This window comes from Schistocerca cancellata, chromosome 2 (assembly GCF_023864275.1).
Source record: "Schistocerca cancellata isolate TAMUIC-IGC-003103 chromosome 2, iqSchCanc2.1, whole genome shotgun sequence".
Taxonomy (NCBI): domain Eukaryota; kingdom Metazoa; phylum Arthropoda; class Insecta; order Orthoptera; family Acrididae; genus Schistocerca; species Schistocerca cancellata.
In genome coordinates, this window is record NC_064627.1 from 861659638 (window position 1) to 861803816 (window position 144179).

Here is a 144179-nt window from a genome sequence, read left to right on the forward strand (position 1 = left end):
CATGTAATTGGGCCATACCGCCTTCCACTCAAGCTAATTGGTCCTGCATACTTGATCTTACTGCAAAACATATCAGATATGTTCTTGGAAAATCTGCCACTGAATGTCCATCAGGAAATGTGATTCCAGCATGATGGTGCATCACCTTACTTCTCACATGCAGTTTGGAGACATCTGAAAAGTCGACATGATGAAAGATGGATAGGTCAAGGTCATCCAACCATGTGGCCACCGTGACCGCTGGATTTAACTCCTATGGACTACTTTTTGTGGGGTCGTATGCAAAGTATAATTTAAGCAACTCCTGCAGACAGAGGATGATCTGATGGCACAAGTTCTGACTGCTGTACTAGAAACTGAAGAGACACTAGATTGAATGGACATATCAAAACATGCTTTGTAGGTATAATGTCTGCAACAATAATAATGGTCACCACATTGAGCCACTGTTGTAATGCATTAGTACTGTTCCATATGTACAGTACACTGGGTTCATTTTGTTTTGGAATAATGTAAACGTATAATGTTTAAATGTTACTACAAACACATGTGTTTAAGTGATAAATGGATGTTTCCTTTCGAATTGTTACCTAATAATTGAACTGCATCATGCCTAATTCAATTCCTTAAGCAGAAATGGATGAGCAAAACATCTGAATTGGAACCATCGTAGAGCAGGAACATTATGTTTCTGGATGGGGGTTCCTATTCAAAATATTGTGTACTCACTTCCTTCTACAAGTCCTAGAAGTCTCTAACAGGAATTTCCGAACACTTTGTGTAACCCAAGATGTTCAGAAGACAAACCGAGTTTCAAAGAATTCTTGCGCTATCCTTTACCGATCATCACCATCTCAACATTTTTCCACAATACAGCCACCCTTCCCTGGAAATGGCACTCCTGCAGTTCACTTACATAGATAATTGATCAATTAAGGCCTGTATTACTTCTGCAGGAATACCATCTGATCCAGCAGATTATTTCTTTTGTAACTGGATTTTTTTTTTTTTTTTTTTTTTTTTTTTTTTTTTTTTTTTTTGCCTAATCTCCTCTTGTCTGAAAGCACATAACTTGCCATTTTGATTGCCTTCCCAAAACAATGCTGATCTTCTGTTTTGCCAGTACATAGTGCACACCACTGAACAGCAACAAATACGGAAATGGGCAGTGTACTAACATTATTCTAATGTATAAATGCATTTTACCTTTTTGAAGACAGTGATGGATAACAGCTTCTCATAATTCTAGTGCTATGGTTCAAAATGACAACTAAACTGGCTGAGCGCTCTTCAGTCTTCTTCTTTTTCCCTCTCCTCTTTAGCCATTCACGCATCTTTTCATCCTGCATAGTTATGTTTATCTTTATACTATATACCTCTTTACTTCTGTATGCATCCTCTTTGGTTTGAAGCTTGCACAGTACTTAACAGTAGAATATCTTTGGCTTCCCTCTGACAACCATGCCTCCATCCTTGCTAGCCTCCCTGTTTATCTTTCCCTGTTGCTTCATAATCTGGGTTGTGAGTAACTGAATACCCTTTCCCTTCTTCCCTCTTTTCCCCTCTCTCCTCCCTGATGAAGGAAAAAAGTTCCGAAAGCTAGGAAAGTAACTTTTCTGTTCTGTTTTGTGTTATCTATCAGCTGTACTGAGCTGAGGTAAGTACTGGCCAGCCCCTCTATCTCTTTGTTAAAAAATATACTCTGTAATTCCAGGGCTTGATCCCAAATGTACATCAGTAGAGCATAGATTTTTTTTCTTTGATAGTTGTCTTCAGATCTGAAGACGGGCATCATAAACTGAAATGAGTAATCAAATTGTGTATGCTCCTGATCAAGCACTGGATTTAAAGAGAATTAAAATTGAAGGTTTGTTTATTAACAGCTGATGGAGTTAAAAAAAACTGGCTTTCTTTGGATTACTTTATTCCATTAAAATCATTAGAAGAAAAGAAAAACGGAAAGGAATATAAAGAAAAAATAATATAAAGAAAAAAAAATCCCAAAGAGATATAGAGATGGCACCAAGAGCAAAGCGTATGAGATGCAGGCTCTGCAACAAAAGTGGAATAGTTCCAGGAAGAAGCAGTTTTATAGTAGACAAAATGTATCATCATACAGAACCCAATTTTCTATTTAAAAAAAAAAAAAGAAACTGCACACAGCCTTAAGAGAGCATTGAGAAAACTCTAATTTTTGTTCTAACTGAATAAACTAAAACTGAACATCCCAACACAGGGATAATACAGTTTAATATTCGAAATGAATTACATCACGATAAACTGTAAAAATTAAATAACGATTGGCTAGCATTGGGTAGAGTTCTTATGTTAAAATTTGAATATGGTAAGGATGTTCTTTCTTATTTTTATGTCTGTTGATGACTCAAGATTTCTACTATTTCTCCTAAATTATTTAAATTAGAATCTGATCAAACCTGAAACTAGAAAAAAAGTAGAGACTACTTAATGATTTTGTTTTGATATATGCTTCATGACAAAATGATAAGCTGTAGTTTTCAGGGAAATCTCTTGGTTAGATGTTATCATATTTAGACAAGAGAAATCAAAGAGTATTTCCTCTGTGGTTGGAAAAACAGACAATTATGTGTTGCATAAGACTCAATGCTATGCCCATTATTTTTTTTTTTATTTCATTAATGATATATCATTCCAGATTCAGTCTCATACTGATTTCTATACAGATGACTCAACAGCGATAGTCTGCTGTAAAACTGACAGAGAGTTTATCCGCCATACTGAGTACACATTTGAGGAACTAGAGTCATGGGTCAAAAATAATACACAGCAAACACACACAACGAAACACAGCACAAGTGAGGTGTTCAAGTGAAATGTGTTAAAAAATGCTGAAAATCAGGCATCCTGGTGTGTGTTGACCAACTAAGTACAACTCCAGCATGACACATGTGAAAAAATAAGACCACAAAACCAACACAGAAGATACTTCATAAATAAAAAGAAACAAAATGCTTATGGCACAAAACAAACCTTTCAATTGGTTGCAAAGACAGACCATGTCTCCAAGAACAAAAATAATAATCTGAAACTACAATTTGCAAAAACAGAATAGAAAAACCATCAAAACAATATATATATGTGAATTATACTATATGGACAAAAAACAGGACACTGCAAACAGTGTCAAGTTGCTTGGTGTACTCTAGTTGAGGCGGTGTAAGAAGATCCCTGACAGCTTGTAGCACTGTTTCCAGCTTTCAAATCTGCAGTACTAACAACTGTAGGTGAAATCAGTAGTCGTCCATGGAGCTGTGACAATACCAAGACATTGGCATAGAGATGTTGTCAAAATCAAGTTAGATTACTAGTTGAGGTAGGCCCTTGAAGCTGCTACGTCCAGCCCATTACTACTGCCAGGGATCAACTTAAACTGACGAAACTTCAGTAAATAAAAATACATTGTGGAGTAACCATATGGGCAGTCTTGCTTGTCATGAACATCTTATATAATATCATTGAAGTAGCTGTAAAAAAGCTATTATGTGCAGTTTTTTTTTTTCGGTCATTGGGTATAGTACAATTTTCTGGGGAGAGAAGCCCACAACTTTTTGAAGGAAACTACTTATTGCATCAGTATGAGACAGGACACAAAGTAAGTTACATGTTACCTACCAGTGACTAAAACTGTATGCCCTTAGAGGTCATGAAATTGGTAAATAAGATATAGGAGTGAGATTGTGAGGCAATTCTAAAAAACACTGCAGCTGATCTGGAAAAATAACTAAAAAGTAAGTGTTATTATAGTGTACAAAATTTCTTGCATGCTAATCACGTAAAATAGTACCTGTAAGTACCTGCACGTACCCACTAATTTAGTCAAAAAGGTCCATTGATCCTCATTATAAGCTACCTGAAGAAGTAACACCTTACATATTGTAACTTCACATTAATTTTATTAGTCTATATGTAATATTACAATTGACAGATCACCTTCATCACACACTTTGATCGTGTAAGACATGTAATGTGCTAATAAACATTCAATTTAATATAACTTGTGCTGGACACTTCTGCCAACTCTTTTGGCATTTTTCTTATTAGATGTTCCTTTCAAATTACTGATGTATTAACACAATTGCACAAAGACCAGGGTATTATCCCTCAAGCAAACTAAAAATTAATCCCACAACTACATCAACAGGTCTTAAGAAGCATGCAGAGTGCAAAAGGCTAAGATATACTGTATAACTGATGTAAATCACAAGAGTGAGCTACATATTGTGGTACCCTTTAGAAAAGGGAAATTTAAATCAACATTACTTTTGCTCTTGACATTAGTACACTATTAACCACCCAGTGTCGTCCACCCAAGCTACTTCTGATACAAAAATGATAAAAAAAAAAACTTGCCTCTGTGCAGTAGACAGTTTTATTGTTGCAGAGCACCAGTACTTACTTGGAACAGCACAGGTCTCAATGTCAACATCAGAGCCAGGGCACGAGGCCCCGCCCTGGGCTGGACGAGGGCTGTCACACAGCCTCCGCCTCACACGTCGCCCTGCTGCCCCGCACTGGCCCTGGCAGGGTCCCCATGGACCCCATGATGACCAGCCACCGTCCAGTGGACATTCAGCTCCTCTGTACTCCCCCAGAAGGCAGCGCAGTCTCATATCTTTGACTTCTGGTGCGGGCAACAGAATTGTTGAAATAATACATAGGCCGACACTGTGTATTCGGTAAGACACATTACAACATATTTCATTTACATACAAACACAAATTTATTCATGAAACATAGACTGTGTATTACAAGGGTAGAGGCCTACCACCATTTTTTCAAATAATCATAATTATATTTCAGGTGTTCAGTGAGTCAGTGTATCATCTTCTGTGTGAGAGTGGCACTGAGTTGGCTACCAACTCCCTTGACCATTCAGACACAGCATTCTGCACCTCCTAGTCTATTAAAAATAATTTTAGAAATGGTGAAAAGCAAGTAGTCACCTGGTGATACTATACTGAGTGGAGTATGCCCAGAAGAATTCATAACAGCCAAAGAAACAGTAGAGAAGCTCGACTGTTTTTATGCACTATAGTGTTGAGCATTATAGCACAATTTTTTTAAATAAAAATAAAAAAGTCCCTTTATCATACACCCTCTCTATGCACATATTACATTTAAAGGCTGAACATCTACTACCAATGAAGAAACATTATTGATAAAGTAGCGGTAAATGTGTTACATTCTAATCAGAACACAATTTGAAATCACTGAAATAATTTTCATTAAGGCGGATAAATGGTAATACTATACATTAAATCACACAACGAACAGGGAAAGGGCGGGGTGGATATTTAAATTTTCAGAAGTGTTAATATCTTAACCTTATTCTTGAACACTTTTTTTGAATTATTTCTGTTACTGTGGGGCTATAGTACTTACAAATTGAAACTATGAGCCTTATAGTTAATAGTGCATCAATCTTACAGTAATTCATCCTTAGACTATTCAGCACTCCAGTATCAAACATGTCAGACAAATTACAGGATAATATTTACCTATATGAATATATACAAAGTAGTAGTAATACGAGAGTAGAAAAGTTTCTACTCACCATATAGTGGAGATGCTGAGCCACAATAGGCACAATAAAAGGATGCACACAATCATAGCTTTTGGCCATTAAGGCCTTTGTCAGCAGTAGACACACATACACACAAGCACACACACACTCATGTAAGCGCAACTTGCAACTCTCTGAGACTGCAGATGTGTGTGCAAGTTGTGCTTGCGTGAGTGTGTGTGTGTGTGTGTGTGTGTGTGTGCATATGTGTATGTGTGTCTACTGCTGACAAAGGCCTTAATGGCCGAAAGCTATGATTGTGTGCATCTTTTTATTCTGCCTATCGCAGCTCAGCATCTCCGCTATATGGTGAGTAGCAACTTTCCTTCTCTCATATTGTTACATTCCATCCTGTATTTTCCATTGTTTGATATACAAAGTAGTAGAACACTTCTGGTAAAATGTAAATACTTTAGGAGTGAGGGAGACCACTCACCATAAAGCAGAAGTGTTGAGTCATTGACAATCACATACAAAAAAGACAGAAAACTTGCTAGATTTTAGAGTAAATCCTTTCTCAAACAACGGCGTCCACGTACACACAAACACACAGTGCCTCAATACAGTGACAGCCGGATGGAGAACAGTGCTGAGAGGAGTGACATGGTCAATAATTTTCAGTGTTACGCCTGTTACCAGCCTTGAGGTCTGGGAGTAAACACTCCTCTGTGAATAACAAATTAGCAATGTGCACTAAGAACTTTGTAATCTGTGATGCAGCACAGATTATAAGTGACACTGGTTCTTCATCTACAGCTGTGGACATTTTGTATTTGAGGCTTTTAAACGCCTTTATTACTTCACTTTCACTAACTGATGCTGTAAGCCAGCATATAATATTTAAATTTATCCCGATTTGTGAAATTTAAGTTTAGTGTTTCTGAAGCATTTATAAAGTAATCATTTACGTAATTTGGCAGGTCTTTTTCACTGATATTAATGTTTCAGCATTTTGTACATGAAATTTCTGCCCTTCATCTCTTCCCTGTTTTTTTAACAGACTTTGATTTATTGCCTGACTTTCTTATTATGATATCAATTACTTTTGTTTCATTTATTTATTCCTCCTTGCACCATTAAGGAGCCCGTAGGCATCACTGGATGCTGATATGGAGAGGCATGTCGTCTGCACACCGCTGTCCTGGCCGATCAAATACATTACAGAAATAATATATATATGTATAAAGCATAAAGGAGGAGAGGATTAAGTGGGGACAGGATGAAAGCTGGCCATGGCCTAATCAAAGAAACCATCCCAGTATTCACCTTAGCAACTTAAGAAAACCATGAGAAATCCAAGTCAGGATGGGCCGACAGAGAATAAATCCCACTCCTCCTGCATGCAAGTCCAGTGCATTAAGACTGGGAAAACTGCCTCACTCGGTATATGACCAGGAGCAGAATCACTAATACGTGGTCTAAATTGAGATTAGAACATGCTCAAGTAGTAAATCAATGATATAACTAACACATGAAATTTTGATATAAAACTCTTTTGAAAAATGAAAATGCATGACACATTATGCAATACTGCTGAAAAGTATTGAAAAAATGAAAATGCATGACACATTACACAATACTGCTGAAAAGTATAAAACATGACCACACTAAAATCTGCTGACACTATATCCATCACAACTAACATAGCACCGGTCACTTGCACTGCGGAGATGTATTGCATTGCATCCAAAACAGAGGAATCAGAAAACCAACAGCAGAGGAAAACTAGCAGCTACTAACTACTTCTAAGTAGTTTTGCTTTTGCAGTTACCCATCAATATGCTTTCTTATAAGTTTTGACATATGCTACAAACTGAGGATCTGTAGAACTTTCCATTTGAGACTGAGCCCTTTTGGAATCCTACAGGAAATCTTAATACTAGACATAATCCAGCAACTAGATTCAATGATCAGATGTGAATGGATTCTGATCAGTTTCTTTGGAAAACACATTCGAAAATTAATCATGAATCCTAAGGAGACAGCATTGTCAACATTCTTAGTACCTGATTGTGAAAGCACCTCTAACCAGAACTCTGTACTTAGATTAATTACAGAACTAGCACTGCTTTCTACCTAGAGAAATTTTCTTGTATAAACAAGAAGTAGGGGCCTACAAATCTTTCTTTCACAGGTATGGCTTGAACTCTAAGGACGAGAGTATTATGATCAGATAGTCCTACAATAATATTAATGATTTCTGTCCCTCTGGTATCCACATTTGGAAACATGGTGTCTGTGAGACTTTCTGTACTGTTTGGAGCAATTTATAAGATGTAACATCTTGAAATTGTGTCACATCTAATACAGTGGCTTTTTTTTTTTTAACATAATGTCCAGCAGACTCTTTACTTACTAACAAAAGCGTTTACGTCCCCTAGGTGATTTCCATACTGCTACAATTATTACTTTACCCTGATCTCCAATCAACTGGACAGCAGCTGCTTCAAAATGCTTTTCAATACTCAAAGCTTCTGCCTCACACCTCATTTAATATTTGGGTAAAATTCAAACGCTCCCTCTTTTGACATTCTTCTTACAGAATTGACTAGCCAGATTGTAATGATTAAAGTTAACAATATCTACTTCAAAATTCCTGCATCACTGCTCCTTAATACAAGTACAGTCATTACTGGCATCATTAACTGTAACTTCAAGTTCAAAATATTTACTCCTATAACTCTCCAGATATTATAGGTTTAAAGTATGAAAATAACTGGAACAGAGACTGATAACAGTTGTACTCATACTTTGCTGTGTCATAAATGATAATAATAATTATTATAATAACAGTTGTTATTATTATTATTTCGTGTGGCTCACTAGAGTGATGCAAGGCTTTCAACAGGATGCCACTCCGGTGAATTGCATGTCCCTAAGCTACCCCAGTTATCCAACTGGGGAAATGGGACCCACAGTTTAATATAGAATGCAAACCACATATCATTTCCAGCAACTCCCCACAATTTTGAGAGGTGAACGCTACGTTAAAATGCAGGCTGAAAAATCCAAGGTCTGACTGGGCTGTTTTGAGACAGGGTACTAAAAATGCTTAAGCACTACAATACACTGCAGGTCTTCCCTTTAACTGCATTATAAACCCTGATGCAGCAGCCACTGGTATGGCTGGATCTTCTGCTGCCAGTCTACTTTCATTGCTGCTGCCTTCGGATCTCTGTATGCTGGTATAGGGTCTTATGCTGCCAGTGCAGGGTCATCCACTACTCATGTAGGATCCTCTGCTGTCGAAGGAGGTTCCTTCTGCTACTGGTGCAAAGTCTTCTACCTGGCCTCTACTGTGGGATATCTGGCTTCAGCTGAAGGTGATCAGACCTCTGCTGCAGGTGATCTGACCTCTGCTGTTGATGCCATGACTTTTACAGTAGATGATCTGACATAGTTCACTACCAATCAGGACTTCTAAAGATGTGTTGCTGCGGCCTTCCCAACAGTACATGATTGCAAGGCTTTCAGAATTGTGCCTGCCATAGTTATGTCACTCTTATTACATCATAATGAAAAATTCGCATTATGGTTTCATGGAACCCGAAAGAAGAAAACTATGTACCAGTAGCATTATTTCCTTTAAAGAGGTTTTATTCACTGCAGAATTCTCACACACTTCTAGACGTGACAGACTGACCATCAGTTCTCTGCGCTATAAGTTTTTCGTGTCACCATATAGTTTAGTTTTTTGTGGTATGAGAAGTATCGAACTCGACCCTCCCATGCGCATGCCCATTCCCCTATCTCCTATAAAACTCCTTTAACATGTTACCTTTGTCTGTGGGGAAAAACGATGACTATTAATGGCTATTAAATATGAACTTATTTCTTAACAGATATGCCACAGATTATGCAGGCATACTCCAACTCATTTAGTCGCTTCACTTGTGAAGTTTAATGTATTTTGTTGTACAACTGATCACGTCTACTTCACAGTATTGATTAATATTATTCTGATCTGTACTATTTAAAAAATAAGACAACTGAAACTGTGGGGCACTCGCGAAGTATATGCAAACTGTATGGAAAGATTATGCACGTTTTATTAATATGCCGGCAGAGTTAAACATTCCGTTCATTTACGTCGTCAATACTATTGTTACAACACGATATCACGCATTTATAAAATTCGCCACAAGAAACAAAATACGCGAAAAACCCTGCTACAAACAGAATTTAAATTCATTGATAACAGACATTGCTTACCAGCATTTGAAATGGTTGTTAGTAATAAAAGACGAATAATTAGGTCCATAGGTTACACAAACGCGAAAGTTAAATAATACTACACTGAACTACTTATTTCGGTTACCGCATACTGTACCAGTATTCACAACTATGTTTCGATGTCTTTTTGCAGTGTGCTCAGTTTATCATTACCTTTCTGTACGGTATTGTTCCGAGATTTATAATCGTAGGAAATTATGGTAACAATACCTTGCAGGTTCATTCTTTACTTTGAACATTTTCAATGTACCACCTCGGATTTTATAGTGCAAATCGACGACCTTTTCCTTTCGAATTTTTTGATGTTAAGGAATTTAATGTTCTAGTAAATTTAAAAGACGATCTGATAATAAATTGTAGGTGCATTATGTATCAGTACTGTTGCGAAAGTGAAAGCATATTGTTGTTACTTTTACGAAACAGGCAATGAATCGTGTCTTAAAAGCCGAAATCATTAAATCGTACCAGCACGAAACGTCACACGACAGTCCGGTTTACACCGGAGCGAATGGAATCGGACACATGGCAACTGGCTTTTGCAGAAAATTCCCCCCGTTTTCACCACCATTCACTTGTATCTGAGGACAAGCGTTTACATCACAGTGAAGGGAAAGCGGCCCCTAGGTGCTCAATAATAATAATAATAATAACATTGTGCAATATTTTTGACGTGCTCTCCACACTGCTGAATAAGATTGTGCAATAATATTGTGGATCGGATTGTTGACGATAAAGACTGCTGCTATGATAATTGCTCTACTCTGTTGCAAGCAGAAAGAAAGGTGTATGAAAGGTTGAGTTAAGGAGGGTAAGATCTCTCACGAAAACTTGTTGATGGAATTGAGATTGGAAAAATAAAGAATTATCATAACTTTTTGTGTGTTGATGGTCCAACATCTGATACATTACTCTAGGTGTCCCCATGTATAGGCATTTACCCCTTCCTCCTTATTGGAATCTCGTGTACAGTGTTTTTGCTTTTTACAAACTTCTAGTCTACTAGAAGTGATTTCCTATGATTCCGCTAAACCCCTCGTTTAACCAAATGTGGCACTTCGTGGCTGATGTCAGTGAGATAATGGTATGGCTTTAGCAACTGCCATATAATAGTTCGTTTGTTGTAAGTACGGTATCGAAGTAATGTTCGAATAACAAATACTGAATGGATAATCATCAGTTTGCTGGAATATGCCTATAACGTTCTTGTGTCAAAACTGACCAACTCTTTTACATGAAAATTATAAATTTTTGAGTCCTTACCCGCCCCCTCACCGCTTCGTTAAATTTGCGCACACGCTCAAATCCACGGGGTCAAAAAACAAAATGTTATGATTGAAGACGTATTTCCACTATGTCAGCTTTTGCCTGATATGCTACAATACCTTGCCACTGGCAATTCTTTCGAAGACTATAAATTTACGAGAGCAGTATCACCTTAAAGTATTTTGTATGTAGTTACGGAAACGCATCATGAAAAAATACGATTATCTGCACGTCGGTAACACAACACACATACACACAAATATCTATATATATACTTTATGTATAATTTTGCATTAGTTATTTAAAAAAAAAAGAGATTGTCCTTTGTTGCTTTTCCTCGTATTTTCTGAGCAACAAATCATGCGATTAGAATAGAATGGAATTTTTAAATTTCTGTTTTTGTACTCATCTGCCCTGGCATCGCATAACGTTAGCAATTATTTATATATTTCGATACACGCTTACCATGAAACCTCATTCGTCTAGTTTTGAAATCATTTTCATTGCCATAACAACAAAGACATCACGCGAGACTGTCAAGGGTATTGCGCAATATTGTCCACAGCCAGAATGAATAGCAGCGGCCTTTTCTTGTTGGCTCGGCTGTGTAGCTTCACCGCTACACGACCGAACTGGCGATCACGCTGTGCCCACAGACAGCACAATATTTCCGGACAGCGCGAAATATTCAGAAGTTTTCGAAGTTTCCATACTATTGCGCAATCTCTCAGTTAGCGCTTCAGGAAATATAGCGTAATATTATTGACCGTGTAGGGGCCACTGAAGAGAACACGAAGTAACGAGCTTAACCACGAATGCTGCGTTTTTATATTTTTTTTACCCTAATAATCGATATACAGAATACAGAGCTACATACACACATCAAAAAAACTTTTGCATCACCTCGGTTCCGAGAGTTCTGGAACTTGTACAGAAAATTGGAACAGAGATCAACATAAACACGATTTCCTTACTTTTTTACTGCTCATGAAAACCACACATTGCATATTGTACCATCATACATTCAGAGGTGGTGGTCCAGATCGCTGTGCACACTGGTACCTCTGATACCCAGTAGCACGCCCTCTTGCATTGATGCATGACTGTGTTCGTCGTAGCATACTATTCACAAGTTCATCAAGGCACTGTTGGTCCAGATTGTCACACTCCTCAACGGCGACTCGGCGTAGGTCGCTCAGAGTGGTTGATGGGTCACATCGTCCATAAACAGCCCTTTTCAATCTAGCCCAGGCATGTTCGATAGGGTTCATGTTTGGCTACTCTATTCGAGCGATGTCGTTATCCTGAAGGAAGTCATTCACAAGATAAGCACGATGGAGGCACGAATTGTCGTCCATGAAGACGAATTTCTGCCAATATGGTTGCACTATCGGTCAAAGGATGGCATTCACGTATCGTACAGTCGTTACGGTGCCTTCCATGACCATCAGCGGCGTACGTCGGCCCCACATAATGCCACCCCAAAACAGCAGAGAACCTCCACCTTGCTGCATTCGCTGGCAAGTGTGTCTAAGGCGTTCAGCCTGACCGGTTGCCTCCAAATATGTCTCCGACGATTGTCTGGTTGAAGGCATATGCGACACTCATCTGTGAAGAGAATGTGATGACAATCCTGAGCAGTCCATTTGGCATGTTGTTGGGCCCAACTGTATCGTGCTGCATGGTGTCGTGGTTGCAGAGATGGACGTCGGGAGTAAAGTTGCACATCTTGCAGCCTATTGCGCACTGTTTGAGTCATAACACGATATCCTGTGGCTGCACGAAAAGCATTATTCAACATGGTGGCGTTGCTGTCAGGATTCCTCCAAGCCGTAATCCGTAGGTAGCGGTCATCCACTGCAGTAGTAGTCCCTAGGCGGCCTGAGCGAGGCATGTCACCGACAGTTCCTGTCTCTCTGTACCTCCTCCATGCCCGAACAACAATGCTTTGGTTCACTCCGAGATGCCCGGACACTTCCCTTGTCGAGAGCCCTTCCCGGCACAAAGTAACAATGTAGAAGCGTCGAACCGCAGTATTGACCGTCCAGGTATGGTTGAACTACAGACAACACGAGCCATGTACCTCTTTCCTGGTGGAATGACTGGAACTGATCGGCTGTGGACCCCCTCCGTATAATAGGCGCCGCTCATGCATGGTTGTTTACATCTTTGGGATGGTTTAGTGACATCTCTGAACAGTCAAAGCGACCCTGTCTGTGGTACAGTATCCACAGACAACGTCTATCTTCAGGAGTTCTGGGAATCGGGGTGATACAAAACTGTTTTTGACGTGTATAGTTACTGCCACGGTACAAAAGTTTCATATTCCGAGACGATAATTTTACATGGCGAGCACAGTTTGTAAATAAGTAAGCGAAACTGCGTAGAAAAGAATTTAGGTGTCGGAATTTGTACGCATGCATGAAATGAGTAGTGATGGTGCACTTAACATTGAATTGCAGCTCCATTTGTCCGTAGCATTATTACAAAACTTTGCTTATAACCGGTATGTCAGTTGACGGTTTTCGCTGGCCTGTCATTAAAACTGAGGAGGAAATTTACAAGCAGAACATGATTTACCAATGGCCAAAATAACCTTACGAATGACGAACTTTTGTGTTCTTGTTATTAGCAACTGTAGACACTCACGTTACATTAATTATTGTGTCGCATGTCAGCTACTGCTACTGTATAGTGAGCTAACTTGGACGAACCTGACATCTTCTATTCAGTTGTCATCCATGGTAGTCCACTTTTTTTATCGTGATTATGCCAAAGTTTGAAAAGCACAGTAGAATATTTGCTCCACAGACGATCTGAAGTAGTTGCGACATTTGCGACAGTATCAAACATAGATTCACTCATAAGGCAAGATGTAGCATAATTGAGTTTTCACATGTACCGACCAATTATCACCTGGGAAACACAAATTCCTAAATTGAAGTTATAGCCCTGTCCAAAGTTATCATTTCAACTCATGAACTTTTATATATTTTATTTACTGAATTGCAGAAAGGACACTTTCAAGTAAATGTAATTCTTTATTTGACTGCAGATAAAATGGATAAATTACTACGACCTAGAGCTATTGTTGCTAGGAATTATCGTAATTTTCTGGGTGAATATTTGGAAAAAGCAGCTGAGAAATCTGGTGCCTTTAAGTCAATAATTGAAAAACACATAAAATCAATACATACCCATAAATTTGCTCAGCCATATATTTTAAGCAAATGAAACGAAAAATAGAGACAGAATGCATGAAAGTACTCTCAGATTGTGGTTTTCCTTCCACAGCATTTGACATTCGTTTGATAGTAAAATCTTTTCTTGGCCAAAAGGGCGTAAGAGAAAAACGGTTCAAGAGTAATATGCCTAGAAAAGCATAGGCCTGCAGGTTCCTTGAATGATGAAAGAGGAGCTTATCTGAACGCTTTTGTCAAAATATCAAACATTCCAGAGCAGTGGTGTCAGATGAAACTATAGAAGAATATTTTACAAATTAGAAACTTCGTTGGCTGTTGTCGTTTCAGAGCATGTAATGAACTATGACGTAATGTACATCACTGATGAGCCTGGCAGAAAAAAATTATAACCAGACAAGGATGCCATCTCACACTAGTTGACATCTGCTTCCACCATACGTGGTGTGTCGAGCAGGAAACATGTACTGTTCCTGGAGTGAAGGTGGATCCGACGGCACATGAAACAAACATTAAAAAAACTTTTGATTCAATGTGACCATATTTGAAGATTACTTTTATTCTCTCGTGAGCCCTTATTTGAAACGATTTGATAGTGTGTGGCCAAAAGTAATGATCGGAGACAGCTTTCCACATTTTCATCATCTGCAATTCGAGAATGTGGGAAGAATAATGTCGGATTTCTGATTCTTCCTCCTGATTCTGTGTAGGTCTACCAGCCACTTGACATAGCTTTTTCAGGCATTAAAAAAATTGAGTTGAAGTTTTGAATCAATGGAAATTCAAACACAGGAAATGGTGCCTAAAGACAATTTTCCTAGATTGCTCAAGGCATGACTTGACAGCTTAGGTCAAAATGGATCTGTGAAAAAAAAAACCTTACGAATGACGAACTTTTGTGTTCTTGTTATTAGCAACTGTAGACACTCACGTTACATTAATTATTGTGTCGCATGTCAGCTACTGCTACTGTATAGTGAGCTAACTTGGACGAACCTGACATCTTCTATTCAGTTGTCATCCATGGTAGTCCACTTTTTTTATCGTGATTATGCCAAAGTTTGAAAAGCACAGTAGAATATTTGCTCCACAGACGATCTGAAGTAGTTGCGACATTTGCGACAGTATCAAACATAGATTCACTCATAAGGCAAGATGTAGCATAATTGAGTTTTCACATGTACCGACCAATTATCACCTGGGAAACACAAATTCCTAAATTGAAGTTATAGCCCTGTCCAAAGTTATCATTTCAACTCATGAACTTTTATATATTTTATTTACTGAATTGCAGAAAGGACACTTTCAAGTAAATGTAATTCTTTATTTGACTGCAGATAAAATGGATAAATTACTACGACCTAGAGCTATTGTTGCCAGGAATTATCGTAATTTTCTGGGTGAATATTTGGAAAAAGCAGCTGAGAAATCTGGTGCCTTTAAGTCAATAATTGAAAAACACATAAAATCAATACATACCCATAAATTTGCTCAGCCATATATTTTAAGCAAATGAAACGAAAAATAGAGACAGAATGCATGAAAGTACTCTCAGATTGTGGTTTTCCTTCCACAGCATTTGACATTCGTTTGATAGTAAAATCTTTTCTTGGCCAAAAGGGCGTAAGAGAAAAACGGTTCAAGAGTAATATGCCTAGAAAAGCATAGGCCTGCAGGTTCCTTGAATGATGAAAGAGGAGCTTATCTGAACGCTTTTGTCAAAATATCAAACATTCCAGAGCAGTGGTGTCAGATGAAACTATAGAAGAATATTTTACAAATTAGAAACTTCGTTGGCTGTTGTCGTTTCAGAGCATGTAATGAACTATGACGTAATGTACATCACTGATGAGCCTGGCAGAAAAAAATTATAACCAGACAAGGATGCCATCTCACACTAGTTGACATCTGCTTCCACCATACGTGGTGTGTCGAGCAGGAAACATGTACTGTTCCTGGAGTGAAGGTGGATCCGACGGCACATGAAACAAACATTAAAAAAACTTTTGATTCAATGTGGCCATATTTGAAGATTACTTTTATTCTCTCGTGAGCCCTTATTTGAAACGATTTGATAGTGTGTGGCCAAAAGTAATGATCGGAGACAGCTTTCCACATTTTCATCATCTGCAATTCGAGAATGTGGGAAGAATAATGTCGGATTTCTGATTCTTCCTCCTGATTCTGTGTAGGTCTACCAGCCACTTGACATAGCTTTTTCAGGCATTAAAAAAATTGAGTTGAAGTTTTGAATCAATGGAAATTCAAACACAGGAAATGGTGCCTAAAGACAATTTTCCTAGATTGCTCAAGGCATGACTTGACAGCTTAGGTCAAAATGGATCTGTGAAAAAAAAAACCTTACGAATGACGAACTTTTGTGTTCTTGTTATTAGCAACTGTAGACACTCACGTTACATTAATTATTGTGTCGCATGTCAGCTACTGCTACTGTATAGTGAGCTAACTTGGACGAACCTGACATCTTCTATTCAGTTGTCATCCATGGTAGTCCACTTTTTTTTATCGTGATTATGCCAAAGTTTGAAAAGCACAGTAGAATATTTGCTCCACAGACGATCTGAAGTAGTTGCGACATTTGCGACAGTATCAAACATAGATTCACTCATAAGGCAAGATGTAGCATAATTGAGTTTTCACATGTACCGACCAATTATCACCTGGGAAACACAAATTCCTAAATTGAAGTTATAGCCCTGTCCAAAGTTATCATTTCAACTCATGAACTTTTATATATTTTATTTACTGAATTGCAGAAAGGACACTTTCAAGTAAATGTAATTCTTTATTTGACTGCAGATAAAATGGATAAATTACTACGACCTAGAGCTATTGTTGCTAGGAATTATCGTAATTTTCTGGGTGAATATTTGGAAAAAGCAGCTGAGAAATCTGGTGCCTTTAAGTCAATAATTGAAAAACACATAAAATCAATACATACCCATAAATTTGCTCAGCCATATATTTTAAGCAAATGAAACGAAAAATAGAGACAGAATGCATGAAAGTACTCTCAGATTGTGGTTTTCCTTCCACAGCATTTGACATTCGTTTGATAGTAAAATCTTTTCTTGGCCAAAAGGGCGTAAGAGAAAAACGGTTCAAGAGTAATATGCCTAGAAAAGCATAGGCCTGCAGGTTCCTTGAATGATGAAAGAGGAGCTTATCTGAACGCTTTTGTCAAAATATCAAACATTCCAGAGCAGTGGTGTCAGATGAAACTATAGAAGAATATTTTACAAATTAGAAACTTCGTTGGCTGTTGTCGTTTCAGAGCATGTAATGAACTATGACGTAATGTACATCACTGATGAGCCTGGCAGAAAAAAATTATAACCAGACAAGGATGCCATCTCACACTAGTTGACATCTGCTTCCACCATACGTGGTGTGTCGAGCAGGAAACATGTACTGTTCCTGGAGTGAAGGTGGATCCGACGGCACATGAAACAAACATTAAAAAAACTTTTGATTCAATGTGGCCATATTTGAAGATTACTTTTATTCTCTCGTGAGCCCTTATTTGAAACGATTTGATAGTGTGTGGCCAAAAGTAATGATCGGAGACAGCTTTCCACATTTTCATCATCTGCAATTCGAGAATGTGGGAAGAATAATGTCGGATTTCTGATTCTTCCTCCTGATTCTGTGTAGGTCTACCAGCCACTTGACATAGCCTTTTCAGGCATTAAAAAAATTGAGTTGAAGTTTTGAATCAATGGAAATTCAAACACAGGAAATGGTGCCTAAAGACAATTTTCCTAGATTGCTCAAGGCATGACTTGACAGCTTAGGTCAAAATGGATCTGTGAAAAAAAAAACCTTACGAATGACGAACTTTTGTGTTCTTGTTATTAGCAACTGTAGACACTCACGTTACATTAATTATTGTGTCGCATGTCAGCTACTGCTACTGTATAGTGAGCTAACTTGGACGAACCTGACATCTTCTATTCAGTTGTCATCCATGGTAGTCCACTTTTTTTATCGTGATTATGCCAAAGTTTGAAAAGCACAGTAGAATATTTGCTCCACAGACGATCTGAAGTAGTTGCGACATTTGCGACAGTATCAAACATAGATTCACTCATAAGGCAAGATGTAGCATAATTGAGTTTTCACATGTACCGACCAATTATCCCCTGGGAAACACAAATTCCTAAATTGAAGTTATAGCCCTGTCCAAAGTTATCATTTCAACTCATGAACTTTTATATATTTTATTTACTGAATTGCAGAAAGGACACTTTCAAGTAAATGTAATTCTTTATTTGACTGCAGATAAAATGGATAAATTACTACGACCTAGAGCTATTGTTGCTAGGAATTATCGTAATTTTCTGGGTGAATATTTGGAAAAAGCAGCTGAGAAATCTGGTGCCTTTAAGTCAATAATTGAAAAACACATAAAATCAATACATACCCATAAATTTGCTCAGCCATATATTTTAAGCAAATAAAACGAAAAATAGAGACAGAATGCATGAAAGTACTCTCAGATTGTGGTTTTCCTTCCACAGCATTTGACATTCGTTTGATAGTAAAATCTTTTCTTGGCCAAAAGGGCGTAAGAGAAAAACGGTTCAAGAGTAATATGCCTAGAAAAGCATAGGCCTGCAGGTTCCTTGAATGATGAAAGAGGAGCTTATCTGAACGCTTTTGTCAAAATATCAAACATTCCAGAGCAGTGGTGTCAGATGAAACTATAGAAGAATATTTTACAAATTAGAAACTTCGTTGGCTGTTGTCGTTTCAGAGCATGTAATGAACTATGACGTAATGTACATCACTGATGAGCCTGGCAGAAAAAAATTATAACCAGACAAGGATGCCATCTCACACTAGTTGACATCTGCTTCCACCATACGTGGTGTGTCGAGCAGGAAACATGTACTGTTCCTGGAGTGAAGGTGGATCCGACGGCACATGAAACAAACATTAAAAAAACTTTTGATTCAATGTGGCCATATTTGAAGATTACTTTTATTCTCTCGTGAGCCCTTATTTGAAACGATTTGATAGTGTGTGGCCAAAAGTAATGATCGGAGACAGCTTTCCACATTTTCATCATCTGCAATTCGAGAATGTGGGAAGAATAATGTCGGATTTCTGATTCTTCCTCCTGATTCTGTGTAGGTCTACCAGCCACTTGACATAGCCTTTTCAGGCATTAAAAAAATTGAGTTGAAGTTTTGAATCAATGGAAATTCAAACACAGGAAATGGTGCCTAAAGACAATTTTCCTAGATTGCTCAAGGCATGACTTGACAGCTTAGGTCAAAATGGATCTGTGAAAAAAAAAAAAGAAAAAAACTGAAAGCTGGTTTAAGGGCTACTAGAATATATTTTCTCAGTAAAAATGAGGTACTGAAGAGAATACCGACAACAGAAAACAAAATGAAGCTGGAAGCCCACAAACTTGGAAAATTCAGCATCAACACTCCACAGGAATCGTATGCTAAAGACACTCAGCCTCTGAAGAAAACAAAGAAGCAGCTTAATATTTCACCTGGCAAAAGCATGGATTCTTCCATTCTCTTTGCTATTCAGCAAGAGGAATTTTGAAAAGTTTCCAATATATGTGAAGAAACAAAAACAAAAGTGCAGCATCTATTTCAACCTTGGCGAATAAGAAAATGAGCCTGAAAAATGTGTGGGGACACAAAGTGAAATATCATTGCTGACCAACAAAGCCGAGCACAAGAGTGGAATGTCTGGGCTTCAGCCTGTCTGTTCACGCTGGTTCGTGCTGAGTTATGGAATGTGATGGGTGCTTTTGTATCCTGCAGACTCGAATTAATGTTTAATACTAAGCGTCTGTGTTTGTGGGCTACTGACAAATTCACTTCCACTGATGACCCCGACAGCCATAGATCCGATACCGACATAACAGGCACCCCTACAACAGTCTCCATCAACAAGATGTATCCTGTGTGAATCCTTGTCACTGGGAAGGATCCAAATGACCTTCAGGATGACAAAAATTCTGACATCTCATATGCAACAGGATCGAGACCTGCTGAAACAGTAATGATCATAGTCGATGTCCGCAGCTTCCAATCAGATGAAGTCGTGGTCTCACTTGCTATCGTTGACCTCTGGATGGAAGCCACTCAAGCGATCCTGGACTCAACGACCATGCCAATTGCTACCAACCTCACATAGATCTTCCACCTGTCACAAGCTGTGGGTTTCATGGTGGCGTCCTCACGAATTTCCTTGGTAGGTGAGCTCAAGATTACCCTGCCAGCTATCTCTCAGAGCAGCCCACCGACCACAGCTGCATCACCACTTCAGTCTCCAACCACATACAATCCTGCACCATCAATGGAAGATGCAGAATTTAACTCCAGCCCCCACAACCTCACACTATGGCTGACCACATCGTCTTCCACCACAACTCACACTGCACCACCTGTACATGATATCCAGGCACCAGGTTTGAGAAAGACTGCAGGGTGTGCGTCTCAACGCCGTCATTGCCAACCAGCTGAAAGGTGGCAGACACTGTTGGCCTCCCCTTCCGAACAAACGAATGAACTTGCCAAATGCTTGGGCTAAAATTGCTCAATGCACATTGGCCACCTTATCCTGTGTAGACTCTAACTGGGCTGGCCACTGGTGCGAACCGATAGGCGGACTCGTGGGATGTGCTGGACGTCTGTTGGATCCCCACAGTCAGTCCAAAACAGTGATCCCAACCACTGCAGCCTCAAGCTGTGTAACAAAAGCCAACACAGCCTGGAGCTGAGAGTGAAGTGTCACCAACTTGGTTCACATTCCATTCACAGCAATCACAGTCCACACATGTGTCCTGTATCAAAAGAGTAAAGTCTCATATCAAGCGTAACCTCTCATAGGCCGTTCCCAAACCTCAAAAGTACGCTTTCAACACATACGAGGTTTGTCCGGAAAATACGTATAAAAGTTGAATAATAACTTTATTTTACAATTATTCAGGTATTACAATATGGTCTCCTTCAAAGTACTCGCCCTGAGACGCGATACACTTCTGCCAACGCCGTTTCCACTGTTGCTAACACTGCTGAAAGTCTTCAGTTGTGATGTTGTTCAGTTACCATGTCGTTTCCTCCTTGATGGCTTCCACATCTCCCAAGTGCCGCCCCCGAAGCACCATTTTGCATTTCGGGAACATGAAGAAGTCACATGGGGCTAAATCGGGTGAATATGGCGGGTGGTCTGTCACGGTGATTGAGCTTCGGACCAAAAACTCGCGCACAATGAGCGACGTGCGAGCGGGCGCATTGTCGTGATGAAGGATCCACCTGCCCCCTTTTGCCAACTCCGGTCGAACTCGGGCCACACGAGCTCTGAGACGTGTCAGAACTTCAATGTAAAAATTTCCGTTTACTCTCTGGCCGGGAGGGACAAATTCCTTGTGAACAAGACCCCTAGAATCAAAGAAAACAATCAACATTGTCTCCACATTGGACCTTGATTTTCGCGACTTTTTTGTTCTCGGTTCTCTTGCTAGTTTCCATTCCTTGCTTTGAGATTTGAGCTCCACATCGAATTCGTAAAACCAGGACTCGTCTCCAGTGATGACTCGGTTGAGAAAGCCCTCTCGTTTCTCTGCTTCCAACCAATCCTCACAGCACTCAACCCTCTTTGCTTTCTGTTCTGGCGTCAAGAGCTTTGGTACGATTTTCGCACACAATTTCTTCAATTCAAGTTTTTGTGTCAGGATTTCGTAAACGATTGTTTTGGGGATTGACAGCTCGTCAGCAATCATTCTGACTGTCAATCTACGGTCTTTAAGAACACAAGCCCGAATTCGTTCAACATTTGCATCGGAACTCGATGTCGACGGGCGTCCTGGGCGAGGGTCATCGTTCACTTCTTCTCGGCCATCCCGGAACCTTTTTAATCATTTGTTCACGGTTGGTTCCTTCAGAGAATTGTCTCCGTAAACCTGTTTCAAACACTCAAAAATCTCACGGCCATTCTTGCCTAGCTTTGCAAGAAACTTGATGTTGACGCGCTGTTCCTCAATCAGAGAGCCATGCCGACGGCAGGTGAAAAAGGGTAACTGTCAACAAGCTGCCGCACACTCCCACCTTCACGCAGAGTGCTCTGACTCGAAGTGAGCGTTGATGGGATTGATTACAGCAGTAGTCCCACCTGGCGGCGACTGCAACCTGTAACATAGAGACATTATTCAACTTTTATACGTATTTTCCGGACAAACCTCGTACATACGTATCTTGTCAGCCCACTACCCATCTCCAACAGCTAAATCTGTATCCTCTCGACACTAGATCGAGTAACCCGATGGGTTGAAACAACACCACTAAAACAGATAATAGCTAAATCTACCGCGAAAGCGTTTATTGAAACATGGATCTCACGTTTCAGCTGCCCCCTGTCCTTCACAACAGATCAGGGCCAGCAGTTTGAATCTCCTCTCTTCCTCGAACTGTGCAATATAACAGACACTAAGTGCCTCAGCAGTAAAGCATACCATCTTCAGGGCAACAGTTTGGTCGAGTGATGTCACCGTACTTTAAAAGCGGCCTCCATGTGCCATGGACTGAGAAGCATCCCTGAGTTCTCCTTGGAATTTGCACAGCACAAAAACACAACCTCAGAGCCTCACTGGACGAAATTCTATACATAGACATGCAATACCTCCCAGTAGGCTTTGTGCTTCAAGAATCACCTACACTCCAAGGACTACTGGACTTAGTCACAAGTGTTAAGATTCACATAACATGTTTCTGTGCACAATCGACTCTTCCAAACTCGTCACCTAAAGTCTTTGTTCAAGAAATACTCATAGACTGTGACTTCATAATGTTAAGAGATGACACGGTACAGCCTGCCCTACAGCCCCCACCTCCCCCCCTTGCCCCCCCCCCCCCGCCCCCTACAGAGGACTGCACAAAGTGCACTGAAGAGCTGATCGTATCTTCCCTATATTAATCAATGGAAAACCTCCAACCAGGGACATCAACTGACTGATACTCATGTGGACGGTTCAAGATGCCTCACCTGACGACAACAGCCCCCCTCCAACACTTCCCGACTCTCTTGGTAGTGACAATGTACTGTCGACCTTATTACATCTGGACATCCGAGACTTCCTTCCCGAATACCTCCACTTCAAACTCATAGACACTGATCTCCTTATCAAAGTTCAGCTTGCTGGTCGCAAGACTGCAGACGGTCCCATCATAAGCCACTTCTGCCGGACTATCAAATTTCCACACGACATTCATATTGCCACTCTCACGTCTCGTGTTTCCAGCAAAGGAATCCTCACAACCATGGCACCACATTTACTTCCAACAAACCACAAACCATCGCTGGCACCTTCAGCTCTGGCGACACATTCTCCGCCCTCCCTCCCGCTGACACCACCACTCAGTCACGCTACAGCCAGCCCCATTGCATGCCGGCCTGCCCCCTGATTACCACTTGCATGCAATCAGTCTGGTGCACGTCATTGCCCGATGCTGCAGAGGACAACGCACCCACCCACATGCACCCTCTCAGCCTCGACAGCAACACTTCGTGCAGCGTCTGTCACCACACTCCACGCTGTGGGCGGGGATAGGGGGCTCTATGGGAATACTGCTCCACAAAGTAACATCGCTGTTGGTCGGCATGGGCCCTGTGTGGGCAGCTCTTTGACCGGCAGTGAGTCTGATGACTTTGTCACAATCATTTGCACATGGAGTGAATATATAAAAAGTAAAAATATTATACAGTATATTTGGATCAAAGGATTATTCATCACTATCGTTTACTACACCTTGTGAATCTACACAACCAATCGTATTTCTTTTCTGTAAATTGAATGGAATCACTGCTGTCAGCTGACGAGGGTCGTTAAGCAAAATCAGCGGCTCTGAGTCAAAATGTGACTCGAACCCAGATCCTCCTGCTAACAAGGCAGGCACGGTAACCACTGCACCATCCGAGACACAGCATTATCGCAACTGCGTGGACTATCTCAGCACCTGTCACCGCCAGTCCACACTCCCACCAACGAGCGTCACCTATCCGCAGTCACTATCGATTATACTCCCATTCACTGCTCATAGATTCCCACAGCACATAGGGCGTATTTGTGCATCCGCACTGGAGAAGATGGATCCATTGTCCAGCCAGGCTTATCAATTATATGAATGCATGGTGTCTGTTCTTTAGCACATGTCCGAAAGAACAGACACCATTAAGAATCTGCAGCTGTGAAACATTATATGTAAATTGAAGTGGATCACTGCTGTCAGCTGCAGTGAAACATTAAGCATAATCAGCGGCACAGAGCGAAAATGTGCAGTTGACTGGAATTTGAACCCGGGGTCTCCTGTTTACTAGGCAGGTGCAGTAACCACTGCACTGTCTGGGACACAGCGTTATCGCAACTGCACTGACTACCTCGGCACACCTCGCGGCCGACCCACACTCCCACCGAGTGCCAACTATCTGCAGTCCCTGTCCATTATACTCCCATTCGCTACTCAGAGATTCTCACAGGAGCTCGGACATATTTGTGAATCTGTGAAAGAACAGACACCTTGCATTCGTATAATGTTTCGTTTCCTTTGGCATATGTGCCGTGTATCTGTTGGAGGACACCAGAACTAACTATGGAAAATGGAAATGAGCCTTTGGCATCATTGGCCGGGAGGCCCCTTACAGGGCAAGTCCGGCCGCCTTGGTGCGGGTCTTATTACATGCGACCTGCGCGCCGGATGGGGATGAGATGATGATGAAGACAACACAACATATAATGACCCTTTCCATATATTTGACATGAACAATATAAATAACGACAAAAGAACTATTCATGCGTAGTGTTGTGTGAACTTTAATGCCTAATTGCGATACGGGAAAAGTGACGAAATAACTTTAAAGACAATTTATCGATTCTGATAATAGAAAGAGGACATTATTTTCCGTGATACAAGATCATATGCGTAAACTAAAGAACTGAACACTATAATCTTTGTTATATTATAAAAGGACTGGAAGACAACGAACTTAGTCGTCTTCCGATGTTTTCTTGTGTCTTAGCTATTGTTTGAGTGCAGAAGGTACGATTGTATTGCGATAGCTTTTTGTCTTGCTCTCGCTTAATTACTAGAACATAATTGATGCGTAAAAGAGTTACGAAAATATAATAAGCTAATCTGGAGTGCAGAGTACTCATTTAAGGAACCCACGGCACATTTGTTATAACGCAAGAGTTGTGTAGCATTTTTTGCAGCTGCTGCGGAGCTAGCTGCGATCAACTTTGAATTGTGAATTGTGAATTGTGAATTTTGTGAATTCACCGCCATTACGCGGTGCATTTAAACTTTTTATTTCCATAGGAAATAGACGAAGCCGGAGCAGAAGAACTTATTTAAAAATACTATCAAAATTAATTAGCATCAAATCACAAGATTTATTTTATCATAAAGTGACTATTTTCAGTGATACAATTTACTATAGGTCATGTGCCTCTTTGCATAAATTTTATTACGCTAGAGCATCTGATATTATTTGTAGGGAGCTTGGTGCTCGTTTTCAATCAGAATTTAAAGTTTAATTTGGCAACCTGCAAATATAATATTGCTTATTTGTAATTGTTTCTTACCAGGTTTTATGAAAGATAGATTTACGAAATTTAACTTCACGAACTTAATAGAATCCTCATATAACTTATAGTAGAAAGAGACATTCCAAACACCCAGTTCCTGAGCGGAAAAAATCCCCGACCCAGCCGGGAATCGAACCCGGGCCCCTATTCGGCTATTGGGGCGAACAGAACTACCTATGATGTCTCTAGTCTTGTACCAGCCACATTACATTCTCTTCAGACCACTCCATCAGTTACGCTACTCATTTCAATAACAAAAGCACATAAGACATTAGACGAAAGCTTTCTGTACTGCTAGCGCCAAAGTGGAGAGGATGCAAACATCCTTTGATGGTTTGCTAAAAGAACAACCGTCACAAAACAAGCGAGTACTAGAGAAAGTGATTTGCGGACCAAAGGTGACCGAATGCTGGTCACGCGCCTTCGCCTCCAGTCTACACAACCGGTATAGAGAATTCTTGCTCACTGTTGCTCTTTCGCTTGTGTTCACTGCTTTGTAAACCAGGCTGAGTCGCACTGCATGCATAAGCTGCAAATAGATAACACGATGTTACAATGCAACCATCAACATTATCATCATTATATACAGATGCTGTACTTACGTGTCAATTTAGTCTACGATTCTATTAAGCTTACCCTCACGAATTAATTTGAAGATCAGATAACTGTAGAAATAGCACTAGGTATAGAGAAGAGACAGCAACCACTGAACTGTGTCAAAAACTATAAAGGTGTGTCTTGTCATGCACTTGACTCTCTGTAGCAGTGATGCGGTGCGGAGGGGTGATGGTGGTCAGCATACGCGCCCATTGTCAGCTCCCCAGACAGTATTTTTTTGGGTGGGGAAGGGGGGATGGGCCCCATCCTCCCCTACAGCCCTTCCTTCCTCTTATCAAATGTGCCTTCATCAGCCAGGCTTCAGCGGCATCTGTATCTATATACTAACAATAAATCAGTAAAGCCCGCATCTCGTGGTCGTGCGGTAGCGTTCTCGCTTCCCACGCCCGGGTTCCCGGGTTCGATTCCCGGCGGGGTCAGGGATTTTCTCTGCCTCGTGATGGCTGGGTGTTGTGTGCTGTCCTTAGGTTAGTTAGGTTTAAGTAGTTCTAAGTTCTAGGGGACTTATGACCACAGCAGTTGAGTCCCATAGTGCTCAGAGCCATTTGAACCATTTTTTTAAATCAGTAAAACAGTCGTGTATGTCTGTTTAAACACACTTCTCCAAAACTACAAGACGAATTTTCGTGGGGTTTTGGCAGGTAACTTGAGCTTAATTTGGGACACTGTATAGGCTTTAGTTCATCAAAATCTGATGACAGAAAGAAAAATACAGTGATATAAATTTTTTCTAAAATCATCTTGTCTGTCTCAATGAAAATGCAAATCTCCAAACCTACTAAACAAATTGTCATGCAGTTTTCACAGGTGACTTGAGCATACCTTGGAGCAACATACAGGTTTTATTTCATCAAAACCGGATCATAAAAAAAAAAGATATTGGAGTTGAAAGTCTTATCCATACTAATATTATAAATGCGAAAGTAACTCTGCCCGGTACATTTTCACAGTTAACCCACTGGGCCAGTTTAAATGAAATTGGCATGGACATAACTTGAACCGGAGAAGAACATAGACTCCTTTAGAAAGCGTGGCCGGCCGGGGTGGCCGAGCGGTTCTAGGAGCTACAGTCTGGAACCGCGCGACCGCTACGGTCGCAGGTTCGAAACCTGCCTCGGGCATGGATGTGTGTGATGTCCTTAGGTTAGTTAGGTTTAAGTAGTTTTAAGTTCTAGGGGACTGATGACCTCAGAAGTTAAGTCACATAGTTCTCAGAGCCATTTGAACCATTTAGAAAGCGTGTATACAAGATACTTATCGACCTGAAGAATATTACGCGAATTATGGAAAGATAATTACTCTTTTAGAACGCTATGTACTATTTGAATTTTGATCTTGATCATATTTGTGAAAATACTTTTATTGGCTGATACGTGCTACATGATATGATTCAAAGTAATTAATACAACGCTTATGCAATCATTGGATTGTTTCATCCATACTTCTACACTATTTGTTGCATAATGTACACGTTGTGTAATGCATAGCTACGTCAGTAGCACGAAGCGAGGATGCACACCCCTGCCCATGCCCCACTTTACCCACTGCTCTTCAGCGACACTGGACACGCCGACGCATCGTGTGCTGGGACGGGGCAGCTGATATTGCATGTACAGTTGCTCACTTACTCACTGTTACCCATCATAACAAAACTACTGATATACGAGTGCAGCCACAATCACCAAGACCACAGGTTAGGCTACAGATCAGTGTGTAACCACACAAATCTCTTCCGCAGTAATAATGTAACTATAAAACAGCCAGTCTCTTTGTACGCGATAATCTACAAAACTACTTCAAAAAATGATATTAGGATGTAAAGTTTGGAAGAAGATGAATCTTCGATACAAGCCGTTGGCTTTGTCGTGTGACATAAAAAACATGCGACAAACCTTGTAAATATTATGCCCAATGTATCGTCATATCATTGTGGATTTCTTCATGGTAACAGACAGAAACAGTGCGCAAAAAATGGTCGCAAAATAAACACTTCGGATTACGAATATTGTAATGAAAGAAATAGTTCACAGAACGGAAAAGTAATCGAGTAGGCCTTATCGTAAAAACACACTGTACCGCTATGAATGGACGCCAGAACATAAAATATGAAGTGGAAAAAAATGATTCTTATATATGCCCTATATTGTAGATGAATTGTTGAACATTAAATCGAATCACAACCGAGAACTATAATTACCAGTATCTGTTGGGAACCTCAGGAACTACCAAAGTAAGAAATACACATTAATTTTCTCAAAAAAAGGGCCATGTACCTGAAAAAAAAGCTACTAAACGAAAGACTCAAAACTGTCATACAAATAAGTAAACTAGAAATACAGTTACAGGTTCATCTACTTTTCCAAAGTCTGCTACTATTGATAATGGCTCCCATGAATCTCGAAAATAACATTTGGGCCTCGCGGGTAGCCTTGCGTTCTCGGGTGCCCTGCCACGGTTCGCGCGGCTCCTCTCCCCCCCCCCCCCCCCCCCCCCCACCACCGTCGGAGGTTCGAGTCCTCCCTGAGGCATGGGTGTGCGAATAACTGTAACTCATATCACACTCGGAAAAACAGCGAAATATCTATCTGTAATAAATAATTCCTCGTAAATCGAGTCATATTCGGAACTAATTTAAAACAACCATCACAATGAACAAACTGATTACTTTAAATCGTTTGTATGCTGTCAGCCAATGACAATACTCACTCTTAGTTAATATCAGCTGCAGTTTTCTACTAATAACTCGTACTTAAATGAACCACGTAGTCTAAATATTCGGCCAAGTCGTAAATACAAGTACAACATTGCGAAGAGCATCACATATCACGACATACGATACAGATCAATCAGGCAACGTACATTCGTGTTGGTATTCGTTTCCTTCGACACCTGAACGAAATTTGCACATTACACCTATCACAGATCTCTTGCTACACTACAGGTGAGTCCCTTAACACATGCAGCTTTCTTGGCTTCAGCGAGAAAATTGTTGAATTGTAACCTAACCTAGACCTCAGGTTTCGCTACAGATCAGTGTGTGACCACACAAATCTTTTCCGCTGTCAGAGTCGTTGGCTTCGCCAACTCACAAACTGACCATCGCATTCCAACCTAACCTAGAGCTCGGGCTACGCTACAGATCGGTCTGTCACCACAGAAAGGTTTTCCGCTGTCACATTCGTTGGCTCCATCAACTCACAACCAGACCGTTGCATTCCAACCTAATTTAGACCTCGGGCTACGCTCCAGATCAGTCTATCCCCACAGAAAGTATTTGCGCTGTCACATTCATTGGCTTCGCCAGTTTGCAACCAAACTCTTGTATTCCAACCTAACCTAAACCTCGGGCTACGCTACAGAACAGTGTGTCACAACAGAAATATTTTCAGCTGTCAGACTCATTGGCTTCAATAACTCACTAACTAACTGTAGCACTCCAACCTAGCCTAGACCTTAGGTTAGGTTATAGATAAATGTGTCATCCGAGGCACCATTTCCAATGTAAGGTTTGTAGGTTTTACCAACTCACATCCAAATCGTCACATCCTATGCTAATCTAGACGTCCAGCTAAACCAATCCATTATCGCCACATTAAGCTGTTGTATTGACTCACGAGGCAACCGCTCTCTCGCAATTTCGGAACTTCTTCAATATTTCCAAAAAAATACACTTCTCTTTTCACTCCACCACCTCCTCGATATTTACGCAATAGCTACCCACAAATTCGCTAACACTAACTTCAAACAATTGCCAAATCAGCACACAATGCAAGGACAACCACACAGCAAGTCACCGTTATACAAAACTAGCAAAGAAATGAAAATTACGGTACTATGATACGCAGCAGTACTTATCAATAGCAGATTACTATCTCTAATAGGTTGACATTCAAGAAATCAAGGCTATCTCTAAACTACTTAAAAAACACCCTAATACTTCAAAATCAGACATGAAATAAAATTGATGAAGTAATAGTGATTGCAAAAATTACAACAAAAAATCTAAAAATGCACTTCCATTCCAAATGCACTTTCTTGGGCACATACATCCTCCCCACACCTTCCAAAAACGCCTCAAACAAGCACCGATTTTGAGGAACATTCTTCCTCCAGATATGCTCATCTAAATGGCTCTGTAGTACTAAATCTTCCTTTTCCTTCGCCCAATAATATCTTTATTGCCCCCCCCCCCCTTCCCAGTACCCTTCAATTGTGTTTGTGGTTGCCCCAGCTTTTTTTCCCCCAGATTCCATGGAGTTATTCACAGCCAAATGCACGTACCCAATTTCTTTTAATCCCTCTTACGTAGCCACCCCATCTCATGTTATGATTGACCCATCTGCCGAATAACTTTTTACTAACTGAAGCATCGTACAAGCTGTCCTGTCTTTAATTACTTTAAAACATAACTGGAGAAGAGTGGTTCCCTGAAACAACTGCACCTCAACCCATGGTCCAACAGCAGCATGCCTTCTCTCATCCCCTTTCTTTTTTCTTTTGGCAAATTGCGTTTCGTCAATTTTTACAATAACCCTTCAGCCAACTATTTTTGCCCCTTCTCATAACAAAATCCGGAAAAACTTCCCAGCAAAACGAACACCAGTCTGTAAAAGCTATACGGTCTGTTTCTGTCTCATGAGCAGCAAGTCAAATAGGAGATCGCAATCAAAAACATAGGAAAGTAAGAAAATACTTTTCTTAGGAAGCCCTGATTTCTCAAGCCATGTACCTCTACGAATAGACCGCCACGCACGATCTTTTGCACAGGTCCACATAAACAAATCGCTCGTACGTTTCCTCGAAACCTTGCACAGTGTTATCTCATTGCCACAAACATTACAATTACAATAGCAAGCCATTAAATTTTACTGTCTAACAAAACCGATTACATTAATTGGTTCCCTCAGATCATCAGCTTATTTTGCAATAGCGAAACGAACGTGAGGAATATGTTGTCCCATATTCTCACTATTTTCCGCATCAAAATCAGGCGCACTTGCCTCTATATATTGCGAAGCTACTAATCAAGTATAATAAATAATACTAATACTTGAAAAGCAATTTCAAATCCCGCGCAAAGATGACAAATTACTTTCTGTATGAACCAACGATATCTGTAGAATCTAAGGCTGCACAGAAATTCAATTCAAAATACGCACAAAAACGTGACGTCACAGCAGCCATTACGTCACAGGTCAAAGCTGACAGCTAGTATCGAACATTCCTGTACATCCTAATGTTGTTTTATCTGAAACTGTCCTGCCATCTGTTTCAAGACGCTAACTGATTCTGATGAAATTTGTTGTGGAGATAGCTTGAAAGCTGAGGAAGAACATTGGCTGCATTAGAAAGTGTATGGAAAAATGGGAACGAAATCCGACGCTTCTTGTCAGAGCGTAGGGGAACGACCCGGGAAACCCGCACCGCCGTAATGGAGGTGGTTTGCCGTTGGCTTCTTCCGACCGTAAGAGGGACGGATGATGATGCTGACACAACAACACCTAGTGATCTCGGGGCAGGTGAAAATCCGTGACCCCGCCGGGAATCGACCCCAGGACCCCGTGCTCGAGAAGCGAGAACGCTACCGCGAGACCACGAACTGCAGACAGAATGGGTATAGTACGAGATATTTTTGTAGAATTTTCCGTCGGCTCTTGGAGAAACATAGACATATTAATACATTTAATACAATGTATTGATGTTCCACAATTTTTCGAAAATTAATAGTTGTATTCAAGTTATTAATTCAAGATAGATATATATTTGAAGGACATTATGCGAATTAGGGAAAATACTTACTCTTTCAAACACTGAGCACAAATTATTACAAAAATTATTAAATTTGTTGCATAATGTGAAGTAGCATAACACATAGATATGCACACCCGCCCACACCCATCCGCATGCACTGCTAAGCAGCAATTCTGTATACATGCCATTTCGTCTTGCGTTGGGGTAGTTGGAGAGGGTTGTATCTATGCACCGTCTATGCTTATGCGAAGAGGCAGACAAGTGATAGGAGCTGACGTTATTGCATTTACAACAGCTTACATACTTATCGCCACTCATCATTACAAAACTACTGATACGTGAGAGTAGCCTCAGGTAACAATCAGTGGTAAATATATGGACATATCCGCATACTGAAATAACAATATAAAATTTTCCAAGTCAAGAGATTTAACATCCTTTCGTTGAAATTATGAAACAAGAAACGCAGTGGGTCTAACGATTTCATCAAGTAATAAAATTCTTTTAGTACAAAACGTTGAACTAAGAGTAGGCACATATTAGTTTGGATAAAATAAAATGTATTAACTTTGCACTTGAAAAGAAAGTGAAGAATTTTCTGGACATTATGGAAAAAAATAATTTATTTCTTCACATTAAATTAAATCAGTCATATGTAGATGATGATCATGAGACAGTATAATATTCATCTTCCACACGAATAAAAGCCGATCTTCTTTCTCGGAGAATTTCTGCGTTTACATATATTTCGTGAAATTCAAATGGAGTGTGTCCTCTGACTAGATAAGCTACATTCTAAGACAAAAAAGGCACATCATGAAGCAATTATTTGATTGGGAAGCAAAACGGTAGATGTGATGTACATGTACATAAAAATAAATGATTATAAGTTCAGAAAAAATTATAGTTCGTAGTAACTGACGGAAAGTCATCGAGTAAAACAGAAGTGATTTCAGGCGTTTCCCAAGGTAGTGTTATGTGCCCTTTGCCGTTCCTTATCTATACAAACGATTTGGGAGACAATCTGAACAGCCGTCTTCGGTTGTTTGCAGATGACGCTGTCGTTTATCGACTAATAAAGTCATCAGAAGATCAATACAAACTGCAAAACGATTTAGAAAAAATATCTGAATGGTGCGAAAAGTGGCAGTTGACCCTAAATAACGAAAAGTGTGAGGTAATCCACATGAGTGCTAAAAGGAACTCGTTAAACTTCGGTTACACAATAAATCAGTCTAATCTAAAAGCAGTAAATTCAACTAAATACCTAGGTATTACAATTACGAACAACTTAAATTGGAAAGAACACATAGAAAATGTTGTGGGGAAGGCTAACCAAAGGCTGCATTTTATTTGCAGGACACTTAGAAAATGTAACAGACCTACTATGGAGACTGCCTACACTACACTGCGTCCTCTTTTAGAACACTTCTGCGCGGTGTATCCTTACCAGATAGGACTGACGGAGTACATCGAAAAAGTTCAAAGAAAGGCAGCACGTTTTGTATTATCGCGAAACATGGGAGAAGAGAGTGCCACAGAAATGATACAGGATTTGGGCTGGAAATCATTAAAAGAAAGGCGTTTTTCGTTGCGACAGAATCTTCTCACGAAATTCCAATCACCAATGTTCTCCTCCGAATGCGAAAATATTTTGTTGACACCGACCTACATAGGGCGGAACGATCACCACGATAAAATAAGGGAAATCAGAGCTCGTACGAAAGATACAGGTGTTCATTCTTTCCGCGCGCTATACGAGATTGGAACAATAGAGAATTGTGAAGGTGGTTCAATAAACCCTCTGCCAGGCACTTAAATGTGATTTGCAGAGTATCCATGTAAATGTAGAACACTGGTTAATGTCAGTGTCAGATAACTCATTGCAAATGTGAAATGCTGGTACCTTAATAAACGGTGTAACCGCCAGAATGTAGAATGCAAGCATGTAAAGTTCATGCATTGTGTTGTACAGGTCCCGGATGTCAGTTTCTACTATGGAGTTCCATGCCTATTGCACTTGGTCAGTCAATAAAGGGACAGTTAATGCTCTGTAAGGATGACGCTGGAGTTATCATCCTACACTCCTGGAAATGGAAAAAAGAACACATTGACACCGGTGTGTCAGACCCACCATACTTGCTCCGGACACTGCGAGAGGGCTGTACAAGCAATGAACACACGCACGGCACAGCGGACACACCAGGAACCGCGGTGTTGGCCGCCGAATGGCGCTAGCTGCGCAGCATTTGTGCACCGCCGCCGTCAGTGTCAGCCAGTTTGCCGTGGCATACGGAGCTCCATCGCAGTCTTTTAACACTGGTAGCATGCCGCGACAGCGTGGACGTGAACCGTATGTGCAGTTGACGGACTTTGAGCGAGGGCGTATAGTGGGCATGCGGGAGGCCGGGTGGACGTACCGCCGAATTGCTCAACACGTGGGGCGTGAGGTCTCCACAGTACATCGATGTTGTCGCCAGTGGTCGGCGGTAGGTGCACGTGCCCGTCGACCTGGGACCGGACCGCAGCGACGTACGGATGCACGCCAAGACCGTAGGATCCTACGCAGTGCCGTAGGGGACCGCACCGCCACTTCCCAGCAAATTAGGGACACTGTTGCTCCTGGGGTATCGGCGAGGACCATTCGCAACCGTCTCCATGAAGCTGGGCTACCGTCCCGCACACCGTTAGGCCGTCTTCCGCTCACGCCCCAACATCGTGCAGCCCGCCTCCAGTGGTGTCGCGACAGGCGTGAATGGAGGGACGAATGGAGACGTGTCGTCTTCAGCGATGAGAGTCGCTTCTGCCTTGGTGCCAATGATGGTCGTATGCGTGTTTGGCGCCGTGCAGGTGAGCGCCACAATCAGGACTGCATACGTCCGAGGCACACAGGGCCAACACCCGGCATCATGGTGTGGGGAGCGATCTCCTACACTGGCCGTACACCACTGGTGATCGTCGAGGGGACACTGAATAGTGCACGGTACATCCAAACCGTCATCGAACCCATCGTTCTACCATTCCTAGACCGGCAAGGGAACTTGCTGTTCCAACAGGACAATGCACGTCCGCATGTATCCCGTGCCACCCAACGTGCTCTAGAAGGTGTAAGTCAACTACCCTGGCCAGCAAGATCTCCGGATCTGTCCCCCATTGAGCATGTTTGGGACTGGATGAAGCGTCGTCTCACGCGGTCTGCACGTCCAGCACGAACGCTGGTCCAACTGAGGCGCCAGGTGGAAATGGCATGGCAAGCCGTTCCACAGGACTACATCCAGCATCTCTACGATCGTCTCCATGGGAGAATAGCAGCCTGCATTGTTGCGAAAGGTGGATATACACTGTACTAGTGCCGACATTGTGCATGCTCTGTTGCCTGTGTCTATGTGCCTGTGGTTCTGTCAGTGTGATCATGTGATGTATCTGACCCCAGGAATGTGTCAATAAAGTTTCCCCTTCCTGGGACAATGAATTCACGGTGTTCTTATTTCAGTTTCCAGGAGTGTATAATGTCCTACATATGCTCGACTGGAGACATGTTGGTGATCGAGCAGGCCAACATATCGACTCCCCGTAGAGCATATTGGGTTACAACAACAGTACGCAAGCGTCGTTGCCCATTGGAAAACACACTCGGAGTGCTTTTCGTGAATGGCAGCACAACAGGTCGGATCAGCAGACTGAAGTACTATTTTGCAGACAGGGTGCGTGGATTAATCCATGGGAGTGCTCCTGCTGTCATACGAAATCCCATCCCACACCGTAACTCCAGGTGTTGGTCCAGTGTGTCCAGCAAGCAGACAGGTTGGCTGCAGCCCGTTATCTGACCTCCTTCTAACCAACATACGGCTATTATTGTCACCAGGACAGAACCAACTTTCATCAGAAAACCCAACAGACCTCCACCTTGCGCTCCTATGAGCTCTCGCTTGACACTACTTAAGTTGCAGATAGCGATGGTTTGGGGTCAATGCACGCTACAGGTTGTCAGGCTCGGAGCAGTCCTTGAAGTAATCGATTTGCAACTGTTAGTTGTGTCTGTGGTGGCAACTGATGCTAATATTGTTCTTGCAGACGCCCTACGATGCGCCAGAGCCATATGCAGAACATGGTCTTCCTTCTCAGTAGAGTCACGTGGCCGTCCAGAGCCCGGTCTTCTTTAACCATACATTTTCGTGACCACCGCTGCCAGCAGTCATGTACAGCGGCTACATTCCTGCCACGTCTTTCTGCAGTATCGAAGAAGGAACATCCAACTTCTTGTAGCCCTATTACACAACCTCGTTCAAACTCAGGCAGATGATAATGGCGTCTTTGTCGCCTTACAAGCACTCTTGACTAATCTCAAAGGTAACTAACACTCGCAACCGTTACAGCGAGCATTTAAAGCAAACCTGATTTGCGTCCTCTCTGTGACGCTATTAGCTCGACTCTAATGTAACTGGCGCGAAATCTGAATAGACATCATCTTTCAGATGTAGAAACACGCCTACCAACTTTCGTTTATGTCGCACAACTTCTTGGTGTTCCAATTTTTTCCGTCAGTGTATATCGCTGTACCGAGCCCGCCCTCAGGGTATCAAACGTGTGAGAATTCCTCAACTCCTCATGATATATCACGTACATCCTAGCATCTCCCTCCTAATATAATTTGGCCACATGCCACACCTGTTCGTCCGACCAACGTCACAGCTTATTAGCTGTTGCTAAGTTGTTCAAGAACGGTAACACATCTTGCTTTACCAGGAAAAAAGAAACTAGGGTAGGGTTATTAGCATCTATGTTGATGCTAACATACTGGACGAGGACCTATCCTCTCTTAAGGCATCTGCAACTCAGTATTGTCTACCTTCATTTGTACCACCTGATTTAACAAGTTCTGAACCGCCTTTGAAGCAGTAACCATCTCCACTCCTGATTCGTCCGTTGCAAGGCCTTTGTCCGCAATAAAAGGAAAAATACAGGAGGAAAGGAATCAATACCAATATCACATTCGCGTTTCTTGTATTAAACACACCTAATTCTTATGTCTGAATGCTAACCTTGGTTATTCCCTACATTCCCTGGCGAGATATCCCGGCCTCATACGTTTCAAATAAATCACAGCAAATGACTGGGCACAAGGAGCACTGTGCCCCAGGTGGTTCATCTGCCCCTATCGACGTCGTTTTATGCAACCTGTAATGTAATGTCTGGTCTTCAAAAACCACGCGCGAGATTTTCGTATTCTCTCGCTCGCTGCGCGCAAGCTATTGGTCCTACAGGAAAAAATTAACTGGTCTTTTTAGTAGGAAATTTAATGTAGTTAAATTTTGTACTGGGAAACGTTTTCGTTGGAAGCCTCGGTTTTCCAGTTATTCAAGAAACCTGCAAAAGTGACCTTCAAACGCACCTCCATCCCCATGCGCATCCCTCACCAGTCAGGATTCCTTGTATGTTGTTTGTGGCATTCCCTCCTATCACTGTACAAAAGTTTCCGATTACACGAACTATTCCCGACATTCGACTTTTTTGGTCTATATTCCTTGGGCTATTACGCTACCAGCATAGTCTGCGGTATTTCGTAAACATTATTAATATAAACGTGCCCATAAGGATGAGGAAAGAAAAGGGACTTCTGTAAACGTTATATCAAAACTAACTACGTTCACAATTCGATACAAACTTAATCCTTACAAGCACAGTTCTTTCCTAGTCAGAAGGCCTGACTAAAATTTATTTCATGCTGTTAAAATTTACACAAACGTCAGCTTTACGTTTTGCAAGTGCTAGACTAAGCCAGTGGCTCTGTAAGGTCAGTCAATGAAGACCAAAAAAGGTCGAATGTGGGAAATAATTCGCGCTGTTGCAAATTTTTGTACAGTGGAAGGAGAGAGTGCCACGTATGTAGCAATACTGACTGGAGAGGGAAAATCGTGAGGGTTACTTATGTACTTTTTTCTTAAATAACTCGAAAACCGCGGTCTCCAGCGAAAACAAAATTTAAATTTAAAATTTTGTTATTAATTATTTTCTGTGGGACTAACACTTTGCTTGTAGCGACGAGAGATTATGAAAACCTCGCGCGTGGTTTTTGAAGACCAGATGTGACAATGGCGTTGCATAAAGCGCCATCGGTAGTGGCAGCTGTATCACCCTTGTAAACACCTAAGTGGGTGCGAACTACTATCTGTTTTCTTATTGTGCACCCTCAAATCACTTAAGTTACCGAGTCCCTATTCAACAGTTGAGCTTCCCACTCAGCCCTCCAGTCTTTGCGATTAGACATTATTTGTCCAACCCAGTAACACGGGAAAAAATATACATTATTGGCCATTAAAATTGCTACACCACGAAGATAACGTGCTACGGACGCGAAATTTAACCGACAGGAAGAACATGCTGTGATATGCAAATGATTAGCTTTTCAGAGCATGTGCTTAATTCATTAGACAAAAAATTGCAGGCAACTGGTATATTTTGTGATCTGTCAAAGGCATTTGACTGTGTACATCACAATATCCTTTTAAGTAAACTAGAATATTATAGTGTAACAGGAAATGCTGCAAAATTGTTCAAATCTTATATCTCTGGCAGGAAACAAAGGGTGTTATTAGGAAAGAGACATGTATCAAGCTTTCAGGCATCATCCAACTGGGAACTAATTACATGTGGGGTCCCACAAGGTTCCATTTTGGGGCCCTTACTTTTCCTTGTGTATATCAATGACCTTTCATCAGTAACATTACGAGATGCCAAGTTTGTTTTGTTTGCCGATGATACAAACATTGCAATAAATAGCAAATCAAGTGTAGTCTTAGAAAGATCAGCCAATAAAATATTTGTGGACATTAATCACTGGTTCCTAGCCAATTCTTTGTCACTAAACTTTGAAAAAACACACTACATGCAGTTCAGAACTTGTAAGGGGTGTCCCAAGAGTATATGTCTAACATACAATGACAAGAAGATAGAAGAAGTGGACAGTGTTAAATTCTTGGGATTACAGCTTGATAATAAATTCAACTGGGAGGAGCACACCACAGAACTGCTGAAGCGTCTTAACAAATCTCTGTTTGCAATGCGAATTTTGTCAGACATAGGGGATATAAAAATGAAAAAGCTGGCATACTATGCTTACTTTCATTCCATAATGTCATATGGGATTATTTTTTGGGGTAATTCATCAAGCCAAGCTAAAGTTTTCCGGGCACAAAAACGTGCAGTAAGAATTATATGTGGTGTGAACTCAAGAACATCCTGCAGAAGCCTGTTTAGGGAACTAGGGATACTAACTACAGCTTCCCAATATATTTATTCCTTAATGAAATTTGTCATTAAAAATATATCACTTTTTCAAACCAACAGCTCAATTCATGGAATCAATACTAGAAATAAGAATAATCTTCACAAGGATTTAAAGTCACTTAGTCTTGTACAAAAAGGTGTGCATTATTCAGGAACACACATTTTCAATAACTTGCCAGCAGCCATAAAAAGCTTAACAACCAATGAAATTCAGTTTAAGAGAAGCCTAAAGGATTTATTGGTAGCCAACTCCTTCTACTCCATTGATGAATTTCTTAGTAAAACCAACTGATTTGTATATAAGTACAACATAACTTCTGCACAATTTCAGTGCAGTAATGTGTTCACTGAAAATTTGTGTGTCTGTGTGTGTGTGTGTGTGTGTGTGTGTGTTTGTGTGTAAGTATAATCTAACTTCTCCACCATTTCAGTGCAGTAATGTGTTCATTGTAAATAAGTATTACAGTAGTTGTATTAAATGTTTATTACCTTATAAATAAATAAAAAACTTTTTTATTTTAATTTCAGTGCATTAGTATTTGTAAAATGACTCTTAGTGTTCATTAAAAAATGACGATCATTCCACTTGGGACCTGTGGAATGGTACATTAGCTTATTTGTTTTGGTTGTAAATATTTGTCATGTATTGTTGTTTTTCTGACATGTTCCACATCCTGGAGGACCTCCTCACTACGGATCAATTGGAATGAAAGTAAATCTAATCTAATCTAATCTAAACACAAGGTTGGCGCCAGTGGCGACACCCACAGCGTGCTGACATGAGGAAAGTTTCCAACCGATTTCTCATACTCAAACAGCAGTCGACCGGCGGCGTTGCCTAGTGAAAGTTGTTGTGATGTCTCGTGTAAGGAGGAGAAATGCGTACCATCACGTTTCCGACTTTGATCAAGGTCGGATTGCAGCTTATCGCGATTGCGGTTTATCGTTTCGCGACATTGCTGCTCGCGTTGGTCGAGATCCAATGACTGTTAGCAGAATATGGAATCGGTGGGTTCAGGAGGGTAATACGGAACGCCCAGCTGGATCCCAACGGCCTCGTATCACTAGCAGTCTAGATGACAGGCATCTTATCCGCATGGCTGTAACGGATCGTGCCGCCATGTCTCGATCCCTGAGTCAACAGATGGGGACGTCTGCAAGACAACAACCATCTGCACGAACAGTTCGACGACGTTTGCAGCAACAAGGACTATCACCTCGAAGACCATGGTTGCGGTTACCCTTGACGCTGAATCACAGACAGGAGCGCCTGCGATGGTGTACTCAACGACGAACCTGGGTGCACGAATGGCAAAACGTCATTTTTTCGGATGAATCCAGGTTCTGTTTACAGTATCATGATGGTCGCATCCGTGTTTGGCGACACCGCGGTGAACGCACATTGGAAACGTGTATTCGTCATCGCCATACTGGCGTATTACCCGGCGTGATGGTTTGGGGTGCCATTGGTTACACGTCTCGGTCACCTCTTGTTCGCATTGACGGCACTTTGATCAACGGACGTTACATTTCAAATGTGTTATGACCCGTGGCTCTACCATTCATTCGATCCCTGCGAAACCCTACATTTCAGCAGGATAATACACGACCGCTTGTTGCAGGTCCTGTACGGGCCTTTCTGGACACAGAAAATGTTCGACTGCTGCCCTGGCCAGCACATTCTCCAGATCTGTCACCAATTGAATACGTCTGGTCAATGGTGGCCGAGCAACTGGCTCATCACAATACGCCAGTCACTACTCTTGATGAACTGTGGTATCGTGTTGAAGCTGCATGGGCAGCTGTACCTGTATACGCCATCCAAGCTCTGTTTGACTCAATGCCCAGGCGTATCTAGGCCTTCATTACGGGTAGAGGTGGTTGTTCTGGGTACTGATTTCTCGGGATCTATGTACCCAAATTGCGTGAAAATGCAATCACATGTCAGTTCTAGTATAATATATTTGTCCAATGAATACCCACCCGTTTATCATCTGCATTTCTTCTTGGTGTAGCAATTTTAATGGTCAGTAGTGTAGTTCTTTTCCACTCATCGTATTGAAAAAGTCACTTCTGGTGTCAAATAGTGGCGGCGTCACACCTCAATGCAGTACGTGACACAGCAGCTTTGAGCACAGACACACGTACTAGGCAGGAAGATTGTTTCCTGTCCCAGCATGGCGAGTGCTTGAACTGTGGATTGTGTTCTACCAATGGCTCAATGAGCACGGAGACAGCAAAGTGCTTCTCCACAAGAGGTCGACATCCGTGTGCTGTCAGCAGGTTAGATCAACGGGGCAGCGTATCTGCATGGGCAGCTGGGTGCTACCACACTGGCTGGTGAAGTGGCTTTGCTCACGCTGTGCGGCATCAGTCCGGCAGTCAGGAAGTTTATCCTGGACTAATGGCGCTCCGAATATCCCAGCCCTTGGCTGGATGTGAAGTCTGGAGTACTGCTGATGCACAAGGAGTTCGACAGATTTGATTGCTTGTTGAAGTACAAGATGTGAGTCTAATGATTTTTGGAGTTACGTCAATTTATGTCAAACCAAGAAATGTTAGCCTATACACAGCCTCTAGACACAGCCATTGGGACATTGCACCATTACCCTAAAAAGTAATTCTCAAAACACAGTGTCGAAGTACATAACTTCCTTCAAATTAATGTTCTTAATTTTCAGATTTTTTATAACTGCATTTGGAACTAGGTAATTTTCAGGTGGTATGTTGCACTTTTCGTATTTAGTTTCTTTTTCTTTTTTTTCATGTCACACGCAAAACACCAGATTCTGTAGATATACCTTTCACATAAAATGTGTGCTTCACTACCCAAGAGTTGAAAGATTCTTGCTTAATTGTACACGACTATGACCACTGTTATATTACTATTCAGCATTTTACACTTCTTGCACTGTGGTTCTAGTGTATGACCTGTAACAGACACCTTTCTCATAAAAAAGTGTTCTAATCCCTCAGATGGTTATTTCCTCACTTTGTTTGACTTGCCTATGCCTTGTGACTGGCGAGAAAGCTATGTTTCAAATGGAATATTTTATCTGTTGTTTTTGCTAAGTGTAATTTTATCATTTCTGGCGCTGTCTCTATTTTGGTTAATTTATTATCCTTAGCTGTGTGACTAGTGTGTTTTGTTTCACTTATTTTGCCACTAACTCACATGTCATCAATGGGATGAGCTGTTAAATAATATCTACAACTGCTCATATCTGAAACGAATATTGATGTTACTCTCCAAATACAAATAACTTTCTGTTGTTCTTGTAGAGTAGTTCAAGAGTACTTGTAAGTTACAATGAAGTTTGGAATATTAATTTATGCATCTTGTCAACTGTTAAATATAGCTTTTCTAATTTTGTATTGATACAATCGATTTACAAACGATGTTCAGACCGGTATCAATGCAAATTCCAAAGCTTTTGCCCCAAATTGTTGTCTGTAAATTATGGCGCCTGCTTCAATTGAGGTTTTGATACAGTTGCGCTACATTGCTTCTTGAAGTGAAAATAACAGTTATGTTTTACAACATTTCGAATGCTTTTTGTGACAATATGCAAGAATTCCCATTTTTCTGTTGGCAGAAAGAATCTCTCTCTCACCCTAAAGCAGACTAACATTCCATATTGGTGTCTTCAAGGATAAGGCATGAGGAAGGTGGGTGAGGAGGAGGGGGGGGCGGGGGCGGGGGGGGAGAAGAGAGAAAGTGTGTATGTGTGCTCTGTTTTTTTTGTGTGTGTGTGTGTGTGTGTGTGTGTGTGTGTGTTAGTTTCAAACATAGCTCTGTATCCATATTCATTGATGCCAGTTCAAATCTAGCTGCAAGCGTAAATGCTCATTGCCTCTAACAACACTACAGTAACTGCATGCATCATAACACTAAGTATGAGAAGGGAAGTCACAGCACCACCACATTTCACACACTACAGAGTAATATCCTTTTGTTAACTTTCACTTCATCTATATTTGTAGTAACTACAATATGTCTGAATCGCTCGCTCAAGTACGCAATGCAAAGTAATTATCTATAACAGTTGTTCCTCGTCACTTATAACTTCGTTTCCCTATAAATGCAGTCAATCTGTTTTTCCATTTCAGAAAGCTGCTTCATTGGAATAAACAGCAACAATCTTGTAGCACAAAATACAAATTACATTTTAAGCCTGTTGTTCTGTTCAGATCTATATGACCCAAGATGATTATGAATTTCATTTCTGTAAAGTTAAAGACCAAGATAACTTCATGAAATTCAGTGACTGTCAGAAAGTGTATATGCAATATGTACATGAAATATTTTAATTAGTTTGATCACAAATCTTAATAGTGATATGTAATGTTTAAGTCCTAATGATGATACGATACAAATAATATTTTTTGTTATATTTAATCATGATAATGATTTTCATCATTCCATCTTACTCTTAACAACCAACACAATCTTTGTATTTACACCAGTATGCTTGCTTCTTGCTTTTTTCAAGAAATTGTTTAGCACTTTTCAGTTATAAATTCGTATTGTTTCTGCTGAGTTTCAATTGTGGGACCATGGCTACTGGGTCATTGACCGATGTTAAATTCGAGGAAATAATAAATTCCGCAACAGATGAAGGAGCTCTTCCCAAATTTGAAGATCATGTGTGTATGCATCAGAAAGCAACTGTTCTTATAACAGTGACTACAGTCAACAGGCAGTACAAAATAGTGTAAGTACAAAATAGTGTAAGGACTTTTCTTTCAAAATATGGGAATACTGAATGGCAGTAACACTCCTGGCACAACATGGTCACCTATCAGCTTCAAACACCATCGTATCCCCAAGGTTACCTGGTATGCAACCAGCAGAATAAGTGATGTAATAAGTTCATTTGAAATAGTATTTTGTACAGTGATGCAAAATGAAATAACAGAGACATCAAATATTGAGGGGCAGAATATTCTTGGAGAAACAGGGAAAGTCACTGTAGTAGAACAAGTTGCTTCACAGAAGCTAACAACTTATGCAGTTAAAAAAAATAATCAAATAAAAAATGGATTTTTTTGAACCTCCTAATGTGGTTTTTCCCCTCTAGGCAAATGCTGGGATACTTCATTTGAAAGGGCTCAGCCAATTTCCTTCCCCATCCTCGACAATCCAGGCGTGTGCTCCATCTCTGATAACCTCGATGTCGTCTGGATGTTAAATCCAATATTCCTTCCTTTCTTTCCTCGAGTTAAATACAAACTTATGATTTGGTCAAGCGTTGAAGCATGATGTATGAAGATCCTGAGGATGGTTGGGGCATCCAAAATAATGATGGTGCGGTATGTGTCAGAATCAATGACAATACAGAAAACCTACTAAACATACATGCCACAAGCTGTGTTCTGATAGCAATGAATGGAAAATGTAATAAGATGTCACCTACCTGAATCCTAACAGTGTGTAAGAATAAGAGTTAGAAAATAAACGTTGAATCTTTCAAAAATAATTGCTTGTACTTAAAACTGCTGTTTCATAGCTATGATTTTGTTGATATTTAAACAACTACTCATGTCCAAATTGCAACCAATAGAGTAATGAGAAACATGTGAAAAGAAAAATAATGCAATGCTTTCTAAGGATGACGCCTTATTGAAAACTGTTGTTCTAAATTTACCTAACACAAATATCAAAATATGAAATTTTCTTAAAGTTTAATAAAGCTTGGATTATTATAGTCATCATAATCATTATTACTTTCAACGACACATTGGTATAACAATGTCAACAACTCTACAAAAATATAGTGTTGGTGGAAGTTCCTCACAGTGTTTTAATGTCAGGTCATGTGGACTGAAACGGTAAATTTGTGTAGTATAAGTGAACAGAACATCGGGGTTAAAATGAAGCTAACACTCAGGTGATCAGCTCAAATGACAATTCATCTCATACACAGATTTATTCCACAGTGAAAATTTGTTCAGATGTCATCTTTGAGAATGGTTGCCTTCAATGTGAACTGTCTGCAAGAATGCCAAGAACCTCACTACATTTTCACCAATAACATCTATAGTACCTGCAGGTAGAATTCTGATCTCAGAGCATACCACTTCAACGTGCCTACAGATTCTTACAATATGCATAGTCCACCATGTTCTACTTCAGCAAAAATGTTTTTGATCAGTCTGTATATGATTAGGAATTCTCTTTACTTATTTCTGGCATTGAACTGTAAATCAACATGCAATGTAATAGGTTGATGTGGAGCAGGATAAAAAAAAAAAAAAAAAATATTTTGTAATCTCATGACATTTCATGGCAGCCGTGTTGCAATTAGGCAAGAAACCAGATATGAGCATTTTGGCTGGCACACTCAAACACCTAGAGTTTGACATCCACATACATCACAGATTTTGACTCTTTAATAAAGGGAGTGCAGCGTTGCTGCCAAACGCCCATATTACAACTTCTATGAAAGCTAAGACCACACTGCAGAATTAATGGTGATTTAAAATACAGACTGGCAATAGCAAGAAAAACTTATACTAGTATGATAAATATTATTCTCATCAGATATTAATGTGCCATTAAGTCTTTTCTTGTGGTATTTGTCCAGGGTACTGTTATATGGAACTAATATCTGGATAATAAACTCTATAGACAAGAAGAGAATAAATAGGAGCTTTTGAAAAGCAGTGCTACAGAAGAATGATAAAGAACAGATGAGAATATTGCAAACAAGTTGGTAAAGCAGTGCTGAACTGAACTGGGAAGAAAAACTTTTGGCACAACTGAAAGAAGGATAAGTTCTTTTAATGGGACATGCCCCAAAGCACCAAGGAAAAATTAATGGTCAGAGGCCAAAGCTAGTCTACAGTGAACAGGCTGGACTGTAGCAATTATTAAGATATCGAGGGACTTGCACAGCAAACTAGTCTCCAGCCGAAGATCACAACTGGAATACCTCTGTATATTATCATAGATTTTGTTAAAATCAAACAATACTCTTGACTAGTTGCTGGCAGCTTGAGCCAGACTTTTTGTTGTGCCTATCTGCAACTCAGCATTTTGTAAAATGTGTATTTTAAAACAATATTATCTGGATTTAGAAATTACCAGAGACTGTGTAGACAGGAATTTCTCGCCAGATGTACCCTGAAGAAAAGAGAAACACTTCAATTAAAAATGTCAAATAATATCACATTGCATTTCTCTCCTCAACAGCCTGCTTATGTAAGCATGCCCACTGATAGTTGTAAATCTGGACCCCCTGCTCTGCTTTACTTTTGAAACTCCTCAGAAATTTCCTAGCAGCTAAGAACCTTGTTAAGGTTTTTACTTCTAGAACTTGAGAATTTGTTGCTACTACTATTGTTATTCATTAATCTGGTTATGGGTCCCATTTCCAGATCTATGAAAGAACAAAATGTTTGGATTTTATGAACAATCTATCAGCCAACACCCTCATTTAATCAACAAATGTACACGCTAGGCACATTGTTTCATGGAATCACAGTGACAGTCTTTTAATGTAATTCTTTTTTTGTGTTTTCCAGTCTCGTGTCATAAAAATGTTAATGTAAAAGATTGTCACAAATATCTATTTGAAAGAGAAGAGAAATGGGGACTAATATACGAAAGAGAGATCAGAAAATTTGACTTTAGTAGATGATTCCACACACTTTAATGCACTGCGTAATAACTTGTCAAGTTAAAAAGAAAGTACCCAGTCATGGCACATTGCAGAGTGTCTGTAGGCAGGTGGCATTTTTGATCCACTTCTAGTTAAATCTAGCATACCTACAGCAGTACTTACAGTACACTATGAAAAAGTTCTTTTTAATCTTAAAACTCTGTTTAAAAATTAACAACTGTAGCCTTCAGTTTCATCAATCACAGAGCAGAAATATTTACATTTTGAGTGCCTCACCCAGCTTGTTCAGTTGTAGTTGACTGATTGCTGCATAACCTATTCAAGTGCATGTACAGAAGATTTGTATTTTGTTTCTTAGAATTTTGCTATCCACTTTTCTTTCTTTTGAGCACATCATCTGAGAATGACTTGCTAAGAATTCTACATAAGCTATGATACCATTTGTGAGACCTGAGGCTGAATATACAATAAAAGAATTTTCTAAATAAAAAGGAGCCAACTACTAAATGATTTCGTCCATTTAAAACTGCATAACTTGGTGCTGAAATTGACATCCTCATAAGTTTTGTTTGGTATTTCAATGCATCTTCTTTAAGGACATCTTTAAATAAAAATTTTCTGCATTCTTCAATTTCACATTTATTTTATAAAAATACCACAGCTTTAGAGTAATGTGATTCAATGCGAAGTGCACGTAACACACTTATAAATTAACACAGAAACCACTTAGTGGAAGATGTAACAGGAAGAAAGACAGGAGAGAAACATAACACAAATGTCTTCCAAGTGCAGGTAGGGCCACAACACAAACATTTTTGTTGTTCAAGTTTAAAAGTGCAAAATAACAATTGGCAGGCACAGATTTATGCTGTGTGTGCCACTGTATCAGATACACAATGGTTGCACCCCACTGTGTTCTTGGAATGCAACAATTATGAATTACTACATACATTCAATGTATGAGAATTACATAATCAAGAATTGTACATACACAGTAACAAAACAAAAATACCTTTAGTGAAATACAAAGTTCAATTAAATAAGAATTTCTCTGCCATCTACAAATGTTAATCTTATTACTTTTAAAATGGCTAAATCAAATTTCTTAAATAATCTGAACAATAATTTCTTGCAAAAGCAACTTGCATAACATCAAATTTTTGTTCACACTTTCCTTGAAAAATAAGGAGTCCACATGAATGGAAGAGTGGAATTTTTTTTGTCACTCCAAGACAGATCATTAAGAGTTTTTATATTTATTTCAAACAATTCCCATTTGTACAACACAAAACATAATAAGCTGTATGCCGAATGGGGAATTCTCAACAAGTTCAACAATACTGTCACTGGTATTTTGTCATTTTCCCTCCATCCAGAAACAGTTAAAACATTTAAAATATTTCTGCCACTTCTGACAACACAGCCATGAGAGGTTTGGGTAAGATTTTCTCCTACTCACATTCAACTAGTACTTGTGCCATACATAATGAAAAATTTATTCCAAAATCAAACAAAAACTAAGCTGCATCTAATAAGTCTACTATAAGGGCTGCTCACAGGTATCAACTCTTGAATTTTCCAAACAGTACACAAGATGAGCATTCCTGCAGTCTTTCATTTCACACACCCTGGAATATTTAGCAGCATTTTTCCTTCACACCATCAGTTGTTTCTGTTACTGTTGCAGCAGCTGCCTCATCGACCTCGTCATCCTTCTCCTCCTCCTCTGGAACAGCTTCTCCATCCAGCAAAGCTGATGTCACAGTGGTCTCTGCTGTTAAGGACGGCTCAGCAGATTCCTGAACACCAGTTATCAATTCTGTGTCCTCCGCCGGGATGTCGCGATCTCCCCAGCCCCACACACCACCCTCATGGCTGTGTCCATGACCATGATTTTGTTCCGCAGCACTGCTGTGCGTGCCGTCACCCGTTCTCTGAGCTCGCCTCTTCACCATCTCCAGTGGAACAGTCTTGAGGTCATACGCCCAGCCGATGCGGGCCATAAAGTCTATGAAGGCTGTCGTAAAATTCGTCGAGTAAGTACCCAACTCAGCTGTCTTGTAGTCCCACGGGAATACGTGATGGTAATTGTGCCAGCCCTCTCCCAGAGCAAGAACTGCTACACTTAAGTTCTCAGCAGGGTTGATGAACCTGTGAAAGACAAAGCCAAGTATGAATTATCTTACTGAGATAATGCAATGGAAAGTTACTTACACAAAAAATAACATTGTAACAGCAGAGGCAGAGGGGTAGCAAAATACTGTACCTGAGAGATAAAGAGGCAAAACTTCAATCTGTGCAGTGAGGGATATGCACCCTTTCAAAACTGCTCAAACCGGCCTTGAGATGGAACATGACTGCCATTCTCCTTCCACAAGTAAAGCAGTGTGGGGGGTATTAAAAATATGATCTTCAGTCAAATATGTGTAAATAGCATCTGCATCCTTTTATCTCTCTAGCATGGATATGGGTCATTCCACACCAAGTGGTCTAAAACTGAAAAAAGTTCCCACCATCATGGTCTCCAATTTTCGTCAAATTTTAACTGTAGCTTTAGTCAAGTGTTGAAGTAAGTTTCCCAAGATTTCAGGCCTTTAGCTGCAATAGCTGCTGATCTAGACCCCCTTGTCTGAAGTGTACTTAGTCCGTGTGCATGCAACATAAAAAAAATGTCATATTTGGAGTCTAATAAAATCGAAACTAATTCATAAGAATGGTTAGTAAGATGCGACCCTGTACAGTTTTTTTTGCTGATTCCAACGAAATTATGTATAACATTACTCATGCAAACCCCGGTCAAATAACTCGACTCAAAGTATACTTCAAAATTTGTCGTGACACAACGCGACAAATTTTGACCAATATTAAGACTGCAATGATTTCCTTGCAGTTGAAGATATGGACTTGAACTTTTGGCCAAGCTTCATGCTTGTGCTAGACATAATGCAGCCGGATTTGCAATGATCCAGGCCATATGGTCGCCCTGCAGTATCTCTTCAAATTAGGCAGTGTCAGCACAAACGGTAAAATTTACCAAAGTTTCAAGCCAATTACTAAAAAATAGTTGGCCTGAATCTGCTTGTGAATAGTATCACCTAAAAGAGAAACTCTTGCTCTACAAGACTGACATTTGTTTTTTTTGCAACGCGACCATTAAGTACTCATTAACTCACATCAAAGTTGTTATATTTTGTATGCGCGATGCACTAATTTTTCTTCATTTCTAGGAATTTGAATCTTAATAGTCGCTTAGAATTACTGATATAATTGGATATTTCATTCGTGTTTTATTCAGTGATTGGCCAGTGAGAGATGTCAGAAGTTAATGAAGAAGAAGAATCGTTGGCCCCCTGTTCAATTGGAAAAGATGCTGCTGCATCAAAGTGCCATGTTATCTTCTATGCTAAGAAGACTGGATTCAAAGCGTTTAGTGATTTCACAGAATGTGACCAGAAATTGCTTGTTTCGCGTTCAGAAGCCAAACTTGACGAAAATTCCATCATTTGCTTCCACCATGAAGCCCTCTTCCTACATGAATATCAAGCGATGCAAAAGAAATGTTGCAATCCATTCAAGAAGAGGAATCACAATGTAAAAGCTGGACTTAGACTGCTTGATAATGAAACAGCTGCCAAACTTTGCCTGTTAAAGAAAAAAGAAGTGATTGATATAAAACCTGGTCAGAAGCTTTGCCCTCGCTGCATGTCGGCACTGAACCAAAAGCTAGAAGATTCATCATCACTATCAACCCAATCTGAACAAGATTTCACAACGGATGAAACTGAACCAGCCATCAACAAAAGTTTATCATTTATTGGTGCTTCACCATTGAAAAGAAGACAACTAAGTAAAAGAGATAAGCAAAGCTATGCAAAAAGAAAGATCTTGGATGCACAAAGTTTAATTGGGAATCAAATTGCTGCTGCTGTAGGAATCAATTACGATGAACAGCCAAGTTCAAGTAAAAGTCGCCCATGCAATAATTGTGCAGATCTTGATAATCTTATAGAAGAGTTGAAAGAAAAATGTAAAGTGTCAAATCGTAGGACAAAAGTTCAAATATTGACCTTGGTTCCAAGAAGCTGGACAATTAAAGATACGACAACAGCATTTAATGTATCAGAAAGAATGGTAAAGCAAGCGAGAAAACTGAAGAATGAGCAAGGTGTTCTAGCTTTTCCAGCAAATCGGCAAGGAAGGAAGCTTTCAGATGAAGTTGTCCAGAAAGTACATGACTTTTTTCAAGATGACGAATTCAGCAGACTTTGTCCAGGGAAGAAAGACTGTGTGCCTGTGAGAATTTCAGGAACAAAGGTGTACAAGCAAAAGCGGTTGTTGCTTTGCAATTTGAAGGAAATGTACGTGTCTTATCAGAAGCAAAATGGACCAGAAATTGGCTTCTCAAAGTTTTGCGAGCTTAGACCAAAATGGTGTGTTACAGTTGGCTCTGCTGGAATGCACTCAGTTTGTGTCTGTACAATACACCAAAATGTCAAGCTTATGCTCACTGGTGCATCAATCAATGAAGACTACAAGGAAATTCTTAGCAAAGCTGTTTGCAGCTTGGAAAACAAGGATTGTATGCTTCATCGTTGTGAAAACTGCCCTGGTCCAGAAGGTGTAGAAGCAGTTATTGCAACATATTTTGAAGATAATGACCCTGAAGAACTGATTGAGTACAAACAATGGATTCATACCGACAGGGATACTTTAGAAACAAAGCAGCTTTCAACAGAAGAGTATGTTGAAGATATTGCAGCAAAAATTTGGAACCTGTCTTGTCATCACTACATTGCCAAGCATCAAAGCCAGCACCTGAAAGCTCTCAAAACTGATTTGAAAGAAGGCGAATTCATAATACTAATGGATTTTGCTGAAAACTATTCATTTATTGTTCAAGATGCAGTGCAAGGCTTTCACTGGGAAAACAGTCAAGCAACAGTTCATCCATTTGTAGTCTACTACTGTGAAAACGAAGAGGTGCAATGTGTGAATCTTTGTGTTATTAGTGACTGCCTTCGACACGATACGATTACTGTCCATGTTTACATTGGAAAAGTAATCAATTACCTGAAGATGCAATTTTCCAAAATAAGCCACATCCACTACTTCAGTGATGGTTCAGCTGCACAATATAAGAATTTCAAGAATTTTCTCAACTTATGCTATCACAAAGAAGATTTTGAAATAACAGCAGAATGGAATTTCTTTGGAACAAGCCATGGAAAGTCGCCTTGTGATGGCATTGGAGGCACAACAAAACGGTTGGCAGCAAGAGCAAGTTTGCAACGTCCATATGAAAACCAGATTCTAACACCCAAAGATCTTTTCAACTTCTGCAATGATAATATCAATGGAATCAAATTCTTTTTCATCAGCAAAGAGGAAGTTGAAGAAGAAAAAGCTTCTCAAGAAGAAAGATTCCTGCAAGGGCACACTCTAGCTGGCACAAGAGAAAACCACCATTTTTTGCCCATTGATATGACGACAATTAAGGTCAGTAGAGTTTCTAATGATGCGACATCTTTTTTGGCCAAAATTAGTGCTGCTGAAGTAGTAGTTCAAGTCATGGATCTTCAGCCTGGGCAGTATGTTGCTTGCATTTATGAAAAGAAATGGTGGATTGGAAACATCGTTGAAATCTCAGTCGAACAGAAAGATGCTTTCATAAGCTTTATGCATCCTCATGGTCCTGCAAGTTCATTTTATTGGCCCTTAAGACGTGATACTTGCTGGATTCCAGAACAACTTATCATTGGTGTTATTCCAGCTCCATCAGTGACATCATCTGGTCGGCAATACAGTTTTCCTGAAAGCATTCTCTTGCAAATCAACGATGCTTCCAGAATGATGAAGTAACTGAGGAAGACAGGCTTGGGAACCTGCATAAAGAAACCCACAATCAGGCTTGGGATCCTGTGGTAAAGACACCCTGTAATCAGGCTTGGGAACCTGCAGTAAAGATACCCACCCGTGGCTGTTACTGCATGGCTATCGGGCGTGGCCCCTATGGCGATGGGGATGCTGGTTTTATTGTGATAACCAGTAATGGCTCAGCCATCATGGACCAACGCAGGGCACTGCGCACACAAAATATAAGATACTTTGACCTGAGTAAATAAGCACTTAATGGAAGCGTTGCAAAAGAAAAATATATCCATCTTGTAGAGCAAGAGTTTCTCTTTCAGATGATACTATTCACAATTAAATCCAGGCTGACTATTTTGTAGTAATGGGCTTTGAACTTTGGTAAATAAAGCCATTTGCGCTGACACTGCCAAATTTGAAGAGATTTTGCAAGGCGACTATAAAGCCTGGGTAGTTGGAAATCCAGCTGTATTATGTCCAGCACAAAGATAAGACTTGGTAAAAAGTTCAAGTCCATATCTTTATCTGCAAGGAAATTATTGCAGTCTGAATATTGGTCAAAATTTGTCGCATTAAGTCACGACAGAATTAGGGGTACACTTTGAGTCGACTTGTTTGACCGGATTTTGCATCAGTAATCTTATAATTAATTTCGTTTGAATCAGCACAAAAAACTGTACAGGGTCTCATCTTACTAACCATTCTTATGAATTGGTTTCAATTTTATGAGACCCCAAAAATGGCATTTTGTCTGATGTCGCGCGCATGCGAACTTACTACCCTTCAGACAAGGGGGTGTAGATCAGCAAGTATTGCAGCTAGAGGCTTGAAATCTTGAGAAACTTAATTTAGCACTTGACTAGTGCTACAGATAAAATTTGAAGAAAATTGGAGACATGATGGTGGGAAGGTTTAGACCACTTGGCATGGAATGACCCATATATTAGCTGAGGTATGACTGTGGCAACCTATCACATTAAAAAACAACAGCAGAAGTTCCCAAGCAATACAGAAGATTTGGGAAAGTTACAGGCCCACATGCAACAGGAACCATAATTTTCTTTACACCCCCCCGCCTCAAAAGTGTTCCACGTGTCAAGTAAATTAGATGAGTGAGCAACACTTATTTACTATGTAAGACTGTGGCCTGATGGAAAATGAAGTAAGTGTTTGCAATATAGAGAACTATGAAAGATTAATTCATTTCTGTAAGATTGTGGGGTGGGGGTAGGAATGTAATGTATGTAAGCAGTGAGATGAGGGGATTACTCCATGCACAGTTGAAAATAGTTCAGAAATGTTTTCCATAGCTGCATGCAAACTAAGTTGCAGGGAGGGAAATCTTTGATATTTGGGCTTTATTCATCAACTAGCTGACAGTTTTTTAAGGAAGTGCTTCTAGGTGAAGCCAAAAATGTATTCTCTTATATAGTTAAGAGTGGGTAATCTCTGTATTGATATACACAAAGATAGTTGTCACACAGTAAGTTTATATGATCTGACCAATACCAACAATCTCCAACTAGGTGTAAAAGCCCAATCAGGTGTCAGATCTCAGTCACATTGGTAGCTCATGCAATTACTAATACAACTCAAAGTAGGTGAACAGAGCAAGTAATAAGTGCTGTGATCTCAGATCATTATGGATAAGTAGTTCAAACAACAGGAATCGATGTTTGTTTGACAAAATAGTGTTAGAATTTGAGTAGACTGCTGACCTTACTGAAGGGAGAAACACTAATTGCATAACAGAGGAGTGATGGGACGGAGTACTTTAGCTCTGTGTGTTAAGCTGCTGCTTGAATAACAGCTACACAACCGTATCCAGAAATCTAAATATGGGAAATACTAAGAGATGCATCATATCCAACATTATAAAATCAATATACGATGACAAGAGAGCCTCTAGTATAATAGTAATTTAAATTAAGTACAATTTTCACTGAAATAAAATTTTGGGTTCCAAAACATTTCTACGACTATGCATCACATAAATGAGTATAGGGCCGGTTCTGACATAAAACCCAGCAGGAATATAAATTTAAAGAAAGATAAGGAGAAACAGATCCAAATTATATGAGCAATATTTTCAATCAACTTATGTTGAAGGAATGGAAAAACTTCTACTACAATGCAAGAAATAGGGATGATTATTATCTACATAGGACGAGGTTCAAGTTGAGCGAAACCCCCCCAGCTGACAACTGTCAGAGACATTTTATAAAACAAATTATGACAAAATGTATTGACAAAGGCGTCTGTTTTCAGATACTTTAAGATTTAGTCTCTTAATTTCTATTTAACCTAGAAGCATACCAGCAGAGAGGATCTCCTTCAAACAAGAAATTAAGACATCTTTTTACACATAAATCAGGAAATAAACATACAATATCCACTCGCACGCACACACACACACACACACACACACACACACACACACACACACATATCCATCCGCATATACACAGACACAAGCAGACATATTTAAAGACAAAGAGTTTGGGCAGAGATGTCTCTGCCCAAACTCTTTGTCTTTAACTATGTCTGCTTGTGTCTGTATATGTGTGGATGGACATGTGTGTGTGCGCGCGCGAGTGTATACCCGTCCTTTTTCCCCCTAAGGTAAGTCTTTCCGCTCCCGGGACTGGAATGACTCCTTACCCTCTCCCTTAAAACCCACATCCTTTCGTCTTTCCCTCTCCTTCCCTCTTTCCTGATGAGGCAACAGTTTGTTGCGAAAGCTTGAATTTTGTGTGTATGTTTGTGTTCGTTTGTGTGTCTGTCGACCTGCCAGCACTTTCATTTGGTAAGTCACATCATCTTTGTTTATATATATATATATATATATATATATATATATATATATGCTGCTGCTGCTGCTGCTGCTGCTGGCAATTTCTTTGATCCAGGTGCTTGGAAAGACATGGTGTTACAAAGTGATACTGTCGACTGTAAGATAGTGTAGATTACCGAGTGCATGGGGTAAACTTCACTTTGGTATAGGAATCATGAAAATGTGATGTGGGAATTTCACATGGACATCAGTATTGTTAATCACATTTTATCTCATTCAGTTCGTGTCAAGGAAATCTTGGATGTGTGTTGGATACTTATCAGAGAGTGACTGCATTTAGTTTTGATTAAATTAGATATATCTGCACATGTTATGTTTCAAGTGTAAATACAACTGAAATTGTGTACATCCTGCTGACATCTGTGCTATGGAAACTGTTCACAGACGACTAAATAAAAAAAAGAACCAAGTTCCACCATCATGAATATTCGATTTCCAAATTATTTGAATAATACTTTACACTTACTTGTCGTATGGTTTGTTCCCCCACATGTGAGCTGCACTGTTCACAAGCCACGATATGTTGAGAGTGAGAGTGTATCTAAACATTGTTGCCACAAACCATGCATTTTTCCACGTCTCACCCCAGCAATAGACTGGGATGCAAGTTGGTATGAGAAAGCACAGAACAGGCATCAGGATCAAATAATACCTGCAAACCAAAAGGTTTTGTGTAAATAACGGTGAAGATACTGCTGTATTACTCTATTATTAGTCAATTTCTGAAGAGACAACAGAAGTGATGAATTATTAGCGTACAATAAAAACCAGAATTGGATTGCAAATTTAAAACAATCTCTGTTTTAATTTCACGTTTTCCTTGAAATCTGCTGCTTCTACAGAATTAGAACCATCACAACTCATCTATCGATTAGATCAGTAAAATTATGCCAGATGGCAACACACAGTTTCCCAGGATGATTATACAGTACATTACACACAAATAAAAAATTAAAGCAAGTATGGTGTTTCTTTAAATGATGCATATTGAAATGTGCATAAACTGGCAAATGAACCAGCTTTGTTAACTTTGAAACGGAAGTGGACAGGGCATGTAGCCAGGAAAGTACATGGGCCACAGTTTAAGTTATTTGCAGGGTTTTGAGAGGATGGGAGATGAGCAGATGACATGAGAAAATATGTAAAAGCAACGTGGATGTATGTACCATAGACAAGTGGGGAGCATATTACAAAGTCTAATGGAACACTACTGATCAGTCTGTCACCAAAAGTATGACTTCAAAGGGGAGGGGGAGTGGTGGTGCCAGTATCACACTAGCTGACAATAATTATTTTCAACATTAATACTCACTTCTTTTGAAACTGAACAACAGAATCTCTTTCCAGATCACTCAGATCTATCTGCTTTCCCTTGAGCATCACGTCTGGATGCTTCCGTACCATGAGCCAACCTACATGTGAGAAGAAGAAACCCCGGGTTGCGTTGTGGGGATCAGCATTTGTGTCTGTGAATTTGTGATGCACTCTATGATCACGAGCCCACTCAAAGATGTGGTTCTGAAACAATGCCAGATTAGAAATAAATATGCTGTAGTAATGTCGAAAATTTGTGAATGCACAGCCAGTTCAAAACATACTCTTAAAACTTTCGGAAGGAGATAAAAAATAAAACTGTACCTGGAAAGCTAGTGTGTTAAAGACCATCAGCAAGACTCTAAGGGGCCAACGTGCTTGGTAGGAACGGTGGGACCAAAGTCTATGCGCACCAGCAGTGATACCCAAGCCCGATACTTGGTACATTAAGATCGCTACAAAAGAAAAAGTATATATTTACAGTACAGTAAAGAACAGTAATGACACATATTTAACATTCACACAAATTTTTCAATTAACGATTGCTATCAAACATTTAGAAGATGCTTACCGAAAATGCTGGTCAGAATTTTCGCGGAGCTGAACATCAGGTAAGCACCATACAATGCCGCAAAATGCAAATAAGCAAAAAGGAGGACATTCCGCCAAACAATCTGTCTCTTGTACTCAGGTGCAGGCTTTTTCTCTTCCCCTTCGTTCAGATCCATCTGCTTTGATTCCAGAATCGAATTACCATACGGAACGCCCGTCGGCGTAGATGTGATGTTTGGGGCCATTTTCAATGACGTTCTGCAACAAAGAATACGATTTTTCATTTTACAATAAGCCGTCTGTATTAACAGATGCCTTTCTATAACTTACTTATTAACGATAAAAAAGTTTTCTGCAGAAAGCGTTCAACAGCGAAATCAGACATCATTCGGATACATGTCTAATTTACTAAATGGGAAGTTATGAAGTGCCCGACGCTTGCCGTCGTTGCTAATGAATTTAGATATGGGACACAGTTAAAATTTCACATAAGAGCATTTACGACATTGTTTAATTGTGCAAAATCTCTGGAGCACTGTGACACTCATTTGTTTCACTGCGTGATAAACAATGCACCGCAACAGTGAATTTTAACTCGTTTCTTATAACATTGCTATCGTGTTTACTAACTGTAGCAGCAGTCACAATGACGCCACGCATGTCAGAGCACACGCGATCAACGCGTAATCGCGTCGTCAGTTGTTTCCGTCTGACGTATTCTGAAAGACCGGCCGCTAACCTCGACCCAGCTGGCGCCAATCACGAACTTGAAAACAGCTGAGAGCGAGGCCAACTGGGCAGGCAAGCCCGTGCCGATGACGCAGCCGCTGTCTGCCGAGATCGAATACAGTGGCCTTGCGCGGCATTGACCAATTACTGTTCCGACGGTGGCGCCTCACGGCAGCCGTCTTCGCAACTGTAATCAGCAGTTTAAGAGATGCTGGAAATTCCGCTGCTGACACTTCATTCCAGTAGCCAGTCATTATTTTGAGATTGCGGTTTCGAATAAAAATATTTTATTGTTATCTGGGAAAAGCTAGATCATCAACAAAAAGCTTCGTCGTTGGTGATTAGATTTACTTTACGCTCCAACAGATCCACAATGAGGAGATCCTCCAAGATGTAGAACACTTTAGAAAAACGAGAATACACAATAATATTTACAAAGAAAAAAATGCCAGAGCCAGAGCCCAAGCGAAGTGGATCCTCATGGATGTTGGGAATAAGTAAAAAGTATTTTACACATTTTCATTTAAAAAGTGATAACTCCACACAAAACTATAAACACGTTGAGGTGCATATGATAATATTTAGGTTATTGTAGTCACAATTATGTTGTTAATGTGCACTAATGTAGTCCCAAGTCCAAAAACTAGTTAGATACAGCTCACGACGTTAGCTACCGTGTGCAAGCTTTTTCATCCCTGGATAACTACTCTTACCAACATCCATTTGGACCTGCTTACGGTATTCATCCGTTGGTCTCCCTCTACATTATTTACCCCCACACTTACGTCCATTACTACACCGACAATTCCTTCATGGCTCTGGATGTGTCCTGTCAACCTTCTTGTATCAAGTTTCGCAATAAATTTCCTATTTCCCCCAATTCGATTCAGCAACTCATTAGTTACTGTATTTACCCAACCAATCCTCATTATTCTTCTGTAGCACTGTATTTCAAAAATTTCTTTTCTATTCTAGTGTGAACTACTCACTTTTCACTTCCATACACACAAGATCAGTGGTTTCCAACATGGTGGTATTACCCCCAGAGGGATAAAATGTAATTTTCTGTCGCGTAAAAACAAAAGAGTTCAAATGTATTTCAGTTAAGAAACTAAATTATCTTTAACAGATCATTACTATTGCCGCCCGGTGTGGCCGTGCGGTTCTAGGCGCTTCAGTCTGGAACCGTGTGGCCGCTACTGTCGCAGATTCGCATCCTGCCTCGGGCATATATGTGTGTGATGTTCTTAGGTTAGTTAGGTTTAAGTAGTTCTAAGTTCTAGGGGACTGATGACCACAGATGTTGAGTCCCATAGTGCTCAGAGCCATTTGAACCATTTTTTCATAACTGTTATCATGATTTAACCGCCACGTTAGCCAAGAGCGCTAATGCGCTGCTTCCTAGATTCGAGTAAGCGCGCCGGCCCGGATCGAATCCGCCCGGCGGATTAACGACGCGGGCCGGTGTGCCAGCCATCCTAGATGTGGCTTTTAGGCGGTTTTCCACATCCCACTACCTAAATACCAGGCTGGTACATTCCGCCTCGGCTACACGACTCGCAGACATCTCAATACGTTCACACTATTCCATGGATTACTCTAGACGCACACAGCTGGGGTACACTAATTCCTTCCCGGAGGGGGGGAGCGAGCGGGAACGGGGTGGCGGCAGGAAGGGCATCCGGCCACCCCTTAACATTAACGTTGTCAAATCCGTAACTAACCACGCCGAACCTGCGAAACCGCGGGATAAAGGTGCAAACAAAAGAAAGAAAGAAAGAAGAAGATTACAATTACAATTATCATCATTTCGTTAAGAAAATAATACTGATTATAAAAGGCACCAATAATTACATTTTTCTTTCAATACTACCATTACTGTGGCAGGGTTAATGTTTGTGTAACAAATGTGGGATCATCATCCTCACACAGTACATCCCTACACACATACTTTGTACCACATATCTTTAATGTAAAACTGAGCATCACGTATACTTAAATATCTCATGGAAATGCTTTCTCTAAGTGGTACATGGTCTCCACAAGTGATCAGATATTGCCTCATTATTCATTTTGCAAAAATAGACGAACTACCAGACAGCACAACACAACAGTAACTATGTAATGGGTACTACACTGCTGCATGGCCTACACATTATTACTATTACTATTAGTATTATGATCAATCGATTTACAGGCACTAGGCGTAATTATTGCTCAAACATTATAATTTATGATAATTTTAAATGTGGTGCAGGATATGAATGAAATAAATATCGGGAGAGAAGTATTTTGTTACGACTGTCTATCCAAAGTACGGATAGCTTAATTTTTTCAGGAGTTTTAAGTAGCACTCGTGTTTCACTGATAATTGCGTCATCATTCTCTAAAAAGGATTGCTAGGAATAAAACGGTACCAATTTTGTCACTAACTCATTAGTTCGTGCTTTATTAAGAAATTTACAATAAACAATTTCTTTCGTCATTTTGAAAATGGATGTCTTCGAAGAAAATTGTTTTTCATTGTGGCGATTAAGTGTATGGGGGGGGGGGGGGTAACGAACTCAGTAAGGTTGGAAACCAATTCGCTACACAAATACTCTCAGAAAAGATTTCCTAAGAGAAATTTGTTACCAATGTTAAATTTCTTTTTCAGAAGCATGTTGCATTCTCTCTTCTAAGGCCATAATCAGTTATTTTACTGCTCGAACAGATAAAAAACCAGTCATATATATATATATATATGTTGACAAAGTACTTAAAAGTATTTGTTAAGCACTTATTATTATAAGCTTTCAGTTGCTGTAACTTCGCTCTACAAGTGTAATTAAGTTATCTACCTACTTCATAATCACTATTACTGTGGAACCGCTGGGCAGTTAGAAAATTTTACTATTAACAGATTCAAAAGTGGGCGGTAGGTGAAGAAGGTTGACCCCTGGATTAGTTACTGCGTCTAGTCTCGGCTAAAACGACGGAAAAAATTGATTGTGCCGGGAGAGCTACTCTTCTCCATAAGTTTCCTGAAGAGCTGTTTCCGATTTTATGTACAGTATACGACAGTAACTAATAATATTAGACTCGCCTGACTTTCGCACACTTTCCCTTTGATAAGTTTTGCATTGTACAAAAGACAAGATAGGACCTATTAAACTTCTTAAAAGTTAAATAAGCACAAATATTTTACGTTAGTAAATATTTTAAATCCTTTTGCTCTTCGTGAGCCTAACACCAGATTGCCGCGAAGGATATGTCAATGGAATTTTTAATTCGCACGAATCACACATGTAGACACACAAGATAATGCAAACCGGAAGAAGAGAAGGTTGTGCTACTGGCGGGTGACCTTTGAAATGTAAAGGTGCTGTACTGGAAATGAAAACCGTCGGCAGAATTGGCGTAGGGACTACGGCGGGGCACAAAGTAACCGCACCCTTGCATCACGCGAGGGTCATGTGACGCAGGGCAGTGCCTACGTGCTGTGCCGTTGGGCGCCCACGCTGCGGATCCGAAGGCTACAAATGCGCATGCGCGGAATCAGCAGCACGCCGCTCTCGCGTGACGTGGAAAGGGCCAGAGGACCGTCCGTTAACTACTAGTGCTGCTGAAGTACTGCAGACTTTGTGTATCCCCATCGTACTTGACTTTTTAACTGTAATTTTTATGGTAACTTGCAAGGGTGTTGAGTGTCAAGTATTGTCATTCATATACACTTTCACATATAGCGTATATACGCCATTTGTTAGTGACTTTATCATACTGAATGACGACGACCCAACGCCTTAAATTCTTTTAGTTTCTGTACTTCCTCTGCTTCCAATAAAATCGTCCTGTGTGTACCGATGGGCCGCGATACACAATACTAAAAACACTCAATATTTTCGGCTATGATGAAGTGGTCTTCCTCAAGGAGTAGAATTCAGATTCGTCCAAAGCTATTATCCAAATTATGGAAATATAAATGAAATTGACCAAACAAAGATGCGAGCGATCCGCGTCTCCCCCCCCCCCCTGTCCAATTTATTCTTGTTATATGAGGTTAGAAGTTGAAGAGATCACTTCCCCCCCATAGCTTTTTTCACTTACTCTTCTTTCAAAGCACAGCCTTGTCTCTGCAACCACACATTCCTCTCTTCGGCAGACTTCCATCCCCAAGTATAAAACATCTCATCTCACTTATATTTTCCTTTAAAGACTATGTTCTCGGTCGTCTTCCCGCTTTGTTCAACGATCTTGCTACGAAAATGAAAATGTTTTGTAAAAGAATACCGCGTCAGAGTGGCCACTGATTTTTGGTTTGTTTTGGCCTTAAACTTTCAATAGTTCTCCATTCTCTCCTGTTTCTTGCAGAACCATCTTATTCTTTTTCCTGTCAGTCTAATTATTTCTTTAAATTCTGCTTCAGAAGTAAGCTTCAAGGCGAGCTTTGTCCTGCTTTGCAGACGGCCAGGTTTCGCATCCGCATGTCAGGTCACTTCATGTAAAAGTCTCCACAAGTCTTTGTCAGTAGATAAGGTTACGTGCTTGTTCAGCATAAGGTTTTTATTTTGCCAGACACTCTTGGGCATTGCTACTCTTCTCTCAATTTCCCTACGACATCTATTATTAGATTTTAGTTTTCGTTATTATTTTTGAGATAGAATGTCTACCGTCTTAGAATTGTGGAAAGTATAACACCCAGATTGCTTGTTATCAATGTCGTACAGCGATCCGCGTCTCTCTCTCTCTCTCTCTCTCTCTCTTTCTCTCTCTCCTCCTCCTCCTCCTCTCTTCCCCCCCCCCCTCCCAACACCCAATTTATTCTTGTTTTACGGGGATAGAAGTCGAAGAGCGGGTTGCCTTGAATTCACATGCAGCCTTTTCTTTCATGGCAATGGGGAAAACAATACAGATTTGTCAACTAAGAAGTTTACTGTACGAGGCAATTTATATATTTATATAATTAACAAAAATTAAGTTTATAACTCTAACCAGTATCAGTTTTCTTATCATCAGACGTTTGTCATCCATTTATTTAATAGAGGCTCTTCCAGATTTCAAGCGTTCCTCCTATATGTTTTATTCATGACGGATACCCATCTTCCAATAATTAATATTCTCTGACTTTTCTAAACTCTGGCGACTATCACGAAACTTCCTTGATCAATCACTCACTCGGTACACTACACCTTTTTCATCATTATTACAATCACTATCACCCTTTTCACTCTTTACTCACAATCGCGCTTTTCACTCCAGTCTACTTTCCGATTTGTTTTCCTGGCTCTCCAACTAATTCCAAACATGGATATCTATATCACTCACTCAAGAACGTCTGGTTCTTTGGCTATTTCCGCAGAAGCATTTAATTTCATGTTTTACTGTGATTGGTCATGCAAAGTCGCATATTCCTTCCTACTGCAATCCAAAAAGTAAAAATTTGGCTGATAATTTTCTTATTCACGGAAACAAACAAGGAAGCAACGAAACGCACGCCAGCGTCGGGACTATCAGACTGGTTCAGAATAAAGGTAATCTGCCGTACCACGCTAAGGAAACCACTATAAAGGAGGTACGTGGTCGGTTGGCTCTGAGCACTATGGGACTTAACATCTTAGGTCATCAGTCCCCTAGAACTTAGAACTACTTAAACTTAACTAACCTAAAAACATCACACAACACCCAGCCATCACGAGGCAGAGAAAATCCCTAACCCCGACGGGAATCGAACCCGGGAACCCGGGCGTGGGAAGCGAGAACGCTACCGCACGACCACGAGATGCGGGCTGGTACGTGGTTCTGCGGCTAATTCGGTGAATGTTTCGCTACAGATCGATAGGTGCAGCGTTCAGTCCTCAATCCGAGGATTTTTTTTTTTTTTGTCACTCTGGGAATGATTTGTGCATGAGAATGCAAAACTGTTCCGTGGTTTAGAGTACACGTTATACTGTACGACAGTCTACAACAGATCAAGTACATTCTCATGTAAGACGAATGCAACGGCGTAACACCTTCAATGGTACAATGCCTAGTAAAGCAGTGTGGTGGTCAAACCAATCTTCGGGTTGAGGACAGCTTCACTTACTGAAAAAATGGAGATTGGGGAACTGACATTAAAGTCGGAAACCATACGGACATTTGCTGAAATTGATGTATAGCGAAAAATTTAAATTTGTATGACTGAATTGTCCAGCCTCTCAACCAGTACGCTGCTTCGAGGCTGAGGACTACAAACCTAACCTAATCTGCTTGGTCTGTAAAGAATGCGAGAGACTGTCAAGCAGATCATAAATACTGCACATATGTTGTTGTTGTTGTTGTTGTGGTCTTCAGTCCTGAGACTGGTTTGATGCAGCTCTCCATGCTACTATATCCTGTGCAAACTTCAACATCTCCCAGTACCTACTGCAGCCTACATCCTTCTGAATCTGCTTAGTGTATTCATCTCTTGGTCTCCCTCTATGATTTTTGCCCTCCACGCTGCCCTCCAATGCTAAATTGGTGATCCCTTGATGCCTCAGAACATGTCCTACCAACCGATCCCTTCTTCTAGTCAAGTTGTGCCACAAGCTCCTCTTCTCCCCAATTCTATTCAATACCTCCTCATTAGTTATGTGATCTACCCATCTAATCTTCAGCATTCTTCTGTAGCACCACATTTCGAAAGCTTCTATTCTCTTCTTGTCTAAACTATTTATCGTCCACGTTTCACTTCCGTACATGGCTACACTCCATACAAATACTTTCAGAAACGACTTCCTGACACTTAAATCAATACTCGATGTTAACAAATTTCTCTTCTTCAGAAACGCTTTCCTTCCCATTGCCAGTCTACATTTTATATCCTCTCTACTTCGACCATCATCAGTTATTTTGCTCCCCAAATAGCAAAACTCCTTTACTACTTTAAGTGTCTCATTTCCTAATCTAACTCCCTCAGCATCACCCGACTTAATTCGACTACATTCCATTATCCTAGTTTTGCTTTTGTTGATGTTCATCTTATACCCTCCTTTCAAGACACTGTCCATTCCGTTCAACTGCTCTTCCAAGTCCTTTGCTGTCTGACAGAATTACAATGACATCGGCGAACCTCAAAGTTTTTATTTCTTCTCCATGGATTTTAATTCCTACTCCAAACTTTTCTTTTGTTTCCTTTATTGCTTGCTCAATATACAGATTGAATAACATCGGGGATAGGCTACAATCCTGTCTCACTCCCTTCCGAACCACTGCTTCCCTTTCATGCCCCTCAACTCATAACTGCCATCTGGTTTCTGTACAAATTGTAAATAGCCTTTCGCTCCCTGTATTTTACCCCTGCCACCTTCAGAATTTGAAAGAGAGTATTCCAGTCAACATTGTCAAAAGCTTTCTCTAAGTCTACAAATGCTAGAATCGTAGGTTTGCCTTTCCTTAATCTTTCTTCTAAGATAAGTCGTAGGGTCAGTATTGCCTCACGTCTTCCAACATTTCTACGGAATCCAAACTGATCTTCCCCGAGGTCGGCTTCTACCAGTTTTTCCATTCGTCTGTAAAGAATTCGCGTTAGTATTTTGCAGCTGTGACTTATTAAACTGATAGTTCGGTAATTTTCACATCTGTCAACACCTGCTTTCTTTGGGATTGGAATAATTATGTTCTTCTTGAAGTCTGAGGGTATTTCGCGTGTCTCATACATCTTGCTCACCAGATGGTAGAGTTTTGTCAGGACTGGCTCTCCCAAGGCTGTCAGTAGTTCTAATGGAATGTTGTCTACTCCGGGGGCCTTGTTTCGACTCAGGTTTTTCAGTGCTCTGTCAAACTCTTCACGCAGTATCGTATCTCCCATTTCATCTTCATCTACATCCTCTTCCATTTCCATAATATTGTCCTCAAGAACTGGGTTTCCATCTGAGCTCTTGATATTCATGCAAGTCGTTCTCTTTTCTCCAAAGGTCTCTAATTTTCCTATACGCAGTATCTATCTTACCCCTAGTGAGATAAGCCTCTACATCCTTACATTTGTCCTCTAGCCATCCCTGCTTAGCCATTTTGCACTTCCTGTCGATCTCATTTTTGAGACGTTTGTATTCTTTTTTGCCTGCTTCATTTATTGCATTTTTATATTTTCTCCTTTCATCAATTAAATTCAATATATCTTCTGTTACCCAGGGATTTCTACTAGCCCTCGTCTTTTTACCTACTTGTTCCTCTGCTGCCTTCACTACTTTATCCCTCAAAGCTACCCATTCTTCTTCTACTGTATTTCTTTCCCCCATTCCTGTCAACTGTTCCCTTATGCTGTCCCTGAAACTCTGCCCATAGACGCACAATATTTCCACCTAGCGCAATATGATTTCGATGTTTTTGATGCTCTCATATTCTTGTGCAACCTCTGAATCTCACACACATACGTTCAATATTACTGCGCACCCGGGAAATACTGGCAATTAATTCAGCGTCTAGGCGCCGTTTTAAATGTGATTCGCGCAGGGCAGGATGGGTGATTTTGGTGCGTGGATAAGCAGGTTTTTTTTCCATGGTTTAAGACACCAATGGCATATTCATAAAATCGCTGCAGACAGTGAGCACCACCCTTCACTGTGCACTGCATTGTGGTTCGAGGAATGCATACGTAGGGTGACCAGACGTCCGGATTAATCCGGACATGTCCTTTTTAGCTCTTTGTCCGCGGTCCGGGCGGATTTTTACAGTGTCCGGCTTTTTCGCAAAGTTGAGCGTAATACAGTTAAATTTACAGTTCGTCTCGTTGTATTGCTCTTTTCTTAACGTATCAATAATTGTTAAGGAATGTATGTATGTTATGTCTATAAATAATAAACTCATTTATTAAAATTGAACGTATGTTTTAATGGGGAATAGTGCAGATGAAGGATACCACCCGTCAATCAGGAGTGGAGTTTAGGCAGCCGTCTTTGATAAATCTTAAAACTACGCGTAAATATAAAAACATTTGATGCCACACTGTCACCACAATCAATGTTTTTAATTTAAAATAAAAAATAATATTGCTCTGGGAATCACCACGCGACCACCAGTCACAATTAACTACTAGTTTTACCGGTAATTCCCGGCAGTTACGTGACTTGTCCAAAGCTGACGGGTGGTATCCTAATCTGCAGTTGACCCGTTTGATGTGTCCTCTTTTTTCTTCGTTTGTCCTCCTTTTTGAAGCTGTTTGTCCTCCTTTTTAAACAATTGCATCTGGTTTGATTAGATTAGATTAGTTTTTCGTTCCATAGATACGTGGTGAGGAGATCCTCGTGGATGTGGAACATGTCACCCTTTTTTTTCTTTTTTAAAAATAACAATACTAACAGTATGAATATAATGTGACTTCTGAAATTTTCCCGGCGTATTTCTTCTTCTAATAATTTCCGGGTATGCAGCCGGATCCCGTCGACATTCTGCCACGATATTTCGGCCCAGAGACTACTGTTGTGTACTCACCTGATGATGGCCGGACGTCTCTGGGCCGAAATATCGTGGCAGAATGTCGACGGGATCCGGCTGCATACCCGGAAATTATTAGAAGTATGAATATATACAATTCGTCATTTGTTTCTATTAAAAAATTCGTCAATGGAGTAGAAGGAGTTGGCCACTAGTAAGTCTTTTAGGCTCCTTTTAAACTGATCTTTATTTGTAACTAAATTTTTTATGTTTGCTGGCAAATTATTGAAGATGAGTGTTCCAGAGTAGTGGACCCCTTTTTGAACTAAAGTAAGTGCTTTTAAGTCCTTGTGCAGATCATTTTTGTTCCTGGTATTGTATGTATGAACTGAGCTGTTTCTTGGAAAAAGAGATATATTATTTAGGACAAATTTCATTAAGGAGTAAATATACTGAGAGGCAGTAGTTAGCATACCCAGTTCTTTGAAGAGGTTTCTACAGGACGTCCGTGAATTTACTCCACAAATAATACCTATTACACGCTTTTGGACTCTGAAAACTTTTGTTTGACTTGAAGAGTTACCCCAAAATATTATACGATATGACATTATGGAATGAAAGTAGGTAAAGTATGCAAGCTTTTTCATTTTTATGTCGCCTATGTCTGCTAACACTCGAATTGCAAATACAGATTTGTTAAGGCGTTTCTGCAGTTCTGTGGTGTGCATAAGTAGGTGTTGCAACCCGACTATTTTTATTCTTGACTTCTGACTGCGAGAATGTGCCTGGTGGGGTACAGCAACGCCAGCTGTGTGACACGATTGCGCCACGTTAAGTCTTATCCGTGAACCGAACCATAAAAATGTATCACGCCTCGAGCTGCTCTTCGATAACGTGGGCGAGCACGAACGCCTCCCGTGACGAGGTTGCGAAAGCGGGCCTGCACGGAGGAGAGTGCTAGACACGCAGGGAGGTTGCTGAGCAAAACGGGGAGGTCGGTCACACCAGAGATGGCGCGAGCCTCAGCTGACGGCGGCGGGCCAATGGGGAGCCGGCACGGCTAGCGGCCGCCGGAATCGATACCGCCAACGGGCCGGCCTACCGCAACCTGCCGACGCCAACTCGCTGCACCGCTAGTCCAATGGCATGGCTGCCTATCCAGGGCGACATACTTCACGGACTGCAAACTATCCTGGGACTCAATTTTCTTCGTATTCACCTGGCAAGATCTTCTGGCCCCTGTCTTACTTCATCTACATCTACATACATACTCCGCAATCCACCATACGAGGCGTGGCGGAGGGTACCTCGTACCACAACTAGCATCATCTCTCCCTGTTCCACTCCCAAACAGAACGAAGGAAAAATGACTGCTTATATGCCTCTGTACGAGCCCTAATCTCTCTTACCTTATCTTTGTGGTCTTTCCGCGAAATTAAAGTTGGCGGCAGTAAGATTGTACTGCAGTCAGCCTCAAATGCTTGTTCTCTATACAGGGTGTTACAAAAAGGTACGGCCAAACTTTCAGGAAACATTCCTCACACACAAATAAAGAAAAGATGTTATGTGGACATGTGTACGGAAACGCTTAATTTCCATATTAGAGCTCATTTTAGTTTCGTCCACCTACGCTCAATGGAGCACGTTATCATGATTTCATACGAGGTACTCTACCTGTGCTGCTAGAACATGTGCCTTTACAAGTACGACACAACATGTGGTTCGTGCACGATGGAGCTCCTGCACATTTCAGTCGAAGTGTTCGTACGCTTCTCAACAACAGATTCGGTGACCGATGGATTGGTAGAGGCGGACCAATTCCATGGCCTCCACGCTCTCCTGACCTCAACCCTCTTGACTTTCATTTATGGGGGCATTTGTAAGCTCTTGTCTACGCAACCCCGGTACCAAATGTAGAGACTCCTCGTGCTCGTATTGTGGACGGCTGTGATACAATACGCCATTCTCCAGGGCTGCATCAGCGCATCAGGGATTCCATGCGACGGAGGGTGGATGCATGTATCCTCGCTAACGGACGACATTTTGAACATTTCCTGTAACAAAGTGTTTGAAGTCACGCTGGTACGTTCTGTTGCTGTGTGTTTCCATTCCATGATTAATGTGATTTGAAGAGAAGTAATAAAATTAGCTCTAGCATGGAAAGTAAGCGTTTCCGGACACATGTCCACATAACATCTTTTCTTGATTTGTGTGTGAGGAATGTTTCCTGAAAATTTGGCCGTACCTTTTTGTAACACCCTGTATTTCCTCAGTAGCGATTCACGAAAAGAACGCCTTTTTTCCTCTAGAGACTCCCACCCGAGTTCCTGAAGCATTTCCGCAACACTCGCGTGATGATCAAACCTATCAGTAACAAATCTAGCAGCCCGCCTCTGAATTGCTTCTATGTCCTCCCTCAATCCGACCTTATAGGGATGCCAAACGCTCGAGCAGTACTCAAGAATAGGTCGTATTAGTGTTTTATAAGCGGTCTCCTTTACATATGAACCACATCTTCCCAAAATTCTACCAATGAACCGAAGACGACTACCCACCTTCCCCCACAACTGCCATTACATGCTTGTCCCATTTCATATCGCTCTGCAATGTTACGCCCAAATATTTAATCGACGTGACTGTGTCAAGCGCTACACTACTAGTGGAGTATTCAAGCATTACAGGATTCCTTTTTCCTATTCATTTGCATTAATTTACATTTATCTATATTTAGAGTTAGCTGCCATTCTTTACACCAATCACAAATCCTGTCCACGTCATCTCGTATTCTCCTACAGTCACTCAACAACGACACCTTCCCGTACGCCACAGCATCGTCAGCAAACAGCCGCACTTTGCTATCCACCCTATCCAACCAGACGTGTTTTGTTAATCACCAAAACTAATATAACAAAGCGATATTAGTATAGTGGCGATTATATGGAATTCACCGAACGCCAAACTTATTAACACTGAATCAAGTTGCTCATTGTGCTCTTGTCGAATGTGAGTAATGACGTCTTAAAAGAAATGTATGGTCGGTGCAAGAACGAATCCACCACGCAGAAAAAGTTGACTGGTTACAGGAAACGCAGGAACACTAGGATAAGATTAGAATTTGAGGTGGCAGGAAGAAACAGTAAATAGGAAAAAGTATGGATAGTGTTGACAACGTGACAACTACTGGACAGAAAGAAAACTTGGATATGTCGTGAGGGCAACTACGCCGATGATACAGCCTGGAATAAAATGATAAAGCCTGGATTAATTCTTCAATGCAAAGTGGTTTTGGACAAGATGCAGGTTACATGGCAGTTTGTTCTAGAGTCGTATGGCTGAAATGGAGAAAGACTTGAGTGTTATGCATAGGTACAGCCACGATGCTGGCCGCATCCGATCTGGTGTTATAGACCCGTAATGAGAGTGGTATCTGATATGTAAGGAGAGGTGGAGCACTAGTAGCTAAGAAACCGACGAACAAAACAGCGTGAAAATCATTCGCATCCACCCTTACAGCACAGGAGGGACAGTGCTACAACTGTATCACAGTAGTGTTTTCACCTTGTAGCTATTTCACATACAAGTACACTGTTCTCAGCGGGGGGAGTGCGATAGTAACTTTGGTCGCCTTTTTGTTATTTCTGATCAGTTACTTATACATTTGCACACCATCGTCCGGTGTGTCGCGGATGGTATAGTGTCCCAGCGTCATTTTCAACCGTTTCTTTTCCTTTCGCAGATGGTATGCAGAACGAAAAGCTCTGTACTTTTCTGCATGACCACGAATTTCTCTAATTCTACCGTCGTGATCAATACCCGAGATAACAGTTCGGGGAAGCAGTATGCTTCTTTATCTATTTTCCGTTAATCCAAGGTAGCAAGGATACCAGGCCGGCGAAAAGTCACGAATTAACTGAACGAGGGTTTCATAAGCTATCTCTTTAGTGGGTGTATTACACTTCCTTAGGATTCTTCCAATAAATTCGAAATGGCCAGATGAGTTGTACAGGCGACCTACGTCTGTCACCACAGTTCAATTGTGGCCCGTTGCGCAATGTTACTGACAACGGAACTGAAACTGCATGTATTGAATTATGACACAACCAGATAAACAACTCTGCCTTGGATGGTCCCACAGAACTGAGGAAATCAATGAAAACCCTAGGAGAAGCTTTTAGATGCGAAACTTACAGTTCATTGTAATGAAACAGATGTGCATCAATGCGCAGACATGCGCAGACGTTATAGGTCTCGCATTGATTTTCCTTTGTCATGAGAAAACATATTCCCATATATACATTTTGAAAATAGACAGAGAAGGGGAGCAAGAATGGTCACAGTTTATTTGACCCATGGGAAAGCATCATAGAAATACTGAAGCATGTGAACTGGTATAGAAGATAGAAGTAAACTCTCCCAAGAAAGCCCACTAACAAAGTTTCAAGAACCGTCTTTAAATGATGACTTTAGGAATATACTACGATCTCTTACGAATCGCACACATAGGGATCGTGAGGACAACATCAGCATGCACAGAGGCTTTCCATCGTCCAAAACTGTTATCCGAATTATGGAAATTCTTCCCGCGCTCCTTACGTGAATGGAACGGGAAGAAACCCAATGACCGGTACAATGCGGCGTACACTCTGCATGCACTTCACCGTGGTTTGCAGAGGATAGATGTAGATATAAATGTAGAGTCCCAATTAACAATAGGTGAAAAGCAGCTAATACAGAGAGGTCGGGGAAAAAGTATCTGGAAAACCAGTCATTAACGAGACGGTTATGCTTATTAGTTTAAGACGACTTGCTTGTATCTCTAGGTCTGCGCTAGATTAAAAACTCTCCAAGTTTACATAACATACAAATCTTTTCGGCAGGATGGAACTTTGTTAGCGTGACAGGAAAAGGGAAATCCGCACGCAGACACGAAATGTTGCACAAGGCTCACGGAGTTATCTTTCATCTATTACATTAAACTCAACTTCCGCCTGTTTGAACATTCCGCTCGAGAAACGGAAAGTATTTTATATTTAAAACGTGTGGAAGCAGAAAACTAATCGTAAGTGTGTTATGTTTTGTGCGGAAGAGAGGGAAAGGGAGAGGGAAGGTAACAGTCTATGTAGAAGACGACTTGATCGGCCATTTAAATATTGTCGTGGTAATGTTCTATGGGACCAAACTACTGAGGTCATCGGTCCCTAGAATTACACACTAATTAATGTAACATTAACTTATGCTAAGGGCAACACACACACACCCATGCCCGTGGGAGGACTCGAACCTAAAACGGGGGGAGAGGTGCGAACCGTGACAAGTCGCCCAGGACCACGTCGCTATCCCGCGCGGCGAAATATTGTGCATAAATGGACAACAGACCATTCATCAACAACGTCGAGAAGGTCTGAGATTACCCATTACAACAAACTTTGATACTAAGGAGTTATATAAAAGCGGCCTCACACACACACACACACACACACACACACACACACACACACACACACACACACACACACACACAGAGAGAGAGAGAGAGAGAGAGAGAGAGAGAGAGTGTCTAAGCACAGCTCCCCGCTCCCCGAGGCCGACTTCATACGATCAATAGCCACGCCCCACGCTCCAGCGACCCTTTAGCATTCTGTGTTCCGGAGCTGCTTCTCCAATGCTGTTCGGTGAAGTTTCATAGTTAAAAATTACTCAAACTCTTGACTATATCAGTTACACAAATCGTGTGGCTACCTGAAGTAAATTTTGATACGGAAGCGCGCCATCTGCTGTTGAAATACGACTGTGCTGTTCACAATTAATCATCATCATCATTTAAGACTGATTATGCCTTTCAGCGTTCAGTCTGAAGCATAGTCCCCTTATAAAATTCCTCCACGATCCCCTATTACGTGCTAACATTGGTGCCTCTTCTGATGTTAAGCCTATTACTTCAAAATCATTCTTAACCGAATCCAGGTACCTTCTCCTCGGTCTACCCTGATTCCTCCTACCCTCTACTGCTGAACCCTTGAGTTTGGGTAACCTTGCTTCTCCCATGCGTGTAACATGACCCCACCATCTAAGCCTGTTCGCCCTGACTGCTACATCTATAGAGTTCATTCCCAGTTTTTCTTTGATTTCCTCATCGTGGACACCCTCCTGCCAATGTTCCCATCTACTAGTACCTGCAATCATCCTAGCTACTTTCATATCCGTAACCTCAACCTTGTTGATAAGGTAACCTGAATCCACCCAGCTTTCTCTCCCATACAACAAAGTTGGTCGAAAGATTGAACGGTGCACAGATAACTTAGTCTTGGTACTGACTTCCTTCTTGCAGAAGAGAGTATCGTAGCTGAGTGCTCACTGCATTAGCTTTGCTACACCTCGCTTCCAGTTCTTTCATTATGTTGCCATCCTGTGAGAATATGCATCCTAAGTACTTGAAACCGTCCACCTGTTCTAACTTTGTTCCTCCTATTTGGCACTCAATCCGTTTATATCTCTTTCCCACTGACATTACTTTCGTTTTGGAGATACTAATCTTCATACCATAGTCCTTACATTTCTGATCTAGCTCTGAAATATTACTTTGCAAACTTTGAATCGAATCTGCCATCACAACTAAGTCATCCGCATATACGAGACTGCTTATTTTGTGTTCACATATCTTAATCTTACCCAGCCAGTCTATTGTTTTCAACATATGATCCATAAATAATATGAACAACAGTGGAGACAGGTTGCAGCCTTGTCTTACCCCTGAAACTACTCTGAACCATGAACTCAATTTACCGTCAACTCTAACTGCTGCCTGACTGTCCATGTAAAGACCTTTAATTGTTGCAAAAGTTTGCCTCCTATTCCATAATCCCGTAGAAGAGACAATAACTTCCTCCTACGAACCCGGTCATATGCCTTTTCTAGATCTATAAAGCATAGATACAATTCCCTATTCCACTCATAACACTTCTTCATTATTTGCTGTAAGCTAAAGATCTGGTCCCGACAACCTCTAGGAGGCCTAAACCCACACTGATTTTCATCCAATTGGTCCTCAACTAATACTCACACATTCCTTTCAACAATACCTGGGAAGATTTTACCCACAACGCTGATTAAAGAGATACCTCTGTAGTTGTTACAATCTTTTCTGTTTCCATGTTTAAAGATTGGTGTGATTACTGCTTTTTGTCCAGTCTGATGGAACCTGTCCCGAATACCAGGCCATTTCAATTATCCTGTGTAGCCATTTAAGACCTGACATTCCACTGTATTTGATGAGTTCTGACTTAATTTCATCTACCCCAGCTGCTTTATTGCACTGCAATCTATTGACCGTTTTCTCCACTTCCTCAACTCTATTAATTCATTCACAATTAATTCATGTTTTATTTTTAAGGCTCCACTTGACAATGCCATCTACTGCCCGCTGTTACCAGCAATCAACTGCTGCGAATGGGCGTCTACGAAAGAAAAAGTAAGACCGGGGAGTAACTAAAGGTCGTGAAATTGAAACTGATAGTTTCACGTTGAATTTCATATCCTTTGTAATGGACAAATCGAAATTAAAAAAGGGTCAGCTGTAAAACTTACTTGGTGACAAAGAGAACATAGCACAATAAACACTTCGCAATGGCTACAACACAAGAGTTTGTATAACAACACTGAGGCTGGCAATGGCCGGAAAGTAAACATTAGCTGGTGGAAGTCAACAGACTTCTCTCAACCCGTAAGTAAGGAATCCTCTCACTTCTTTGTGAACAGCAGGATTACAACATAGATGGTTGGAACAATGTGTTTGGCGTCTTCGTACCCAATATCATATTCTTTCATCAGTGAGAATAATTTTGGGATTTCTTCCAGAAAACTTACCAATTAAGCCGCCCATTTCTCAACTTTTGAAACTGACAAAATAGATTCCTTATAATCTTTCACCAAATTACTTTTAACCATCACTCCCGACAAACTATATAAAGCAAACTTTTATAACCATCCATTTGATCGACCCACGAAAACTGGCCGCTGTGGCCGAGCGGTTCTAGGCGCTTCAGTCCTGAACCGCGTTGCTGCTACGGTCGCAGGTTCGAATCCTGCCTCGGGCATGGATATGTGTGATGTCCTTAGGTTAGTTAGGTTTACGTAGTTCTAAGTCTAGGGACTGATGATCTCAGATGTTAAGTCCCATAGTGCTTAGAGCCATTTGAACCACGGAAATTTACTTCATAGGGCTGTATAAACGAAATTATTCCAATGACCACGTTAATACTTTACTCACACTATGGCAAAACAAATATCAATATAAGAAAAAAATCTTTGATTAAATGCAATCTCTTTGCCACACACCGGTTTTTACTTAGCCCTCGCACATACGACGCCAAACGTGCAAAAATAAAATAAAATAAAAACCAAGTCGCTCTATCAGCGTGTTTGTTGACATGTATCTGTATCATACGGTTTTGTTTCTAAACAAACAGCCTCGCTAATGACTTGTCTGCACCCTACCGCCATCCTTCATGCACAGAAAATTGAAGATGTGAATTCATCGACTTAATTTTGAAAAGCCTGTTCTTTAGTGAAAGCTACACCAAAAAAATTAATGAAACAGGTCGTTTCGGAAGTCGTCATCTTTGAGACCACGAATGTCAATGGCCACATCTCTCTGCGAAATCGATAAACAACGATTCATTCACAACGAAACTGGTGCACCATCGCTGATAAATTTCGATCATATTTTAAAATACCAGTTTCTTGTCTAGAATCAATCATTTCCTTGGTCCGCCTCGGCAGCTGCGCTGTCGACGCGGCGGATTGCCAAACGAAGGGACACGGGTTCGATTCCCGTGAGGGTCGGAGATTTTCTCCGCTTGGGGACTGGATGTTGTGTTGTCCTTCCGTTCGTATCATCATAATTGACATTTAACTGTTGAGTTGGCTGAAGGGCATCCCCCAAAAGCCAATAAATTGAAGAAAAAAACATTTCCTTAAATACTACCAGATAATTATTACATTTCAGTGCGCCGCTCCAGCCTAAAGACAGTGTGTTGCCTAGTGGACGTAGCTGCTACAACAACTGGCCAGTGACTGATGACTACGTTCTACGAAATGGCGGCGGAAGATTTCATTATTGCCCGCTTCCCGTGTTATGGCTGCCGTGCGGGAGATACCGACCACCCAACGACGAGATGTTAACATCCCCGCGGCCAATAATTGGTGAAATAACGGGCAGTGCTACTGAACAGAACTATTTAAAGATTCGGGTCAGAGTTTTGTTATTCTGAGAACATTATACCTCGCAGTGCACAGAAGCGGTTGACACCGCTAGCAACTATCTTTATTGATAGTCATTAACACAAGTGGAGGTAAAAACCTGTTCTACAGTTAACACATCTCAGGAAGCTTGGAAATAACGAAGGTCAAAATCGAATCTGCGCACGCTCCGCTGCAAAGTGAAAATTCATTCTGCAGACCAAACTAATTAATAAATTGCAAATCAGTTAATAAATTGGTGACTCAGTCGGTCCAAGTCTTTCATTCTATAATTAACTGCTTACACGATTAGGTTCCCCTATAGCTGGCTGAACAAGCTCGCGGGAAGACAATGGCATACTACTCCAATAAACCCATGCCTGGTTATGCATTATGATGTTCAAACAGGTTTACTTTTAGTTACCTTATAGTTAGCGCAATTCATTGTGCAGCTGCACAAGTAACTCCTACCATTTTACATCCGCGAAAGAAATCAAATGAAGTGTGAAGGGAGAAAAATCCATTTGTTCACCTGCAGCTTATGTAGGAAGAGGTCTAAGCGATAACACACACACACACACACACACACACACACACACACACACACACACACACACACACAAAATCGATCAGTCAAAAAACGGGGGACCACTATTTTATTAACTTTTAGAAGTACCACTGGCTTTCGCGTGAAACCACCAATGCTACTGCAAGACAGAGGCATCTAGTGCTACACTAACTTATTTCTGCGAATGTAATGCACTGTAGGAGTCACGTAACAGCGTTCAATGCAACCGTCGGCGCGGAGATTGTGCTACGTGACATCAGGGGATTGTGATGTTTTTAATAGTGATCTTATTTAGGAAATCATTGTAAAATTAAGTATATCTACAGTTATTGTGGCATAATCTGAGTTTGTACTGCTGTTTTCATGAGTTTCTTTTTAATGAAACCTAGAGCAGTATGTACTTTTAACATAAATTTATTACATTTTAGGCCCATTTTGCTTGTTATTGAGGACTATAATGTATTTCAGGCTCTGTGAGTTCATGGAGGTTCCAAGATTAGGGATTGTGTTTAGGTAAAACGCGAAATTGCTTTCAAATATATCTCAAGAAACGATGGTTGGGTGAGAACTGTATTCCAAAGTGAATGTATCTCCTGGAAACAAGTGTTTAATTCTTGCCACTTCATCCATCTACCGTTTACTATGACATTAAACGTCAATTTTGCACAAATTTTCAAAATTCAATGTTGCTTTATATTTTTGGGACTCAAGGAGTTAAAGAATACCACCTACTGTATTAATATTTCTTGTTTATTTTGTCCTTTGTCCCTTCTAAAACCGATGTGCCCCCATTTTTGTAACACCGTGTACTACGAAAAATCTTTATTGTAGCCCTGCTTATAACGCACATCATTAACGTTAATTGTTAAAAACTTGTAAATTCTTTAACAGCGCTATTATTCCTAAAACGTGTATAGAAGAATTACTTAAGAAGAATGTGTGAGGAGGTTTCCAGCTCATTTGACCAATGTTATGTGTCGGTTTGTTGTCATAATACGCATGTGCAAAAAATAATGTAGACGGAATTCGTCACGGACAAAAAACGAAGGAGGTTTTCGTAAAATATAGGTACGGTATTTATTAGCGCTTCAAGTCTTTCCCATTTATTTGTCAACTAGCGACCCGCCCCACCTTCGCAAGATTAGAACTAAGTATCTATGACTGGCGATTTTCACAACATTCCTCATCAATCTATCAGTGAAAACCGTATCATAATCCCTACATTTGTTACGAAGATCAGCCTGAAAATGTGGACAGAAACTGCGGCGACAGTAATTTATAAAGTTTTTAAAAGACACAGCTCGCCCTCGTGTCACTGATTCACGAGACCATTATCGCAAGCCTTATTAAAATACCTGAACTTTAAAGATGGACATTTCGCACCGAAATCAGTGCTGTTGTTAATGGTCTTTTGTCCGACGTTTATTGTGCTTGTGTCCTCATCTTTGCATAACTACTCAAATACTACAAGTTATAAGAAGCCTAAACACAAACAGTTGTCGGAAATTCGATTAATAAAATATACACCTCCATCTATGAAACGCGTGCACTGAACGTCTTTTATTTGCAAGCAGCGTTTCAAGTCGACACTTCTAGGCCTTTGTGCATGCATACGTGCATGTGCTCACGTAGAGGTGATAAGCTCTAAACGATGTTTACAGGTGAGGCATCAGAGAGACCTTGGTTTCCAACAGGAGGAACAGAGCTCGTGCCAAGAAACGGTGCAAATTCGTCTGCGTTAGCCATTCAAGATGAGATCGGCATGTCGTGCCTAAAATAGCCCACGTGCGATGAACGTAGCTGGCGCTAAACATACACCGCGACGCCGTGGTACGGTCGGGTCCGCTTACAAGAACGAACTGCACTTGGACGCTACACGCGGCCCCGCCACAACGCTGGATCGGAATACAAATACCAGCAGCTGGCAAGGGCGAGTCCCTGGACTCGCTTTCAGTAATTCTTGGCAACTACTTCGGGTCACGAGTTGTCATTCATCAGAACTATCTAGATTTTCAGTTTCGACACGACCATGACTATGGCTAATGCATTAATTCCTTCAGTAGTTTCAGACATTTAAAAAAATGTATTTACAACGTAATTATGTTATACACTACTGGCCATTAAAATTGCTACATCATGAACATGATGTGCTAGAGACGCGAAATTTAACCGACAAGAAGACGATGCTGTGATATGCAAATGATTAGCTTTTCACACCATTCACACAAGTTTGGCGCCGGTGGCGACACCTACAACGTGCTGACATGACGAAAGTTTCCAACCGATTTCTCTTACACAAATAGCAGCTGACCGGCGTTGCCTGGGGAAACGTAGTTATGATGCCTCGTGTAAGGAGGAGGAATGCGTACCATCACGTTTCCGACTTTGATAAATGTCGGATTGTAGCCTATCGCGACTGCGGTTTATCGTATCGCGACATTGCTGCTCGCGTTGCACGAGATCCAATGACTGTTACCAGAATATGGAATCGGTGGGTTCAGGGTGGTAATACGGGACGTCGTGCTGGATCCCAACGGCCTCGTATCACTAGCAGTCGAGACGACAGGCATCTTATCCGCATGGCTGTAACGGATCGTGCAGCCACGTCTCGATCCCTGAGTCAACAGATGGGGACGTTTGCAAGACTACAACCATCTCCACGAACAGTTCGACGACGTTTGCAACAGCATGGACTATCAGCTCGGAGACCATGGCTGCGGTTACCCTTGACGCTGCATCACAGACAGGAGCGCCTGCGATGGTGTACTCAACGACGAACCTGGGCGCACGAATGGAAAACGTCACTTTTTCGGATGAATCCAGGTTCTGTTTACAGTATCATGATGGTCGCATCCGTGATTGGCGACATCGCAGCGAACACACATTGGAAGCGTGTATTCGTCATCGCCATACTGGCGTATCACCTGGCGTGATGGTTTGGGGTGCCATTCGTTACACGTCTCGGTCACCTCTTGTTCGCATTGACGGCACTTTGAACCGTGGACATTACATTTCAGATGTGTTACGAGCCGTGGCTCTACCCTTCATTCGATCCCTGCGAAACCCTACATTTCAGCAGGGTAATGCCCGACCTCATGTTGCAGGTCCTGTACGGGCCTTTCTGGATACAGAAAATGTTCGACTGCTGCCCTGGCCAGCACATTCTCCAGATCTGTCACCAATTGAAAACGTCTGGTCAATGATGGCCGAACAACTGGCTCGTCACAATACGCCAGTCACTACTCTTGATGAACTGTTGTATCGTGTTGAAGCTGCATGGGCAGCTGTACCTGTACACGCCATCCAAGCTCTGTTGACAATGCCCAGGCGTATCAAGGCCGTCATTACGGGTAGAGGTGGTTGTTCTGGGTACTGATTTCTCAGTATCTATGCACCCAAATAGCGTGAAAATGTAATCACATGTCAGTTCTAGTATAATATATTTGTCCAGTGAATACCCGTTTATCATCTGCATTTCATCTTGGTGTAGCAATTTTAATGGCCAGTAGTGTTGTATTACACATGTATCAATGATAAAGTAAACAACTTGAGAAGTAACGTAGCTCTCGGGAACGGCTGACAGAGCAAACAGAGAGCTACGGAGGAACAAGTTTTAACAAATGTAGCACGCAGGACCTACGCTGCAATGATTAAACACAAGACTTGGACCATTCAGCAAAACAAGTCGCGGTTGTGCGAGAATGCTATGGAAAAGCTTCTATTGGCACACATACTATTTTCACTAGTCTGATTCGAAGCACAGTAATTGGTATTTGACAGCAAGAGGACTGGACTGTTCCCGCGCGCAATTGCAAACGGGAGACGAGAAAATTTCGACAAAAAAACGTAACTACTCAAGACGCGAAAATTTCTGCATATTTCAAGAAAAAACATAACTCTGGCCTTGGTTAAAATTACTAACAGTTTTTCAATATGCTTAGTGACGCTGCAGAGATCTGTAACAAATGTGAATTTAGGATTTTTTTGTGATTTTTGTGGGAGAGAGACATTAAAGTTAGTTTTTGTTGCCACGGAGCATCTTGGTAGCTGCTTGCAGACAGTACTTGTCGCAAATTTAGACCTTAAACGTAGATGGCAACTAATTTAAATTAGACTATATCCAACTGAATATCACAATTTCAATAAAGAAACTTAAGGAACCTACTGTGGGAAATGACTGACAAGCTTAGAATACCCCTATTCTAATGACCCATGCTCGAGACACCCGTAGGAGGTAACAGAACTGTCGCAATCTTGATGACAAAAAATTGTTCAAATGGCTCTGAGCACTACGGGACTTAACTTCTGAGGTCACCAGTCCCCTAGAATTTAGAACTACTTAAACCTAACTAACCTATGGACATCTCACACATCCATGCCCGAGGCAGGATTCGAACCTGCGACCGTAGCGGACTGTAACGCCTAGAAGCGTTCGGCCGCCCCGGCCGGCTCTTGATAACAATTGCACAAGTTTATACAGCAGGGTTTCGCGACGATAACGTCACCTTTTTTTCCAAAGACAGAATCGCACGAATTATTCTGCGTATACATCCTATTGAAATTGGAGTGCGGCAAATATTGTCGAATACGAAGCTGAAATATTTAATTTTCAGCTTGATGTTAACAGTGGACACAGGAGAGTTCCAGGTTTCTACAAATAAATCCGTACCTCTCTTTCTCCGTTATAAACACTTCAGTTTACCCTGTCAGTGTTTTAATGGAGTCGTTTTGTTTACAGCAAGAAAACTACTGTTTTACTTTAAGTCTGACTGCTGCGGCAATGATACTACAATATACCAGCGCATTGCTTACGTTGTCCACTGGAGGCGTAACGTAACGCATAGGATCTTCGGCGAGTCCTTCTGACAATGGATTGTATCATCTGTTGCACGGCCGTGCCGCGTCAGCTGCAAGGCATTGTATACAGAAGTGAGCTCACGTTCTCATCGTGGGAACGCGCTAGGAATACCCCGACAGTGACCTTGTTACGCGGTGCAGACCTAGCCAACTACCTCATGCATTATGCCACAGCAGACGTCTGCAATCGCAATTACGTCACCAGCCCAGCAGCGCGCAGCCTGACACCTGGTGGAGTCGCCAGTACTATTAGGTTGGTCGTATCACCTCTCATCCGCCAACATGCCTCGGCAAACGACTTTTAACTCCGCTCCGCGAAAAAGTTGCGTTGTTGTGGTTTTGTGTGTCACTTGATATGCAACTAGCATGTAGCTGGATTACAGTAAAATAGTGCTTTCCTCAGTCTTCCATAATGGGACGCTTCTTTTATGGCCACATATTAATGATTGTCTATGTTGTGTAACTGTAGCAGAAGTGGCCGAACGGTTCTAGGCGCTTCAGTCTGGAACCGCGCAACCGCTACGGTCGCAGCGTCGAATCCTAACTCGGGCATGGATGTGTCTGATGTCCTTAGGTTAGTTGGGTTTAAGTAGTTCTAAGTTCTAGGGGACTAATGACCTCAGAAGTGAAGTCCCATAGTGCTCAGAGCCATTTGAACCATTTTTGTAGCACCTAACTGCAACTGTTGTTTTCGGACGATACAATCATATCTGTTAGATTTCGGACAGAAATACAACAATTTAGCAAATCTCGCTCTAGAGAGAAGCATCTCTTGCTTTAGACCTACTTAGCTGACTCTTAAAAATAAAATACAGAGTGGGAATTATGTTTTGTGGAATCTCTTATCAGAGCTAAAACTTTTTTTAGTCAAAAGTGAACCGTAGATAAATTAACAACACTCACGTAGACCCGGGTAAAACGGAGATTCTGACACCAAAGAACATTACTAGCATGTGCGGCCTAAAGTTGCCATGAAACTTTTTAAAGGTTACAACAGTTTCCGTTCAAGGTGCAACCTCGCTCCAGGCAAATGTCAGGATGGTTCCTTTGAAAGGGCATGACCGACTTCCTTCCATAATCCGATGAGACCGATGACCTCGCTGTTTGGTCTCTTCCCCCAAACAATCCATTCCAATCCAAAGTACACCCGCCAAAGGAAATAATTTTTAATTCGTTAGTTCAGATGTAATTATTGTTGAAAAAACCTTCTGTAACATAACACCAACATATTCCCACAAACGTTGAAAATGATTTGTAACAAACGGGGAGAGTTAAACCAACGACCAGGCTTTTTTTTCCTGACAAACCACTTTATATATACTTTACCATTTATGAGGATATGTTTTACTGAAACGAATGAAACATGAGAATACTATTAATACTGAGCTCTTCATGTGCTCCGTATTTTATTTCAATTGCATGTCACTGGAAAGCGAAGAAAAGTGCGGAAACAGTAAGAAGAAGGATACGGGTACATATGACTAATCCAGCAATTCCGATTTGTGTTTTCATTCCAGAGGAATGACTGCTTGGTTCAACTGGAATTTACAGTACCATTTAGGGAAAAATGTATACTGGGACACTACTCCGACTGAGCAGAGGGCATAGTCCTCGCAGCCAAATAACACGCAGTCTGACAGCTAGTATACATTCGGTAAAAATGGGAGTAGTTTTTAAGCCGTTTACATGTCAGTTTACACAAATTTAAGGCTGATTCCTTATTTGTGTCACAGGCACACTAAATTATAAACAGTTGCGTAACAGTTAAGTCTGTGAAAGTCATCCCATAATACACATTTGTTCTACGTGAAAAGACAAAACAAAAAGTGCCTTTGTAGAAGTAACCGCAGGCGCACACAATAGAATCAATACTGGTTATCTGCTATGTCACACAGCCAATAAGCATACTCTTATCACGTCTCGATGCACGCCTGATATAGCTCGCATCCGCGATAAGGGGAGCACAGTTCCAATACAAAAACATATCAGCTGTTTGACTATACCCAAACTGCTAACGTAGCGATTTAAAGATTCACTATCGCATAATCTAACACTCTTCAGTGTTACATAACATCTATTAAGTTCGTAACTGTGCTTATTGCGTATCTATGGGCAGTAGGAGCTTTTATCTTTCGCTCTGGGATACTCAGTTCTGACATAATGAGGGGGGGGGGGGGGGAGCGCAGCGGAAGAGAGCAACAAATAGACTGTAGTATATTCCTTACGACTTTAAACTCCCAAAAACAAGATTAAAACGCCCATTGATAGTACGTGATGATGATGACAGGTTTGTGGGGCGCTCAACTGCTCCGTCATCAGCACCCGTACAAAAGCCCAATTTTGACGCAGTCCAATATTTACACAATCCAATCACGCCACTGTCACGAATAATGATGATGATGAAATGAGGACAACGCAAACACCCAGTCCCCGGGTAGAGAAAATTCCCGACCCGGCCGCGTATCGTACCCGGGACCCCGTGACCCAGAGGCAGCAACGCTAGCCACTAGACCACGAGCTGCGGACTCATTGACAGTATCATACGCAGAAAGTAAATTTCATCTGGCTCGTAAATTGGCTATTTTTTATTATTGATAGCAACATACTGTTGCACTTTCAAAGGCCTCCGTTATTCCCCAAGGTAACGGAACTTTTAACAAAATCCAGCTTCTGCATGAAATCGAAATGATTCAAATGGCTTTGAGCACTAGCTGAGGTCATCAGTCCTCTAGAACTTAGAACTACTTAAACCTAACTAACCTAAGAACATCACACACATTCATGCCCGAGGCAGGATTCGAACCTGCGACCGTAGCGGTCGCGCGCTTCCAGACTGAAGCACCTAGAACCGCTAGGCCACTCCGCACGGCAGAATAGCTCAGATATTTTGATATCCAACAAATACAGTACAGAATTATTTGTTTTCATGTCTCTTTCACATCCATTCCGAGAAGTGGTCAGGTGGGTTTCAGCAAACATACACGGCAAAATCACGTCAAAGACGCTTAATACCAGCAACAAATACGTTATTTTCCTTGTGATACGAAACTATGTTGCTTAAATTTCGTTCATACGACAAAGGTAATGGAAACTGACCACGCGATATGATTGGATAAGGCGACAAAGATCGAAAAGACGTCTCAGATAAGTGGAGGTTGATCGAACAATTGCCGGCCGCGGTGGTCTTGCGGTTCTAGGCGCTGTAGCCCGGAACCGCGGGACTGCTACGGTCGCAGGTTCGAATCCTGCCTCGGACATGGATGTGTGTGATGTCCTTACGTTAGGTTAGGTTTAAGTAGTTTTAAGTTCTAGGGGACTGATGACCTAAGATGTTAAGTCCCATAGTGCTCAGAGACATTTGAACCATTTGAATTTGATCGAACAATTACAATTGAAAGAAAACGGTTACTGTCAAGACTGATCTTCGATGACGTATACATTATTAATGAAAAATTACTTAAGGAACTGCAGTATGCAGAAAGTGTGTAAAATTTCTGTTGTCTTCAACATCCTCTAAAATTTTTATCATATATCCAAATCTTTCTCTCTCTTATCCACCCCACCCCCCTCCTCTAGCCCTCCTCCATCGCAAGGTTAGCCATTCCTAAATGCGTTAGCAGTTGTCCCACTAACCTTCCATAGATCCCTTTCCTCACCTATACCGTGTAGTACTTCATTTTGCACTTTATCTGTCCACTTAAATTTTAACATTCTTCAATCTTACTCCGACCATTCATCGACGGAATTATTTCGCTTCTTCTACTACTGCGTGTATATTTGCAACTACATCTGCATGACATCTATAGCTACATGACATCTACCGGTATAGCTACATGATTACTCTGCAATTCACGCTCCAGTGCATGGATTCATCGAACCACTTCCACAATATTTCTCTACCGTTCCACCCTCGAACAGCGGGCGGGAAAAAACGAACACTTAAATCTTTCCGAGCGAGCATTTATTTCTCTAATTTTAATACGATAATCTTTTCTCCCACTGTAGGTGGACGTCAACAAAATACTTTCGCAGTTGGAGGAGAAAGTTGGTGATTGAAGTTTCTTGAAATGAAATGATCTCGCCGCAACGGAAAACGCCTTTGTTTTAATGATTGTCATCCCAACCCGTGACATACTTTCCTTATTTTGCGATAGTACAATAAAAGCTGCCATTCTTTAAACTTTTTCGATGTCCTCCGTCAATCCTATCAAATCTAGCTGGTAATGATGCCATTCTGTGCAGCAATTCTCTAGAAGAGGGCGGACAACCGTTTTGTAGGCCATCTCTTTAGTGGATCTGTCGTATCTTCTAAGTGTTCCGCCAATAAAATGCAGTCTGTGGTTCGCCCTACCCACATCATTATCTATGTGATTGTTCCAATTTAAGTTATTATCAATTGCAATCCCTAGGTATTCAGTTGTGTTGACAGCCTTCAGGTTTGTCCGATTTATCGTGTAACCGAAATTTTAACAGTTTCCTTTACTCATGTGGATGAGTGTTGTTCTTTTCATTATGTCCTAATTTAGATTTTAAACTGATGTTCTCCAGAACCACAAGAAGAACAAATACATTTCTCGGAAAAGCAATTATGTGACTTGATGCAGCGGTTTCGGCGCGGGATTTGTTAACAGGGGGAGGGGGGACGTATTTAAATTTTTTTCGCCTGGCCATTCTGATTAGGGCTTCCGTGTATGACTTCAAACGAATTTAAACAAGGTTGCTTCAACCGTAGCAGGACATGATAGGAGTCGAGGCAGTGAGCATACGTAACAACAAAACTCTCATCACCGGAGGAAACCGGCTGGGTGAGTCGTCTAAATATAGCGTATAAAATGGAAAAAATATTTCGGCAGAGCATACGGAAATACACCATTAATCAAAATGGTTCAAATGGCTCTGAGCACTATGGGAGTCAACATCTGTGGTCATCAGTCCCCTGGAACTTAGAACTACTTAAACCTAACTAACCTAAGGACATCACACACATCCATGCCCGACGCAGGATTCGAACCTGCGACCGTAGCGGTCGCGCGGTTCCAGACTGTAGCGCTATAACCGCTCGGCCACCTCGGCCGGCACACCATTAATCAAAACTTCTTCCCTGTCCAACTCAAGACCACACATTTCCGTGATGGACTTCGACCGGCCCTTATGACTTCTTACTTCTCACGGTTTCTGCAGCTACAATTTCTGGCAGACGTTGAAGGCTATTTCTAGGCGTTACCGGGAGACTGGCACTGATGAAAAAATGAGTGCAGTTATCAGCGGTCTGACTCATTACCGTTAACTGCTAGTTCAGACCCACAGGCGTAACTTCGCTACAGCTTACGTCTCACTGTCCTTGTACAAAGCATTTTACGATGCGGTAGCATCTTCTACCCGAGCTTACAGAACGGCATCTTGCGTTCAGGGAAGTACATTACTGCAGATTCCGATTACTCCCACGAACTTATCACTACGATCCAGACAATGTCGCTGCGTTAACAATTATCTGGCTTGCCCGAGAGTGCGGCTGCTGTCAAGCGCTCTAACAGGATTGGGCGACCCTACATGCACAGCATTTCCTAAGCCGGCTGAGATCGGCTTAGGGCAAAATGTTGCGTAAGAAAGTAAAACTTGGGCCTTTAACGCATTTGGGCGAGTCAAAAGAGAAAGCAGAGCTCCCACTTGTACACGCGAGATGGCTACCAATTTCGAGGATGTTTGCGTATTAACTAATTGTTCTAGCATCAAAATGGTCCGCAATACACTAATTACTCGTCACTTCGGTGATGTGCATGAGACCAAGGAGAAGTAATGGCACAATCAATCCTGTCATCGCTCTACGAGCGGCCAACTTACAAATAAGGTATGTGTGTCCGTTTACACGTATGGTGCACCACTAGCTGCTTAGTTCTAAAGTTTTAAGGCAGTAATGAAGTTAAAACCAGCTTCGTGGCGTTAAAGCTATAAAATTCCTTAGCCCAAACTCAATGAATCCAGAAATACGAGCTTCTTATTAGCATAACTCCAAAACACACACACACTCTCTCTCTCTATCCCTCTCTCTACATCTACATTTATACTCCGCAAGCCACCCAACGAAGTGTAGCGGAGGGCACTTTACGTGCCATTGTCATTACCTCCCTTTCCTGTTCCAGTCGCGTATGGTTCGCGGGAAGAACGACTGCCGGAAAGCCTCCGTGCGCGCTCGAATCTCTCTAATTTTACATTCGTGATCTCCTCTGGAGGTATAAGTAGGGGGAAGCAATATATTCGATACCTCATCCAGAAACGCACCCTCTAGAAACCTGGACAGCAAGCTACACCGCGATGCAGAGCGCCTCTCTTGCACAGTCTGGCACTTGAGTTTGCTAAACATCTCCGTAACGCTATCACGCTTACCAAATAACCCTGTGACGAAACGCGCCGCTCTTCTTTGGATCTTCTCTATCTCCTCTGTCAACCCGACCGGGTACGGATCCCACACTGATGAGCAATACTCAAGTATAGGTCGAACGAGTGTTTTGTAAGCCACCTCCTTTGTTGATGGACTACATTTTCTAAGGACTCTCCCAATGAATCTCAACCTGGCATCCGCCTTACCACCAATTAATTTTATATGATCATTCCACTTCGAATCGTTCCGCACGCATACTCCCAGATATTTCACAGAAGTAACTGCTATCAATGTTTGTTCCGCTATCATATAATCATACAATAAAGGATGCTTCTTTCTATGTAATAGCAATACATTACATTTGTCTATGTTAAGGGTCAGTTTCCACTCCCTGCACGAAGTGCCTATCCGCTGCAGATCTTCCTGCATCTCCCTGCAATTTTCTAATGCTGCAACTTCTCTGTATACTACAGCATCATCCACGAAAAGCCACATGGAATTTCCGACACTATCTACTAGGTCATTTACATATATTGTGAAAAGTAATGGTCCCATAACACTCCCCTGTGGCACGCCAGAGGTTACTTTAACGTATTTCCATTGAGAACAACATGCTGTGTTCTGTTTACTAACAACTCTTCAATCCAGCCACACAGCTGGTCTGATATTCCGTAGGCTCTTACTTTGTTTATCAGGCAACAGTGCGCAACTGTATCGAACGCCTTCCGGAAGTCAAGGAAAATGGCATCTACCTGGGAGCTAATCTAATATTTTCCGTGTCTCGTGAATAAATAAAGCGAGTTGGGTCTCACACGATCGCTGTTTCCGGAATTCATGTTGATTCCTACAGAGTAGATTCAGGGTTTCCAGAAATGACATGATACTCGAGCAAAAAACATGTTCTAAAATTCTACAACAGATCGATGTCAGAGATATAGTAGGTCTATAGTTTTGCGCATCTGATCGACGACCCTTCTTGAAGACGGGGACTACCTGTGCTCTTTTCTCTCTCTCTCTCTCTCTCTCTCTCTCTCTCTCTCTCTCTCAAATGGCTCTGAGCACTATGGGACTCAACTTCTGAGGCCGTTAGTCCCCTAGAACTTAGAACTAGTTAAACCTAACTAACCTAAGGACATCACACACATCCATGCCCGAGGCAGGATTCGAACTGCGACCGTAGCAGCAGCGCGGTTCCAGACTGCAGCGCCTAGAACCGCACGGCCACTTCGGCCGGCCTCTCTCTCTCTCTCTCTCTCTCTCTCTCTCTCTCTCTCTCGAGCAGCAAATCTGACGACAGGTATGTCAGTCGTCCAAATAATGTGCTTATAAGTGGAAGGGAAGAAAATGTATAACTTTTTATCAGTCAAGTTGGGAAAAACATCAGGTGTGTCAAAAGTACAGCTGCAAATAAACGTTTTATTCATCTATTCTACGATTAACTGAGCAGTTGCATGATTCCCGACTGCGCACAAAACTAAAAAAGAAAAAAAGGAGACTTCATTAGATACTACGTAACTTAGTGTTTGTACAGTTATGCAGTCATTAGCTAGGTATTCTGGAGAATTACGGCACAACTCTTTTTGTTTCACTCGAGGTCAGAAAACGCAACAGCCTCGGGCGTGGCCTTGGCAGCGTCGCGTGGGGTAATGGCACAGTGCCAATCAGCTGTTTTGTTGCCAGTGTCTGCGTTACGGCGCATCGTTCGCGATCCTTTAGTCTGCTTCGATTACCAGTGCTTATTCTTCTCTGTTACCTACTTATCCATCCTACTCAGTAGCCACTTGGCACCCGTGCCTAAACTACATTCCCCACCTCCATAAGTAAGGTTGTCCACCACATAAAGGTTGGTTTGACAACAGAATCGTTTCACCTATGAATGGAGCTATTGTAGGTGTTAATCCCCTGGCCTGTGAACTGACTTACCCAACATTCGGTCGGCCGTTTAACGTCGCGTCCACTGACGTTCGAGATGAAAACACTTTCGTGGCAAGAATTTAGTTATGACAGTGGCTGTGTAGAATTCCTGGTCACAGCATACTACTGACTAGCGTAAAATTCTGAACGTTACAGTATCTTACGAAAAAAACTTACATATATATCACGACAACGATAGCTTGAATATCCTGAGACTGAGGCCTGACAAGGGTAAACGATGCCCAGATCAAACTTCGACTAGCGCTTCCCCCGCCATTCCCAAATTCCGCTTTTGTTTGCTCAATCCTCATCACTGTTTAGCCCATTTATTGGTTTGTTGAGATCCACATGACTTTACATTGAAGTAAAAGGTATAAACGCAATAATTGTTTTCTGTATGGCAGAATTCAAAACCTTCAAAAACACGCAGTCCGAAGTCGCACTGCTTGCAACGATCATGCGACTCTTTTCACAGTTTCATTACCTACCAACGCAAAGTGAACTGACAAAACAGCAAAGGCAAAATAATACTGTTTGCACTTTCGTTGCGCTATCTCACTTGCCTTGACAAACACACTGGCTCAATCTAGCAGCCGAAAACAAGAAACAAACGTTCCTTTACTAGGAGGTAGGTCTTGTAGGACTGTTGATTGGCGACTCCATATAGTGCTGTGTGCACAACGACCCTTTACGTAAAACTAGAAGGAAGGTCAGCGTTGGCCGTAATATTGATGGTTTTTTGACAGGAAAATCGATTTTCAATCACATAGTGATCATCTTCAGAGTTGTGGAGTACAAATTAAACTCATAGGCACTGGTGTCAAGTTATTATCACAATTATTGTGATCGTTTCATAGCTTTGGTTCCTTATAATATGTTGGCACCAGTGCCTATGAGTTTAATTTGTACACCATAGCACTGAAGATGATCACTATGTGATTGAAAATCGATTTTGCTGTCAATAAACTATGAATACGACCAACGCTGACCTTCCTTCTAATTTCTTGTAGGACTGTTGCTCAACACAGTCCAATCCAGTCTCTTCAACATACCCTTTCATACGTCTACACCTTCTTCCCAAATCAGTGTCTTTCCCTTCTTCTTCTTCTTCTTTTTCTTCTTCTTCTTCCTCAGTGTAATGTTACCCATATGTGCACCTTTGGTGTCCACAGGAAAGATGTCATTGAGTTCTATACGTAGAAGGCATGATGGGATGTTACGAATGCGAAGCGACAACGTAGTTCAGTGTCGTTCATTGTCTGTCACAGAAGCGATAGTGAGCAGTGGGGAGTCGCTGTGCGCAGTGGATGGCACACCAGTGAAGGCCGTGCCGAGGTTCAGGCTACTTCTATAACTGACAGTAGAGGAGTTTCGCAAGAGTAACACTATTCTTTTCACAGCGAGCTCACAGATAAGGTCATCAACAAAATCGCACATTGTTGCACATGCTGTATTGCTTCTCCGAGTACATACACTCCATATTTAACTTATTTTTTTATATTACTTTTTGTACGTTTCAAAGAAGACAAACATTCTTTTTATTTAGCTGCGTTTTGCTATGTTGGAGAGACAGCCCTTCTGTCTCCTCAGTCAGTGGAATGCATAATTGTTTCGCGTGACTGGGATGACATCAGAGTTTGTATCAGCCGTCGGCTTGGCAGTCGAGCGCAAAAAGGCATGACGCGAGATATAAGCCGCATCTTCTGTGCCTCATGTACGGGATGTACATACACGGCATTGTGTGTATCGAGTACCTCGATTCTGTGAACGGACAACGCGACAGGTCACCTGCCTTGGGCAACAACGTATGTGATGGAAACTGCTTTCGACGAATGTCGATTGTAACGGTGGATAGACAGCAACATTGGAGCAAATAAATCGGTTCATTGCTGGGCAACAACAGTCTTAGAGCAGCCTAACCAACCAGAACCGCCACCTCGCAATGGAATGCAGAAGTCTAGGCGCGTATTCTGTCATCGTACGTCACAGCGTAAAGAGACTCATGGGGCGCAGAACAGCGCCCTCGGATGCTCGAAACGGCGAAAGTCGCGGTACATACTGGTACGTGCCGACTGTATGGTCCACAGAAAGTTATACTCCACTTTCTGAGAGAGGATCGTTTACGCAAGTGACGGGATGTGTTTGCATGGGATTAAATTGAGCCCTCGATGAATCTGAGTCATCGGCGACGATAGGAGACTAGCGCCCAATAACGTGCACCTGCATACAGGGTGTCCATAATTAACGTTCCAGTTTCGAAACACTGTAGATTGAAAATCAATTCTCAGAATGATGTCAAATACGAACAGCATATTATTGACGCAGAGGGAAACGTCACGGAACAAAAAAAACTAACGAAAATTTTACCAATAGATGACGCTTTATGGCTCTTAACGTAAATGGTGTCGGTTACAAATGACAATACGACGGCTATTGTTTGAGTTACACATTACACCATCCACCATAACTGCACTTTGTTAGATAAGCCCATCCGCTACGGCAAGGTCGTACGGCATCGAGTGGGAAAAATTGGTTTTTAATTGTTCGGAGGTCGAAAACCGCATAAAAAGCAAAATTACGTCGATTTTTAATTGTCCTGGAGCTATAAATGGCATAAAAAACAAAATGATATCGGTTTGTAATTGTCGTGAGACTGACGCAAGACATGTTCAATATGATGCCCAAGGTTTTCTGCCCCAAGTTGAAATCGAAAACCAGCATGTTCCGCAACAGATCCGAGTGTCTCGGGATCACGTTTAGAATGAGTTTCGCAATTACTGCCTTCAGTTCTGCTACGTTCGTAATTGGAGCACTCAACACAACATGTTTCACATAACTCTACAGCCAGAAGTCATACGGCTTAAAATCAGGCGATCTGGACGGCCAGGCTGTAGCGAAATAACGGCTGATGATTCTAACATTTCCGAAATGTCCCTGCAGCAACCGCTACAATAGCTCTGTAATGTGCGGAAGTGCGCCATCTTGCATGAAAATGACCCTAACCACATATCCATGCTGTTCAACGGTTGGAATGACGTTGGTGCGCATAGCGTTTACGAGGGACGGTGAAGGTCTCATCTCGTCAAAAAAAATTACGGCCTACGATAAGCGATGCCGTCAACCCGCACCACACCGTCACTTTTGCAGAATGAAGCAGCACTAGTTGATGTGCGGATTTTTCGTTGCCCATATTCTGCAATTCTGCGCACTGGCATGTTCTTGGAGATGGAAATGACCTGCGTCCTTCCACAGAATGTTCCAGGCCATTCATTGTCCACTTCCGTGCAAGCAAGTAATTCCAGAGCGAACGTTTAGTCCCGCCGGCAGGTCAGCAGAAAGCAACTGCTGAAGATGGTTGATTTTGTATGGATAGTAATGCAGGATGCGTCGTAAGATTTTATGCACTGTTCTCGCAGGCCTGTCCAACGTTCAGGCAATTCCCCGTGTACTGCCCTTTGCACAGCACCGCTCAACTCCTCCTGCAATGCTGTGGCCACATCTTCGACTAATGCCTGATCAACTGCTTTCCTCCCTCTGCCATACTGCACTTAAAAAACCTGTCTTTTCGAATGTTGTTATCATTTTCTCCAGATCCTTAACAAACTTCGGACCAGAGCCAGTGCCTTTTTCCATATCCCTGAGTTCCCGGAACTTCTGCAAAGCTACTGGCGCACAGTCACCGTTCTTGTAAAAGAGCTTTACTAACAGTGCGTGATCGTTTATGGAAACAGCCACGTTAGGCGTCTCGGGCGCAAACCAAAGAACACCCGTGTCCTGTACATCTGTTGGTGTGCAATCTAACGCCAGCAGCGTTTTTTTTTTTTTTTTGTTCCATGACGTTTCCGCCTGCATCAATAATATGCTGTTCAAATTTGGCGTCATTCTGAGAAGTAGTTCTCTTTCTACAGCGTTTTGAAACTGAACTTTTAATATGGACACCTTGTACACTACTGGCCATTAAAATTGCTACACCAAGAAGAAATACAGATGATAAACTGGTATTCATTGGACAAATATATTGTATTAGAACTGGCATGTGATTACATTTTCACGCAATTTGGGTGCGTAGATCCTGAGAAATCAGTACCCAGAACAACCACCTCTACCCGTAATGACGGCCTTGATACGCCTGGGCATTGAGTCAAACAGAGCTTGGATGGCGTGTACAGGTACAGCTGCCCATCCAGCTTCAACACGATACCACAGTTCATCAAGAGTAGTGACTGGCGTATTGTGACGAGCCAGTTGCTCAGCCACCATTGACCAGACGTTTTCAAAGAGATATGGAGAATGTGCTGGTCAGGACAGCAGTCGAACATTTTCTGTATCCAGAAAGGCCCGTACAGGACCTGCAACATGCGGTCGTGCATTATCCTGCTGAAATGTAGGGTTTCGCAGGGATCGAATGAAGGGTAGAGCCACGGCTCTTAACACATCTGAAATATAACCACTGTTCAAAGTGCCATCAATGCGAACAAGAGGTGACCGAGACGTGTAACCAATGGCACCCCATACCATCACGCCGGGTGATACGCCAGTATGGCGATGACGAATATACGCTTCCAACGTGCGTTCATCGCGATGTCGCCAAACACGGATGTGACCATCATTATGCTGTAAACAGAACCTGGATTCATCCGAAAAAAATGACGTTTTGCCATTCGTGCACCCAGGTTCGTCGTTAAGTAGACCATCGCAAGCACCCCTGTCTGTGATGCAGCGTCAAGGGTAACCGCAGCCTCGATCTCAGAGCTGATAGTCCATGCTGTTGCAAACGTCGTCGAATTGTTCGTACAGATGGTTGTTGTCTTGCAAACGTCCCCATCTATTGACTCAGGGATCGAGACACAGCCATGCAGATAAGGTGCCTATCATCTCAACCGCTAGTGATGCGTGGCCGTTGGTATCCAGCACGGCGTTCCGTATTACCCTCCTGAACCCACCGATTCCATATTCTGCTATGTCATTGGATCTCGACTAACGCGAGCAGCAATGTCGCGATACGATAAACCGCAATCGCGATAGGATACAATCCGTCCTTTATCAAAGTCGGAAACGTGATGGTACGCATTTCTCCTCCTTACACGAGGCATCACAACAACGTTTCACCAGGCAACGCCGGTCAACTGCTGTTTGTGTATGAGAAGTCGGTTGGAAACTTTCGTCATGTCAGCACGTTGTAGGTGTCGCCAGCGGCGCAAACCTTGTGTGAATGCTCTGTAAAGCTAATCATTTGCATATCACAGCATCTTCTTCCTGTCGGTTAAATTTCGCGTCTGTAGGACGTCATCTTCGTGGTGTAGCAATTTTAATGGCCAGTAGTGTATTTACTTACAGAATCTTGCACTGTCAGTGTCTTGGAATCTGTGCCACTATCGTATTCGTCGTTACCAAAATGCAGAAGGGAATGTTACACATTATTTAAGTAAGTGTTCCTAGCTCGATTGATTACGAATGTTGCAGTAATTCCGAATTGCATGTCTGTCAGATGTCGTTGCATATTAAAAATGTAAGAGCTAGCTTTAGCGTCTTCGATGATGTACACGCTGTTCAAAATGGTTCAAATGGCTCTGAGCACTATGGGACTCAACTGCTGAGGTCATTAGTCCCCTAGAACTTAGAACTAGTTAAACCTAACTAACCTAAGGACATCACACACATCCATGCCCGAGGCAGGATTCGAACCTGCGACCGTAGCGGACTCGCGGTTCCAGACTGCAGCGCCAGAACCGCGCGGCCACTTCGGCCGGCTGTGTACACGCTGTGCATTTGTGCTTCGCCGCAAAGTAATGCATTTCGTACGAGTCTCTATGCGAGGGCTTGGCCTCTGGAACTTTCCTGTTCGTGCTACACAGTCCTCGGCGCAGAGGAGGCTCCCGTCAAGCAACGGACTCCCGTGGGCAGCAACTTCCGTGTTGTGCCCTCGCCTGGACCAGCTGTCTGAGGCCAGGTCGTTGCATAACTCTCGAGACCGAAGCCGGTTCCATCTACACTTTTACTTCCACTTTCGTCGGAGGAAAGTTCCGCCAAGTACGTAACTTGTGCAATAATTTCTCTGTGCCTTGCGGTAGGTTCTGTTTTAGTTGGGTCCTACGGTTTGTAGCCTAACAGGTAACGTCTGTGATCGATGACAAGTAAACCAGTCATCAACAAGGATAATGTTTTCAAAGCTACAGCACTGTAATAGTCATAATCGCATTGGAAGCGGCATGATAGTCAATAATCGTGTTGGAGGTGCTATAGTTAATAATCCTATTGGGGGTGGTATGAGTTGGTCTTCTTCAATCTAACAACAAGCTCATCCTTTTATTTATGGCAGTACCTAAAGACGGAACAATGGCTTGTTTATCACCAGAAATGGAATGGTGATCACTGGGAAACTGTAAGGTGAAACATTTAGATTACACTGTGAGAAATAATAGGACTAGCCTTTTATGTACCGTCAGCGACGGGGTTACGCGACTGGGCGCAAGCTGTAGTTGGGTAAGGATGGAGAAGGAAATCTGGCGGTGTACTTTTCAAAGGAACTATTCCGTCAGCTCCTTAAATGATTTCGGGAAACCACGGACACCCTAGATCTGAATGTCCGAACGGGTGTTTAACACTCTCCGTTACCAAATGCAAGTGTGGTGTGTGTAAGTCGTAGAATTTACTTTCGTATTTCATAGGTGCAATATAACATAACTGTAGCCGCGTTTAACATACTAATACATCGTATGGGAGCATAAACTACGAGAATTAATATACAATATCTGGCCCAGATGACACGCTTTTGGACCAAAAATGTGTTTTGGCATTTGAACTGTGTTGCCTCAACACACTGCCCCATAAACGTCAACGAATGAGGGAGTGGTAACCAAGCGATTTAGTCCCTTAAATCTCCAAACTAACCAACCAATCACCGAATACTCAAGTGTGACGGACTTTAAACTTGGCGGGTTCCTGCGTTCTATCAGTAGGCAATATGCTGCCACTTTGGCTCAGACGGCACGAGATGTGGGGAGGACGACGGTTCAATCCCGTCTCCAGCCATCCTGATTTAAGTTTTCCGTGATTTCCCTAAATCGTTTCTGGCAAATGCCGGGATGGTTCCTTTGAAAGGGCACGGCCGATTTCCTTCCCAATCCTTCCCTAACCCGAGCTTGCGCTCCGTCTCTAATGACCTCGTTGTCGACGGGACGTTAAACACTAATCACCACCACCACCACCACGAGATGTGGGGCAGTGATTAAGATGTTGGACTGGCATTTCGGTAGGGGGGTGGCAGGCTTCAGATCATCTTCCAGCCATAAAAAGTTTCTAATGGTTTACTCAAACAACTTAGATGAATATCGGATACCAGGATAGTTCCCTGATGTGGATGACGGCTATTTCCTGTCGCCATCCTTTTAATAATAAGCTCTTACTGTTTCCAGTGACCTCGTTACCGATGAGAGTATGAGACAAACTCCGCTCTTCCTTCTAATTACATTAACACGTCGGAGGGAGACGCCTACAAACCGTCTTAACTTGGAACTTGCCACGAAAGCGTTAGGCATACGGGGTTTTAGTCCTCCCCTGCCCTCGGACTGACCAGTTTTCTTTGAGTGGAATTCGAATTACAGAATGACTTGGCATTTTATTGCACACACATTATCGCCGGAGTGAGGATGAAATGAGTTGACGGGGAAGATTGACGGTTGCCATTTCCATTGCTGTAGCGACAATATGCGACTTGTGCTATTTTTTTCAAAATGCGACACCAGCCTCGCTGTCATTTGCAGAACAAGATTAACAGGTTTATTTTCTAGCACTAACGAACTAAAGACTATTGTTGTTTGACACGAACACAGGACCATAAGGGATACACCATATGATTTTTCGATTTTACTACACAGTGGTTTCGATCAACGTCCTTTAATCTCTTGGAAATAACGATCCCAATTTGATCTTTAGAAAGATTAGAGTCAGTACTCACAAACATTTTCGTCTTAAGCTGCACAAACCCAGCCATGTCCGAACCCCCAATGAAACCTCTCTCCGGTTAGCCAACAGCTAGATGACTCTGCTCAGTGGTGGCGCTAGAAGCTACAGCAACATAAAATTAAACAACTAATGCCAACAGTGACCCCTTCCACATCAGACCTGCAGAGGGGTTTGCAGCCACATCATCCTGCACCTTTCAATCGTAGTCCTGTTGGTCACATAACTCTAAATCTTTCGAAAGCAGAACTAACGAAAATCTCTTCACTGTTTCAGGCTCCAAGGAATACCCAATGTCGTGGAATTCATAGACTTTTTGAATTCAAAGAAGCTTCGAAAGGTCTGTTCGACACACAAGAGTATGACTGATGTTCAGATAATTAGGCTTTTCTACTTGCTCCAGACGTCAACGAATATAACCACTTTGCAACGGTGGAATGAATAAAAAATCTGAAGAAAAGGAAAGTGCTATTTTTAATGAGGTTGTACTAAAAGTGTTGGTGAAAGGAGATAAATACTATGTTTTCTGCTATTGCGGGCATCCACGACCTCTAAGAATTTACTAAAGAATACACTGTCTGTTGTAGGCTGTATTGTGTTTTACTAAAATCGTGCTATTAGCTAATTTTTGCCGTGAGCGATTATCAAGCACATTTGCTATATTGATATACTCATGACAGGCTTATGTCACATATAATAAAACCAAAAGTAGTACTCCATCCTGTTGGATAGGGCATTAAGAAACAGACTATGCTGCTTCCTGATAATATCTCATTACTTTGTTACAACAAAACGCTCACAATAATTTTCAATTACGTCATACGTCTTGTGTATAGACCAGCCCAGGTCTTCCTGTAAAACCAACGTGCGCTGCTATTATTTCCGAAACAATTGCATTTCAGATTACGAAAATCCAGCCTCATGATAAGGCTCGGCTCCCTCCAGCGGAAGATGCTAGTACCTTGAACGGTTGTGAAGCGCTTTTCCTGACGACTATTGTTCACTCAATGACATTGTGCGTGTGGGTGTGTCCTGTTATGACAATTTAACGAACGTAATTCCCTACACGAAATAAAAGACAAGCTCGTTACCGATGCGCCATATGGAATCCTCGTTTCCTACAGCTAGGAAATTTCTTTTAATTAACAAGGCCACATTCATTAGCAGTCCACACGTGACCAACCCGCGCGCCTGCGGATCGCTTGTCCATCACAGCGTTAGGTCATAGATACAGTCCGCGTCCTTTCATCTGTCCTGTTCCCTGCTACGTACCGAAGCAGGCAAGCGGCGGAGAAAGTCGGCACAGACTTAGAAAGTGAGAGTGCTTCTTCCGCCTGCTGAGCTGGTAGATGGGCGAAGCCCACAATCCTCAAGTAGGCAGCAGACAGCTTCTGCGCACGCTAACTCTACGCGGACTTTTCGCGAAAGTACGCTGCAGAAGTCAGACAAACCGCCTACAAGGCGTATGAACAGATCCTGCATTATTATACTACACACCACGAATCACTACAATGAGCGGCAGAGATCAATTTCTGTTGTATCATGAAACGTCTGACGGCAACGTAAGACAGATGGCAGTGAATCTGTAATCGAAATCGTATGCGCGACGCTAGTACGACATACGCTGCAATGCTGTTCTATATGCTGTGTTGAAGACTCATCGTCGAGTACGCCTAACAGGGAGTACTGAATTGGTGTAACCAATACGACAGTGTAAAAGAAGAGATTTTTAGAGAAATTAAATAGAAACTCGCATAGAAGAAAGTCTGCGTAGGAATCTGTAAATAAAGTAAGATTATTGTAGGAGTAATGGGGCTATGAGACATTCGTTTATCCTGGTAGTTCAGCACGTGACTGGAACAGGGCAGGGAGAGTTATAAGGTACAAAGTCTTGCCAGTCATGAACGATTTTGGTGCCTCGCTAAGTACACTGTGAGGGCAGAAGTCAGTAGTCATGGGATACTTCCTAACGTCGTTCAAAATCAAATGGCTCTGAGCACAATGGGACTTAACTGCTGAGGTCATCAGTCCCCTAGAACTTAGAACTAGTTAAACCTAACCTAACTTAAGGACATCACACACATCCATTCCCGAGGCGGGATTCGAACCTGCGACCGTAGCGGTCGCACGGTTCCAGACTGTAGCGCCTAGAAACGCTCGGCCACCCAGGTCGGCCCTAACGTGTCGAACTTCCTTCTGCCCAGCATAGTGCAGCAACGCGACGTGGCATGGACTCAAGTCGTTGGAAATCCCCGCAAAAATATTGAGCCATGGCGAAAGTTTAGTTGCCGTAGGGTTTTGTGCACGAAATTGATTCTCAATTATGTCTTATAAACGTTCGATGGGTGACCATATCATTCGCTGGAATTGTCCAGAATGTTCAAACAAATCGCAAACAACTGTGACACTGTCATCTATAAAAATTCCATCGTGTTTTGGGAACATTAAGCCCATGAATGGCTGCAAATGGTCTCCGAGTAGCCTAACATAACCATTTCCAGTCAACGATCGGTTCCGTTCGACTAGAGAACCCCTTTTATCCCCACAGTCCACACCATTATTGAGCCACCACCAGCTTGCACAGTGCCTTGTAGACACCTTGGGTCCACGACTTCGTGGAGTCTGCGCCACACTCGAGCCCCACCATCAGCTCTTACCGTCCGCCCCCGGTAGCTGAGTGGTCAGCTGGACAGAATGTCAATCCTAAGGGCCCGGGTTCGATTCCCGGCTGGGTCGGAGATTTTCTCCGCTCAGGGGCTGGGTGTTGTGTTGTCCTAATCATCATCATTTCATCCCCATCGACGCGCAAGTCGCCGAAGTGGCGTCAAATCGAAAGACTCGCACTAGGCGAGCGGTCTACCCGACGGGAGGCCCTCGTCACACGATATCATCATCATCAGCTCTTACCGACTGAAGTCGGGACTCATCTGACCAGGCCCACGCTCTTCAGTCGTCTAGGATCCAACCGACAGGATCACGAGCCAAGAAGAGGCGCTGCAGGCGATGTCGTTCTGTTAGCAGAGGACCTCGCGTCGGTCGTATTCGGCCATAGCCCATTAATGCCAAGTTTCACTGCAGTATCTTAACGGATACGATGTCCCACATTGTTTTTCGGGGTTATATCACGCAGTGTTACTTGTCTGTTAGCACTAACATCTCAACGCAAACGCCGCTGGTCTTGGTCGTTAAACGAATGCCGTCGCCCACTGCCTTGTCCGTGGTGGCACGTACTACCTGAAATCTAGTATACTCGCAAACTATTGACACCGTGGATTTCTGAATAATGAACTCCCTAACGATTTTCTTAATGGAATGTCCCATGCGTCTAACTCCAACTACCATTCCTCATTCAAAGTCTGTTAATTTCCGTCGCGCCGCCATAACCACGTCGGAACCTTTTCTTGTATCTGGGTACAAGTGACGCCAGCCCGGCAATGCACTGCTCTGAGTTTATACCTTGTGTACGCGTTACTAACATGTGTATGCGCATACCACTATCCCGTGACTTGTCACCTCAGTGTGTATACACAAGATGTAAGTAAAATCCACATTTACATTATTCAAGCAGGGTAACAGGTTAAAAGAGGTGTGACAAGGTACGATCATGACAACTTTTAATTACGGCTGCTCCAAGCAAAAAATTACTCTACAGCAGCTTCATCCGCACATAAGGAACTGCAGGATCAACGTAACAATTTATTTTACCACTCTATACTTCAGCAGCTTGTATCCCATTTAACATCCAGCACATCGTACTTTAATAATAAACATAATCTACGCCGTATCACATACCGGTGTAAATCGTATCTAACAACCACCTAAACTTAGAACATTTGTGAGATCCCATTGAAAAAAAAAACGGTATTTCTCGCACGGTATTAAGTGCTTCCAGTATATAAAACATTTGACGTTAATTAACGCAAATATTCGTGTATATTAGGTTTCATATGTGAGAAAGTAACAGAAAAAACCATGTACACTATCGAACAATGTTTAGTATCTACCAATGGAGCTGTTTAAAGCCACAATCTCGAGTGACTAAACGAAGATCCATTGTTGACTGTGGATAATTTTTGTTTCTAATGATCGAACACTGCAACTCAGTGCCACAACAAGAGCAACAATTCTGACACTATATTATTATTATTGCGTTCTTGTAGATACATGTAATCCTTACGCAGTCAGTCCAGTCCAGAATGGTCAATGACGTAGAACTGATAATAAATAGTAATAAACATGTGCCACCTTACGTCTCTTACAGCCAGCCGTACATACGCCAAATCGCCCGAACAAAGATAGGTGTTGCCAGCTGTGCGTAGCCAGTGGATGATTTTTAGAGTAACATGACAACTACAATTCTTGTGACTCATAGTATTCGTATAGTGTCTACTGGAAATCGGTGTTGCTTAAGAGCAATATTATCTTTTACAGGGTTAACTAATTTAATAATTACGTTGGCAATTGAAGAATCATGAAACTTAAAAAATAAAATTGTGATTTCGTCATCACCTGACGGGTACGTTTTATTACTGACTGGACTGTTTAACAATTATTCCTTTTTGTATATACTGTAACTAATCTGCAGCACTTTAAAACGTGGTCTTCAGTTTTAAAGAAGGACCCGAGGGATTAAAAAACCTTCTTTAGATATTCACTGGTAGTTATGCTTGGTATTGTTCCACAATGAGCATCGCATGGGTGGATGACGTCACAATGATTTACTTGCACGCGAACTGGAACAGACGCTCTGGGAGTGTCCTCAGGTGACCCCTCACGCCACCCTTCGAAGCCGCCACCAGCGCCGCTAGCGGAACTCGTGTGTACTCTTCCCGCATCGCACCATGCCACGCCATCTCACCTCATGCTCTTTCGGCCAATGGTTGCGACTCTTGGCGATGACGTCACAGTTACCACGGAGATCCGCGCGTCGTACGATACTGCTTCTCCAGGAACTGGTAGAATACAGAGGAAATTGCGAAGCAGACGATGACAAACTATATTGACTTTACCCGCTATCAGCAGCGAGCCGAATACACTAAGCAGTGCATTTCAGTGTAGCATTGTTCTAGTTTGACGAGTTAACTGCGGCTAAACAGATTTGGATAAAAAGCCAAAATTGTGTTCCGGGTAAATGGCGGACCTTGTTCGTGATATTCAAGACGAACACTGCTTAAAATCCAAAATTCAGCGCAATTGCAACTGAGTTTTCAATTCTCTCAAAACCTTCGTACCTGATATCATCAATGCCTGTAAGGAATTTCCCTGGTGTAGATTCCATATCGTTAAGACACAGTTCCTACCGCGCAGCCTGCACCTGCAGCCATCGCAGTGTGATTAAAGTGCACGATAGATTCCCACGAAGCGGTTGTGACCTGCGGCTTACAGCAGTGCACGAGGAAAATTATTTTTGTTATTTCCTTGTCGTAAAAATCCTGTATATAGAGGAAATAAAGCTACATCAACTATTGAAATAGTTTTTCGATAGAGGGTTTGCTTTTAATCACTTAAAAAAATCTTTCAGGTTTGCTCAGCTTCTTTACTAAATAATACCAATTCAATTGCGAGAAATTTTATCCGTATCTTGTTTTACATCACAGCGTGATGATAAAGTAGGTATTTTTTTATTTGTTGATATTGGTAATAGCTATTGTGATACATACGGGGTGTTCAAAAAGTCTCACCGCAGTGCCGTCTGATTGTTAGCCGCGCGTGCCGTTGATCGTTCGCCAGCCTGGGTTACTTCCCATCAAGTGGGAGACACTCAAAATTTAATGTGAAAATTTGTAAGCAAAAATGAATATTCAATAAATTAATAACTTGCATTTTACTGAGTTTCGTTTCGGTATATTCACTGCGGCCTACGGGACGCGCGGCTAACAATCGTACGGCACTGCGGCGAGACTTTTTGAACACCCCGTATAAATTTACTGGTCAGTGTCATTCTTACTGTTAGCTTCAGTCGTGAGCAGTTCGTTGGCGTGGACGCACGTTCCAGGAAATAATGATGGCGATTTATTCTTATGTGTACTCCCGGCAGAAAATGACGAGGAAGAAGATGGCGTTCTACTCCAACAGTTAGACAATGAAGGAGATGACATATCCCATTCCTTAGGACAAGGGTTGGGGAAAATTTCTTTATGACACTAATCAATCGTCATTTATACACAACAAAAAGCTTCGTGGGTTCTTCAGATTAAACACTGCCCACATTAAATGTGACCTACATCTAGTCCAAGAAGATCTCAGGAAAGACTCATCAATTACACATTTGCATCCAATAACATATGACGAAAAATCTGACGTAACAATAAGGTAAGAGGAATCAAAATACTTTGTAGACTACAGTGATTTAGTTGCCGTTGGTTTTGTTGTGGAAGAATGAAAACCATTTACAATGATCTCTAATTTGCTACCTTATCAGGCTGTGCATAATCAGCTTTGTCCAGGAATGACAGAGAAAGTAAATAATGACTGGTTCCATAACGCGCGTCCCGCGAAACCGTTACTACTAACGCCGCCCCGAGTGGCCGAGCGGTTCTAGGTGTTACAGTCTGGAACCGCGCGACCGCTACGGTCTCAGGTTCGAATCCTGCCTCGGGCATGGATGTGTGTGATGTCCTTAGTTTGGTTAGGAATAAGTAGTTCTAAGTTCTAGGGGACTGATGACCTCCGAAGTTAAGTCCCATAGTGCTCAGAACCATTTGAACCATTTCGTTACTACTAACGTAATGTTATGCAGGAGGCAGCCTTTGCAATACACAGTCAAATGAACCAGTGAAGTACGAGTACTTGGAAAACTGTGTCATAGTGCACGCAGACTCAGTACTATTTTACACCAGGCCAATAATTTAGTTCAATTGCGCGAAATTCAGTATCTCTGCTACGTGACGAACTGCACGTGGAGAAGAATACCTCAGGCAAGGCAAAATTGAAGGTAAAATGTCTGCGTATGCTTACAGATCTGAAAAGATGGGGCGAATCAAGCAATAAATCTTGCAGCAAAGATTATAATGAATCTAGAACAATGCTTTCCAACATTGAGAACGTCTGAAAGATCTTTTGACTGTCTATTTAAAACCGGAGAGTACCTTCTTATTTATTTTAGCTCAAAAACACACACAAAGCACGCGCGCGTCTTGCAACTGCGGAAATAGGTTACGCAAAACACTAACCTAATGGTTTCCGTTTGATAGTTTCTCGAACGTTTTCACCAACGCATCGATTACGGTTGCCTTCCTTTATTTTATAGCTATATAGGGTATTTCATATTCACAAGCACTCCTGTTCTACGGAATCAGTAGCAACACAACTGAATCATCACTTTAACGAACCACACGGCCGATGCTCCTTATCACAAGAGGCGACTTACAGGGAGTGCGGGCTGAAATATACCAGTCGGACTTATGCTTTCCACTTTTCTGGGTCGCACCTGCTACATTATTCAATTAAAGCCCGCATCTCGTGGTCGTGCGGTAGCGTTCTCGCTTCCCATGCCCGGGTTCCCGGGTTCGATTCCCGGCGGGGTCAGGGATTTTCTCTGCCTCGTGATGGCTGGGTGTTGTGTGCTGTCCTTAGGTTAGTTAGGTTTAAGTAGTTCTAAGTTCTAGGGGACTGATGCCCATAGATGTTAAGTCCCATAGCGCTCAGAGCCATTTATTCAATTAAATTACCGGGCTAAATATGTAAGTATAAACTCCTTTAGTTACTAAATCACTCGACACTGAGCATAAATGTAGGCCTATACTGAACCAGACGTCATTTCTGTGGCAGCCTGTGAGTAAAGAACTTTGCTGCTTTCTTCCCAACAGGAAACGCGGTCGTCAGACGCAGTGCCCGTGACGACAACGGGACAAGCCGCAAGCCAGCTGGGGCAAACCGGCAGATATCGCCTTCCACGTGGCTGTCCATCACCGGTCTAAAGCTGCAACGCTGCCAGTCTACGTCACCGAGGCAGTCGACTAACCGCCGTATCGTAAAACCTTTACCTCAATATTCACTGGTGCAACTACAATGCAGGCGAGGCGCTATAAAGGTATTTCTTGAGTAGCACCCTTGTATTGGCTTTATTTTCCCACTCAGTAGTAGTGCTCCGTCTTTTAACTACTTACAGATTCAGTTCACGAGTTGGTAATGTCAAAAATGACGCAGTTATGGCACTACTAAAAGTGAAATAACACCTGGCACCAGCGCTACAAAACACTTCGCAACACAGACAAAATATCGGGCCTATCAACCATACGTGAATTCGAGTCACTGTATTATATAACAAATCTGTTCCTGAAAAGACAGATAGAACTAAAAAACTTGAAATAAAGTAGGAGTCTCGCAACAAATTTGGAATTAAGGTTCTATGGGACCAAACTGCAGAAGTCATCGGTCCTTACACTTACACACTACCTAAATTAACTCTAACGTACGCCAAGGACAACACAAACACCCATGCCGAGGGAGGACTCTAACCTCCGACGGGGGCAGCCGCGCGAACCATGACAACGCGCCCTTGACCGCGCGGTTACCACCGCGGCCGTCTCGCAACACATTTCTTGTACAAAATATTCATGATGATCTTGTCACGATACATTTGGATACAATTCCAGGCTTTCATCGTCCTCCAGTGGATTCTACAAGAACGCAATTGTCAAATATATGACGTGAATCCAAAGATGCAATGATGTAGTAGTGCTCCCTTTAGCCAGTAATTCTGTCGATTCAAGCTATCATTGACTCCGTTAACGTCCTTCACATCTTCCAAAAGACGAAAAGCGTATTTCGGAAATAATTATCGCTGTGGTGTTTACACGTTAAGCTCTGAAGCCACGTTAAATATGGCGTATGGAAAACAGCCGTTCGAGTTTCTGATTTGGAGGACACAGTCGCAATATCTCGTAACTTAAATATTACGGACTGTTTCAGTCTTCGTCTAATATTTCTACTTCTCCTTCCTTGCACAGTTAGTCACACCGTCCATTTTAGTCGAATATTTTAACAACAATGACAGCCCAAGCACGTTCCACGTGCGTTTACATGGGAGCGAAAAATCCATGCGAAAGCGGTTAACAGGGAGCTAAAAACAGATTTCCAGAATCGATTTTGGCGTGTATACTTGACCTACCAGAAGCTGTATTGGTAAATCCGTTCACGAAATCCGTCTTTGGGAGCGCATGGAAACAATATCTATGAACATCACTTTCTTCTCTAACAAAGACAACTCACCGCTTTGAAGAAAACTGAATTACAATTTAACGTTACATGGCAGTCCAGAGTTTTAATTCCATGATATTTATAAACTGTTTAATGAAAGTTGCATTTAAATGGACATTAACCCTGTTAAACGACAATGTCAAAGACACTCTGGGGTATATTAACTCCAGTATGTCTTATTTCTAAAAAGTACTGTATGCTGTTTTCCTGTAGTTCATAAACTAATGCAAATTTAAAAACCCATAATTATTTTAAAAAATAAATTATTAACATTAGTATTAATTTAAGAATAAACAGATAGGTATAGAAAAGACAGACAAAACAATTTTGGTTCTTTGGTATGCAATATTAAAACAGACAACTATTTAACGCACTGTAGCGATAATGACAAACACGTTCCTAAGAAACAACGTTAAATTTGCTCACGAAATGATGTTGCAGATTTTTGCAGTAGTGTTTCCGTGCCACATGGTTCTGTACTTCTGTTTTTTACTCGATGCGTTCAGAGCACATCCGCACTCTGTTCATCACAAATGATTCTGGGGCATGAAGAGCAGATATTTTGTTTTTCTGTCACAGTTGAGGGGACGGAAATTGCATCTTCTTTTGTTTCTGCTTACTTCTTCTGCTAGTCGCCCTGCTTGGTCGGAAGGCACACTTTAATACATCGTAGATCACTGTGTAAAGACTGCGTCCATGAGTCGCCACTGCAACTCGTGCCTGCAGAATAGGTATTACCACTGATAATGATAGTTGTTTCACGAATGTTCTTTTCACCTTCGGGTATTCATCGCTCATAATGTATAGAATCACTGCATTTATAGAACTTGGGTCCATAATATCATACCAGACACAATGGCCAGCAATTCTATATTCGACTTACAACGTAGGTGTGACAGCCAAAAGAGCAAGGGTCTCCTTTAGTTACATTATAAAACATTATCACTACAGCTTTCTTCGCAGTTTCATTAACTTCTTTGCTGCAATGCATAAAGGATAAATCGAAATGTTTCTGTTTCTCTTTGGCGAGTATGAGTCACATGCAATAGGCGTCAAAGACAAACAAGGAAGCACCTTGAGCTTTCTTGGCAATAAAAGATAGTGGTAATTTTCTCTTGTTATACCGAACAGTGACATGACTTGGTTGACTGAAGGTCCTCACATAGCAGTATAGTATTTTTTCTTGATTAGGTGGTTTCAGTTTACCAGCATATGCTGTTGTATTTAACACGCAATACTTCTTTGAATTATTGAGCTTTACAATCTTTATCCTATATTTATAAGTTTTACTTTTCATGTAAATCCTGAATGGGCATCTATCTCTGAGTCAATAGTTGCTCAGCTGTAATCCGATCTCAGATACTTTCCTACAATTTTAAATCTGTCCTATGATATAGTTGTTCGATAAACAAAACTTCTAATGCTGACAGACCAGATTTGTTCTAAATTTCTATGACAGTTTCTGTACTCCATACAGACACAACAAACCAATGAATGATAGTTCGCTTTCAGGTGAGTCTTTATGATAACTTTGACACCAGTCTCAATAAAAGAATGCTAACTGTTGTTTATCTGTTCCAGTTATTTTGGCCAAATAAGTAGATTCCACGACTCAACTCTGACTTGTCCCTTGGCAAATGGTAAACGAATTAGCTAATGGACGACAATCTTTCCTGGTTCTTGAATGCTCCACAACTCGCCTTTTCTCCCAATACGAGCTGCCACATTTCTAATTCTGTGAAGGTGCACTGAACATTTGGAAGTCCAGACCCTGAGGCCTGAGAATCTTGCAGCAGTCCAGCAGATGTCTGAGTGGGTTTGAACTTTACACTGAACACTATGACCACCGACCTACTGTCGATATAAACCCTTCAGGCGATAGCAGCGTCACCTGGCGAGGCATGACTGCTTGTCAGACGCACGCACGGTGCATGTATTTTCAGTGAGCGTGTTGTCCATGGGTAGTTTGGGGAAGGTGCGCAATCTGCGTTTGATCGAGGGCAGATTGTAATGGCCCGGAGACTAAGCACAAGCACTTCGGAAACTGCACGCCTTGTCCGTTGTTAAAGGGGTGCTGCGATGAGTGTCTTCAACACATGTCGAAACCAAGGTGAAACCACGTCCAGACGTCATAGGAATGAGCGGCCACCCTTCATTATAGACACTATAGGCTGGGCAGACTGGTAAAACAGGACAGGCGGCGAACTGTGGCGGCACTAACATCAGACTTTTAACTGGACAGAGTACAAGTGCACTGGAACACTCCTTAACGGTGGGCCTCCGTAGCCGATGATCCACGCAAGTGTCAATGTTAACACCACAACGTCTGTAACTAATACTGAAATGGGCACGTGCCATCGGCACTGGACGATGCTCTGTGGCAGAGCATTGCAGGGTCTGATGAATCCTAGTACGTTCTTCATTATGTCGATGGGAGAGCGCGAATCCGTCGTCTTCCAGGGGAGAAGCTCCTTGACACCTGTACTGCAGGACGGAGACAAGCTGGTGGTGGCTCCATTATGCTCTGGGGGACGGCATCCATGAGTCCAGTGGAGCTCGTGCAAGGCACTCTGCTGGCCAAGGAGTATACTACACTGGTTGCAGAATACGTATACCTTTTCATGACCATTATGTTTCGAATGCGTTACGTCGCAAGACCAGGAGTTTGATGGATGTTTCGAGGACAACAGTGGCGAGTTCCAATTGATGTGCTGCCCCCCCTCCCTCCCAAACTCGCCAGAGCTGAACCCGATAAAACACACCTGGGATGTGACTGAACGCGGCGTAAGGTCCCCGGAATTTACGGGAATTAGGTGACTTGTGTGTGCAGATGTGGGGCCTACTCCCTCCACCGACCCACCAAAGCCTCAGTTTCCATGCCACGAAGCGTCGCCGCTGTTATCTGTGTCAAAGGTGGACATACTGGCTATTAGGCAGAGGGTCATAATGTTCTGTCTGATCAGTGTACATTATCTCCTCCTCTATCTTCATCAGACACTTGGGATTCTTTCACAACATGGTCTGGATCCTCATCAATAATACCACCACCGGAAGACATCAGTGTCACTGTGTTCAAGTTACAGAGCCATTATTTACTTCCGTTGTCTGTCAGTAGATTGGACGTAACAAAAAACACTAAAGTAAAGCTCAGTAGATAGACAACAGAAAACAGCACTTGATGATCGACACAAAGCACGTCACGATCGGGTGCTGCGAACCCCACGCCAAATATCAACGTAATTTGCAGACTAACCAACATTTGCCAAGGCTAAAAGGAACTGATAATAACGAAAAAATACAGGGTATGGCAGTAGTGCAATGCAGGATTAAGGATGTATTCTAGTATCTGACAACTATCAGTTTTGAGAGAACTGATTTGTTTAGTTGTACTGAAAACGAAGTGGAAGCACAATAGATAACGTAAAATATATTTTCTCACGCACATGTACTCGTTACAGGTTCTCGTTACCAAATATGCAAAACAAAATGTAAAGAGGTGTCAGCGCGAAAGTAATAAAGGACATGATCCTGGATTGCCAAGTACTAGGTTATCGTTGTTAGCGGTACTCCAACAAATAGGCTAAGCATCCCCCACGTTTTCTCGCCTCACTATGATTCGGCAACTCATTCCCAGTTGTATACTTCACGAAACTCAACAATGGCGTTGCCATACACTACACGATTAGTGAGTAAAATATGAGTCAGTTCTGGTCAAAAACTGGAGGTTGGTTTCATGCAGCTCTCCATTCCTATCAATCTCTCTCTCTCTCTCTTCATTTTAGCATAACTGCTGCATCCCACATCACAGATGGCTAAATTTGTCTCCTTTCCAAGAGTCACTCCTCCAAATTAAACAGAGCCCTCAGCTTATCTACCTGCTGCGCTCGTTGTTACCCCAGTTTTCTTTCTGTTTATGTGCATATTTAGCCGTCAGCTACGGCACATTCCATTCCATTAACCATCCGACTGGTTCCCTTTCAGTCTCGGCGTCTACTGTTGTCAACAAACCTTACCTTGATTTTTTGTCCACAAGAAGCATTTCGTAATTCGTGATAGTCCTGTATCTTCCTCGCTATCTCTTTAGTATTCAGATTAAAGATCAGTGCTGACACAGCAACCTACCTTATAGTTTTCCTGACTTTAGCCTCTTGAATCACTCCGTCAGCGTCGACTACTCCAGTCTGCTTCGCATTAGTCATATACAAGATGTCAAGTTGGCCGATCAGCTTCCTAGTCCTGAATCTGTAATAGTCGGTAATTGTCGGATGGCTTTGGTCGCTAGTCAACTGTTTTTGGCTACAGCCAGCGTTACGTAGCTCACAGTACTGTAGTTTTGACTGCTAGGAGTGCATCCCTGTACACCATCTCCCACCGTAAATAGCATAAAGTAATGATGCCGCAATAACTTTTACACACCATTTTAACGTTGCATGGTGCAGTAATGACGATATACTATAATCCATGCAATGTAGTTCATAATTAACAACACTTTTGGCCCCGTCTGGTAAGCAGATTTAAGTCGAAAGCATGTTGAGACGAGGAGCTGGAAAGCTCCGCTGGGAATTACTCAGCCGAAGAGCTAATACACACGCGTGGCTAACACAGCTTCATTTGTGACCCTGCGCTAATTGAAAACGGCGACCGTGCTTAAAGCCGACACTCCGCTACACAGAGCAAGGAAAGTTCGCTTCCACACAAAACTACTACATCTTTAAAAAACCATTTTTTTCTCAACGACAAAAAACACTGTTCGTTAGATATATTTCTTCTTTTATTTATGGGGCAGCAATCACTGGTTTTACTTAAGCAGTTACCAGCGTCATCTGTAATCTACAACCATCTTCAGCTCCAATGTTTTAGCATAATCATGTGCCTCTGTGTTGGGAGATTTCTGATGCCGCGACACTGGTTCTGAGGATGGCTGTATATTACAACTTAAACCGACAATGTGCAAGTAAAACCTGCGATTGGTGTCCAGATAAATAGAAGGACAAGAATAACACGTTAATAGTGGTATGACAAACGAAAGTGCACAATCCGCCTGGAACGTCTACACAACGCTTTTTTCTGTTTATTCATTGTGACTTACAATGAATGTAAACCGTCAGAATATAAGCATGCTCTACTTCGGTCACGGTTCAGAGAAATCCTTTTTATTTGTAAGATGTGATTGCAATCATTTGTATATAATATGTATTTCATTACAGTAACTAACTTTTTTCCATCTGGTATTGAGAAAATACTGTCATTTCATAAACGTTCACTTGATATACGATTTTAACAAAACCTCTGTAATGTTCCATTTTGCTAAGGAGGCTTCAATGCAACTGCGTGCCTGACCAGATACTGCGTAATCACCTGGACTGATCACTAGGCGCCAGTCTCAAACTACGTGACGTGATGGACGGCGGCGCAGAGGGAAACCCCGCCCACTTGGCTGTGAGCCTGTATGTGCAGAGGTGCCAGACTGCGCGGAGGCAGCACCAGATAACCAGCTCTGGCCGTGGCCTTGAAGCTCACGCGACCAGCTGACGGGCCATGAGCTATCTGTGTCACAACCTCTCCAACACCACTCACGTTGCCGTCTCCGCCGCGGCTTCGCGGCGCCCAAACGTCATATCATACATAGCCTTCAGAGCGGCTCGCAGCTACCCTTCTCCACTCTACGGAACGAAACTATGCTACACCGTCTGCAATCAATACAGGATGTACTGCGATAGCGATGCTTTAGGAATTAATTGATCGATCGATCGATCCTTCCCACAGTACCAGTATGATTAAAACCGTTCGAAGATCGGAAGAAAAAACTTCCAATAGGTTCATGTGTAATTAGTAAAGCAAATATGTGTTCATCGACGGGTTGAAAATAAAGAAAAACGCGTCTTCCCAAAGTTCTCTGGTTATGAACTAAGTTAAGACGTTCCAAATTACGTCATGTTTCCATGAGTAAAACGCTCAGAGGTAAGTTATACAGGAATCTGGTTATAGAAGAAGTGTGCTCTGCACGTTTGAAATGATTGTATATTTTCAGCAGGTAGGAAATACTGTTTAAGACGTACAGCTTCCTTCTCTGGTGTTTATCCTGTCCCACGGGCCTGCTGTTTCCACGACCTGGTAAATTTATTTTCATTTCACTTGGGCGCTGTGCCCGTTCCATTTCAAAACTACCCATAGCTACTTCTGTACAGCAAAATTACTCCTCCTATAATTTGTTAGTATGTTTATGGTACCTCGAAAATTTTATTAAACAACAGCTTCAATAATTAATCTCCCTCATTTTCCAAACCCGAAACAAGAGTGGAAAACGTCGTTGCTATTCGATATTCGAATACGCCGTTAATACTGCATGGTTGCTGATGGGAACAGCTGAATTCATATATATCAAGTGATCTCGACCGTTATTTAATGCTTCCTCATTGTTGCCTACGTTAACTAACGGACAACTCTTTTTGAGTTTACACCGAGTACAACTACGAATTTAGAAATGACACGCGGAGATGAGTAACTGAATTTATGTTAGACGCATTAAACGCTGTGTATGCTTGCAAGTATTTCGATACATGTATGTTCCTGCATATCCTCTGCGTTACACTTACGCGAAATACTCTAGGAATCACTAGACTCGTTTCGCAGATTACATACATATTTTCCTTTCTAAACGAGCAGCCTCTTGCGATTCTGTCTCAACTCCCGTCAAAAACCGCTATGCCTAAACATTTTCATACGAAGTTGGCTGTTTGAAGTGTGTATCAAATTCCTACAACCTGATTTGACGATCCTACAAAAGTAGCAGTAATCTGGACTATTGATCGTTAGATAGCCTCCTTTGCTGAAGCGCTATAATTACCCGTTATTACTGCAACAATCAATTACTTTCATTACCGAACACCTAAATTATCCTTTGTTATTTAATCGACAAAAATAAATTAATCAGCACTGCTTTAATAGAAACAATTACATGTTCTCCTTTGCTACGCTCATTGTATGTATTTATGGCGAGCTTCCTTTCACAGTTAAAGCAAAAATACCACAACAGAGAGAAACGATTACGTACCAAACAACTCATTACATATCTATCAAGTTGTTTAAATATTTGACGCTCTGAAATCTCATTAGAAAGCTCTTATTTCTGAATACGGATAAATAAAAATACGAAATTTACGATTTTTTTTGCGACTTGTGTGTCACTTCTCACGAAATATGGCACTGGACATAATGATGGGCCAATATGGAATTGCTTACCTGCAACGAACACCACTTGCAGCACAATTAAAGCTTTCGTTGTCTTCCATAAATTTTGTTAATGATTCCTATATAACTAAAACGTTAGGTCATGAAGTATAAATACAACGTCTTTCACTTCGTGAAATGTAAAACTTCAGCAGCCTTCGGCTTCATGAATAAGTACTCACAAATGGAGTCAGTCTTCTCAAAAATATACGGCGTAGGGATATGAAATAGATGTCACATTTGTTCAGTAGCGGAGAAATGAAGTGGCAGTCTTCAATTCATTACTACGGTACGGTCAGAGAAATTAGTTGCAAAAGATTCAAACCTATATTACAATACTTTGTGGCTAACACCCATGGAATTAGAAGAGGGAAAACAGAGCAATGGAAGCAACACACTTCGCTACAATTTTGGAGTGGCAAGAACGTTCTGGAAAGATGTTTCCAGATGGCGTTACAGCTGCAGCATCAAGCACTCGATAGGAAAAAATAGCAAAAAGTCGACGACATGGGGAATACTTAAAAAAGGCTTAGTACCATACGTTTGTAGGAGTGACACGTTTCCGAAGTTCGGTATATACCTCCACTAAAGAACAAGTGCTTCGTTTCAGCCTAGCGTTGCAGTAATCGGTGAAACTTGTGGTCCGACATTTATATCAAAAAATCTATACCAAAGTTACGTTCCACGACATCAATTCAAAGTTTACCGGTACCTACGAGGAATAGTTTACAAATGTACAACGTGGATTCCTCTGTTGCTCGTTCAGATATAAGAATAAACTTCGGGAAACAAAGGCAATTACTTCTATTAAATATGGGGCAGAACAATATGGCTGTCTATTGTTCTGTCATACAAAAATTGCAATCAAGAAATTTACTTACAAACTGTAATGGAGAAAGTCTGATCGCGTTCTGAAGATTTGACAGGAATCCTCTCTTCAGTAGACAGGAGGCATTCTACTTTGAAACTTTCTACGGCGGATTATGTAAAAGCCTAACTAATCTCCCATGATTATGGCAATTCGACAGAGTTAAGCAGAGCATAGTCACATGAAGGTTACCAGATGTGAAGAATGCGATACACAATAGAATAACTTCTTCCAGTTTGAATTCAGCTACTGATGCACATCCGTTAGAATATGCGAAACTAACTGGGGACAAACAAAGTGTTTCTGTGATTTGGATTTGAATTTCAAGCGCGGACTCATTGAAGTTGTAAATTCTAGCATTTTCTATCCATTTGGCCTACTTAGCGACCAATGAAACATCATGTACTGAGGTGATAACGAGTACAGATCTATGAATTATCGCGCAATGATTTAGGAAATCCGTAGTGACGTATCGTAAACTATCTAATCAAGCGATGGTTCTTATTTAACTGAAGAGTAACTCACACCGAGCAAGCATTTGACAAAGACTGCTTTACGTAATTTGCAAGTTACACACAGAAAACAAAGCAAAAATTTTGAGGTTCTAGGAATCACCTACATTGTCTATAACGTGTTAACGTCAGAGTTCACTCTCTGTAAATTAAATTTATCTAACAATCTGATATCAACAACACAACTTTCTGACAATAGCGAGCTCAAGTTTTTAAAAGGCATACCATTTACCGACGTTCCGCCCCCTCAATGTACTTCGCATGCCGTATTTCGCAGGAAATGGCGTTCATCCGCCACAACGTAACGAGCAACATCATGATTATAACATAACAACGCATTGTACCCTTTTGAGGTGAATGACCGCTAGAAGCAATGATATATTTCAGACAGGACTTTCGTGTCCCCATATCCGATTATATTACTACGATTTTTTCCCCCAAATAGATGAGAAAAGCAATGAAGGTTTCAACTATAAACTCTCATCACACGTTTTCAGGTACAATGAAACCAAACAGAACGTTTTGGGTAAGTATCTATGATGTCGCAGAGGGAGCGGATTCGACATTCATTTTCCTCCAGTGCAAAAGTGACAGCTAGTTGTTATATCTCTGTTCACGATCCGCCATTCTTCTCACTAGTGAATTCGCAGCCTCGTTCCTGCAGATTACACTGCGGGTGGTAGATTTGCACACGTAACATGATGATATAAATGCTACTTTTCTTTAGACAAACTAATATTGTACATCACCATTATTTATCTTAGTGGAAATTTCCAATTTTCGTTTGGCGTCTTCAAATGATTCGTTACGTACCTTTGTCGATATTTTGCAAATAGAAGCTTAGTGAGTATACTTCCTTTGTTCGTTGTGTATGTTGTTGAATACTTTTCATTACACTGCAATCAATCATGTATTTGCTAGAAACAAATACTGACTTACACTTCACGTTTCCGTATTTAATCTTGGTAATAACGTAAATCCTCCTCTCCTTCTGAATTAGCACCGGAAATTGTGGACTTGAACGCTTCTCCACAAAATATTTCGTACCACCGACAATAGGATATTCACAAGTCTTACTAACTACTTCACGTTACACTGCGGAAGATACAGCAGTCGAACTCACCACTAGCTCCTTTGACGTTTTCCAACGAAATCCTGTCTGCACCAACAAGCCACCGACGTTCAACTGGCTCTGGTCGGCAGACCGCCGGGTCTATATCTCCGACGCTCACGTGTTCGCCTGGGCGGTTGCGGGTTGGCGGCGAGTCATCGCCTGACAGCAGTGGGGGAAGCGGCGGGGAACGGGGCGGGGGCACCTGTGTTCCCGTGGGCGCGCAATGCAAGTGTGCTGAACGCAGGCTGGAGTCCAAGGGTCGTGCCGGACCACGCGACCGACATGATGCAATCCAGAGCTGATCACACGACGCTCGTCTTGTTTGCAAAAAGAAGAGTAACATCTCTACTTATTACAGAGGGCAGCACTTCTGACTTGCTATCGGTGTACGAGATTGTGGCATCTGCTTTCGTTTACATCAAAAAGATTCCGTCCATCTCCATTCTCTCTCCTTCTTTGTCCTTTAACCAAATCAGCGAAATTAATTTTTCATTATTTTGTCACCAACAGGTCTTTCGAAAGCAAGACGACTAAAACGCAGAACGAGCCAAACAGCTTGTCCGATGTATATGCATTTGCTGCATTTGTTGATACAGAAAAGGTAACGATTTTCTTAGAAAAATTGCTAATGTATTCACCTTAATATTAACCTACCAATATTAGATAAACAACATCGATTTGGTACAATCGAAGATGCTTTCTTTTCAAACTAGCGACTTTACTGCAAATTTAGTAGAATGAATTTAATATGTGTATGCATTAAACAGTATGGTTTCAGATTATTGTTAATATAGTAACTGATAACTCAAGAGTTGCTCTCTGTTTTGTTAATTTATACTTTGACTTGTTACACATCCTGGAAAGTAAAATCCTTCCTAAGCATTTCAATCAAATCAGTGAATGAATGAGAAGACCTCGGTTAATTTATGTACCTTTTGCAAGATTTCGTGTATCCTAATGGCGTCGTTCCATGGTACGAGTCAGTGCAACTGTGAAAGAAGTATCTACTAGACACTAAGTCATTTGATTGGCACCTTCCACTTTTTTGGCAAAACCTTTTTCGAATTCATCGACGGAAACACTGGATGTTCTACAGCATTTGTTCATCTTGCGAATCGGCATTGAGAGTACATTGACATCGTCAGATAGTACACTACTGGGGATTAAAATTCTACACCACGAAGATGACGTGCTATAGACGCGAAATTTAACCGACAGGAAGAAGATGCTGTGATATGCAAATGATTAGCTTTTCAGAGCATTCACACAAGGTTGGCGCCGGTGGCGACACCTACAACGTGCTGACATGAGGAAAGTTTACAACCGATTTCTCATACACAAACAGCAGTTTACCGGCGTTGCCTGGTGAAACGTAGTTGTGATGCCTCGTGTAAGGAGTAGAAATGCGTACCACCACGTTTCCGACTTTGATAAAGGTCGGATTGTAGCCTATCGCGATTGCGGTTTATCGTATCGCGGCATTGCTGCTCGAATTGGCCGAGATCCAATGACTGTTAGCAGAATATGGAATCGGTGGATTCAGGAGGGTAATACGGAACGCCGTGCTGGATCCCAACGGCCTCGTATGACTAGCAGTCGAGATGACAGGCATCTTATCCGCATGGCTGTAACGGATCGTGCAGCCACGTCTCGATCCCTGACCCAACAGATGGGGACGTTTGCAAGACAACAACCATCTGCACGAACAGTTCGACGACGTTTGCAGCAGCATGGACTATCAGCTCGGAGACCATGGCTGCGGTTACCCTTGATGCCGCATCACAGACAGAAGCGTCTGCAATGATGTACTCAACGACGAACCTGGTTGCACGAATGGCAAAGCGTCATTTTTTCGGATGAATCTAGGTTCTGTTTACAGAATCATGATGGTCACATTCGTGTTTGGCGACATCGCGTTGAACGCACATTGGAAGCGTGTATTCGTCATCGCCATACTGGCGTATCACCCGGCGTGATAGTATGGGGTGCCATTGGTTACACGTATCGGTCACCTCTTGTTCGCATTGACGACTCTTTGAACAGTGGACGTTACATTTCAGATGTGTTACGACCCGTGGCTCTACCCTTCATTCGATCCCTGCGAAACCCTACATTTCAGCAGGATAATGCACGACCGCATGTTGCAGTCCTGTACGGGCCTTGCTGGATACAGAAGATGTTCGACTCCTGCCCTGGCCAGCACATTCTCCAGATCTCCTACCAATTGAAAACGTCTGGTCAATGATGGCCGAGCAACTGGCTCGTCACAATACCGCCAGTCACTACTCTTGATGAACTGTGGTATCGTGTTGAAGCTCCATAGGCAGCTGTACCTGTACACGCCATCCAAGCTCTATTTGAATCAATGCCCAGGCGTATCACGGCCGTTATTACGGCCAGAGGTGGTTGTTCTGGGTACAGATGTCTCAGGGTCTATGAACCCAAATTGCGTGAAAATGTAATCACATGTCAGTTCTAGTATAATATATTTATCCAATGAATACCTGTTTATCATCTGCATTTCTTCTTGGTGTAGCAATTTTAAGGGCAAGTAGTGTATAACTATCGACAAGAGCGGCAATGGCGGGTTGGTCGACACATGGGCATGGATCACGGCATAGCTTGGTTGGTTGATTCGGGGGAAGGGACCAAACAGCGAGGTCATCGGTCCCAACGGATTAGGGAAGGATGGGTAAGGAAGTCGCGCGTGCCATTTCAAAGGAACCTTCCTGCCATTTGCTTGAAGCGATTTAGGGAAATAATGGAAAACCTAAACCAGAATGGCCGGATGCAGGTTTGATCTGTCGTCCTCCCTAATGCGAGTCCAGTGCGCTAACCACTGCGCCACCTCGTGCGGTGTGGCATAGCTCGAAGTTCGTATAGCATGGTGATGCAACCTCATCTAAATTATACCTGCATGATGTACGAGTATGGCGCAGTTTCGCAGCAGTTGCTGCAGACGCGCTGCACTTGCCAATACAAAGCGCTGCTACTACGCGTACGAACCTTAGGATCCATTCGACAAATGCAGCACTACTCGAAACGTGTGAAGTAGCGCAGCAGAAATTTATTCTTGGAGATGAACTGAGAAATAAAATTTGCAGTCTGGATCTACAAATGGACAGCATCATTGAATAATGCATTTTGAGCGCTAAGCAAGCTTCAGAATCTCGTCGAAAAAACGCCAATCCTAATCTGTTCAGAGGCAGTATGAAGTATCAAACAGGTATTGGACTTGCATATTAATATAGAATATAAGCCAGTAAAGGATAGCAGTTATTTAGAAAACCTTCTACAACAATGGCCAACAGATGTGTGTGTACTGATGGATCCATATATAATTGCGTTAGCAGTACCTATGAAAAGAGAGTACTATTGCGCCCACCAAAATAGCCGTCAGTTTACACGTCGGAGTTCTTAGTTATTGAAACAGCGCTATGATACAGTATGACTACTTATACTGACCATACCGAATAGCTGCTGCAGTATCAGAAATATGAAAAACTTTGCAAATGTATAATTTTTATGCACCATGGGGTAGGCCGGGATTGTGGGGAATTATATAATCGACCAACTGGCAAAGAACACAGTAAATAATGTAATATAAAGGAGTTGCCTTCCAGCTAGCAGTTTAATAGCTGTAGTCTGAAATATGACCATGAATAGCACGTGGAACAGACAAATCCATTCACATATACCGAAGTTATAAAGTTCTGCCAAAAAGTGGAATAGTTCACTTAACTGCAATGGTAAAGGGAACAAGGAACGGTTTGCAATGACCATTGGCAGACTGAAATTCACCGTGGCTACTGCCGACAACACATCCGTATAATTCTCGTCATACCACCAACACACGACGACTTTGGGGAGACACAGAAATCAACCACATACTACACTACAATGGCTTCCAACGACATACTATAAATGCGTCCTGGAAAGTAGTGCCTCCGAGTTTTTTACGTCTAGACTTTCATAGCTTCTTGTAAAACAAACGTTATTAACAGTCAATATCATGAATGCATTTTTGCAGCCCCCTGCCGCTATAGGGCTCCGAATTGTAGCATGTAACATGTCAGTGTGTAACGTAACTACACTACTGGCCATTAAAATTGCTACACCAAGATGAAATGCAGATGATAAACGGGCATTCATTGGACAAATATATTACACTACAACTGACATGTGATTACATTTTCACGCAATTTGGGTGCACAGATCCTGAGAAATCAGTACCCAGAACAACCACCTCTGGCCGTAATAACGGCCATGATACGCCTGGGCATTGAGTCAAACAGAGCTTGGGATGGCGTGTACAGGTACAGCTGCCCATGTAGCTTCAACACGGTACCACGGTTAATCAAGAGTAGTGACTGGCGTATTGTGACGAGCCAGATGCTCAGCCACCATTAACCAGACGTTTTCAGTTGGTGAGAGATATGGAGAATGTGCTAGCCAGGGCAGCAGTCTGTATCCAGAAAGACCCGTACAGGACCTGCACCATGCAGGCGTGCATTATCCTGCTGAAATGTAGCGTTTCGCAGGGATCGAATGAAGGGTAGAGTCACGGGTCGTAACACATCTGAAATGTAACGTCCACTGTTCATAGGGCCGTCAGTGCGAACAAGATGTGACCGAGACGTGTAACCAATGGCACCCCATACCATCACGCCGGATGATACGCCAGAATGGCGATGACGAATACACGCTTCCAATGTGCGTTCACCGCGATGTCGCCACACACGGATGCGACCATCATGATTCTGTAAACAGAACCTAGATTCATCCGAAAAAATGACGTTTTGCCATTCGTGCACCCAGGTTCGTCGTTGAGTACACCATAGCAGGCGCTCCTGTCTGTGATGCAACGTCAAGGGTAACCGCAGCCATGGTCTCCGTGCTGATAGTCCATGCTGCTGCAAAAGTCCTCGAACTGTTCGTGCAGATGGTTGCTGTGTTGGAAAACGTCCCCATCTGTTAACTCAGGGGTCGAGACGTGGCTGCAGGATCCGTTACAGCCATGCGGATAAGATGCCTATCATCTCGATTGCTAGTGGTACGAGGCCGTTGGGATCCAGCACGGCGTTCCGTATTACCCTCCTGAATCCACCGATTCCATATTCCGCTAACAGTCATTGGATCTCGACCAACGCGAGCAGAAATGTCGCGATACGATAAACCGCAATAACGATAGGATACAATCCGACCTTTATCAAATTCTGAAACGTGACGGTACACATTTCTCGTCCTTACACGAGTTATCACAACAACGTTTCACCAGGCAACGCCGGCCAACTGCTGTTTTTGTATGAGAAATCGGTTGGAAACTTTCGTCATGTCAGCACGTTTTAGGTGTCGCCACCGGCGCCAAACTTGTGTGAATGGTGTGAAAATCTAATCATTTGCATATCACAGCATCTTCTTCCTGTCGGTTAAATTTCGCGTCTGTAGCACGTCATCTTCGTAGTGTAGCAATTTTAATGGCCAGTAGTGTATGTTGGTAAGTGAGAACCAGCGTGCTTAGTCAAGTTTCGGATTCGATGAGTTCGACCACACATGGAGCACCCTCTCCTCGTCCTTCAACATTACAATGCCAGGCCACGCACGAGTGCTGTGACATTTGCAACAATTCGACGTCTTGGGTTCACTGTCGTCGATCACCTTCCATATGGTCCCGACATGTCAGCATGCGATTTTCATCTGTTCCAAAACTTATAGAACGTCTTCGAGGACTTCACTTTGATAGTGATGAAGCGGTGTAAGCAAAGATGAGGTTGTGGTTCTGTCAACAAAGTAAACCATTCTGCAGTGGCGCTATCAACAGACTGGTCTCGTTGGGAAAAGAGTGGCCGGCCCAGGTGGCCGAGCGGTTCTAGACACTTCAGTCCGGAACCGCGCGACTGTTACGATCGCAGGTTCGAATCTTGCCTCGGGCATGGATGTGTGTGATGTCCTTAGGTTAGTTAGGTTTAAGTAGTTTTAAGTTCTAGGGGACTGATGACCTCAGATGTTAAGTCCCATAGTGCTCAGAGCCATTTGAACCATTTGGAGAACAGTGTTCTTCGTGTTGATAAATACGTAGACATAAAGAATAAAACTGCCTATTGGCTTCTGTATCGGGTTCTTCGGCCGACGTTCATTTAATGATTTTTCTGACGTTTCGCCAGCACGAGTGGCTGGCATTGTCAAAGCTTCACTCTCCATTGCCGGTGGTGAACTGGAGCCGAGCTCGTGGCCGCAGACTATATGTCCTGGCGCGCCAACGTCCGAGGGCTTCTCCGCGGTCATTTCCGGTGCGGTTCTCCTCTTGCTACCTGCGACGGTCGTTCGCTGCAGTAGGGGAAGCCAGGACCCGTTTACCTTAAGGCTTTCCTCTTTCTTGTTGAAACTGTTCGCGTGTTTTTGTATTTCTACAGCTTCTCTGAACAAGCGCGTGTGATAGTGCTTCTCTACAGCCAGAACTTCCGTGTCGGCGAATTTTATTACGTGGTCGGTCTCATTCAGTGCATGCTCTGCCACGGCCGATTTCTCCACCTGCCCCAACCTGCAATGTCGCTTATGCTCTTTGATCCTGGTGTGAATTGATCGTCCAGTCATTCCGACATAAACTTTTCCGCATGTGCATGGTATACGGTATATTCCCGACATTGCAAGTGGGTCTCTTTTCTCCTTCGCCGATCTAAGACACTCTTTGATCTTCCTTGTCGGTTTGAAAATCGTCTTTACCCCATGTTTGCGCAATATACGGCCGATTCTGTCCGTCACTCTGGGAATGTATGGCAGAAAGGTCGTGCCCGACATTTCTTTTTCTGGTTCCTTACTTCGCCGAGTGTTTGGCTCTGTTACACTTCTAATGTAATTTGTGGAGTACCCATTGCTCCTCAGAACAGTTTCCAGGTGTTGCATTTCCCGTTTGAGGTGTTGCGGCTCACATATTCGTCCTGCTCTCCTTAGAGCGTACTAATCATGCCTCTTTTCTGGCTCGTGTGGTGGTTTGACAGTTTGTGAAGGTATCGGTCCATGTGTGTCGGTTTTCGATACGCGCTGCGTCCCAGGTTTTCGCCTTCCCTTGTGACCAGCACATCTAGAAATGGCAGTTTCTTGTCCTTTTCTACTTCCATGGTAAATGTTATGTTGGCATGGAGGCTGTTCAAGTGTCTTAGGAAGTCACCGAGCTATTCTTCACCATGGCTCCACACCACGAAAGTATCATCGACGTACCTGTACCACACCTTAGGTTTGCAAGTCGCCGAGTCCAGTGCCTGTGCTTCGAACTGTTCCATGAAGAAGTTGGCCACCACTGGACTGAGAGGACTACCCATGGCGACGCCTTCCAGCTGTTCGTAGAAATCGCCATTCCACGTGAAATAGCTCGTGGTGAGACATGCATGGAAGAGCTTTTTGATGTCTTGCGGGAACATGGAACCGATGTGCTCCAGAGCGTCACTGAGTGGCACTTTCGTAAATAGCGAAACAACATCAAAGCTGACCAGGATGTCGTTTGGTGCAAGTTTCAGCTTCTTCAGCTTCTCAATGAAATGTCCTGAGTCCTTAATGTATGTGTCGGTCTTCCTCACGTGTGGCTGGAGCAGAGAGGCCAAGTGTTTTGCCAGTTTATACGTTGGTGAGCCAGGAGCGCTAACGATCGGTCTCAGTGGAACGTTATTCTTATGGATCTTGGGTAATCCATACAGCCGAGGTGGTAGGGCTTCCGTGTTGCGCAGGTTTCTCTGTATGTCCGCCGGCAGAGAAGACGCCTTGATTAATCGATTCGTATTCCGAGTGATACGCTGCGTCGGATCTGCGCTTAGTTTTCGGTACGTCGTCGGATCTAATAGGTCTCGGATCTTTTGCTCATAATCTTCGGTCTTCATTACGACGGTCGCATTCCCCTTATCGGCAGGCAGTACCAATATACTCTTGTCGGCGTTGAGATTCTTAATGGCTTGTACCTGTTCTTTCTTCAGGTTGCAAGTTGGTGGTTTTGCTCGGCGCAGTATCCTGGCTGTTTCCGTGCGTATTTCCTCTGACCTTTCACAAGGAAGGGTCCGAATGGCTGCTTCGGTGTTGGCAATGATGTCCTCCATAGGTATAGTTCTCGGGACGATAGCGAAATTCCCTCCTTTTTGAAGAACAGACACTTCCTCTTCGGACAATTGTCGTTCAGTGAGGTTGACCACTGTGTGTGACATGTCGAGAATCGCCTTGTTGGTCTGCTTCCGGCATCTTTCAAACTTTTTCTTCTGCCGCTCGGTGCAGCGCTCGAGTTCGTTCTGCATGCTCCTGTGAGTGATGCTGTCGATCTTGTCCCAGTCGTCTCGATGCATTCTACTACTTAGTTGATAGAAAATGTCCAGAAGTTCCTGATCCGTTCTTGCCAAGTCTCTCCGTGTTGTACGTATTCGCTCACGAAGAAAAGCTCGTTCCATTCTGTCGTAGATACGATGTGCTTGGGCGGTGGTGAATAGGCGCTTACATCTCAAGAACTTCGGTGTAGCACTTTCATCTCGGCACCGTGACAGAAAGGCGAGAAAGGACATCAATCGCGCTTTCTTCTTCCGTCGCTGGTCAAGGCGTCGGTACAATCTGCAAATCTCCTCCCCGTAGAGGCGTAATACAAAATTGTTAAGGCTTTCGTGGCCACTTGTTGACAAACTGCCTTTTGGCTTCTGTCTCGGGTTCTTCGGCCGACGTTCATCTAATGATTTTTCTGACGTTTCGCCAGCACGAGTGGCTGGCATTGTCAAAGCTTCACCCTCCATTGCCGGTGGTGAACTGCAGCCGAACTCGCGGCCGCAGACTATATGTACCTGGCGCGCCAACGTCCGAGGGCTTCTCCGCGGTCATTTCCGGTGCGGTTCTCCTCTTGCTACCTGCGACGGTCGTTCGCTGCAGTAGGGGAAGCCAGGACCCGTTTACCTTAAGGCTTTCCTCTTTCTTGTTGAAACTGTTCGCGTGTTTTTGTATTTCATGTTCGTCAACCAGAAACAAATGTACTCATGAGACCTTTAATGTTTAAAATTACCACCTATGTTAAACAATTAGCACAGTGCTATATTTTAACAAATTCACAGATATCCTGTGTTAAACATTTAGCACAGAGCAGTATTTCAACAAAGGTGCCGATATCCCACGTTAAACAGCTAGCAAACGACAAAAAATACGTTCTTGCTATGTATGATGTCTATGTTTCACTGTAAGGAACTTATTCCTGTATTATTAATGGCTTAAAAACAATGATGTCGCTATCATGCTGCTTTACAGAAGTTTGAGACTATAAGATTATGGTAGACGGGAGATTGGTGTAGGAATGTTTCCACAGACGAGACATCGTTAAATTTACAGGGTTCTTACAAATGATTGAAGCGATTTCTCAGCTCTACAATAACTTTATTATTTGAGATATTTTCACAATGCTTTGCACACACATACAAAAACTCAAAAAGATTTTTTAGGCATTCACAAATGTTCGATATGTGCCCCTTTAGTGATTCGGCAGACATCAAGCCGATAATCAAGCTCCTCCCACACTCGGCGCAGCATGAGTTCGAAAGCATAATTGATGCGAGCTCGCAGTTCTGGCACGTTTCTTGGTAGAGGAGGTTTAAACACTGAATCTTTCACATAACCCCACAGAAAGAAATCGCACGGGGTTAAGTTGGGAGAGCGTGGAGGCCATGACATGAATTGCCGATCATGATCTCCACCACAACTGATCCATCGGTTTTCCAATCTCGTGTTTAAGAAATGCCGAACATCATGATGGAAGGGCGTTGGAGCACTATCGTGTTGAAAGATGAAGTCGGCGCTGTCGGTCTCCAGTTGTGGCATGAGCCAATTTTCCAACATGTCCAGATACACGTGTCCTGTAACGTTTTTTCGCAGAAGAAAAAGGGGCCGTAAACTTTAAACTGTGAGATTGCACAAAACACGTTAACTTTTGGTGAATTGCGAAATTGCTGCACGAATGCGTGAGGATTCTCTACCGCCCAGATTCGCACATTGTGTCTGTTCACTTCACCATTAAGAAAAAATGTTGCTTCATCACTGAAAACAATATTCGCACTGAACGCATCCTCTTCCATGAGGTGTTGCAACCGCGCCGAAAATTCAAAGCGTTTGACTTTGTCATCGAGTGTCAGGGCTTGTAGCAATTGTAAACGGTAAGGCTTCTGCTTTAGCCTTTTCCGTAAGATTTTCCAAACCGTCGGCTGTGGTACGTTTAGCTCCCTGCTTGCTTTATTCGTCGACTTCCGCGGGCTACGCGTGGAACTTGCCCGCACGCGTTCAACCGTTTCTTCGCTCACTGCAGGCCGATCCGTTGATTTCCCCTTACAGAGGCATCCAGAAGCTTTAAACTGCGAATACCATCGCCGAATGGAGTTAGCAGTTGGTACATTTTTGCTGAACTTCGTCTTGAAGTGTCGTTGCACTGTTATGACTGACTGATGTGAGTGCATTTCGAGCACGACGTACGCTTTCTCGGCTCCTGTCGCCATTTTGTCTCACTGCGCTCTCGAGCGCTCTGGCGGCAGAAACCTGAAGTGCGGCTTCAGCCGAACAAAACTTTATGAGTTTTTCTACGTATCTGTAGTGTGTCGTGACCATATGTCAATGAATGGAGCTACAGTGAATTTATGAAATCGCTTCAATCATTTGTAATAGCCCTGTACACTAAAACAATTACCCCCAAACCATCTCTTCTGCTAACTACCACCACCAGCATAACAATGACTTCCTAGTGGGTTAAAAATATTGACATACTAACAGGATGCCTTAGAGGTCACAATAAGATTATAGTAGACTTGTAAGTAAACGAGGAAAATCCGAGAAAAAGTATTTCTACAGCTAAGTATTTTATGTTAAGAAAATGCACACAAGACATTGCTAAACTGAACTGTAAACAATGTCGCCCATCTGTGCTGTTACCTCCATAATTGGGATTGGGTATAAATGATAGAGGTATCTACTTCATTTGATACGAGGGTTGTCCGTAAAATAAGTTCGCCATGGCGCTACACTCCTGAAAAGCGCTGTTACGGTGGATTCCGCGATTCTGTAGTGAACTTTGGTTTCCCCACTCGAAATCCCCTCCCTAGCGAGCTGCCTGCGGAGCTCAAGTCTCGGCATGGCAGCCGTACGTGATGGATCTCCCCCCGCTTCGCCCGCCAGCACTCAGTGATCCGTTTCCTGTCTGCAAAAAACATTGCGCCGCCAGAAATCCTTTCCCAGTTGTGCGAAATCTATGCAGACAAGTGTATGAGCGTGCAACATGTGCGCAAATGGTGCAGAGAGTCCAAGAACGGGGGTATTGACGTCCATGATGAGGAGCGCTCTGGACGGCAATCCGTTTCTGACGAAACAATCGCAAAGGTGGAGGCAGCTGTGCTCTCAGATTGAAGAGTGACGGTTTGTGAGCTCTCCGAAATGATCCCTGATGTCAGCAAAACCTCTATTGACAAGGTTTAGACGGAGCATCCAGGGTACGCTAAGGTTTGCGCGAGGTGGGTGCCAAGAATGTTGACCGAAGACCGTAAACGTCAACGCGTCGAAGCGGCGCAAGAACTTCTTCAAGATCACGGAACTCATGGCGAGGAACACCTCGACTCCATCGTCACTGTAGAAGAGACTTGGGTGCACTATCACACACTTGAAACCAAAGAACAGTCCAAACAATGGAAGCGCCCAGAGTCACTGCGATCGCGAAAATACAAGCAAACGCAAAGTGTCGGCAAAGTGACGGCAACAGTGTTTTGCGACAGGAAGGGGGTATTGTTGTGGGAGTTCTTGCCCACCAGTACAACAATCAACGCTGCCGGGTACTGCGAGACACTGCAAAAATTGCGCCGTGCAACTCAAAACAAGAGGAGGGGTATGCTGTCAGAGGGGGTGCGCTTGCATCAGGGTAACGCTGGACTGCACACCGCTAAAGCCACCAACGAGCTCACTGCAAAATTTGGATGGAGTATTGTCAAACACCCACACTGCAGCCCGGACTTAGCCCCAAGAGACTACCATATCTTCCATGACATGAAGAAACACCTGGGTGCAACGCATTTCGGCGACAGAGAGGAGTTGGAAGATGCGGTTCTCGGGTAACTGTGCGGCTTGGCGGCAGATTTTTTTTGGCTCAGGCATTCAAAAGCTCGTACACGCATGCAAAAATGTATTGACCTCAGTAGCGACAATGTAGAAAAATAGATTACAGTGAACTTTCCAAAAATGTACGCATTCATGAAATAAATATGTTTTACACTGTGAAAAAAAATTGGGAGCCTTATTTTACGGACGCCCCTCGTACAAACAAAAAATATCTTTCATTATCCACTACATACGCGCTCATGGCCTCTGCACTGTCCATCCCAACAATGTCCGCCCCGGTAGCTGACTGGTCAGCGTGACAGACTGTCAATCCTAAGGGCCCTGGTTCGATTCACGGCTGGGTCGGAAATTTTCTCCGCTCAGAGACTGGGTGTTGTGTTGTCCTAATCATCATCATTTCATCCCCATCGACGCGCAGGCCGCCGAAGTGGCGTCAAATTGAAAGACCTGCACCAGGCGAACGGTCTACCCGACGGGAGGCCCTAGCCACACGACATTTCATTTCATTTCATCCCAACAATACTGCATTGTCTTACAACAACTGCTGGGGTCAGAGTCCTTCTGTTACAATGCTACTTACGCTGCTGGAGTACCAATAAAATAGGAAATAGACGCTCTGTCACACAGGCAGAAGCAGCCCACTCATGTGTCGCACCAGCAGATGCATCTGTGACCGGCAACAGCTGGAACAGTTACAAGCATCCCACACACACCTGAGACAAGACTGGCAGGCCTGCAGTATTGAGATCTACATCTACATCTACATCCATACTCCGCAAGCCACCTGACGGTGTGTGGCGGCGGGTACCTTGAGTACCTCTATCGCTTCTCCCTTCTATTCCAGTCACGTATTGTTCGTGGAAAGAAAGATTGTCGGTATGCCTCTGTGGGGCTCTAATCTCTCTGATTTTATCCTCACGCTCTCTTCGCGAGATATACGTAGTAGGGAGCAATATACTGCTTGACTCCTCCGTGAAGGTATGTTCTCGAAACTTCAACAAAAGCCCGTACCGAGCTACCGAACGTCTCTCTTGCAGAGTCTTCCACTGGAATTTATCTATCATCTCCGTAACGCTTTCGCGATTACTGAATGATCCTGTAACGAAGCGCGCTGCTCTCCGTTGGATCTTCTCTATCTCTTCTATCAATCCCATCTGGTACGGATCCCACACTAGTGAGCAATATTCAAGCAGTGGGCGAACAAGCGTACTGTAACCTACTTCCTTTGTTTTCGGATTGCATTTCCTTAGGATTCTTCCAATGAATCTCAGTCTGGCATGTGCTTTACCGACGATCAACTTTGTATGATCATTCCATTTTAAATCACTCCTAATGCGTACTCCCAGATAATTTATGGTATTAACTGCTTCCAGTTGCTGACCTGCTATTTTGTAGCTAAATGATAAAGGATCTTTCTTTCTATGTATTCGCAGCTCATTAACTTATCTACATTGAGATTCAATTGCCATTCCCTGCACCATGCGTCAATTCGTTGCAGATTCCCCTGCATTTCAGTACAATTTTCTATTGTTACAACCTCTCGATATACTACAGCATCATCCGCAAAAAGCCTCAGTGAACTTCCGATGTTATCCACAAGGTCATTTATGTATATTGTGAATAGCAACGGTCCTACGACACTCCTCTGCGGCACACCTGAAATCACTCTTACTTCGGAAGACTTCTCTCCATTGAGAATGACATGCTGCGTTCTGTTATCTAGTAACTCTTCAATCTAATCACAAAATTGGTCTGATAGTCCATATGCTCTTACTTTCTTCACTAAACGACTGTGGGGAACTGTATCAAACGCCTTTCGGAAGTCAAGAAACACGGCATCTACCTGGGAACCCGTGTTTATGGCCCTCTAAGTCTCGTGGACGAATAGCGCGAGCTGGGTTTCACACGATCGTCTTTTTCGAAACCCATGCTGATTCCTACAGAGTAGATTTCTAGTCTCCAGAAAAGTCATTATACTCGAACATAATACGTGTTCCAAAATTCTACAACTGATTGACGTTAGAGATATAGGTCTATAGTTATGCAGATCTGTTCGACGTCCCTTCTTGCAAACAGGGATGACCTGTGCCCTTTTCCAGTCTTTTGGAACGCTACGTTCTTCTAGAGACCTACGGTACACCGCTGAAAGAAGGGGGGCAGGTTCCTTCGCGTACTCTGTGTAAAATCGAACTGGTATCCCATCAGGTCCAGCGGCCTTTCCTCTTTTGAGCGATTTTAATTGTTTTTCTATCCCTCTGTCATCTATTTCGATATCTACCATTTTGTCATCTGTGCGACAATCTAGAGAAGGAATTACAGTGCAGTCTTCCTCTCTGAAACAGCTTTGGAAAAAGACATTTAGATGTGGGAGGAATTTTATCAGCAGCAACTTCAGTCACACCGACAGGCCTGCGACTTCCAGATTGAGGACACAGGATGCAAGCTGTATCAACCACTCTAATATTTTTTTTGTTACAGGATGTTTCCAGTAATGAGTCATTATTAACATTCTATCACTTCGGCATATTGTTCCATAGCAAGAACTGTGCAGTAACCATTTGTACGTCAGCTGAAGCATGTAATAAAACTCGTTGTTCTCTTTTGTAAACACTACCTGAATAACAGCATCCAGCCAGATAGTAGTGGATATTAGATGAGAGAGCGGCAGAAATATGATGTGAGACTCAAGAGTGTCAGTAAGCTTCCCGGTATTTCCCTGTACTGTGCTAGAGGAAGCTGATGTATTAGTTGTAAAATTCCACGCCATCTGATCAAAAGTATCTAGACAGCTACCACTACCTTAGTAACTGGGAATATACTGTGACTCTCGTAACAGCAATCATCGGGCTTTTCGCAGGCGTTTTGGTATATATATTTGCAATTTGTAGCTTGTGGACGAATATTCTCTACATTTACACATAGAATATAGAAAATTTGGAAAATATGTACAAATATGGAAACAGGATAAAATAAGGAAAAATATGGAGAATCTAGTTGATGAGCTACTTATGAACCTTGATGCACATAACCCTATCTGTGGGGTGATAAAAAGTATCTGTAAGGGATCTAAATATATGGAGATGTTATAGCTGAGCTGGTAAGATGCTAGATTTTAAAGCAAAAAATTACAGTATCGCAAGCGATGTAATAAATTCAAATGATTTCATACAAAAAGTATGTAACCATCCCTGTGGCCCGCTAGGTTGTAATGACCACACAATTTTTGTCTACATCTCCATGTCTTAGATTAATAACTAATGCTGTTGCTCAGAAGTTGCCTAACTTTAAGTTAACTGTCATAATTTAAGTCCTCTGCAGCAGTATCAGTGGTGGAAAATTCCCTACTCTTGAAATATACCTAGCTGACTGGTTTTGACACACTAAACAGTCTGACGTTAAAGGAGAGTGATCACACACTGGATTACTTGCACAAAAATAACGGAGTCCACGTTGCTTACTATATGAACATTAGTTTACATACATGATATGATGTAGAAGATACATTGGTTTTTCGGATATGCTGCATATTTTACGTTCCATTAGAGCTAAATATCTACAGACTCTAAAACGAGTTCCTCGGATTGCTAACGATGCAATGGTGTCTCCTCTGTGGTCCACATAAATCCCGCTGTAGCACATCACTTGTATCTGTACTGTACTGGCCTAATATTTTACGTTCCATTAGAGCTAAATATCTGCAGACTCAAAAACGAGTTCCTCGGATTGCTAACGATGCAATGGTGTCTCCTCTGTGGTCCACGCAAATCCCGCTGTAGCACATCACTTGTATCTGTACTGGCCTAACCATACCACTGTGCATTGGGTCAGGTTCCTGCAGCAGACTGCTCATGTCAGAGTGGTAGCCCTATGTAACAGCCAACGAACACCTATTGCATCCCATGGTTTAATGTTTAATAATTGTTGCAGTGGATTATTTAATCAAACAAATACACTGTTTCTAGAAAGTGGAACTGTCCAATATTAAAATGGTGTTCTAATGGACTGGCTGCCTGGATTATTGCTTTGTATAGACAACTGTTGCCTTAGATGACACAAGTATTTTACTTAAGTGTTATTAAAACTGGAGAAACATTTTTTTCAATCAAGGATATTCTTCGCAATATCATGAAAAACTGAATATTACTGAATTTGGATTGACTCCTTTTAAGTATTTTATATACAGGGTGAGTCACCTAACATTACCGCTGGATATATTTCGTAAACCACTTCAAATACTGACGAATCGATTCCACAGACCTAACGTGAGGAGAGGGGCTAGTGTAATTGGTTAATACAAACCATAAAAAATGCACGGAAGATGTTTTTTAACACAAACCTACGTTTTTTTTTAAATGGAACCCCGTTAGTTTCGTTAGCACATCTCAACATATAAACAAATACGTAATCAGTGCCGTTTGTTGCATTGTAAAATGTTAATTACATCCAGAGATATTGTAACCTAAAGTTGAGGCTTGAGTACCACTCTTCCGCTGTTCGATCGTGTGTATCGGAGAGCACCGAATTACGTCGGGATCCAAAGGGAACGGTGATGGACCTTAGGTACAGAAGAGACTGGAACAGCACATTACGTCCACATGCTAACACCTTTTTATTGGTCTTTTTCACTGACGCACATGTACATTACCATGAGGGGTGAGGTACACGTACACACGTGGTTTCCGTTTTCAATTACGGAGTGGAATAGAGAGTGTCCCGACATGTCAGGCCAATAGATGTTCAATGTGGTGGCCATCATTTGCTGCACACAATTGCAATCTCCCCCCCATGAACCATGGACCTTGCCGTTGGTGGGGAGGCTTGTGTGCCTCAGCGATACAGATGGCCGTACCGTAGGTACAACCACAACGGAGGGGTATTTGTTGAGAGGCCAGACAAACGTGTGGTTCCTGAAGAGGGGCAGCAGCCTTTTCAGTAGTTGCAAGGGCAACAGTCTGGATGATTGACTGATCTGGCCTTGTAACAATAACCAAAACGGCATTGCTGTGCTGGTACTGCGAACGGCTGAAAGCAAGGGGAAACTACGGCCGTAATTTTTCCCGAGGGCATGCAGCTTTACTGTATGATTAAATGATGATGGCGTCCTCTTGGGTAAAATATTCCGGAGGTAAAATAGTCCCCCATTCGGATCTCCGGGCGGGGACTACTCAAGAGGATGTCGTTATCAGGAGAAAGAAAACTGGCGTCATACGGATCGGAGCGTGGAATGTCAGATCCCTTCATCGGGCAGGTAGGTTAGAAAATTTAAAAACGGAAATGGATAGGTTAAAGTTAGATATAGTGGGAATTAGTGAAGTTCGGTGGCAGGAGGAACAAAACTTCTGGTCAGGTGACTACAGGGTTATATACACAAAGTCAAATAGGGGCAATGCAGGAGTAGGTTTAATAATGAATAGGAAAATAGGAAAGCGGGTAAGCTACTACAAACAGCATAGTGAACGCATTATTGTGGCCAAGATAGACACGAAGCCCACGCCTACTACAGTAGTACAAGTTTATATGCCAACTAGCTCTGCAGATGACGAAGAAATTGAAGAAATGTATGATGATATAAAAGAAATTATTCAGATAGTGAAGGGAGACGAAAATTTGATAGTCATGGGTGACTGGAATTCGAGTGTAGGAAAAGGGAGAGAAGGAAACGTAGTAGGTGAATATGGATTGGGGCTAAGAAATGAAAGAGGAAGCCGCCTGGTAGAATTTTGCACAGAGCACAACTTAATTATAGCTAACACTTGGTTTAAGAATCATGATAGAAGGTTGTATACATGGAAGAACCCTGGAGATACTAAAAGGTATCAGATAGATTATATAATGGTAAGACAGAGATTTAGGAACCAGGTTTTAAATTGTAAGACATTTCCAGGGGCAGATGTGAACTCTGACCACAATCTATTGGTTATGACCTGTAGATTAAAACTGAAGAAACTGCAAAAAGGTGGGAATTTAAGGAGATGGGACCTGGATAAACTGAAAGAACCAGAGGTTGTACAGAGTTTTAGGGAGAGCATAAGGGAACAATTGACAGGAATGGGGGAAAGAAATACAGTAGAAGAAGAATGGGTAGCTTTGAGGGATGAAGTAGTGAAGGCAGCAGAGGATCAAGTAGGTAAAAAGACGAGGACTAGTAGAAATCCTTGGGTAACAGAAGAAATATTGAATTTAATTGATGAAAGGAGAAAATATAAAAATGCAGTTAATGAAGCAGGCAAAAAGGAATACAAACGTCTCAAAAATGAGATCGACAGGAAGTGCAAAATGGCTAAGCAGGCATGGCTAGAGGACAAATGTAAGGATGTAGAGGCTTATTTCACTATGGGTAAGATAGATGCTGCCTACAGGAAAATTAAAGAGACCTTTGGAGAAAGGAGAACCACTTGTATGAATATCAAGAGCTCAGAGGGAAACCCAGTCCTAAGCAAAGAAGGGAAAGCAGAAAGGTGGAAGGAGTATATAGAGGATCTATACAAGGGCGATGTACTTGAGGACAGCATTATGGAAATGGAAGAGGATGTAGATGAAGATGAAATGGGAGATACGATACTGCGTGAAGAGTTTGACAGAGCACTGAAAGACCTGAGTCGAAACAAGGCCCCCGGAGTAGACAACATTCCATTGGAACTACTGACGGCCTTGGGAGAGCCAGTCCTGACAAAACTCTACCATCTGGTGAGCAAGATGTATGAAACAGGCGAAATACCCTCAGACTTCAAGAAGAATATAATAATTCCAATCCCAAAGAAAGCAGGTGTTGACAGATGTGAAAATTACCGAACTATTAGTTTAATAAGTCACAGCTGCAAAATACTAACACGAATTCTTTACAGACGAATGGAAAAACTAGTAGAAGCCGACCTCGGGGAAGATCAGTTTGGATTCCGTAGAAATACTGGAACACGTGAGGCAATACTGACCTTACGACTTATCTTAGAAGAAAGATTAAGGAAAGGCAAACCTACATTTCTAGCATTTGTAGACTTAGAGAAAGCTTTTGACAATGTTGACTGGAATATTCTCTTTCAAATTCTAAAGGTGGCAGGGGTAAAATACAGGGAGCGAAAGGCTATTTACAATTTGTACAGAAACCAGATGGCAGTTATAAGAGTCGAGGGACATGAAAGGGAAGCAGTGGTTGGGAAGGGAGTAAGACAGGGTTGTAGCCTCTCCCCGATGTTATTCAATCTGTATATCGAGCAAGCAGTAAAGGAAACAAAAGAAAAATTCGGAGTAGGTATTAAAATCCATGGAGAAGAAATAAAAACCTTGAGGTTTGCCGATGACATTGTAATTCTGTCAGAGACAGCAAAGGACCTGGAAGTGCAGTTGAACGGAATGGACAGTGTCTTGAAAGGAGGATATAAGATGAACATCAACAAAAGCAAAACGAGGATATTGGAATGTAGTCTAATTAAGTCGGGTGATGCTGAGGGAATTAGATTAGGAAATGAGACACTTAAAGTAGTAAAGGAGTTTTGCTATTTGGGGAGCAAAATAACTGATGATGGTCGAAGTAGAGAGGATATAAAATGTAGACTGGCAATGGCAAGGAAAGCGTTTTTGAAGAAGAGGAATTTGTTAACATCGAGTATAGATTTAAGTGTCAGGAAGTCATTTCTGAAAGTTTTTGTATGGAGTGTAGCCATGTATGGAAGTGAAACATGGACGGTAAATAGTTTGGACAAGAAGAGAATAGAAGCTTTCGAAATGTGGTGCTACAGAAGAATGCTGAAGATTAGATGGGTAGATCACATAACTAATGAGGAAGTATTGAATAGGATTGGGGAGAAGAGAAGTCTGTGGCACAACTTGACCAGAAGAAGGGATCGGTTAGTAGGACATGTTCTGAGGCATCAAGGGATCACCAATTTAGTATTGGAGGGCAGCGTGGAGGGTAAAAATCGTAGAGGGAGACCAAGAGATGAATACACTAAGCAGATTCAGAAGGATGTAGGTTGCAGTAGGTACTGGGAGATGAAGAAGCTTGCACAGGATAGAGTAGCATGGAGAGTTGCATCAAACCAGTCTCAGGACTGAAGACCACAACAACAACAACAACAATTGCAATCTCTGGCGTAATGAATGTCGTACACGCCGCAGTACATCTGGTGTAATGTCGCCGCAGGCTGCCACAATACGTTGTTTCATATCCTCTGGGGTTGTAGGCACATCACGGTACACATTCTCCTTTAACGTACCCCACAGAAAGAAGTCCAGAGGTGTAAGATCAGGAGATCGGGCTGGCCAATTTATGCGTCCTCCACGTCCTATGAAACGCCCGTCGAACATCCTGTCAAGGGTCAGCCTAGTGTTAATTGCGGAATGCGCAGGTGCACCATCATGCTGATACCACATACGTCGACGCGTTTCCAGTGGGACACACTCTATTCCACTTCGTAATTGAAAACGGAACTCTTATGTACCGTTCCCTTTGGATCCCGACGTAGTTCGGTGCTCTCCGAAACACACGATCGAACAGCGGAGGAGTGGTACTCAAGCGTCAACTTTAGGTTACAATATCTGCGGATGTAATTAACATTTTACAATGCAACAAACGTCACTGATTACGTATTTGTTTATATGTTCAGATGTGCTAACAAAACTAACGGGGTTCCATTTAAAAAAACATAGGTCTGTGTTAAAAAACATACTTCCGTGCATTTTTTTATGGTTTGTATTAACCAATTACACTAGACCCTCTCCTCACGTTCGGTCTGTGGAATCGATTCGTCAGTATTTGATGTGGTTTACGAAATATATCCAGCGGCAACGTTAGGTGACTCACCCTATATATATATATATATATATATATATATATATATATATATATATATATATATATATATATATATGTGTGTGTGTGTGTGTGTGTGTGTGTGTATGTGTATGTGTGTATGTGTATGTGTGTATGTGTGTGAGTAGCACTACTGTCATTCCTCAGTTGGTCTACTGGAATACTAAGAACATAGAGGTTGACCTGTGAAGAAGTACACCTTCCAGTCAGTACAAGAAACTCCGTCTGCTTGTAGTTTTCATTGTATGTCCATAAACTATGTGGAAATCTATGTTACACACCTCTTTCCGTTGCTCTGCTGGAGTGCTGGTGTAGTGGGACGCGAAATTGAAGCGTCACCCATCCACCAGTGTCAGCCCAGTTTGCAGGTGACTATAAGTTTAATTTAGTTTGTTTATATATTTTTCTTATTATTGGTAATAGATGTGAATTATCTAAAAGTTTTGTATTTTTTTATGTGTTTCATGTACGGAGAGGGCGGCGCAACGAACGGAGACAGCATCTTCGTTGCCGCGACCAGAGAGGAAATTGCTGGCCGCTATACGTCGCGGGTCGACAGCCGAGGAGCAACAGAAGATCCTGGAACCGAGTTGTTGCGTCGTGCTTCTAAAAATTAAAAATGAATTTGTATACTCTTTTTGTACAACAATGACGTCATATAGAGCTTAATCTTGTTGAAAAGGTCAGTCCTACTTTGTTAACCGTCAAGTTCACATATGTATGTAGGAAGCTAATAAATTAGTGGAGGTTACTAAAGTTGAAACACGTGTTCTGAGGATTTATTTATGGAGAATTATGTGAACTGATTAATAATATATTTGACAAGATTATTGGATTTTGACAGCGTTCATCGCAACTTCGAATCTGAAAAGTTTAGTCAATGTGTGATTCTGATATCGATTAAGTCAAGATAACGTGTGTCAATATAAGTTCTGAGGAGAAACAAACGAAATTTAAATTGAAAGAGTTTACGCAAACCAATTGGCCCAAGTGACGAAATTCTTTGCTTACGACTCAACTGATGTTTTACAGTTTCGTTCAAGAACCATTCTGTGACAATTTAAAAGGAATATAAATCATTTTGAAGTGGGTTGTAACTGACGTAGGTGACGAAGTCTGCACATGGTCATATGTCGAAAGAAAACCATTTATAAACAAACCTATACGTCGTTACACTACACTGGCTATTCTTTGCAAACAAACTGCATTTCAAAATCATGAGGATGGAAGATGGTGCTGTATATACCACAAAAGGCTGTATGCCATAACAATTATCAGTACCAAGAAAAGGGCTATGAGTATGCTCTGTCTGCTTATAGTTTAAATTATACACATACAAAATAGGAGAAAACTGTTAATACAGAAACAGAGATATTATATATTTTGCTGGGGAAAATTTTTTCTCGATCCAAGACCTTGTTAAAGTGACATAACAAGCATCGGAATTCTATATCGAAATAAATAATACATAAAAGAACCAATATACTGAGCAGACATAAAGCATTCCCTATTAAATATTTCGAGTATAAAGTATATCAGCCGACAAAAGCTCCTGTCAGAGGAGAAAAAAGGCAAATACGCTTCTCTTTAAAAGACCGACAAAATAGTGGGGAACCAAAAGCCACAATCTTCATTCCTCCTTTCTCACCAAAAATTTTGGCATATTCATGCTCATTTAAAAGAGAAGCCCTTTCACAGTCTCTCTTTGTAGTGAAGCCTTCATACTCAGGATCACCCTCTAACTGCTACTGTTTGTGTGTGTCTCTCTCCATATCTGTCCATTTTTCTCCCATTGGCACTTCCTCTCGTCTGTCTCTGCCACTGTCACTGTCTTCGTCCAGTTCTCTTCCTTTTTACCAATGTCACCCTCTCTTCGTCACATTTACATACTTTGACAAACAACAAATAAGTATGTATAATATAAGGTTAACACAAAATCGTCTCCCATATAACGCAAGTTCACTTTCCAATACTTTATATGAAAACGCACAACATTCTTAGGCTACACCTATACAGCTGTACCAAAAAATGGGATGTTTGATTTGTAGGTACAAAGAATTTCCTATGACAAAATAACTTTTTGTAAGTTGGTTACGCCGCCAGGTGGCACCATCGAATAATTTTCGGGTCAAGACAGCTTGTATAGGCGAATACAGAGACAGAACGCCTTTAGTTTTACTGGTGAAAGAATGGTGACTAAAAACATAGTTTGGTGACCTCAGAACCCTTGCGTTGACCACAGAACCCTTGTCATGTCATTCGTAAGCTGACACTACATTTACACGTCATACTGGATATTATGTGCGTATTTTACTTGTATAAGTACAGTAACTATGAACCTCTGGATCTCTGTAACAGATAATGATACCGATAAAAGTTTCGTAGCTCCCTGAGAACATTATCTTAAGTACATATGGTAACTATTTGGAAGATTAGTCATGAATAGAAACTATAGAAGTGGCCGTCCCCACAATTGGTACTTTTGGTTCCCATAAAATCATGTTTTTTCAGGTTTTCTCAGGAACCGCCCGTAACAAATGGTGTTTCTGGAAGCCACCTAAGGCTCACCATCCAAAACAATTGGCCTGTTATCTCTGTGATCAATAGAACCCGAGATATGTCCCCCCGAAAAATTGCTTTTTCGCCCACGGCTTTTAGGAGTGTATTGGTACCATGCACTGTCGTTCACAGACCGATATGGAGCACTATTGTCGTTCTGCATTTTGCCTACAGGGGTGATAGGAACCCATAGAAGTTGCCTGATGCAGAATTACACCTTCACGACAATCAACACTGAGAAATGGTTATAAATTATGTTCTCTCTACCAGTAGTTTTAATAGATCGATAATACATTCTCCAATGAAGACAATATACGTATTGTATATAAGTGTTATATATTGAAGCTGGAGAAACATATTTTTCTCAACCTAGGCCGTTGTTCTCTGTAGTACCATCAAATACAGATATTGGCGAATTAGGGTTTGATTGATGTGAATACTGTTGTTCTACAAGACTTAAGATAAAGAAGAAGAAGAAATCTTTCATACACACTTAAAACACACCTTATTATTGAAGTTAATATGTTACATGTATGAAAAAGAATACTGGAATTCTAAGAGGTCGAATTAAAAAAAAATGAAAACTGAAGTATATGGCGAAAATACTTGCTGCAAAAGAGAAATATAGAATGTTATTGGAAAAATAAGATGCTATTGCAGATGCGCAGGCTAGACTCATGTACTACTTTAAACAGAGTATAGGGAAAAATCAGAATTTGTGGTACATGCTAATGGCAAGAGATCATGTGTTGAAATGCTCTCAAAATCAGTGGTTCAATTGATATTTATTATATAAAGGATACAAAAAATTATATACATCCACTCCCACATGAATCAGCTTAAGAAAGATGGTTAAGATGTACACTCCTGGAAATGGAAAAAAGAACACATTGAGACCGGTGTGTCAGACCCACCATACTTGCTCCGGACACTGCGAGAGGGCTGTACAAGCAATGATCACACGCACGGCACAGCGGACACACCAGGAACCGCGGTGTTGGCCGTCGAATGGCGCTAGCTGCGCAGCATTTGTGCACCGCCGCCGTCAGTGTCAGCCAGTTTGCCGTGGCATACGGAGCTCCATCGCAGTCTTTAACACTGGTAGCATGCCGCGACAGCGTGGACGTGAACCGTATGTGCAGTTGACGGACTTTGAGCGAGGGCGTATAGTGGGCATGCGGGAGGCCGGGTGGACGTACCGCCGAATTGCTCAACACGTGGGGCGTGAGGTCTCCACAGTACATCGATGTTGTCGCTAGTGGTCGGCGGAAGGTGCACGTGCCCGTCGACCTGGGACCGGACCGCAGCGACGCACGGATGCACGCCAAGACCGTAGGATCCTACGCAGTGCCGTAGGGGACCGCACCGCCACTTCCCAGCAAATTAGGGACACTGTTGCTCCTGGGGTATCGGTGAGGACCATTCGCAACCGTCTCCATGAAGCTGGGCTACGGTCCCGCACACCGTTAGGCCGTCTTCCGCTCACGCCCCAACATCGTGCAACCCGCCTCCAGTGGTGTCGCGACAGGCGTGAATGGAGGGACGAATGGAGACGTGTCGTCTTCAGCGATGAGAGTCGCTTCTGCCTTGGTGCCAATGATGGTCGTATGCGTGTTTGGCGCCGTGCAGGTGAGCGCCACAATCAGGACTGCATACGACCGAGGCACACAGGGCCAACACCCGGCATCATGGTGTAGGGAGCGATCTCCTACACTGGCCGTACACCACTGGTGATCGTCGAGGGGACACTGAATAGTGCACGGTACATCCAAACCGTCATCGAACCCATCGTTCTACCATTCCTAGAGCGGCAAGGGAACTTGCTGTTCCAACAGGACAATGCACGTCCGCATGTATCCCGTGCCACCCAACGTGCTCTAGAAGTTGTAAGTCAACTACCCTGGCCAGCAAGATCTCCGGATCTGTCCCCCATTGAGCATGTTTGGGACTGGATGAAGCGTCGTCTCACGCGGTCTGCACGTCCAGCACGAACGCTGGTCCAACTGAGGCGCCAGGTGGAAATGGCATGTCAAGCCGTTCCACAGGACTACATCCAGCATCTCTACGATCGTCTCCGTGGGAGAATAGCAGCCTGCATTGCTGCGAAAGGTGGATATACACTGTACTAGTGCCGACATTGTGCATGCTCTGTTGCCTGTGTCTATGTGCCTGTGGTTCTGTCAGTGTGATCATGTGATGTATCTGACCCCAGGAATGTGTCAATAAAGTTTCCCCTTCCTGGGACAATGAATTCACGGTGTTCTTATTTCAATTTCCAGGAGTGTATATAAGCGTGGCAGATTGGACATTGCGCCTCTTGCAACAGAAAAGCGTTTTACAAAGTTTATCAAGGCAGCAAGCTAAAATGGTAGAACAGAACTAACAAAATGTTCCGCAGGCGAATGTCCATGAGGTCGCTGATCCGATTACGTTACTGTTAGCGCGTATTGAAGAAATGTCAGAATTAAAAACGGAATTAAGAACAGAATAGCAGAACAGTGAAACAACGGTACGAACTCCATATAGTACAGAAACTGAAACTTCCCCCTTGAAAAATTAAGAATGACTTTGCTGGTCAACTTCTATGTTATTTGATTTTCAAACAGAGCATAACTCTGAGCAGAACTCAACGTACTTAGACAGTTCTCTCTTTACTTATTCCGATCATCACTAAACTGCCACACTATATTTTTTAGCGCAACACAGTTTGACTTTCAATAATCCTTACAAAAGAATGGCCCTTACTAACAATAACCTATTCCTTTCACGAATCACTTACCCCAGGAAAATCTCGTTACTCGAACTACTGCAATACAGCGAGCGCCAATACTGCCAGCTAAATAAAAGATTCTAACTACTGAAGGCACTAACTACTGATAGGCATAGTTAGCAAATAAAAGATTTTGATAGAGAACAAACAATGTATTTACCTTAGTAGTGTTCAAAAGTCATCATATATATATATAT

At 42.1% G+C, this 144179-nt stretch overlaps 1 protein-coding gene across 1 annotated transcript; it reads right to left on the reverse strand.

Annotated features, from left to right (window-relative positions):
- Positions 1 to 47834: 47834 nt before the first annotated feature.
- LOC126162807 (acyl-CoA Delta-9 desaturase-like) lies at positions 47835 to 117908 on the reverse strand. The gene is made up of 6 exons (XM_049919547.1): positions 117755 to 117908; positions 57819 to 58057; positions 57572 to 57702; positions 57246 to 57451; positions 56400 to 56585; positions 47835 to 49362 (listed from the first exon to the last, which is right to left on the reverse strand). The coding sequence occupies exons 2-6, from the start codon at positions 58042 to 58044 to the stop codon at positions 48849 to 48851; spliced, it is 1263 nt and encodes a 420-aa protein (XP_049775504.1). The 5' UTR covers positions 58045 to 58057; positions 117755 to 117908; the 3' UTR covers positions 47835 to 48848.
- Positions 117909 to 144179: the final 26271 nt, after the last annotated feature.

Bases quoted from the DNA above. Each gene is read 5' to 3' on its own strand.
- LOC126162807 (XM_049919547.1), bottom strand. From the start codon at position 58,044: ATGGCCCCAAACATCACATCTACGCCGACGGGCGTTCCGTATGGTAAT. The intron at 57,703-57,818 runs GTAAGCATCTTC...TTTCTTTTGTAG, and splicing joins AATTCTGACCAGCATTTTCG to CGATCTTAATGTACCAAGTA. The intron at 49,363-56,399 runs GTAAGTGTAAAG...TGTCTTTCACAG, and splicing joins GGGAACAAACCATACGACAA to GTTCATCAACCCTGCTGAGA.